The sequence below is a fragment of the Homo sapiens genome, chromosome 19 (genome assembly GCF_000001405.40).
Source record: "Homo sapiens chromosome 19, GRCh38.p14 Primary Assembly".
In the NCBI taxonomy this organism is placed as follows: Eukaryota; Metazoa; Chordata; class Mammalia; order Primates; family Hominidae; genus Homo; species Homo sapiens.
In genome coordinates, this window is record NC_000019.10 from 14,926,778 (window position 1) to 15,030,687 (window position 103,910).

The 103,910-nt window shown below is 45.3% G+C and overlaps 3 protein-coding genes and 1 pseudogene across 12 annotated transcripts, besides 2 other annotated features; 3 read left to right on the forward strand and 1 right to left on the reverse strand.

Moving 5' to 3' along the window:
- Positions 535-1,184, forward strand: OR7A15P (olfactory receptor family 7 subfamily A member 15 pseudogene; annotated as a pseudogene).
- Positions 14,712-15,671, forward strand: OR7C2 (olfactory receptor family 7 subfamily C member 2). The gene has a single exon (NM_012377.1). It carries the CDS (start codon positions 14,712-14,714, stop codon positions 15,669-15,671), a length of 960 nt encoding a protein of 319 aa, NP_036509.1.
- A 7,584-nt stretch (positions 15,672-23,255) lies between these two features.
- On the reverse strand, positions 23,256-83,866 carry SLC1A6 (solute carrier family 1 member 6). Of its 10 annotated transcripts, XM_047439233.1 has the most exons (12): positions 52,532-53,087; positions 51,343-51,503; positions 49,984-50,255; positions 45,929-46,140; positions 44,960-45,097; positions 41,526-41,730; positions 37,542-37,584; positions 35,225-35,568; positions 29,699-29,932; positions 27,358-27,552; positions 26,151-26,285; positions 23,256-23,613 (listed from the first exon to the last, which is right to left on the reverse strand). In XM_047439233.1, exons 4-12 carry the CDS (start codon positions 46,131-46,133, stop codon positions 23,418-23,420), a joined length of 1,695 nt encoding a protein of 564 aa, XP_047295189.1. In that variant the 5' UTR covers positions 46,134-46,140; positions 49,984-50,255; positions 51,343-51,503; positions 52,532-53,087; the 3' UTR covers positions 23,256-23,417. The 10 variants fall into 10 exon arrangements, 9 of the variants coding, with proteins under 9 accessions (XP_047295189.1, XP_047295190.1, XP_016882641.1 ...); XM_047439234.1 differs by lacking the exon at positions 51,343-51,503; XM_017027152.3 differs by having other exon boundaries at positions 51,343-52,695.
- An 82-nt stretch (positions 83,867-83,948) lies between these two features.
- TEKTL1 (tektin like 1) lies at positions 83,949-96,499 on the forward strand. The gene is made up of 7 exons (NM_173482.3): positions 83,949-84,618; positions 86,895-86,999; positions 93,684-93,882; positions 94,576-94,742; positions 94,839-94,934; positions 95,029-95,142; positions 96,094-96,499. Exons 1-7 carry the CDS (start codon positions 84,049-84,051, stop codon positions 96,340-96,342), a joined length of 1,500 nt encoding a protein of 499 aa, NP_775753.2. The 5' UTR covers positions 83,949-84,048; the 3' UTR covers positions 96,343-96,499.
- Positions 89,160-89,454: a silencer, noted in NCBI's record as "tiled region #13248; HepG2 Repressive non-DNase unmatched - State 10:DNaseD, and K562 Repressive DNase matched - State 10:DNaseD". NCBI's record gives its function as "represses a minimal TATA promoter and a strong SV40 promoter by Sharpr-MPRA in HepG2 and K562 cells {active_cell/tissue: HepG2 | K562}" and the evidence as "EXISTENCE:reporter gene assay evidence [ECO:0000049][PMID:27701403]".
- Positions 98,592-98,661: a silencer, noted in NCBI's record as "silent region_10264". NCBI's record gives its function as "represses an Ori minimal core promoter by ATAC-STARR-seq in GM12878 lymphoblastoid cells {active_cell/tissue: GM12878}" and the evidence as "EXISTENCE:reporter gene assay evidence [ECO:0000049][PMID:35858748]".

Consider the following 103,910-nt stretch of genomic DNA (forward strand, 5'->3'; position numbering starts at 1 on the left):
GTGCTGGGATTACAGGTGTGAGCCACCGCACCCGGCAAAGTTTTTAAATAAATGACCATTTGGGGAAAAGTTGAGCATCATGGGAAAGGAATTCCTAAGCAGAGATGGGATGGGAGATCTCATAAAGTAGACCAGATTCACACACAAAATATAGAAATTAACTTGCTGACTGTAGGATATAAATAATAGCTTTTCTGATGGGTGAAAAAAGCATGCTTATGTCATGTATTTTCTCTCTCTCTCTTTTTTTTTTTTTTATAGTCACCTCTACCACATGGAACCAGAGAATGATACACGAATTTCAGAATTTCGACTTCTGGGATTTTCAGAAGAACCCAGACTGCAACGATTTCTCTTTGGTAAAAGGCAAAAGATTTATACAATTTGAAGAGAAACCAGAGCATAACGATTTCTCTTTGGAGTGTTCTTATCCATGTACCTCATCATTGTATTTGGAAACTTGCTTATCATCCTGGTTATCATTTTATGCTCCCACCTCCACACCTCCATGTACTTCTTTCTCTCCAACCTGTCCTTTGTAGACATCTGTTTTGCCTCCACCAGGGTCCCAAAGATGCTGGTGAATATCCAGGCACAGAGCAAAGTCATCACCTCTGCAGGCTGCATCACCCAGATGTACTTTTTCATACATTTTGTAGGATTGGACAGCTTCCTCCTGACTGTGATGGCCTATGACCGGTTTGTGGCCATCTGTCACCCCCTGTACTACACGGTCATCATGAACCCTCAACTCTGTGGATTGCTGGTTCTGGTATCCTGGATCACAAGTGTCTTGCATTCCTTATTACATAGCTTAATGGTGCTGCAGTTGTCCTTATGCAGAGAGTTGGAAATCCCCCACTTTTTCTGTGAACTTAATCAGGTCATCCACCTTGCCTGTTCTGACACCTTTCTTAATGACATGGTGATGTATCTGGCAGCTGTGCTGCTGGGTGGGGGGATGTCTCGCTGGGATCCTTTACTCTTACTCTAAGATAGTTTCCTCCATATGTGCAATCTCATCAGCTCAAGGGAAGTATAAGGCATTTTCCACCTGTCCGTCTCACCTCTCAGTTGTCTCCTTGTTTTACTGTACAAGCCTAGGAGTGTACCTTAGCTCGGCTGCATCCCACAACTCACACTCAGGTGCAATAGCCTCAGTGAGGTACACTGTGGTCACCCCCATGCTGAACCCCTTCATCTACAGCCTGAGGAATAAGGACATAAAGAGGGCTCTGAAGAATTCTTTGGGAGGGAAACTAGAAAAGGGCCAGTTGTCCTAGGGCTGAAGCTATATCCATGATTGCAAGGCTCAAAGCCTCAGAGCCAGATATTGCTGTTGTTTAATCAGATCATGGAAGTGGAAACTGCTCTTTTTTTTTTTTTTTTTTTTTTTTGAGACAGAGTTTTGCTCTGCTGCCCAGGCCAGAGTGCAGTGGCGCCATCTCCGCTCACTGCAAGCTCCACCTCCTGGGTTCATGCTATTCTGCTGCCTCAGCCTCCCGAGTAGCTGGGACTACAGGCACCCACCACCGCACCCGGCTAATTTCTTGTATTTTCAGTAGAGACGGGGTTTCACTATGTTAGCCAGGATGGTCTTGATCTCCTGACCTCGTGATCCAACCGCCTCTGCCTCCCAAAGTGCTGGGATTACAGGCGTGAGCCACTGCGCCGGGCTGGAAATTGCTCTATTTATTTCCTGAAGTTTCCATTTCTTTTATCTCAACTGCTTCATCAAATTTAAGCAACTCCTATTATTAAGCTTTCCTCTCTCTCTAATATTCAACAGATTTTCCCCTTGTTTTCCTCCTTTCTCAAAGTTATTCCCAACCTTGGGTCAGAAACAATTTGGAGATTCCCATTTGCCTCATAGGGTGATGAGTTGTACTATTCCTATGGAATAAACTACGCTTGGCACTGAGGCCATTTATGTAATTTTATTGGAGAAGAATTTCTGAGGCTATGGTTTTTCACTTTTTGTGTTTGTCATTCATTTCTGTATCACTACCTTAATTGATCTTCCTGATAATGTAGACTTAAACATACTAGGGTATTTTATAGCTGGTTATGGGATTTTTCACTCCCATTAGGATCCTGTTCTCTTCTTGAACTCAGTATTCATGAATTCTACTATATTTACTGGCACTGAGTACTTAGTCAAAAGTTGCTCATCAAATAAATGCTCCAAGCATAGTCTACACAGAAAGACAAACTGGCAAAAATCAATTGGCTTTACATGGACTTAGAGTTAGAGATGACGTTAAATATGATAGAGTAACATTTTCAATTATGTACTAAATTTCTATGGAAGGTTTGTTTTCAATGATGTACATCTACTCATTGAAGTGTGGAAGCTTGTTATTCATGTGTAATGAGGTTTGTTGATCTGAGTGAAAGATTTGGTGTCATGGTCTATATTATTTTATTGTATCATCTTGCTGTTTCTATTTGAAAATTCTAGTGTTACCTACAAATATGACTACTTACATTGTCCAAAAAATATTTCCCCCTTTAACAAATGTAATCATAACACAAAATACAGATGATTGAACAATATGTGTATTTACTTGATCATCAATTCCTTTACATCTTTTATAATCTAAATTCTTTTCAGTCCTCATGATCAAAGATTATTCTGTTGATATCTGGATATTTATATCTTTCCTGAAAGTTGGAAAGTTTTCAGTTATTTTTTTGATAAGCTTTCTGTCTCTTTGTTCATTCCTTCTCTTTCTTGATTCCTGTTAATTCAAATATTTACCCTCCTTATGCTGCCCCATAAAATCCCATAAGTTTTCTTCACTCCTTTTTATTCTGTTTTTCTCCTCTGAGTGTATGTTTTCTAATAATCTGTCTTCAAGTTCATAGATTATTTCTTCTGCTTTATTTCTTCTGCTTTATCAATCCTGCTGTTGACACTCTAGATTGCATTTTTCATTTCATTCATTGTATTTTTCATCTTGAGAATTTCTAGAGTTTTTTTATAATTTCAATCTCTCTGTTAAATTTCAAATTTTGTTCATTTATTGTCTTTCTGATTTTGGTGAATTGTTTCTCTGTATTTTCTTAAAGTTTGCTGCACTTCCTTAAAACAATTATTTTTGAATTCTTTGTCAGAAAGTTCATATATCTCCATTTCTTTCTTTTTATTTAAAATATATAAATAAATATATAATTGTTTTTTAAAAAAATTAAAAATCACAATACAACAATAAAAATAATACAAATTTTTAAATAAAGTATAACAACTATTTACAGAGCATTTACACTGTGTTCAGTATTATAAGTACTCTAGAAATGATTTAAAGTATACAGGAGAATGTGCATAGCTAATATGCAAATACTATGCCATTTTATATAAGGGACTTCAGCATCAGTGGATTTTGTTATATGCAGGGTGTCCTGAAACCAATCCCCTGCAAATAAGGAATGACTTACTATAAAGAAGAAAAGTGAGAGGTTCGCCCAGGAATAAGGCACTGACCAGATGAATGTTTCATCACTTGAACACATGAGCATTGTAAACCCTATAGTAGGTCTTCCCATCTGGTGAGAAAGATCTCATCTTGTTGATTATTCCTTCAGGCAGAAAATTGTCACTCAGAGGGGATGCTGTGTCTCACTATTCTTATTTTCTGGAACTGTTTTAATGGTATTTTATTTGGGCTTTAAAAATCAGTCCTAGCCATGCATAGTGGCTCATGCCTAAAATGTCAGCATTTTGGGAGGTTGAGGCAGGAGGATCACTTGAGCCCAGGTTGTTCCCAGACCAAAGCAAGGGTCAGGCTGCTTATTCTCATGGCCCATTAATGAGATGCAGATGAACTAGGGAGGAAAAGAGTTTTTATTTCTGTAACTGGTTACAGGGAGAAGGCCTGGAAATTACCACTGGATCAACTCAAAAATTACAAAGTCTTCCAGAGTTTATATACCTTCTAAGCTATATGTCTATGTGTAAGTGTGCATTCATCTAAATACATAAGTGATTAACTTCTTTTAATCTATAACTAAGATCTGAGTCCTGAAGACCTTCCTCTGGAGCCTCAGTAAATTCACTTAATCTAAATGGGTCCAGGTGCTGGGGTGATTACCCTTATCTTGTCTCCTGCTAAATCATGGAGGTTTAGGGAGTTCCTTCAGACCCCCAACAAACTTGTTTGTGGAGGCCTGGGGAGTTTCTTCAGACCCCCAATAAAACTTGTTTAATCCTAAATGGGTCCTGTTAAGAATTCCTTCATTATCTTCTCACGTTTCAGGGCCCAGGAAAGGCCTAGGCAAAGCTCTGGGTAGCCTTTTTTTTTTACATTCCAGCCTTTGTATAAAGGCACTGGCCCTATCAGTTTTTAATATTTAACTTAACCACTCAGTCAGTGCTGAAACAGTTGTTAGAGAGGTCTGCTTTAGTAGGACCTAGCCTGCTACAAGGTGTTTGAGACCAGCCTGGCCAACATAGCAAGACCCCATCTCTACCAAAAAAAAAAAATGAAAAAAAAATTAGTCCTTTGTGAATTGTTAAAGACGGTCTATATTCTCTGGAATGGAATAACAAGCAGCATCCAATGGACTTGTTTTGAACCTGTAAAAGTGTAGATACCTGCAGGGTCCTGCCTGGACAGCCAGGCAAACCACCTCTCATCTTCTCTTCGCGTACCTGGAACTTTCTCTATATTGCACCTTCAATAGTAAGAATAGAACTTGTGGCAAAGTCATTGGAATGGTTTTGTTCAGAGTTGTGTGTGGTCCCTGTCCACAACTCCAAGTTAAGTTGCTCAGGACTCAAAGGTCTTTTTAAAAAACAAAAAAACAAAACCTGCCTGCTCGTGCGCAAAGAAACTCCATCTAAAATGTTGAGGCCAGGCGCGGTGGCTCTCACCTGTAATCCCAGCACTTTGAGGGGCTGAGGCCAGTGGATCGCTTGACGTCAGGAGTTTGAGACCAGCCTGGCCAACGTGGCAAAACCCCGTCTCTACTGAAAATACAAAAATTAGCCTGGCATGGTGGTGGGTGCCTGTAGTCCTAGCTACTCGGGAGGCCGAGGCAGGATAATTGCTTGAACCCGGGAGGCGGAGGTTGCAGTGAGCCGGGATTGTGCCACTGCACTCCAGCCTGAGCGACAGAGCAAGACTCTGTCTCAAAAATAAATAGATAAAAATAAAAAAATAAAATGTTGAGGAAACCATCACTGGGGAGGACAATAAACAATGGAAGCCACATCAGGCAGAAAAGAGTATCATAAGCAAAGAGCCCCAGAGTAAGGGATTCCCATACCTGGTATCCAAGATGCTCCCAAGAATACAAAACTAGCAGAAAAAAGTGTTTCTATTTTGGCTCCCTCACTCATGGGAATGAAATTGCTTAGAGAATAGAGTTAGAACGGAGTGATTAATTTAATGAGCATTCATGAGAATTCAACCTCTAAGTCTGATAGTAAATATGCCCCTTACACCTGTTACTTACTGCTCAAATGTTCCAGGAAGCAGGGAGTTCGACTTTCAGAGGACTTATGCCCAAGGCCACATCTCCGTCCATCCCTGAAGCTGAGTTGAACCTCCATCACCCAGGGAAGAAAGGACCTAGGGAACTAGAGGCTCAGCAATGCCCTGGAGCATCTGAGGTGGGGAACAGGTATGGAGGCAGGCAGAGCTCTCAAAGGAAGAACTTTGGCGGTGTAAATGGGGACAGTGTGGTGAGGACAGTCCATTCACTTAAAGCATCCTGCACAATGAATTCCTGTGTCTCTCTTAGCTCTTCCTCTTAGCTCCCTCTCAGGTGTCTTCCTCTCTCTTCCAGGACCAAATTCTGAGGCTCTTTCGCCTTCCTAATAAAAATTGACGTGTTAGCTTCTAGTATCTCTCAAAAGTTTCTTACCCAGCCATCTTAGCTGTTTTTCTGGAGCCATTTAAAGTGCTTCCAAGAAATAAAATAAGAAAAACAAAAAAGAAAAAGAAAAAATAATAAAAATGCTTCCATTCTCCTGTATCAAAGATGCTCCTATGTTGTTTACCCATAATATCTTACTCAGTTACTCATTCATTCATTCACTTAAGAAACATTCCCTGAGATTTCATAGTTAGCACTCGCAAGCCCATTGCATACATCTTCTGACATTAGTTTACTTAATATTTCTGTGTCTCAGTCTCCATATCTGTAAAATGAGTATAATAGTCATATCCATTTCATGGGGTTAAGATGAGAATTAAATTAGATCTACCCTATGATCCACTAATCCCACTGCTGCGTATATATTCAAAAGAAAGGAAATCCATATATCGTTTTTGTTTTTGGTTGTTGGTTTTTTGGTTTTGGGTTTTTGGTTTTTTGAGACGGAGTTTTGCTCTGTCACCCCAGCTGGAGTGAAGTGGCGTGATCTCAGCTCACTGCAGCCCCCACCTCCCAGGTTCAAGTGATCCTCTTGCCTCAGCCTCCTGAGTAGCTGGGATTGCAGGCACCCGCCACCACACCCAGCTGATTTTTGTATTTTTAGTAGAGATGGGCTTTCTCCATGTTGGCCAGGCTTGTCTTGAACTACTGACCTCAGGTGATCCACCCACCTCGTCTTCCCAAAGTGCTGAGATTACAGGTGTGAGCCACCATGCCCAGCCTGGAAATCTGTATATCAAAGAAATATCTGTACTTCCATGTTTATTGCAGTGCTATTCACAATATCCGAGATATGGAATCAACCTAAGTGTTCATCACTAGATGAATGGATAAAGAAAATGTGGTACCTAAACGAAGGAATACTATTCAGAATGAAATCCTGCCAGTTGCTGCAACAGGGATGAGACTGGGGGTCATTATGCTAAGTGAAATAAGCCAGGCACAGAAAGACAAATATTGCATATTCTCACTCATATGTGAGAGCTAAAACATGTTGATCTCATGGAGGTAGAATGTAGAATGATAGTTATCAGAGAGTGGGAAGGGTGTGGGGTGATGAGGTGAGATTGACTCATGGGCATAAAAACACAGTTAGAAGGAATACTTTCTAGTGTTTGACAGCACAGTAGGGGTCTATAGTTAACAATAATTTATTGTATATTTCAAAATAGCAAGAAGAGATTTGAAATGTTCCCAACACAAATAAATGATAAATGTTTGAGGTGATGGATATGCTAATTACTCTGCTGTGATCATTATATATTGTATGCATATATCAAAATAGCCCATGTACCCCATAAGTATATACAATTATTATGTATCAATTTTTTAAATAACTATAATAAATATTTTAAATTAAAATGAGGATTAAATTGGCTGGGCGCGGTGGCTCACGCCTGTAATCCCATCACTTTGGGAGGCCGAGGCAGGCGGATCACGAGTTCCAGAGATCGTGACCATCCTGGCTAACATGGTGAAACCCCGTCTCTACTAAAAATACACAGAAAATTAGCCGGGCATGGTGGCGGGCGCCTGTAGTCCCAGCTACACGGGAGGCTGAGGCAGGAGAACGGCATGAACCTGGGAGGAGGAGCTTACGGTGAGCGGAGATTGGGCCACTGCACTCCAGCCTGGGCAACAAAGCGAGACTCCATCTCAAAAAAAAAAAAAAAAAGGATTAAATTAAAGATCATGCATAATTTTTTAATAGTCTCCAAGATCTAGTGAACACCTACTCATGTTAATTATTATTAGTGCATTATTATAAACACATTTTCATTCATTAAATCAAAAAAATTGTGATGATGGTCAAATGAACTAAGACATATAAAATATTTGACAAGTGCTTGACATGCAAAAGTCCTTAATAGATTTTAGCTATTATTACTTTTATTTGTTGAGTATTTACAAGTTTCCAGTCCCTGTTCCAGGAATTTTATATTCTTGGATTTTTTTAAATTTCTTTTTAACTTTTAAGTTCAAGGGTACATGTGCAGTTTTGTTATATAGGTAAATGTGTGTCATGAGGGTTTGTTGTACAGATTATGTCATCACCCAGGTGTTAAGCCTAGTACCCATTAGTTATTCTTCCTGATCCACTCCCTCCTCCCCTACTCCACCCTCCAATAGGCCCCAGTGTGTGTTGTTTCCCTCTGTGTGCCCATGTGTTCTCATCATTTAGCTCCCACTTATAAGTGAGAACATGTGATATTTGGTTTTCTGTTCCTGTGTTAGTTTGCTAAGGATAATGGCCCCCAGCTCCATCCATGTCCCTGCAAAGGACATGGTCTTGTTTTTTGCTATGGCTGCCTAGTATTCCATGGTGTATATGTGCCACATTTTCTTTATCCAGTCTATCATTGATGGGTATTTAGGTTGATTCCATGTCTTTGCTATTGTGAATAGTGTTGCAATGAACATACTCATGCATGTGTCTTTATAAAAGAAGGATTTATATTCCTTTGGGTATATACGCAGTAATGGGATTGCTGGACCAAATGGTATTTCTATCTTTAAATCTTTGAGGAATAACCACACTGACTTCCACAGTGGTTGAACTAATTTACACTCCCTTCAACAGTGTATAAGCTGTTCCCTTTTCTCCACAACCTCACCAGCATCCATGCTTGTTAATGTTTGAAATGATGGAGATGTATTTTTAAGAGATTCAACTGTACATATGAATGCTACTTTTATTTTTCCTTGGACTCAATTTTTTGTTAATTTTTATTTTTGAATAATTTGGATTTACAGAGTAGTTACAAAGAGAGTACAGAGTTCCCATAATTCCCTTACCTATTCCTATGGGAACTAGGTAAAAGCAATGGTTGAAAAACATTCTGAATGTCCCTCTGAATGCCACCTTAGAATGGCTACTGCTTTTTACAGATTTGTTTTGTTTCAGCTGCCTTATTAAAATCATGCTCAGTTAAAATAAGTTTTCAGGCTGGGTGTGGTGGCTCACGCCTGTAATACCAGCACTTTGGGAGGCTGAGGTGGGCGGATCACAAGGTCAGCAGTTCAAGACCAGCCTGACCAACATAGTGAAACCCCATCCCTACTAAAAATACAAAAATTAGCTGGGCGTGTTGGCGTGCACCTGTAATCTCAGCTACTCAGGAGGCTGAGGCAGGAGAATCACTTGAACCCAGGAGGTGGAGGTTGCAGTGAGCCGAGATCATGCCACTGCACTCCAGCCTGGGAGAAGAGCAAGGCTCTGTCTCAAAAAGAGAAAAAAAGAAAAAAAAAAGAATAAGTTTTCAGCTACCAATCCATCATCCACAGCCAATCCATCATCCACAGCCAATCCATCATCCACAGCCAATCCATCATCCGAAAACAAAGTTATGTTGCCTTTTTAATATAGGTCTCATTTCTTTTTCTCCTTGTATTGCATTGGTTGAAACTTCCAGGGCACTGACAAATAATTACTAATAATAAACATACTTTTCCTTTTTAATTCTTAAAGGAGAATTCTCCTGTTGTTCCTGCCACACAGCCTCACCAGGGCATTTTTGGAAGTAAGTTCTGTTTATTTAATTCCTTCCTTAGTTATTGATCTGTTTTCCTCCATCCCGAATCAACTTTGGGCACTTATGTTTTTCCAGAAATAAATTCATTTCTTGGGGATTTTCACATTTTTAACATGGCGTTATAAATGACATTATCTTGCAAAGTTGAGTGTTTCCTTATCTCTGTGTTCATTTTTTTCTCATTCTTGGTTTTAGGCCTTTCTGCTCTTTCTCCCTCTTTGTATCCCTTTTGTTACACTTCTAATTTTTTCTATTCGTTTGTGGTTGCCAAAGAATTCGCTCTGGAATTTATTTTTCAGTTCCAGAATATTTCTTCTTTTTAGTTCATTAATTCTGCTTTGATCTTTATTAGCTACTCCTTTCTGTTTTAACAGAATGTTAAATATTTTGTGATAATTTTTAACAAAATCAAATTTTACAATATTGATTTTATAACACTTGTATTGACAATATCTTCAAATTTTTAAGTTTTTATTTCTTGAGGATAGGCTACACATGTATTCATTTGCAATTTTCAAACAATATGCTAAAAAAGGAATCTAAAAATCAAAATTAATGTTAACACTCAAAGATGATCCCTCTTCATACTTTGGGGTATGTTGTTATGGATCTTTTTTTTCTTTTGGTGCCAATATGTGTATAGTTTAAGAGATCCATAGGCTGAGTTCATTTCTCTAGCTCAGAAAAGGAGACCAAATGTCTTTTCATAGCAGTATCTGAAATGTTTTCTTTCCACATGATGGAATTTTTTTTTCCCCCTAGATGGAGTCTCACTCTGTCGCCAGACTAGATTGGAGTACAGTGGCGCGATCTCGGCTCACTGCAACCTCCGCCTCCTGTGTTCAAGCCATTCTCTCTCAGCCTTCCGAGTAGCTGGGAGTAGCTGGGATTACAGGCACGTGCAACCATGCCCAGCTAATTTTTGTATTTTCAGTAGAGACGGAGTTTCACCATATTGGCCAGGATGGTCTCGATCTCTTGACGTCGTGATCCGCCCGCCTTGGCCTCCCAAAGTGCTGGGATTACAGGCATGAGCCACCGCCCCCAACCGAAATTTTGCATTCTTACTCTTCTTTCATACAGACATTTTAATTCCCTCAGTGAAAGGGGTATGTTATTGTTAATTTTACTTTTTTAGATTAACAGTAAAAATAAAACATTTTCTCAAACATTTATTATCCTTTTACAGTTCATTTTATGAACCTTTAATATTCTATTTATTTTCCCCATCAGTGCATTAATATTTCAATGATTTATAATTGTCTTTATAAAGATATTAACTTTTGTCAGTTACATAAATTTTTTTTTTGCATTCTAACTTTCTGCAAGGCACATTTTCTCATTCAGAATTTTTCAATTTATGGTTCTAGTTGCTGATCTCTTTTTCTATCAAAGGTGAATTATTCAGAAAGAATTTGTACTTTCAAAGATTATATCTATCCATGTATAAATTTATATAATCTATATGTTTATCTATGTTTTCTTCAGATAGCTTATGTAGTCTCTTGTCTGTTTGAAATGTATTTGGGACTACAGAGATGGGATTTGACATTATTTTTTCTAAATAATTAATCATTAAACACTTATTTATACCTTTAAAAAACACTATTTAAAATAACTAAAGGAGGCCAGGGAAGATGGCTCACACCTGTAATCCCAGCACTTTGGGAGCCTGAGGTGGGTGGATCACCTGAGATCAGGAGTTCAAGACCAGCCTGACCAACATGGTGAAACCCCGTCTCTACTAAAAATACAAAATTAGCCAGGAATGGTGGCACATGCCTATAATCCCAGCTACTTGGGAGGCTGAGGCAGGAGAATCGCTTGAACCCGGGAGGCGGAGGTTGCAGTGAGCCAAGATGGTGCCATTGCACTTCAGCCTAGGCAACAAGAGTGAAACTTCATCTTAAAAAAAAAAAAAAAAAAAAACCACAAAACAAACAAACAAAAAACTAAAGGATTATAATTGGATTGCTTGTAACACAAAGGATAAATGTTTGAGAGGATGGATGCCCCATTCTCCATGATGTGATTCTTATGCATTGCATGCCTGTATCAAAACATCTCATGTACCCCATAAATACATACACCTATTACGTACCCACAAAAATTAATAATAAGTTTTAAAAAGAGAAATAATAAATAAGACCTAGTATTTGCTAGCACAACAGGGTGAGTACAGTCAAAATCAATTTAATTGCACATTTTAAAATAACAAAAAGAATATAATTTGATTGTTTGCAACACAGAGGATAAATGCTTGAGGGAATGGATGCTGCATTTTCCATGATGTGATTACTATACGCATTGCATGCCTGAATCAAAATATGTCATGTAACTCATAGAGATATACACTTACCCACACAACTTAAAAAAATAAAAAAAAAATTTTAAACACACTCAAGTATCCAGAAATAAAAAATGCAAGTTAACGTGATAAAAATTACACATTCTAAATCACAGTGAACATCATATTAAATTACAAAACTCTAGGGTTATTCTATTTAAAAAAGAAGAAGAAAAAGAAGAATGCCAACTCCTACCATAAATTTTAAAAGGATTCTAAAATTTCAAACCAATGCAATAAGACCTAAAAGAGAAATAGGTGTTATTAATTAGTATTATTTGGAGAAAATAGATGAATTTTAGAGAAAAACATGAAACTAAGAAGAAAACCCAGAAAAAGAATATGGCACCTCTTCAATACAAAAAAAGCAAATGACTTCCTAATATAATACCAATAGCAGAGATGTTATGTGGGGGGGTATTACATTAAAATATTAAGAAATTAACATAATCTATATGTGTATTTTTAACACGTGAACAAAAATGTCTACCCAAAAAAGGATTAAAATATGCAGAGGAACATTTCTGCTACTGGAATGAGAATTTGAACATAATAAAGATGTCAATTTCTCTCCAAATTAATTGATAACTTTAATGTAATCTCCAATAAAATTCCAATGGTATTTTTCTTGCAACATGGCTAGAGGATTCTAAAGCTCATCTGGGAGGATAAACTGGCACATCAGAAATAAAATTATGAAAGAAACAATACTAAGCAAATTTCTCAACTCAATGTTTAAGTATATTTTGAAGATAGACAATTAAAAATATGGAACAAAAGATTTGATACCCTGCTTGCTGTCATGGCACAGATGACCATTTAAAATTATCTATTTATAAGAGTGTGAACAAGAAAATGTCTTAATGTTTTTGTTGTTGTTGTTGTTGTTGTTTTTTGAGACAGAGTCTCGCTTTGTTGCCCAGGCTGGAGTGCAGTGGCGTGATCTCGGCTCACTGCAACCTCCGCCTCCTGGGTTCAAGCAATTCTTCTGCCTCAGCCTCCCTAGTAGCTGGGACTACAGGTGTGTGCCACCACGCCCAGCTAATTTTTGTATTTTTATTAGAGACGGAGTTTCACCATGTTGGCCAGGCTTATCTCGAACTCCTGACCTCGTGATCCGCCCACCTTGGCCTCCGAAAGTGCTGGGATTACAGGCGTGAGCCACCGCGCCCGGCCGGAAATGTCTTAATTAAAAAAAAAAACAACAACAACTGAGAAAGGCCATTTACAGATTAACCTAAGAGAAGAAAATATAAAAAATATAAAACTATAGTTAATCAAAAACTTTCTTTGTCTTTAAGAAAACTTAGAAAGTAAGTAAATGTCCAACATGGACAAGTTTTAAAGAGCCATTTCTGTATGGCAGAATATTTTGATCTGATGGAATCAGATGATGGAAAATGGGGATAAAATTTAATTCTATATCTAGAAACTCTAGGGCTTTTCTATTTCAAAGTTCCATTTTTGTTGAGTTTAGCTAGGGAGATTGATAATATAAATGAAATGTAAACAATGATGATTAAAAACAGTGGTTATTATTTTTTAGCAGAAGGGGCATCCAAGATCCAGAGGATTTAACATGTAGACATTACAACTGGGCACAGTGGCTTGCACCTGTAATCCCAGCTACTTGGGAGGCTGAGGCAGGAGGATCACTTGAGCCCAGAAGTTCGAGACTGCAGTGAGCTAGGATGGCGCCACTGCACTCCAGCCTGGGCAACAGAGCCAGACCTTGTCTCTAAAACAAAATGAAAAATAAATTACAGGAATGCAGCACAATAGAAGAAAAAGCCTTCTGAGGATTGACAATCTGCCTAGAATTAGGGAATTCTCATTGCCTGATTTCCTAATCCCCATGCCTTAGGCAGAAAGGGCAAGAGCAGCCACCAGGGATGCTGCGGTGGGAAGGATTGCTTAGGGATACAGGCAAGCGCTGAAGCAATAGTCCTCAAACTTGAGTGTGCATCAGAATTCCCTAGAGGGCTTGTTAAAACCCAGAATGCAGGCCAGGCACGGTGGCTCATGCCTGTAATACCAGCACTTTGGGAGGCTGAGGCGGGCGGATCATCTGAGGTCAGGAGTTTGAGACCAGTCTGGCCAACATGGAGAAACCGTGTCTCTCCTAAAAATACAAAAAAAAAAAAAAATTACCTCAGCGTGGTGGTGCGCGCCTGTAGTGCCAGCTACTCAGGAGGCTGAGGCATGAGAATTGCTTGAACCTGGGAGCCAGAGGTTGCAGTGAGCTGAGATTGCACCACTGCACTCCAGCCTGGGCAACAGGGTGAGACTCTGTCTCAAAAAAAAAAAATTAATTAATTAAAATTAAAAGGCCAGGCGTGGTGGCTCATGCCTGTAATCCCAGCACTTTGGGAGGCCAACGCAGGAGGATCACGAGGTCAGGAGTTCGAGACCAGCCTGACCAACATGGTGAAACCCTGTCTCTACTAAAACTACAAAAATTAGCTGGGCGTGGTGGTACATGCCTGTAATACCAGCTACTCTGGAGGCTGAGGCAGGAGAATCACTTGAACCCGGGAGGCAGAGGTTGCAGTGAGCCAAGACTCTGCCACTGCACTCTAGCCTGGGCGAAAGAGCGAGACTCCATCTCAAACAAAAACTAAACCAGAATGCTGGCTCCATACCCAGAGTATCAGATTCAGTCGGTCAGGTGGGCATGATAAGGCACATGTCTAATGAGTTCCCAGGTGATGCTGATGGGGCTGTTCCAGGAACCACAGTTTAAGGACCAATGATGTAGAGATGACTTCTCCAGGTAGCGATGGTAACTGTAACTTGTCGGCAAAGAAATCCAATAATTAGCCAAAATGCATGATTTCTTGAGTTCCCTGGGTTTGAATAAAGGATATTGCAGTCATTCTGGGGAATGCTTATTTGGAGTAAATTTTGTGTGGCTGTTTTTTTTCCTCCTTCTCGGCAAACCCAGCGGCCCCATGGAAAGAGGAAACCAAACAGAAGTTGGAAACTTTCTCCTCCTGGGATTCGCAGAGGACTCTGACATGCAGCTTCTCCTCCATGGGCTGTTCCTCTCCATGTACCTGGTTACCATCATCGGAAACCTGCTCATCATCCTGACCATCAGTTCAGACTCCCACCTCCACACCCCCATGTACTTCTTCCTCTCCAACCTGTCCTTTGCTGACATCTGTTTCACATCCACGACTGTCCCAAAGATGCTGGTGAATATCCAAACACAAAGCAAAATGATCACTTTTGCAGGCTGCCTCACTCAGATATTTTTTTTCATTGCATTTGGATGCCTGGACAATTTGCTCCTGACCATGACGGCCTATGACCGCTTCGTGGCCATCTGTTACCCCCTGCACTACACGGTCATCATGAACCCCCGGCTCTGTGGACTGCTGGTTCTGGGGTCCTGGTGCATCAGTGTCATGGGTTCCTTGCTTGAGACCTTGACCATTTTGAGGCTGTCCTTCTGCACAAATATGGAAATTCCGCACTTTTTTTGTGATCCTTCCGAAGTCCTGAAGCTGGCCTGTTCTGACACCTTCATCAATAACATCGTGATGTATTTTGTGACCATTGTCCTGGGTGTTTTTCCTCTCTGTGGAATCCTATTCTCTTATTCTCAGATTTTCTCCTCCGTCCTAAGAGTATCTGCCAGAGGCCAGCACAAAGCCTTTTCCACCTGTGGTTCCCACCTCTCAGTGGTCAGCTTGTTCTATGGCACTGGCCTTGGGGTCTATCTCAGTTCTGCAGTTACACCACCTTCTAGGACAAGTCTGGCAGCCTCGGTGATGTACACCATGGTCACCCCCATGCTGAACCCCTTCATCTACAGCCTGAGGAACAAGGACATGAAGGGGTCACTGGGGAGACTCCTCCTCAGGGCAACGTCTCTCAAAGAGGGGACCATTGCTAAGCTCTCATGAATTGCAGTGAACACAATACTGAGGCCAGACTGGCCTCTTTCAGCCAATATTTCAACTTCTGTTTTTATGCATTTTTTTGAGACGGAGTCTTGCTCTGTCGCCCAGGCTGGAGTGCAATGGCGTGATCTCGGCTCACTGCAACCTCCGCCTCCCAGGTTCAAGCAATTCTCCTGCCTCAGCCTCCTTAGCAGCTGGGATTACAGGCATGCGCCCCAATTCCCGGCCAATTGTTTTTATTTTTAGTAGAGATGGGGTGTCACCATGTTAGTCAGGCTGGTCTCGAACTCCTGACCTCATGATCCACCTGCCTCGGCCTCCCAAAGTGCTGGGATTACAGGCATGAGCCACCGTGCCCAGCCACTTCTTTTTTTTTTTTTCAAGAAGGAGTCTCACTCTGTCACCCAGGCTGCAGTGCAATGGTGCGATCTCGGCTCACTGCAACTGCCGCCTCCCGGGTTCAAGTGGTTCTCCTGCCTCAGCCTCCTGAGTAGCTGGGATTACAGGCACCCGCCACCATGCCCAGCTAGTTTTTGTATTTTTAGTAGAGATGGGGTTTTGCCATGTTAGTCAGGCTGGTCTGGAACTCCTGACCTCAGGTAATCTGCCCGCCTTGGCCTCCCAAAGTGCTGGGATTACAGGCAATGAGCCACCGCACCCTGCCTTCTTTTATACATATTAAAGCATCTCTTCCCTTGCATCTTCCTTTGGAACGTTTCCTGCCCTTGCTACTGCTAATAAAGTTATATAGGATCACCCTTTTTGACTTTCTAACCAGTAATCTTAACTTTGTATGAATACAACCTGGTGTTTTCTCTGTTATCTTTAGTAATGATTTGGATTTTGTTTTTTGTTTTTGTTTTTTGTTTTGTTTTTTGTTTTTGTTTGTGTTTTTGAGACAGTCTCCCTCTGTCGCCCTGGCTGGAGTGCAGTGGCGCCATCTCAGCTCACTGCAACCTCCACCTCCCGGGTTGAAGCAATTCCCCTGCCTCAGCCTTCTGAGTAGCTGGAACTACAGGCATGCACCACCATGTCTGGCTAATTTTTGTATTTTTAATAGAGACAGAGTTTCACCATGTTGGCTAGGCTGGTCTCGAACTTCTGACCTCAAGTGATCTGCCTGCCTCAGCTTCCCAAAGTGCTGGGATTACAGGCATGAGCCACTATGCCCGGCCTGATTTGAGTTAAAAATATATGTATCAAATCTTACATGTTAAATATATACCCTCAGAAGCGATGAGATATGTCCCTATTTTGGACTTGTTGCCCTGGAAACTCATTTACAGAGATGTTTTTTGAGGTTACGTGAATAAAAATAACTCAAAGAGTTTCCTCCTTTTTTTATCTGATTCACTTTCCTTTCAGTCACACCAACTTTACTTAACTTTTCTACTCTTTCACAATATGGGTTCCTTGAATTTCAGAGCAATGTCTCACCGATTTTTGCAATCACAATGCCTAGCACAGTTATTGGTAAGGAGTTCATGTTTACATGATATCTGTCAAATGGAGTAGAAAAATAGATGGGTGGATGGTTAAATATAAAATAAGATCTGGACCAGAAAAATACAAATTGATTAATCTGATGAGAGGTTTTGGCCAGGCATGGTGCTGCATGCCTGTAGTTTCAGCTACTCAGGAAGCTGAGGCGGGAGGATGGCTTGAACCCAGGAGGTTAAGGCTGTAGTGAGCTGTGATTATGCCACTGTACTCCAGCCTGGGTGACAGAGTGAGACTCTGTTTCTAAATAATAATAATAATTAATTAAGTTGTTGAGCTAGAAACAAAATTCAAGGTTATTGATGTTGATATTAATAACACTTTATATACCAGCACAGTTTAAGAGCTTTATATACATTACCTCATTTAATTTTTCCAATAACTCTTTTATGTGATTAGTATTATTTCTCAAATTTACAAATAAAAACGTAAGAGCTTATGGTAAGTAGGTAATTAGCTCAAAGTAATGAATGTAGCGACAAGGTTCAAATGCAGGGCTGTATGAATCAGACAGCTCTCCCAGGCATTATGTTGTGTTGCTGTGGAGTCCTAATTAGGGAAAAGGAGTCAGGCTGGCAAGACCAAGGGAAAGCAAAAAGAAGCAGATAGAAGTCTGCCTTTCTTCATGGTCCCAGACACAAAGCCCTCCTGTGCAAAACACTCACAATCTTCCTGCACTCAGCTATCACCAGACCCTCAGCTGATACAAAAATTGCAAGTTAGCTCAGTGCAACCTTGGCGTTATCAATACTGTACAAAGCCCTCCTCAGCACACAGCACAAGCACTGTCTTATAAAATCCCCAGCAAGCTTTTGTCCTTAGCAATCAACTCCTCCATTGCTGGCCTGCCCATTGCTTCCTTGCAATGTATTTTCATACTTTCTCCAATAAATCTGCCTTTCTTTACCTACAACTGTGTTGGTAAATTCTTCTTATCTTCCACACCACCAGCCCCAGACAGTCGCCACTCACCCATGACAGTTACCTCTAGTCAAACCTTCTAATAATATAGTTAAACCTCAAAGGAACCAGGAATTCTCTGACATAAATTCTTACTTCTGGAATTATGCTCCCCAACCAAGAAATATTCTGTGTCTGGGGGCTGCAGCCTCAGAAATAAATGAAACCCAAGAGTAAGATTTATTTTTTCCTTTGATATTTTAATTTGACTTCCTTTGATTGTTCATTAAAATGAGCACATTTTTGTGCTCGATCTTTTGGTGTTCGATGTTTTTATAGTAACTCTTTTTTCCAGCTTTACTGAGGAATAATTGACTAATAAACATTGTACTTATTCAAGGTGTATAATGATTTGATATATGTATACATTGTGTAGTGATTTACTTGCATTAATTTTTACTAAATTTTGAGTTTACCTCCATTGATCTAATCTTAGACTTTTTAAAATTCTAGTTCACTTAGTTTTTAAATTTTTATTCTTAATCATTATGGATACACAATAGCTGTACATATTTATGGGGTACACATAAATTTTTTTTTTTTTTTTTTTTTTTTGAGGCAGAGTCTTGCTCTGTCGCCCAGGCTGGAGTGCAGTGGCGCAATCTCGGCTCACTGCAAGCTCCGCCTCCCGGGTTCACGCCATTCTCCTGCCTCAGCCTCCTGAGTAGCTGGGACTACAGGCACCCACCACCACGCCCAGCTAACTTTTTGTATTTTTAGTAGAAACGGGGTTTCACTGTGTTAGCCAGGATGTTCTCGATCTCCTGACCTCGTGATCCGCCCGCCTCAGCCTCCCAAAGTGCTAGGATTACAGGCGTGAGCCACCGCGCCCAGCCACATATGAAATTTTTACACATACAATATATACTGATCAAATCAATGTAATTGGGGTATCTATCGCTTCAAGTATTTATCATTTCTTTGCGTTATTAACATTCCAATTCCACTTTTTTAGTTATTTTGAAATATACGATAAATTATTGTTAACTATAGTCACCCTGTTGTGCTACCAAATACTAGATTTTGTTCCTTCTAACTGTAGTTTTGTAGTCATTAACTATCCCTTCTTTATCCTCCCTCCCTCCTTACTGCCCCTCCTAGCTTCTGGTAACCATCATTCTACTCTGTTTCCATGAGTTCAGTTTTTTTTAGCTCCCACATACAAGTGAGAACATGTAATGTGTTTTTCTGTGCCTGGCTTATTTCTTTTGTTGTTGTTGTTTGGGTTTTGCTTTTTTTTTTTTGAGACGGACTTTTGCTCTTGGCACCCAGGTTAGAGTGCAATGGTGCGATCTCGGCTCACTGCAACCCCCACCTCCCGGGTTCAAGCCATTCTATCTGCCTCAGCCTCCCGAGTAGCTGGGATTACAGGCAGCCACCACCACGTCCGGCTAATTTTTTTATTTTTCGTAGAGACCAGGTTTCATCATATTGACCAGGCTGGTCTTGAACTCCTGACCTCAGGTGATCTGCCCGCCTCTGCCTCCCAAAGTGCTGGGATTATAGGCGTGAGCCACCAAGCCCGGCCGCCTAGCTTATTTCATTTAACATCATATCCTCCAGCTCCACCCATGTTGTTGTAAATGATAGGATCTCTCATTAATTTTTATGACTGAATAGTGCTCCATTGTGTATATGTAACACATTTTCTTTATCCATTCATCTGTTGATGAACACTTAGTTGGATTCCAAATCTTAGCTATTGTGAATAGTGCTGAAACAAACATGAGAGTGTATAAAAGACATCTCTTTTATGTATGTATTTATTAAATATTTCCACAGCTTTCCATTCATCTTTTATTATCTTTATTGTTTTACTTGCAGCTGTTTAATATGTTTGAGTCCATCAGTTATCTTCTCAGTTCTCTTCTTTTCTCTTTCTTCCATCTGGATTTCTGCTCAGAGGGTTAATCTATCTTTTTTTCTAGAATTCTGCTGCTATTTGACATTTTTCCTCCAACTTCATTCTATTATGGTGGTTGATGTTAAGATAGGAATTTAAGTTGATTTTGCTCCCCAATTAATAACCAATTATCCAAGTACCATTTTTAACGTCCTTCCTTCCCTCAATCAAAAAATTGATTTTTTTTCTTTTTCCTTTTCTTTTTTTTTTTTTTTTTTTTTTTTTTGAGGTGGAGTTTCACTCTTGTCACCCAGGCTGGAATGCAATGGCGCAATCTCAGCTCACTGCAACTTCTGCCTCCCGGGTTCAAGTGATTCTCCTGCCTCAGCCTCCCAAGTAGCTGGGATTACAGGCGCCCGCCACCACACTCAGCTAATTGTTGTATTTTTAGTAAAGACGGGGTTTCACCATGTTGGCCAGGCTGGTCTCTAACTCCTGACCTCGGGTGATCCACCCGCCTCAGCCTCCCAAAAAGTGCTGGGATTATAGGCGAGAGCCACCACGGCCGGCCCCCTCATTGATTTTAATGTCACTTCTATAATATAGTAGCTTATTTTACTGAATTTGTTTTTCATTATCCAGCAGCATTGGTATACAGTCATGCCCCACATGATGATGTTTTGGCCTAAGACAGACCACATATATTATGGTAAACCCATAAGATTATAATGGAGCTGAAAATTTTCTTTTCTTTTTTTTTTTTTCTTTTTTCGAGACAGAGTCTTGCTCTGTCGCCCAGGCTGGAGTGCAGTGGCACAATCTCAGCTCACTGCAACCTCCGCCTCCTGGGTTCAAGCAATTGTCTTTCCTCAGCCTCCGGAATAGCTGGGATTACAGATGCCCACCACCATGCTTGGCTAATTTTTGTATTCTGAGTAGAGACGAGGTTTCACCGTGTTGGCCAGGCTGCTCTCCAACTCTTGACCTCATGATCCACCTGCCTTGGCCTCCCAAAGTGCTGGGATTACAGGTGTGAGCCACTGCGCCTGGCCCGGAGCTGAAAATTTTCTACAGCCTAATGACTTCATAGTCACTGTACTTCAGAATGCAACACATTACTCACACGTTTGTGTCAACAAATCTACTGTTCCACCTGCTGTATAAAAGGCAAGCACATACAATTATGTATATAGTGCAGAATACTTGACAATGAAAATAAACGACTATGTTACTGATGTGTGTACTTACTATATTATACTTTTTTATCACTATTTTAAAGGTTACTCCTTCTACTTATTAAAAGAAAAAGTTAACCATAAAACAGCCTCAAGCATGTCCTTCAGAAGATATTCTAAAAGAAGGCATTGTTAATACAGGAGATGGCAACTCCGTGCGTGGTATTGCCCCTGAAGACCTTCCAGTGGGACAAGATGTGAAGGTAGAAGACAGTAATACTGATGATCCTGACCCTGTGTAGGCCTAGGATAATGCGTATGTTACAAATTTTTTAAACAGAAAAAAAAAACCATATAGAATAAGAATATAAAGAAAAAACATTTTTGTACAGCTGTACAATTTATTTAAGCTACCCGTTATTACAAAACAGTCCAAAAGTGGTTTTTTATTGTTGTTGTTGTTCTGTTTGATTTATTTATCTTTTTTTTTGAGATGGGGTCTGGCTCTGTAGCTCAGGCAGGAGTGCAGTGGCGCAATCTCAGCCCACTGCAACCTCCACCTCCTGGGTTCAAGCGATTCTTCCTGTCTCAGCCTCCTGAGTAGCTGGGATTACAGGTGGCCACCACCACACCCGGCTCATTTTTGTATTTTCAGTAGAGACAGGGTTTCACCATGTTGGCCAGGCTGGTCTCGAACTCCTGACCTCAGGTGATCCGCCCGTAATCCCAGCACTTTGGGAGGCCAGGGCTGCGGATCACTTGAGGTCAGGAGTTTGAGACCAGCCTGACCAACATGGCAAAACTCCCGTCTCTACTACAAATACAAAAATTAGCCAGGCGTGGTGGTGGGCACCTATAATCTCAGCTACTCTGGAGACTGAGGCAGGAGAATTGCTTGAACCTGAGAGGTGAAGGTTGCAGTGAGCCGAGATCTTGCCACTGTACTCAAGCCTGGGTGACAGAAAGAGACTCTGTCTGAAAAAAAAAAAATATATATATATATATATATATACATATATATATATATATATATACACGTGTGTGTATATATATATACACGTGTGTATATATATACGTGTATATATAGTGTATATATATATGTGTGTGTGTATATATACGTGTGTATATATATACGTGTATATATATACTTGTGTGTGTGTGTGTGTGTGTGTATATATATATATATATCTCATTACTGGGAGATATAATTGCTTTCTACTGAACTGAAAACGGCCCTGCGAGGGGCATTTCTACTGAACTGAAAACTCACATCTGGTCTCTCCTGGACTCTGTCCCATGCACCTTTGCTTTTGCTGATTTTAATCTTTACCCTTCACTGTAATAAACCATAACTGTGAGTATGATAGCTTTTCTGAGTTCTACGAGTCTTTTTATTTTATTTTATTATTATTATTATTTTTTGAGACTGGTTTCAAACTCCTGGACTCAAGCAATCCTCCTGCCTTGGCCTCTGAAAGTGCTGGGATTGTAGGTGTGAATCACCACGCCTGTCTTGAATTCTATGAGTCTTTCCTTTTTTTTGAAACAGAGTCTCACTCTGTTACCAGGCTGGAGTGCAGTGGCGCCAATCTCAGCTCACTGCAACCTCCGCCTCCCGGGTTCAAGTGATTCTCCTGCCTCAGCCTCCTGAGTAGCTGAGACTACAGGCGCCTGCCACCACGCCTGGCTAATTTTTTGTATTTTAGTAGAGACTGGGTTTCCCCATGTTGGCCAGGCTGGTCTCGATCTCCTGACCTCATGATCTGCCCGCCTCAGCCTTCCAAAGTGCTGGGATTACAGGCGGGAGCCACCACGCCCAACCCTGAATTCTATGGGCCTTTCTAGTGAATTGCTGAACCTAAAGGTGGTCTTGGGGGACCCCTGACACAGAGACCATGGATATTGTTTTATCAGGAGAAATAATGGTTTTTCTTTACCTTCTTCTTCCGCCACTCTTTGAGAATGTGAGAAACATGAGTTGACCACTCTTCTTGTTGAAGCTGAAGCTTCCCTTCTCCCCAAACCTAGGAGAAACGTTTCTTCCCCTCCCTTGCTCACGCCGTCCTTCAAGCCCTCAGCATATGCTCAGAGAGAAACAGAGACCTTATATACCTTTCATTCCTGCTCCTTTATTTCACTTTTCCCTCCCCCCTAAATGAGTCAAGCAGAACGTGTGTTCAGCCCACGGTCAGTTGGGCAACAGATGTGTCACCAGGACTCCCCTCCCCAGCCCCCTTCCCTCCTCTCTGGGGGGGCAGAGCTGGAGGCCCCTCACATAGCACTCTCGTTGCCTCCCCGTCCCCGGGATGCCCCCTTCTCCTGTGCCATGAGGGACTTGTAGGGTTTCCCCAGGCTGGGGAGGGTAAGCTCAGCTTCCTGAAGCTCCAGCTCCCGCTGAGACAAGTGCTCGATGACGGCCGCTCCAATTGAGTCCCCCAGTACGTTGGTCATTGTGCGAAGCCGGTCACTGGTACAGGGGAGAAAGAAGCTGCCATTAATGGGGGCTTGAAAAGCTTCACAGAAAGAGGGTGCAGCAGAGGGGGGTCCCTGTGCCAGGGAGTCAGAGGGCTCCCATTGCAGTACAATCCATGACCACATGTCCCCAAGCAGGTTCTTCCCCCTCTCTGCCCTGTTTCTCCTACTAACAAACAGGATGGACCAGGTCTGAGATGTTCATGTTTGATCTTAGATGTGATATTTTTTAAAAAATGAGGCTGGGTGTGGTTTACAGAAAAAAGATCATATCATTAAAAAGATATGATCCCAGCACTTTGGGAGGCTGACAGGCAGAAGAATTGCTTGAGACCAGGAGTTCAAGACCAGCCTGGGCAACATAGCAAGACCCCGTCTCTACATAGAATAACTTTAAAACACAGCCTGGGATGGTAGCATGTGCCTGTAGTCCCAGCTACTTGGGAGGCTGAGATGGCAGGGTCACTTGAGCCCAGAACGTCAAGGCTGCAGTGAGCTATGATCATGCCACTCCACTCCAGCCTAGATGACAGAACAAGACCCTGTCTCTCAAAAAAAAAGAAAATGAGGCAGGGCGTGGTGGCTCATGCTTATAATCCCAGCACAAGGCGGGCGGATCACAAGGTCAGGAGTTGGAGACCGGCCTGACCAACATAGTGAAACCCTGTCTCTACTAAAAATACAAAAAAAAAAAAAAAAAAAAAATTAGCTGGGCATGGTGGCATGCCCAGTAGTAATCCCAGCTACTCGGGAGGCTGAGGCAGGAGAATCACTTGAACCTGGGAGGCAGAGGTTGCAGTGAGCTGAGATCGAGCCACTGCACTCCAGCTTGGGTGACAGAGCAAGACTCTGTCTCACAAAAAAAAAAAAAAAAAAAAAAAAAGAAAGAAAAGAAAAAAATGAACATCTCATGCAGACGATTAAGGGTTATGAACTGAAAAGCACATAGAATCCGGAATGGTAAACCAGGGCAGGCCTGAGTCAATACAGGTGTAGACTAGGGCAGGCTGAAGATTATAAAATTGGAACTCAGGCTCAGCTGACAGCTCCCATGTGGGAATGAAAGTCCAGGCTTCCTTTAATGTAAACCTCCTGGTTTTGTTGTTGTTGCTGGTTTTTGTTTTTGTTTTTGTTTTTTGAGATGGTGTTTCACTCCTGTTGCCCAGGCTGGAGTGCAGTGGTGCGATCTCGGCTCACTGCAACCTCCACCTCCCAGGTTCAAGCGATTCTCCTGTCTCAGCCTCCTGAGTAGCTGAGATTATAGGCGCCCACCACTAGGCCCGGCTAATTTTTGATATTTTTAGTAGAGATGGGGTTTCACCATGTTGGCCAGGCTGGTCTTGAACTCCTGACCTCAGGTGATCTGCCCACCTCGGCCTCCCAAAGTGCTGGGATTACAGGCGTGAGCCACCACACCCGGCCTGTTTTTGTGTTTTTGAAACAGAGTGTTGCTCTGTCACACAGGCTGGAGTACAGTCATGTGATCTTGACTCACTGCAGCCTCAACCTCCCAGGTTCAAGAGTTCCTCCCACCTCAGCCTCCCAAGCAGCTGGGACTACAGGTGCGCCACCACACCCAGCTAATTTTTGTATTTTTTGTAGAGATGGGACTTGCCATGTTGCCCAGGCTGGTCTTGAACTCCTGAACTCAAGCAATCCACCTGCTTTGGCCTCGCAAAGTGCTGGAATTACAGGCACATGTCACTGTGTCCTACCCGTAAACCTCCTGTTTTTAAAAATTGAGATTTAAATATATATTTGCAGCTGGGAGTAGCAGCTCACATCTGTAGTCCCAACTACTTGGGAGGCTGAAGCAAGAGGATTGCTTAAGCTAAGGAGTTCAAGGCCAGCCTGGGCAACACAGCAAAACATAATCTCAAAAAAAAAAAAAATAACAAATCCCAGCACTTTGGGAGGCTGAGGCAGGTGGATCACGAGGTCAGGAGATCGAGACCATCCTGGCTAACATGGTGAAACCCCATCTCTACTGAAAATACAAAAAACCAAAAAATTAGCCAGGCATGGTGGCGGGCGCCTGTAATCCCAGCTACTTGGGAGGCTGAGGCAGGAGAATGGCGTGAACCCAGGAGGCAATCTCATCTCACTGCTACCTCCACCTCCCAGGTTCAAGCGATTCTCCCACCTCAGCCTCCTGAGCAGCTGGGATTACAGGCACGTGCCACCACGCCCAGCTAATTTTGTTTTTTGTTTGTTTGTATTTTTAGTAGAGACACCGCACCCGGCCTGGATCACCTTTTGGTGACTTCTACATAAAACAGGTAAAAGAGGAGTTTTTCTGCCTGATAGGTAAAGCCCCCATTGCTTGTCTCCAACCCTACTTCCCAAAGATAACTGTGGGATTTGGGGTCCAGAGGCCATGGATTGGAGGCCTCTCCAAGGCCTCCTTTTCACTTGAAAATTCTGGACCACTGCATCTTTGCTGGAATAAAAGTCCACAGGTCGAGGACGTTGCAGGGGAAAGCAGTGTGTGCAGAAGCAGGAGCACCAGGGTCCAGCCTAGAGAACACTCACAGGAACCAGTCCACGGCAATGATGAGCGTGATGTCTTCCGTGGGCAAGCCGACCGACGTAAGCACAATGACCATGGTGACCAGACCCGCCTGGGGGATGCCAGCAGCCCCAACACTGGCTGCTGTGGCCGTGATGCTGCAGGGGGAGGGAGAACATGGGGAGCAGATGGAGGGAAGAAGGCGATGAGGAAGAGAGAGGAAAAGGACAGAGAGAAGGGAAGAGATCAGCTCCCCAAGGCATTTTAAATTAAATACCCAAGCCAGACACAGAGAGAAAAATACTGCTTGATGCCTCGCCTCGCCTCGCCTCACCTCGATCCCCACCCACCCCGCCCCTCCCCTCCTCGCCTCACCTTGCCCCTGCCTCGCCTCCTCTCTCTCTCTCCCAGGCTGAAGTGCAGTGGTGTTATCTCAGCTCACTGCAACTCACTACTCAATCCCACCTTAACCTCCTGAGTAGCTGGGACCACAGGCACATGCCACAACGCCTGGTTAATTTTTAGTAGAGATGGGGTTTCACCATGTTGGCCAGGCTGGTCTCGAACTCCTGACCACCTCGAACTCCTGATCCACCCACCTCGGCCTCCCAAAGTGCCAGAATTACAGGTGTGAGCCACCGCGCCTGACAGAGCTTACATTCTAGTATGGGAAGCAGGCAATAAACAAAATGAATAACTAAAATTCATACTATATGGAGATAGTACTACACGGGGAAACAGTGCCTCCTTAGCAAGACCCGATATGCCATTTTAAACAGGGCTTCCCTGAAAAAGTAACGCTGAAGACCTGAAGGAGATGACAATGTTCACTGTTATTTTTATAATGACTAAGTTGGAACCACTGGATGATGGGACCTATAAATACAGGAATAAATAAATGTATAGAGCCTACAAATATAAGAATCTATATACAAGAACCTCGGGTTATCAGGATGCACCAGCCATGCTTTGGAAAACACTGGACAAATGGATCTCCCACGTGAGAGGGAAACTGACAGGAACGTCTTGGCAGCTCCTGACAGCCTCAGGTGGCAACTTTACCTTTCACCTACCTCATCCGGCATTGGGCTCTTCCCACATCCCGCTTCCAACATCCGTGGGCTCCTCTGAGCTCCAGCTGAGGCCCCCTCCTCCCTCCCCAACCCTCCCAGCCAAGCTGATGACCGCTTAAGTCTCACCTGCTGGCAGGTCCTACCCAAGCCCCCTCACCTGATGGTTGTGATCTGACCCAGGTTGAGCTCGTAGTTGTTAACTTGAGCAATGAAGATGGCAGCCAGGGCCTCGTAGAGGGCAGTGCCATCCATGTTGACCGTGGCGCCCACGGGCAGGACGAACCTGGTGATGCGGCGGTCCACACCCAGGCCCTCCTCCAGGCAGCGGAAGGTGATGGGCAGCGTTGCCGAGCTGGGGGAAAGAGCCCAGGACTGAGGATGGGGCGTGGCCTGGTGGGGGCGGGGCTGGGAACAGGGTGTGGCCTAGTGGGGCAGGGCAGAGAATGGGGCGTGGCCGAAGAAAGGCTGGGGAACAGGGCGTGACCTAGTGGGGTACGGCTGAGAATGGGTAGGGCTGGGTCACATGGGCGGGGCTGAGAACAGGGGAGGAGTAGGTGAGGCGGGGCTCAGAGCAGGACGTGGCCAGGTGAGGAAGAGCTGAGAATAGGGCGTGGCAAGGCAGGGCGGGGCTCAGAGCAGGGCATGGGCTGGGCGTGGCCTGGGCAGAAATGAGCCCAAGGAGCGTTCCCCTTGAGAACATTGAGCAGGCCAGGTGGGGGGCTCCTCAAGATGCAGAAGACAAGGGTATAACATTTCAGAGGCTGATAACTGTACAAAGGAAAGGAGCAACTCCTCATGATACAGGAAGAAAACAGCAATGAGGGTCTCCCAAGCTGAAGATCTCTTCACCCACTTAAAGCCAATAGCTAAGGCCAATGACTACACACTAGTTTATGGCAGTAGTTCGTTCTACCTATCCATTTCCAAAAAGGACAGGACCAAAGGTCTGCTGACTTCAGGGAGGGCCCCTACTCCAGACTCCCCTGTTTGCACCAGCATTGACCTCAGCTGTGCTAACTTTCTCTATCCATCTACCCGCCATGTCTTATCGGAGAAAAGTGACCTAATTGATTGGCGAGTTTAGTCAAAGAAGTGGGCATCTCATTTGGGGTAAGTCTGTCCACAAGGCGTGTGTTCTGTGGTCAGCTTTACATCATACGGTTGGAATCCTGGACTCATAAGAGAGTCTCTGGGTGTCCAGCTCAGCGGTGACTATGTGAGTTTAATTCTAGGATACAGTGACATCAGTCTTACCTAGCCATAGACCAAGAGGCACATTCCCTGACCAGCGTTATGGGCAATTTTAAAAATTATATTTTTGATCAGGTGCAGTGGTTCGTGCCTGTAATCACAGCACTTTGGGAGAGCGAGACGGGCAGATCACTTGAGCTCAGGAGTTCAAGACAAGCCATAGCCAACATGGCAAAACCCCGTCTCTACCAAAAACAACAACAACAACAAAAAAAACTTAGCCGGGAGGGCTAAAAAATTAGCCGGGAGGACTGGAATCAGGCACCTGTGATTCCAGCTACTTGGGAGGCTGAGGTGGGAGGATCACTTGAGCCTGGGAAGTGGAGGTTGCAGTGAGTGGAGATCACACCACTGCACTCTAGCCTGGGTGATAGAGTGAGGCCTCATGTCAAACGAAAAAGAAAAAGAAAAAAAAGATATTTTTGGCCGGGCGTGGCGGCTTACACATGTAATCCCAGCACTTTGAGAGGCCAAGGTGGGCAGATCACATGAGGCCAGGTGTTCGAGACCAGCCTGGCTAACATGGCAAAACCCCATCTCTACTAAAAATACAAAAATTAGCCAGGTGTGGTGGTGCATGCCTGTAGTCCCAGCTACTTGGGAGGCTGAGGCAGGAGAATCACTTGAACCTAAGAGGCGGAGCTTGCAGTGAGCCAGGATTACACCACTGCACTCCAGCCTGGGTGACAGAGTGAGACTCTGTCTCAAAAAAAAGAAAAAAAAAATTCTTCCATCTTTTTGGCTGTTGTGCTACTTTTCAAATTTGTTTTTGAATTGGGATGATGCTCTTAATTAATCCCCTAAAACTACAAAAGAAGAAGAGGAGGAGGAAGAGGAGGAAGAAGAAAAAGGAGGAAGAGGATGAAGGGGAAGAAGAAGGAGGAGGAGAAGGAAGAAGCAGCAGCCAAGAGATCTCCCAGACACCATCTCACAAGTGGAGATGACACCCTCTGAGCTAGGAAATGACTGAGCTCATGGGGCATCCTGGAACCTTCCCTCTTAACCTCAAAACTGGTACCTGGTTCTCCTCCACAGAAAGTTAAAAAACAGGAAAGGAGAAAAGGAGACCAGGAGAGCCAGCCCAGGACAATGACTGGACCCCAGGTGTTGACATTATGAGCCCTGGACATTGTTGGACGACTCAGAAGAGGTGTTTAAGGAATGGAGAGGGCAGGTGCCTTAGGAGAGGACATGAAGGACAAGAAGTGCAACCAGGAATGGTGCTGGGGTGGGGAGCAAGGCCATACCTGGAAGACGTGCCCATAGCGGTGATGAGGGCTTGTAGCATGCCCCCAATGAAGGGGAAGGGGTTCCGGTGAGTGACGAGGAAGTAGATGAGGGGAAGGACAATGCCGGCATGGAGGAACAGGCCCACGATGACGGTCAGGGTGTACATGCCCAGCTGACCCCCCAGGACGGCCATGTCTTCCATCTCCAGAATCTTCCCAGCAATCAGGAACAGGATGCCCACAGGTGCATACCTGTGTGAGGGAGCCACATACCTGTCAGGGCTCCCTCCTGACCTCCCTTGCAGGTCTGAAGGTGGCATCCCCAAGGCTTTGCCCATATAGGGCCCTGGAGCCACACAATACCCATGATACGGCACCCTACTCCATCCCAGTCTTCCCCGTACACTAATGAATGCCACCGGGCCCCATGAATGAAGCCCACCTCCTCCTCCTCCTGCTCTTCCACATCTCCCCACCATGGTAGAAAAGTTCCTACAACTCCAGGATATACAAGCTTTCAGGTCTCTCCTGTACCTACTCCCCATTCAAGCTCTCTCAATCCTGCCCCAAATAATCACTACCTTCAGTTTCCTTCCTTAGACATTGCCAAGACATTCCCTGTCTCTGGCCTTCTAAGCTTCCCTTATCTTCTGCCCCCAACTGTTTGTTCCACATTTGAAATGTGTATGCCCCTATTCTCTTCCCTATCAGTGCCTGTTATCACTCATTCACCAGCCTAAGCATTTCCCTCTCAAACCACTTGTCCTATCAAAATCACCGATGTATTCATTCATTCCACAGATATTGACTGAGTACCTACTGAGTACCAGGCACATGGCTCTCGTCCTCAAAGCACTTACATTCTGTTATGGACTAAATGTTTATGTCCCCTCCCCACTCCAACCAAATTCATATCTTGAGATCCTAACCCCCAATGGGATAGTATTGGGAGGTGATTAGGTCATGAGGGTAGAGCCATCATGAATGGAATTAGTGCCCATATAAAAGACACACCAGAGAGCTCCCTCCACCCTTCTGTCATTCGAAGACACAGCAAGAAGACGCCTTCCATGAACCAGAAGACAGCCCTCACCAGACATGGAATCTGTGGGTGCCTTGAACTTAGACTTCCCACCCTCCAGAGCTGTGCGAAATACATTTTTGTTCTTTAAGCCACAATGTCTATGGTATTTTTGTTACAGCAGCTGACATGAACTAAGACACATTCTAATGGGGAAAGCAGGAGGTACACATAGAAATGCACTAATTGCAAACTTCAAGTGGTGATAACAGCAAAGGAGAGTCACTGGATGGGACTGCTTCTGAGCAGATGGTCAGAGAGGGCTTTTCTGAAGAGGTGACATTTAAGCTGAGACTTGCATGATGAGAAGGTACCCTGTGTATCTGGAAGAAATCATTGCAGGCACAATGCAGACTCTGAGATGGGCATGCACTAGGAGTGCTGGAGGACCAGAGAGAAGACCAATGTGGCTGGAGTATTGAGTAAAAAGGAGAATAGAGAAGATGAAAGAAGCAAGTTCATCAGGGGCTCACCTGTTTCCCCCCATAATCCAGCCCACGGGTCAATCGAGTGAGTTTCTGCCATTGGCACCATCATCTCATTTCGAGGCTTCAATGGCTACTCCTCTTTCTTTAGAAATTGAAGTTTATGGCTGGGCATGGTGGCTCATGCCTGTAATCCCAGCACTTTGGGAGGCCGAGGAGGGCAGATCACTTGAGGTCAGGAGTTCGAGACCAGCCTGGCCAACATGGTGAAATCCCATCTCTATTAAAAATAAAAAAATTAGTCAGGTGTGGTAGTGCACACCTGTAGTCCCAGCTACTCGGGAGGCTGAGGCAGAAGAATCACTTGAACCCAGGAGGCAGAGGTTGCAGTGAGCTGAGATCACATCACTGCACTCCAGCTTGGGCGACAGAGCCAGACTGCATCTCAAAAAAAAAAAAAAATTTGAAATCTACTTTGGCTCACATTCATCGTGGATGTGTTGGAGGAGGTGGGGACCTCTTGGGAAGGTGGTACAATAGCTTGAGTCAAAAATGAGGATGCACGGGGCTTCTCCAGTCACATCTGTGTTCTCCAAACTGGGCTCAGAGTTAGCCCTGGGGAGTAGTTGCTGAGTCTTCTCCAAGTCAACATGACTAGATCCACCTCTATGCTTACTCTGAGTAATCCCTCTCTCAACTTCCTCACCTCCATCCTTCCACCTCATCCCCTGCAAAATTCCTCAGCCCAAGATTAATTGTGCATGATTTCTTACCCCCTACACTCAGCCACCTGGCACATCTGGACATTTCACCCAATCATGCCAATGACACTGCTATAAATTCATTGTTCCCAATTCAGCTGAGCCTTCATTATTCCTTGTTAACTCTCTGCTTATCCTTAATAAGCTCCCCACTCCCATTCCTTTCAGATGCTTTTCCAGGCCCTCAACTTGGCCTCAAGTTCCTTATATGAAGAAAGTAAAAGTTCGTCTTCAAAGTTTCCCTTCTTGTTAAAGAATAAATCTTAAGTGTTAAAAATAGTTTCTTTTAAAGACTAACTTCCTTCAAGCCTCCTTACTTTATGCTAATAACTCTTTGTTAAGCCCTATCCTATGTAGGTGTTAGACACGCTCACAGGCACATAGTACATTCTACGTCCTTGTACTTTAACCAAGATATCTGTGCTGGATGTGCTCACAGGCATGTCCCAGCTTGCAGCCTATACCCCTTCCTTATTTGGGAATGTTATTACTTTTCTAAGTCCTTTTGTAAGCAACTTCCTCTTTTCCTCTGTTTTCCATTGCTTTTACCTATTTAGAAAAGTTTTAAATTATTAGCCAGTCGGGATTTAGTTTAGATTGTAAAGTCTGGCTCCAGCCAATGGAGACAGACACAGTAGCAGGGACAAACTGCATAAGGGATAAAAATTGCTTCTTCCCTCCTTTGTTCAGGTGTGCTCTTGCCATTGTTCCATCTGTGATGAACACCCTTTCTGCAGAAGTAAAAATTGCCTTGCTGAGATAATTAAATTTATGTTTGAGTGCTATTTCTTTATGGCACTGGGGAACAAGCATTCTGTTTCTAAATAAACATTTTACATATGACACTATACAACTTTCCAATTGTTTGGGATGATGTACAAAGTCTTCTCCCATTTGGGATCTGACAGCCTTGTTAATATCTTCCACCACCACTCCCAACTTACCCCATGCTCTCACCTTCCTGAATGCCCCACCATTCTCCAAACAACTTAGGTACCTTCAAGCTTTGCATGTTCTCTTCTCTCTGCCTGAAATACGTCTCCCCTCTCACTGTCCAGTTGAAGTCCTACTCACCTGTCAAGACGCAGTTAACAGGTGACCTTCTTCATGACTCCCTCTTCAGGAAGCATTCACTGCGTACCCCTCTACTCACTGCTTCCTTCTCCAAGTTCCCAACATTTTTTAAATGTTCCTTTACTACAGAACCTACCACCTTGTGTTATATTGATCTACAATGTGTCTGTCTCCCCTAAGATTTTGTGAGCTTGTTGAGGACAAGGTATGAGTGCACTGTATCTCTGTACTCCAGAGGTCAAGACAAAGTCTGCCTGGGAAAATGCCTGCTGAGTGAATAAAGATATTTCTGAAGTAATAAAGGAATCTAGAGAAGGAATGATGGAAGGAAGGAAGGAAGGAAGGGATTAACAACTGGATGAATAAGTAAGGAAATAAGCAAATGAAACAAGTTAGTAGCTGAGTGAACAAATACGTGAACAAATGAGTGAATGAAGAGAATACTTGAATAAATGAATGAAAGAATAACAAATGCATAGATGAATGAGTGAGTCCAAGAATGAATTAGAATGAATAAATGACTTAACTGAGTAAATAAACAGATGAATCCATCAATGATTTAACTAATGCATGGATGAGTTTGTAAATAAATTTACGAGTGAATGAATACATGAGTGAGTTAACTGATGCATGGAAGAATGAATAGATGAATAAGAAAATGAATGAACCGATAGAAAAATGAGAATGAATAAGTGAATAAATTGGTGAATGAAGAGATACATGGGGAAGTAAATGGGTGAATAAATCACTGCAGAAAGGTATGAATGAATGAATAGTAACTAACCAATGCATAGGAGATGAATAAATCCCTGTCACTTGTGACAACACAGATGAACCTGGAGGACATTATGCTAATTGAAATAACCAAGACACAGAAAGACAAATACCACATGATCTCACTTATCTGTGGAATCTAAACAATCAAACTCACAGAAGCAGGGAGTAAAATGGTGGTTACCAGGGACTCGCAGGAAAGGGAGATTGGGGAGATGTTGATCAAGGGTACAAAATTTCAGTTAAATAGGAGAAATAAGTTCAAGAGATCTATTGGACAACATGGTAGGTATAGTTAAAAACAATGTATTGTGTACTTGCAAATCACAAAGAGAGTAGATTTTAAGTGGTCTCTCCCTTTTTTTTTTTTTTTGAGACTGGGTCTCATTCTGTCACCCAGGCAACCACAACTCACTGCAGCCTCTACATCCCAGGCTCAATCTGTCCTCCCGCCTCAGCCTCCCAAGCAGCTGGGACTACAGCTGCATGCCACCACACCCAGCTAATTTTTTTTGTATTTTTTGTGGTCTTGTCATGTTGCCCAGGCTGGTCTCAAATTCCTGGGCTCAAGTGATTCTCCCACCTTGGCCTCCCAAAGTGCTGAGATTATAGGCATGAGCCACCACACCCTGCCTAGATCTTAAGTGTTCTCACCACAAAAAAATAAGCATGTGAGGTAACGTCTATGTTAGTTAGCTCAACTGAACCATTCCACAATGTAGAGATATTTCAAAACATTATGTTGCACATGAAAATATATACAGTTTTTATTTGTCAATTAAAAATACATTAATTTTGCAAAATAAATAAATGAATGACCAAATAAATCCAGAAACCAATGCATGAAAGAATAAATGTAGCTGAATAAATGTCAGTGAATGGCTTGGTCAATGTATTGAAGAATGAGTGAATGAACAGATAAGCAAGGGAGTGAACAAGTGAACAAATCATTGCAGAAAAGTGTGAATGAATGAATGAGTTAGTGAGTTGGCCAGTGATTTAACCAATGCATAGATGAATGAATAAATGCATGAGGAAATGAGTAAATCAATGCATTGAAGCATGAGTATAGATGAATAAATCACTGAATGAGTGATTTCATCAATGCATAGAAGAATGAGTGAATGAACAGATGAACAAAGCAGTGAATGAATCATTGCAGAAGGACATGAATGAATGAAAGAGTGAGATATTCCATGAACTAACCAATGCATAGAAGAATGAATGAATGAACAGATGAACAAGGAAGTCAACTAGTGATGAAATCATCCCAGAAAGACATGAATGAATGAGTTGGTGAGTGGGTAAGTGAATCACCCAATACGTAAATGAATGACCAAAAGTCCCCAGCAAGCCCTTCGGCAGCTTCCCCACAGCCTGACTTCCCAGCTCTGGCTCCACCATCCCGTGGGCACAGACCAGGACTCACCAGATAATGATGCCCACCAGCCTCATAATAGCCTCATTGAGGCTGTCGAAGAAGTCCCTGAGGACTCTGCCCTTGTGTTTCATGCCACCAATGACCAGCCCAAAGGCCACAGAGAAGACCACGAGGCCCAGGGCGTTGATGCCATTGGCGGAGCCAGGCACGGGTACAGTCTCCTCAAAGCTCAGCATCTCCTGCAGGGTACCCAAGGCCCGAGTGACATTTTCCAGGAAGCTGGTTCCGTTCTCCACTGAGAATGGAGGAGGCATGGAGGCACCCGGCTCAGACCCGTTCTCTGTCCTCACCATGGTCCTGGTTACCACCCTCGTGCTGTACTGCGTCTTGAACTGAAATAGAGAGAGATTGCGCCCAGATTCAATTCAGCGGATGCATTAGAATCGCCTGGAGAAATTCCTTGAGACCACTGATTCCCAGTTCCCACACCCTGGAAGATCGATAAGATCTTCATTATCGATTATCACTCATTATCGACTATCACTCATTCAGCAGATCTGAATGAGTGAATGAATGACTTGAATAGTGCATGGAAGAATGAGCGAATGAATCAGTAAACCCATTATGAAAAATCATATGGAGCTTCCTCAAAAAATTAAAAATAGAACTACCGGCCGGGCATGGCTCACGCCTGTAATCCCAGCACTTTGGAAGGTCGAGGCAGGCGGATCATGAGGTCAGGAGTTTGAGACCATCCTGGCCAACATGGTGAAACCCTGTCTCTACTAAAAATACAAAAATTAGCTGGGTGTGGCAGTGCGTGCCTGTAGTCCCAGCCACTTGGGAGGCTGAGGCAGGAGAATCGCTTGAACCTGGGAGGCGGAGGTTGCAGTGAGCTGAGATGGTGCCACTGCACTCCAACCTGGCGACAGAGTGAGACTCCATCTCAAAAAAACAAAAAAAAATTGAACTACCATAGGACCAGCAATCCCACTACTGTATATATCCAAAGGAAATGAAATCAGTATCTCAAAGAGATATCTGCTCTCCCATGTTTATTGCAGTACTATTCACAATAGCCAAGATATGAAATCAACCTAAGTATCCATCAGTGAATGAATGGATACAGAACATGTGGTATACATATACAATGAAATACTATTCAGCCTTGAAAAAGGAGGGGATCCTGTCATTTGTGACAAGAGGGTTGAACCTGGAAAACACTGTGCTACGTGAAATAAACCAGGCACAGAAAGACAAATATTGCATGCTCTCACTTATATGTGAAATTTAAAAGAGTTGGACTCATAGAAGCAGAAAATAGAATAGTGCTTACCAGGGACTGGGGAGCAGGGAAATTGGGGAGATGTTGGTAAAAGGACACAAAATTTCAGCTAGACAAGAGCAATAAGTTCAAGAGCTCTATTATACAACATGGTGACTATAGCTAATAACAATGTATTGTGTATTTGAAAATCACCAGAAGGGTAGATTTTAAGTGTCTTTATCTCAAAAAATGTTAAGTATATAAGGTAATTGATATGTTAATAAGCTTGATTGAGCCACTCCACAATGCAGACATATTTCAAAACATCATCATACCTCATAAATACATATAATCTTTGTGTGAATTTGAACATAAATAAATTAAAAATATTTTTTGAAGAATAAGTGCCTGAATAAATGAATGAGGAAGTGAACAACCAATGTGTGGAAGTAGTATAGATTCTGAATTTTTCACAAGCTCCCTGAGCAATGCTTAACCAGAGTTGAGGGCCTCTCCCCTCAACCATCTGTGGTCAAAATTTCTGGAATCTCTACACCAGCCTTGTTGCCTCCTCTAGCCCTGTGCTCAGGAAGTCCTTGGCCTAAGTCCTCTTTTTTTTTTTTTTCTTTTTTTGATATGGGGTCTTGCTCTGTCACCCATGTTGGAGTGCAGTGGTGTGACCACTGGAGCCTTGATCTCCTGGGTTCAAGCAATCCTCCCACCTCAGCCTCCCAAGTAGCTGAGACAGGCGTGTCCAGCTAATTTTTTTTTAATCTTTTTTTTTTTTTGAAAGACAGAGAGTCTCATTCTGTTGCCCAGGCTGGTCTTGAACTTTTGGCCTCAAGTGATCCTCCCACCTTGGCCTCCCTAAGTGCTGGGATTACAAGCCTGATCCACCATTCTCGGACCTAAGTGCTTCTCCCTAACCCCCCCAGATCACCATGGAAAATACATCCTTTCTCCTAGACTCCTCAAGAACCCCTGCCCATTGCTCTGTCAGGCCCTTCCTCCCGCCTCTTGCCCTTGGACCATCCCTTCAGCCCCAAGCTCCCACCACCCTCCGAATCTCCTTGATCAAACTGTGTACTTCCCCCTGACCTGTTTGAAGCAGGCCTCCACAAGGTTTGGTGGAAACATATTTCTGCAGAAAAACATGAGAAGAAGGAAAGTGGTTAGACCATGGAAGGGCATCTAGGGTGATAACAGTAATACTAACACCAAGAACAACAATAGTGCAGCCAACATATGAATGCTTCCTCTAGGCTGGGCACTGAGCAAGCATCTTACTATCATCTGATTAAAACACTACAATAACCCTAGACATGAGTCCTATTGAATGCCGCCTTTCACATAGAAAGAAACCACAGCCCAGAGAATTGATGTAAGCTACCCGGAGCCACAGAGCTGCTAAGAGGTGCAGATGGCCCTCAAATCCAGGTCTGTCTGAGCATGTGGCCAGAGCCCTACATCACCTCAAGGACTTTAATTCAAACACACATGTGTCAGTGATGCCTCAAAAAACCACAGAAAACTCTTAAACCCTTTTAACTTTAGGTTTCGTCTAGGCCCATGATTAAGGTAGAACCATGGCTAGCCTTGATTCTGTGTGGCAAAAATCTTGCTGCTTTAATTAAAATTAAAACCACAATGAGATAACCACCTTAACCCCAGCTAGAACAGCCATCATTAAAGAGTCAAAAAACTATAGATGTTGGCATTGATGTGGGGGAAAGGGGACACTTACACACTGCTGGTGGGGATGTAAATTAGTACAACCTCTATGGAAAACAGTATGGAGATTTCTTTTTTTTTTTTTTTAGATGGAGTCTTGCTCTGTCGCCCAGGCTGGAGTGCAGTGGTGCGATCTCGGCTCACTGCAACCTCCACCTCCCGGGTTCAAGCAATTCTCCTGCCTCAGCCTCCCAAGTAGCTGGGATTAAAGTTGCCCACCACCACGCCTGGCTAATTTTTTGTATTTTTAGTAGAGACAGGGTTTCACCATGTTAGGCAGGATGGTCTCAATCTCCTGACCTCATGATCTGCCTGCCTCAGCCTCCCAAAGTACTGGGACTACAGGCGTGAGCCACTGCGCCTGGCTGAGAGATTTCTTAAAGAACTAAAAGTAGATCTACCATTCCACCTAGCAATCCCACTACTGGGTATCTACTCAAAGGAAAAGAAGTCACTATATCAAAAAGACACCTGCACACATATGTTTATCACAGTACAATTCACAGTTGCAAAGAAATGGAACCAACCTAAGTGCCCATCAACTGATGAGTGCATAAAGAACACATGATATATGTACACCATGGAATACTACTCAGCCATGAAAAAGAATGAAATAGGCTGGGTGCAGTGGCTTACACCTGTAATCCCAGCACTTTGGAAGGCTGAGATGAGTGGATCACTCGAGGCCAGGAGTTTGAGACCAGCCTGGCCAACATGATGAAACGCTGTCTCTACTAAAAATACAAAAATTAGCTGGGCATGGTGGCAGGCACCTCTAATCCCAGCTACTCAGGAGGCTGACACAGGAGAATCGCTTGAACCCGAAAGGCAGAGGTTGCAGTGAGCTGAGATCATGCCACTGCACTCCAGCCTGGGCGACAGAGTGAGACTCTGTTTCAAAAAAAAAAAAAAAAAGAAAGAAATAATGTCTTTGGCATGGTTGGAGCTGGGGGCCATTATTCTAAGTGAAGTAATTCAGGAATGGAAAACCACATACAGTATTTCTCACTTATAAGTGGGAACTAAGCTATGAGTATGCAGAAACATACAGAGTGATATAATGGACTTTAGAAACTCAGAAGCGGGAGGCGGGGAGAGTAGTTAGAAATTAAAAGCTGCACATTAGGTACAATGTACACTACTAGTGGGACGGATGCACTAAAATCTCAGAATTCTCCACTATATAATTCATCCATGTAACAAAGAAACACTTGCTCCCCAAAAGCTATTGAAATTAAAAATTAAAAAATTTTTCATAGGCCGGGCACAGTGGCTCACGTCTGTAATCTCAGCAGTTTAAGAGGCTGAGGCAGGTAGATTACTTGAGGTCAGCAGTTCAAGACCAGCCTGGCCAACACGGTGAAACCCTGTCTCCACTAAAAATACAAAAATTAGTCCAGTGTGGTGGCGTGCACCTGTAATTCCAGCTACTCTGGAGGCTGAGGCACAACAGAACCCTGGAGGCGGAGGTTGCAGTGAGCCAAGCTCATGCCACTGCACTCCAGCCTGGGCAATGGAGTGCAAAAATAAAAATAAAAACAATTAAAAGAGTAAAGGCAACTATTAATAGCAAAAATATTTTTTAATAATAAAAATAAAAAATCAAAAATTTAGTTAATTTTTTAAAAAATCGTGCTGCTTCTATTTACAATAGCAAAGACTTGGAACTGACCCAAATGCCCATCAGTGATAGACTGGATAAAGAAAATATGGCACATATATGCCATGCAAATACTATGCAGCCATAAAAAAGAATGAGTTCATGTCCTTTGCAGGGACGTGGATGAAGCTGGAAGCCATCATTCTCAGCAAACTGACATAGAAACAGAAAACTAAACACTGCATGTTCTCACTCATAAGTGGGAGTTGAACAATGAGAATACATGGACACAGGGAAGGGAACATCACACCCTGGGGCCTTTTGGGGGCTGTGGGGGCAAAGGGAGGGGGAGCATTAGGACAAATACCTAATGCATGCGGGGCTTAAAACCTAGATGACGGGTTGATAGGTGCTGCAAACCACCATGGCGCATGTATACTTATGTAAGAAACCTGCACGTTCTGCACATGTATCCCAGAACTTAAAGTAAAAAATAAAATAAAATATAAATTAAAAAATCATGCTGCTCTAAGAGAATCATTCACCCTCCAATGATGCTTAGGCAAATACCAGCTGTTCTGACCCCACCTTAAGGGTCATATCCTAAGATCATATTCTAGCAGCAGCTGCTGTTGGAGAATATATACAAGGCTCCAGGGCAGAAATTGGGTACCACAAGTGGATACTATGGGTGCTGCTATGTCCAGGCTGCGGGAGCCTGTCCCCTTTGTCTCTCCTTCAGTATGAGTTGTTGCAAGTAGAGTCAGAAATCATATCAAAATGAGTACAGTCACCTGTAAACTAAAAGTAACACCTAAGCCACCACCACCACCAACAGCTGAACAGACTCTCTTGTGGCCAAGTGGACCCCAGAACAACTTTAAAACTGAGTTCCTGGCCATGATGGGACAGGAGGTCAGACACGCCTCCTTACACTCTCTCCCTTTTATAATCTAGACACAACAACTAACCCACATTAATGTTATTAATGCATTAAATTAAAACAGAAATCATAAGACTGATAGAACAGGCTCTTTGGGGCAATAAGATACCAAATTATAAGGAGGATCTAAGACCATGCCACGCAGGGGTTAAGTCATGGACCCTACGCTCAAAGAATAAATTGTGTTCTAGCTGTCAAAAGGTTCTTCTTTTTCTCTAGGAGTTAAACAAACACTAGTCTTATGATAAGCAATATTAAAATAATTACAACTCATCAGCTCACAGACAAGGACTAATGGGGCCCCTGTTCCACCAGCCATAACTACAGCTTTGATTGGACAAGAGACTGATTTCAGTAACTTTCTCCTGATAACACCACTGACCATGGGCTGGTTCTGGCTCATTGACAGAGGCTGTGCATTTGGGTACCTTCGTGTCCTGAAAAGACCTTTTGATGTATAAAGCCTAAATGTGATACATTTAAATGTTAAGTAAATGTTAAGTATCCACCCCAAAGTGGACATGGGGTCATATGTTACATGCAACTTTCTTCAATATGCATGCATCAGGGCCACCTACATGAATATTCATAGCTCCTCCTGTAACCTGTTGAATATGCATGTTTAGCCAACCCATTCAGCATAAAGCTCCTACTCCAACCCCTCCTCCTTAGAAGTGCCCGTCTCTGCTCTTGACCGGACGCATGCTTCCCAGCCTGTGGGATGACCTCTTTGCAGGCTATAATCTTTTACAATAAATAAAGTCTCCTTTTTCAAATGTGTATATTGTGGTTTTTTAGGTTGGCACACCTGATCAGGTCCATGAAGGCATCAGCTGTGGGGATGGTCTCGATCCGGCCCTCCCGGTGCAGCCCCTCCTTGGAGCCCTTCCCGGGATGGATGATGGTGACCATGAGGATGCCGATGAAGACCGCGATGATGGTGGTCACCATGTAGTACACAGCTGCCCGCATCCCCATCCGCCCCGTGGCCTTGTTGTCCAGGGATGCCATACCTGAAGGACAGATGATGTGGCCCCCGCAGCTCCATGCATACCCAACGCCAGCTCTCCTAGCATCCGTTCCACCCTCCCCATATCACCAACTCAACAGCCGACCCACCAAGCATCCCTTTTCCTATAGCCCACCCCAAAACCCACCCATTACCCATTCACCCGCACCACCATCTTTCTACTTCTAATTTTCCAAATACACACCCTCACACGCCATCCCAACCCTTATCCCAAGCAGCACTCCACTATCCTACTGCCTTCCCTCTACTCCAAGCCACCTTTTCCACACTTTCACCCCATCCTCTATTGAGTCTTGTTTTCTCTTGTTTTGCACCATAACCTAACTATTTTTTTTTTGAGACGGACTCTCCTTCGCCCAGACTGGAGTGCAATGGTGCGATCTCAGCTCAGTACAACCTCCATCTCCCCAGTTCAAACAATTCTGCTGCCTCAGCCTTCCGAGTGGCTGGGATTACAGGCACCTGCCACCATGCCCAGCTAATTTTTGTATTTTTAGTAGAGACGGGGTTTCACCATGTTGGCCAGGCTGGTCTCGAACTCCTGAACTCAGACGATCCACTCACCTCAGCCTTCCAAAGTGCTGGGATTACAGGCATGAGCCACTGCGCCTGGCCCATAACCTAACTTTCATTCCACTTGTCATCCCACTATTAATCCCAAAATCACACCTTCCTCCAACCCACCTCACGGCGCACCCTTTGTGGCACATATTCTTGGTGCTCCACTCCTACACCCTTTCCCAAGCCAATCTGCTGATCCTTCAGCCCCGAGAGCACTGAGTACAATAGCTCAGGCTGCCCACTTCTCCTGAGAATTGCCCTCAGCAAAATGGGAGCTGCCTTGCCCATAGAAACCCCAGGGGAGACCTAGAGCCAAAGAATGACTGTGCAGGGATTCACAATGGCCAACTCCTTTGATTCAGGTGGCAGTAGAGCTGGGGAGGGATTCAATTCTGTGGTTCTGCTCACACTCCAGAGCTCCCCATGAGATGAGGCTGAGAGGCCAGCCTTCTTTTGAAACCCACATCTTTGCTTCACTGGTTTCCCAGCCCTGTCCCACTTCCTTCACTTCCTTGCGAGTTTCTCTTGAGAGCTATCCCGCAATAAATCACCTGTGCAGATATCCCCATCTCAGTCAGGCTCTGCTTCTAGGAAACCCAACCTAAGAAGCCATTTCTTCATGCCTTTTTCTTCTTCCCCATCCCCAAATCCAGGGATTGGCAAACTGCTACTCATGCCAAATCCGGCCCTCTGCCTGCTTTTGTAAATAAAGTTTTATTGGAACACAACCATGCCCATTTGTTCTCATATTGTCTATGGCTGCTTCTGTGCTGCAATGGCAGAATCGAGTACAATTGACCCTTGAACAGCATGGGTTTCAACTGCTCGAGTACACTTATGCATGGAGTTTCTTCTGCCTGTGCCACCCCTGAGACAGCAAGACAAGCCCTCCTCTTCTTCTTCCTCAGCCTACTCAACATGAAGACAAAGGGGATGAAGATCTTTATGATGATCCACTTCCACTCAATTAATAGTAGATAACATTTCTCTTCCTTATCATTTTTTTAATAGACAGGGTCTCACCCTGTTGCTCAGGCTAGAGTGCAGTGGTGCCATCACAGCTCGCTGCAGCCTCCTGGGTTCAAGTGATCCTCCTGCTTCAGCCTCTCGAGTAGCTAGGACTATGGGCATGTATCACCATATCCTGCTGATTTTTTTTATTTTATATAGAGATGGAGTCTCACTGTGTTGCCCAGGCTGATCTCGAACTCCTGGGCTCAAGCAATTCTCCTGCCTCAACCTCCCAAAGCACTGTGATTACAGGCATAAGTCACCTCACCTGGCCTGATTTTCTTAATAACATTCTATTCTCTAGCTTACTGTACTTTAAGAATATAGTATAATGGCCGGGCGGGGTGGCTCACACCTGTAATCCCAGCACTTTGGGAGGCCAAGGCGGGCGGATCACGAGGTCAGGAGATCGAGACCATCCTGGCTAGCACGGTGAAACCCTGTCTCTACTAAAAATACAAAAAATTAGCCGGGCATGGTGGCGGGTGCCTGTAGTTCCAGCTACTCAGGAGGCTGAGGCAGGAGAATGGCATGAACCCAGGAGGCGGTGCTTGCAGTGAGCGGAGATTGTGCCACTGCACTCCAGCCTGGGCAACGGAGCGACACTCTGTCTCAAAAAAAAAAAGAATATAGTATATAATACTTACAGCATACAAAATATGAGTTAGTCAACTGTTTATGCTCTCTGTAAGGCTTCCAGTCAATAGTAGGCTATTAGTAGTTAAGCTTTTCGGGAGTCAAAAGTTACATGTGAGCCGGGCGTGGTGGCTCATGCCTGCTATCCCAGCACTTTGGGAGGCCGAGGTGCGCAGATCATGAGGTCAGGAAATCGATATCATCCTGACCAATATGGTGAAACCCCAACTCTACTAAAATACAAAAAATTAGCTGGGCGTGTTGGTGCGTGCCTGTAGTCCCAGCTACTCGGGAGGCTGAAGTGGAGGAATTGCTTGAACCTGGGAGGTGGAGATTGCAGTGAGCCAAGATGGTGCCACTGCACCCCAGCCTGGTAACAGAGCAAGATTTTGTTAAAAACAAAAGAAAACAAAACAGTTATATGTGGATTTTTTACTGTGTGGGGGTTGGTGCCCCTAACACCCAAATTGTTCAAGGGTCAACCCTAGTTGCAAAAGAGACCATATGGCCCTTGAAGCTGAAAATGTTTACTATCCAGCCCTCTAAAGCAAAAGTTTGTGGACCCCTGCATAAGCCAACCATACTCCCATCCCACCCTCTACCCACTAAGCTGTCACCTCCATCTCACTCACCTTCCACACCTTAATCGACACCCCACTCCCTGCACATCCATACCATAGCCCAGCCACCCTCCCTGGTTGCCCTTCCAAGACTTTCTCTCACTTCTTTGTGATACTAAGCCCCTTGCAGGCTGGCATTTTACCTCCAAGGAAAAGGACAGGAAGCCTACTGAGATGAGTGGTGTGGGGTCATATGGGGTCTGGAACCTGGGACCGATTGGGACCTGGGCTTTGTTTGGCCAAGGACGCTGGACCAGACACAGGCTCCATGTTTGAGGTGCCGCGTCAAGGAAGTGGTCCCATGCTTGGGATGGCCTTGGCTCTGGGTTCAAGCTGAGGCTCTAGACGGGTCTTGGAGGCCAACACTGGCCTGGGCTCTCTCACCTGTGACCAGGCTGGAGACAATGAGAGGTAACACCAGCATCTGCAGCATCCTCATCAGAAGCTCTCCAGGAAAAGAGAAGTACTTGATCTGGCGGTAGGTGAGCTGATATGGGCGCAGGGCAAAGGCCAGGCTGACCCCTAGGGCCAAAAGAAGGGGTCCATGGACTGAAGTCTGGGTCGCTCAGCCCCAGGCAGGGTCCATCCATCCCAAGAAGGGTAGGGCAAGGGTGGGAGTGAGGGAGAGAAATATCCTATGAGTGTGTGTATTTGTGTGTGCACTGATGTGTGCAGACATTGTAGAAATGTATGCATGTATGGGTTACCATATTGATATTGTGTAAATGTGTGTCCGTGTCTGTGCAAATGTAAATGTGTAAATGTGTGTGTATATATCCAGGATATGTGACGGTAGACATTCACTTGTGAACAGGTATAGGTGTCTGTATACAGGGGCATATACACATGAATCTGCACAGGTGTTTTCCTGGACATCTATAGGTGTGATTTGTGTGTATCTTACTATTTTCAAACATGGGAGTGTACGTGTTCTTAAGCTCATAAGTGTGTGCACGTGTACTCAAGAGAATGCATGTAGAGATGTGAATGTGTTTATAAGTTCCAACATACATGCACAAGTGTGCATGTTTGTGTTTGCACCTATAAGTTCAATGCACGCATATGTGTGTGTGCATAGTAAAGTGTTTGTACATTGTATATGTATATATGTGAGTGTGTGTGTACACATGGATATGCATGTAACATTGTGTGCACACACAGTTGTGTTTGCACACATGTGTATTCATCTGTGTGGTGTGTCTTTATGTGGGGGGTTGAGGGTGACTGGTGGGACTGGGACGTGTGTGCAGGTGAGAATGAAGGGGTGCAGCAAAGAGATGTGTAGAGGCCAGGAATTTCCCTGAAGTCCCCGCCTTTCCCTGAAGTCCCCGCCCTCCAAGAGGCAGAGCTCACCAATGACCACGGCGCTGACCGTCAGCAGAATGAAGGCGTTTCGGCGCAGGAAGCGCAGCACGTGCTCGAGGGTCATGGTCTGCAGGCGCAGGCGCGTGCGCAGTGCTCTCTGCTGCAGGCTTTCCTGCAGCCGCTGCAGCCAGCCCACCCGGCCCAGCCGCTGGCCGCTCTCCCGCAGGAACAGGCTGTTGCCATGGCTGCTCATGGTCTATCTGCGGGAAACAGAGAAGCCTGGGGCTGGTGAGGGCCAGGACAGAAGGCCGGCGTGGGCAGATGGCGAAGGCTGCGAAGGGTAATGAGCGCTTCCTGAGGACTCTCAGAAGGCGGGGGTGGCTGGGTGTTTTGGCTCACGCCTGTAATCCCAGCACTTTGGGAGGCAGAGGCAGGAGAATCACTTGCGCCCAGGAGTTCAAGACTGGCCTGGGCAGCTAGGGGTGGTAGTCCTAAATATTTGGGAGGCTGAGGCAGGAGGATCACTTGAGCCCAAGAGTTCAAGGTTACAGTGATCTATGATCTTCCCAGCCTGAGCAAGATAGTGAGACCTCCACCCCTCCAAAAAAGCACAAAGGCCAGGCGCAGTGGCCCACACCTGTAATCCCAACACTTTCTAAGGCCAAGGCAAGAGGATCGCTTGAGCCCAGAAGTTTGAGGCTGCAGTGAGCTGTGACTGCACCACTGCACTCCAGCCTGAGTGACAGAGCACAGCCCTGTCTCTAAGAACAACAAGTAAATAAAAATATAACTAAAAACAAAATGGCAGGGGAGGGGGAAGGTAAGTCTGTTGCGATGTGCCCGGTTCTAAGGACAGGTCTTGGCAGGAAAACGTCAAGTCTCCAGAATCATTCCTGAGAATGGCTGGGAAGAGGAGGAAACCACAAAAATAATGGACCTTTTTGACACACCCTGACTCCAGCCCACTCTTATTTCACTGAGATCATCACAAGCCTCTGGGGGCTGCCCCAGTGGCTCAAGGGAAATTAACAAGCCTTTGTGAAGTGCCAGCTGCATACGGAGCCCTAGACAAAGCACCCGGAGGCTAGTCCCCCAAATTAGGACGGTTTTGTGTCCAGCCTGGAGGCTTTTCACAAGGACAAAATCAGCAGGTGCCTGGCAAACAGCAGGTGCCCAGTAAATGCAGCTATTCTGCCTGAATGCCCAGGTGAGCAACAGGGAGAGCGGGGAGTCAGGAGAGCGGGGAGTCCCTTGGGAATGAAATGATAATGATTCTTGGCCACAGTGTGATGTTCATGAGCCCCTCTGGGGTGGCAGGCACTGTACTGATGTTTCCCAAACTGCAGGCTTTTGCGTCTCCTCTTTATATTTGGCCATATCCATGTGTCCTTATTCACTTACCTAAAAAACAGTACCGAACCAGGCGTGGTGGCTCACGCCTATAATCCCAGCACTTTGGGAGGCCGAAGCGGGCAGATCACTTGAGCTCAGGAGTTCGAGACCAGCCTGGCCAACACAGTGAAACACCGCCTCTACTAAAAATACAAAAATTACCCAGGCGTGGTGGCAGGTGCCTGTAGTCCCAACTACTCGGGAGGCTGAGGCAAGAGAATCACTTGAATCCAGGAGGTGGAGGTTGCAGTGAACCGAGATCGCACCACAGCACTCCAGCCTGGACGACAGAGTGAGACTCTGTCTCAAAATAAAAATAAATAAATACTTTTAAAATTAAAATTAAAAATGTATCTAAAATGGAAACTTTAGACCCCTACTTGAAATGTGAATTATATTTTTCATCAACATTAAATAAAATGCATATAAAAATTAAAACTTGCCCATCTGTCTACCAACTAAACACCTCACGTGTACAGGGCGGCTCAGAAATTGTGATTTTCATGGGCCTGAGGAACTTTTCTCTTTGTGCACCCCTTCCTTCATTAAAAAAAAGCCTACATTAAAATTCTATTTCACAACTGCATTCATATAAAGAAAAATATGTTATTTCAGAACGAGATAGAGGTGACAATTATTGCACAACATAATGAAAATACTAGATGCTATTGAATTATATGTTTTCAAATGGTTGCTTTTGTGTTATGTGAATTCCCCTCAATTTTAAAAATTGAGCCAGCTGCTGTGGCTCATGCCTGTAATCCCAGCTACTTGGGTGGCTGAGTGGGGAGGATCACCTGAGCCCAGGAGTTCAAGACCTGAGACAGAATGTCGCTCTGTCAACCAGGCAGGAGTGCAGCTCACTGCAGCCTCCAACTCCTGGGCTCAAGTGATCCTCCCACCTCAGCCTCCAAAAGTGCTGGGATTGTAGGCATGAGACACCGCACCCACCCTAAAAAAATTAAAAATTAAAATGAATATGTTAATATTCTACATTATAACATTCTTTCACCTAAATGCTTGTTTCTGTCTTCTGATTTTGAAAGAGATGAAAACATCAGGGAAATAGTAGAATTGTATTAGAGGCTGGGAAGGGTAGGCGGGAGGAGAGGATGGGGAGAGGTTGGTTAACAGATACAAAACTACAGCTAGATAGAAAGAATGAGTTCTGGTGTTCTGCAGCACCGTAGAGGGACTATGGTTAATGATCATTTATTCTATATTTTCCAAAAAGCCAGTAGAGAAGGTTCTGAGCATTCACACATTAAGAAATGATCAATGTTTGAGATGATGGATGTGCTAATTACCCTGATTTGATCTTTACGCATTGTATGCATGTATCGAAATGTCACTGTATCCCATCAATATGTACAAGTATTTTGTATCAACTCAAAATAAAAGGGAAGCAAAAAAAATGAAAACGGCCAGGGCGCAGTGGCTCACATCTGTAATCCCAGCAATTTGGAAGGCCGAGGTGGGCAGATCACTTGAGGTCAGGAGTTCGAGACCAGCCTGGCCAACATGGCGAAACCCCATCTCTATGAAAAATACAAAAATTAGCTGGATGTGTCACACGCCTGTAATCCCAGCTACTCCAGAGGCTGAGGCAGGAGAATCGCTTTGAACCCAGGAGGCAGAGGTTGCAGTGAGCCAAGATTGCACCACTGTACTCCAGCCTGGGTGACAAAGCCAGACTTTGTCAAAAAAAAAAAAAAAGGAAAAAAAAAAAAGAAAGAAAGGAGGGAAGGGAACGGAAGGGAAGGGAAGGGGACAAAGGGAAGGGAAGGGAAGGGGACAAAGGGAAGGGAAGGGAAGGGAAGGAAAGGGAAGGGAAGGGAAGGGAAGGAAAGGGAAGGGGGAAGGGAAGGAAAGGGAAGGGGACTTTTCTGTGGGTCCCTAAAAGCACTGTGTGCTATAGGTACTATACCTCCTAACCTACACTGTTCTCATAACCAAGAAAGGGTGGTGCCCTTCTTCCAGGCATACTGAGAATTCTGTTCTTCCTTCTAGACCCACTCTTAGGCTCCCTCTCCCATGGGCTCCCTTTCGATCTACCCAGTGGAAAGGACAACAGTATGGAGATTTCTCAAAGAACTCCATCCCATCCAGAAACCTCCCTACTGAATATCCACCCCAAGGAAAACAAATCATTGTATCAAAAGGATATCTGCACTGGCATGTTTCATCACAGCAATATTCGCAATCGCCTAGATATGGAATCAACCTAAGTGTCCACCAATGGACGATTAAAGAAAATGTGATATAGATAAGTTTATCATATTATAGATAAATAGATCTGTATCACATTTATATCAATATCACATTTTCTTGCTACATTGTTGATTACAGTATTTTATCTATGTTTCATTATGTATATCATGGAATAGTAATCAGCCATAATAAAGTGTCTTTTACAGCAACACACATACAACTGGAGGCCATTCTCTTAAGTGCAATAATTCAGAAGCAAAGTGTAATACCACATGTTTACTTATTTTTAGTATTTTTGTATTTTTAGTAGAGACGGGGTTTCACTGTTGGCCAGGCTGGTCTCGAACTCCTGACCTCAGGTGATTCACCCACCTCGGCCTCCCAAAGTGCTGGGATTACAGGTATGAGCCACAGCGCCCGGCTGCCCCCCATCTACTTCCTAAGGGATCAAGGCTCCCTGATATTTTTTCTCACCCGCACCCCAGCCACACCCCCAGTACCTGAATTCAACCAGGTCGAGCTGCAGGTTTCTTGGAGGTCTCAGTTTTACCAGTACGTAGGTCCCTGGCCTTTGTGTTTTGCTGCCACTGGCTTTTCTGGGATCTTCCTTGCCCTCCTCAACTCCCCACCATATCCAAGGGATGGGAAATCTGCCCTGATTTTCCAGATCCTGCGTCCTCTAGAGCTAATCCAAATTCCCAATGCCAAGCCCCACTTAGGATCCTGCTCCAAATGGACCCATCTCCTGAAACCACAATGCTGCTTCTCCTTGCTGTGAAAAAAAAAAAAAAAAAAAATCCCAAAGAGTGAACCACAGACTACACAGGGAATCCCTCTGGGATATTATGTTTCCAGTCCCTAAGCCACAGCAGGAAGTTGCCTGTAGATACCAAGGGAGATCATTCAGCTAAGATCTGAACAGTCAGGAAAACTCCCGAGGCTAGAGTTTTGTCCGGTTCCTTTCTCTTCCTTACAAGACATAATACGGTATTGACAAACTATGGTCTGCTAGTCAAATTCAGCCTACTGCTTGTTTTTGTAAATAAAGTTTTATTGGCACACAGCCACACTCATGCATTACCTATTGTCTACAGCTGCTTTCAAGCTACAATGCCTGAGTTGAGTTGTTGGGACAGAGATTGTACGGGCCACAAAGCTCAAAATGTTTACTCTTGGGCCATTTGCTGAAAAAATTTGCTGACCCCTGGAGAAGAGCAGACAGCACTTAGCATCTGTGGGCCAGACGCAGTGGCTCATGCCTGCAATCCCAACACTTTGGGAGGTGAAGGCTGGAGAACCGCTTGAGCCCAGGAGTTCATGGCCAGCCTGGGCAACATAGCCAGACCCTGTCTCTTTTTTAAAAATTAAAAATTAGCCAGGCACGGTGGCCTGTGCCTGTAGTCCTAGCCACTCAAGAGGCTAAAGCAGGAGGATCGCTTGAACCCAGGAGTTTGAGGCTGCAATGAGCTATGATCGTACCACTGCACTCCAACTTGGGTGACAGCGTAAAACCCTGTCTAAAAGAAAAGAAAACAGCATCTTAGCACCTGATGACCATAAAATAGTTGCCAACTGTGGTTGATAAAAAGCAGAAACCTAACTCACACAAAATTAAGAATAGAGTAAAATGCTACAGTGTGAGAATGTCTTACTATCAATTTTTCTCAGTCCTGTCTGCATCACTTATAAGTATATACCATCATGATTGTCAATTAATAATAATACTAGTTTTAAAAAATGTTTGACTTGAAATGTGATCTTAGACTCCACTTGGGCCTCTCTGGGTCTCTCTCTTCTCCCCCACCCTGGGCTCTCTCTTTTCTAGGCTTTCCTGGGTCTAGGCTTTCTTTTGGACCTACCTCTTGGGTTTCCTGCTCAGAAAATGTCCCTTCTAGTGTTCCCAGTTTCTACAGGGTGAGGGGTGAGGGTGGGTCTTTCCCACTTGGTTCTCCCGACCTCTAGACACTTAGATCTGATGAGATGTGTGGGCTGCTTCTCGGAGCCTCTTACATCCCTAAAACTAAAGCAAGCTACAGTGAGCAAACTGAAAATGCTTTCTGTACATTTTATGTCAATGCTATGCTAGCCAGAGGAGTGAGTGAGGGAAGAGAGAGACGGCATGGAAACCAAGTACATCACACACACTCAGACACACACACGCACACATAACCTCGAAAACCTCTTGTATGCAATTGACATATCCACAACCCCAGACAGACACAGTCACATGCAAACTCTTCAGACATGCAACCACACACACACCCACACAAACCTTCAGAAATGCAGCTCCATGCATGCAGTCATACAATCCCTACACACACACACTTCCCACATTCATGTACACCCTCAGGCACACAACCACACACCTTCAGAAATGCAATTCCAGGCACACAGTTGTACAATTCTGCACACAGACACACTCACACATACACTTGCCACATTCATGTACACCCTCAGGCACGCAACCACCCACACCTTCAGAAATGCAATTCCAGGCATGCAGTCATACAATTCTGCACACACACATACACATTCATGTACACCCTCAGGCACACAACCACACACACCTTCGTGGCTCTGCACAACTACCCTTCATGAATTAAATCTTACAGAGGCAGTGACAGCCATACAATTCCTACCTACACACAGAAACACACACACACACACTCTTTAGGGCACAAAACACAAACTTCAGACTTTCAAAATCATCCTCACATTTAAACATTCAGCTCCACACACCTGTTCAGGACGGCGATCCCACTCACAAATTCAGTCTCTCTCTCTCTCTGTCACACACACACACACACACACACACACACACACACACACACACACACTAATGCCCAGACCCTCTGCAGCCTCAGCCACATCAGATACATCTGAAATTGGTGAAATAAGCCCTCTGACAGAGAAGGCAACCGAGCCCTATAAATGCACAAGGCATCGGGCTCGGTGCTGGAAACGTGCCTGTGTGCGGAGGCCACGGGTTGGGGAGGTGGGGAGACGGGCAGGGAGACCCGGGGATAACTAAGGGGATAGGAAACTCACCAGAACGACCAGGAGAAAAGCGGTGGCAACGGCTCTAAGGGGCAAGCAGGAGCTCAGAGACAAAGGGCGGCGGAGAAGTGGGGACGTGGGCGCAGGGAGCGCCCCACACGCCTGACCCCAGCGCCTCGGATCCCCCACCTGCCCGCAACCTCCGCGCCGCAGCCACACCGAGTCCCCGCGCCGAGCCGCGGAGTCCCCACTCACCGGCGTCCGGAGCGGCGGGGGCGGCCTGCCCGCGCCTCGGCCTGCGCGCTGCGCCCGGATGCAGGAGCCGGAGCCCGGCGAAGCGCCCGGCCGGGGCCGCGGGGACCCGCCAGGGACTGTGCAGCACCGGCGCGGGGACCGGACCGTGGAGGCACCGGCGCGGAGCCGGGACGCGCTATGCTGCGGGAGGGATCCGGGCCGGCCCTGCGCTCACGTGGGTGTGGGGGCACCGAGCGGCCGGGGGAGGGGGCGGGATCCCCTCCGCGATGCCCTCCGCCTCCCCCGCGCCCAGCCCAGGCTCCGCAGCCGTGTGGGAGAAGGGGGACAGCGTGCTTGCGAAGGGAGGGGGACTGGGGGTGGGCGGGGGTGAGTGGCCTCTCCGGCATCCAGCCCCCGCCCCCTGCTCGGAGCCGCGCCTCCGCGCCCCCGCCCCCTAAACCGCCTCCGGAGCCCTCGGAGGCCCCAGCATCCCTGGCGGAGCGCGGGGAACAGGCCCTGGCACCGCGGGACCCGCTCCAGCAGCCTCGGCGGAGGCCTGGGGAAGGCGCGGCTCTAGTGTCCCAGTAACAACAGCCAGGGAGAGGGCTCCGCTGCCCCCTTCTCCTTGCGGGTGCACCTTCCGGCCTTGGCCACTTGGCTGCTGTGTGCCCTTGGGCCAACTCCTCTCCCTCTCTGAGCCTGGCTTCCTCCGCTAAACAAGGAAGATGGCTTGGCCGACCCCACAGAAAATTAAAGCTGAGAAAATTAAAGCGCGTGAGGCTGGAAATGCTCCGTGCCAGCGCGAAGCACTGGGCAAATGGGAGATGGATAATGTCGTTCCTATTGTAATTAATATTATTCTTTGCTGTCTTTAGAGCACACCAGGCAAGGTGCACTCGACTTTTCTTCTCGAAAGGCAATGACTTGGTTGCTTCCCACATCTTCTGCCTCTCCTGAGAGCTAATGCCATTTAAAGATCTGAGCATCAGGTCTGTCGTATGAATAAAAACTCAGTGCAGGCTGGGCACGGTGGCTCACGCCTGTAATCCCAGCACTTTGGGAGGCCGAGGCGGGAGGATCACTTGAACACAGGAGGCGGAGGTTGCAGTGAGCCGAGATCGCACCACTGCTCTCCAGCCTGGGTGACAGAGCGAGACTCCGTCAAAAAAAAAAAAAAAAAGTCAGTGCACGTTCAATGTTTTTTATTATTGTTGTTGTTGTTGATGAAGTGTTGATGGCGACCTCCTGAACTAGGCAGGCTCTTTTATTAATACTTATATTTAATCTACACACTCCTATAAAGTATATATCACTTCCTCTATTTTCAGGGCGGGGACAGGTGCTCAGAAAGGTTCAATAACTTGTCCAAGGTCACACAGCCAGGAAACAGATGCCCCAATTCTAATTCTTTGCATGCATCGCCCTGGCTCTGCTTCTTTGCAACAACTCCTAGATAGGTGATTCTCAAACTTAGCTGTATTTTAAAACTACCTGGAGAGGTTTTAAAAATTCTGAAGCCAGCCTGACATAGTGGCCCATGCATGTAATCCCAGCACATTGGGACGCCAAGGAGAGAGGATCACTTGAGCCCAGGAGTTCAAGATCAGCCTGGGCAACATAGCAAGACTCTGTCTCTATTTAAAAAAAAAAAATCAAAAAATTAGCTGGGCACACACCTGTAGTCCCAGTTACTCAGGAGGCTGAGGCAGGAGGGTCACTTGAGCTTAGGAATTTGAGGTTACAGTGAGCTATGATTGTGCCACTGCACTTCAGCCTGGACAACAGAGCAAGACCTTGTCTAAAAAAAAAAAAAGGAAAGAAAAGAAAAGATATCTGATGCCCAAGCCACACCCTATACCAAGCACATCAGCATACCTGGAAGTGGGACCCAGGCATCAGTATATTTGAATGCTCCCCAATGTATGGCTAAGGCTGAATCTCTGTCCTAGATGTCAGATTCCCCTGGACCACATTGGCAACCCCTCTCTGCAGCCTTCTCACTCCGCTGCTTCAGTCACTCACTGTGCTTAGACGATTCTGCATCCTTCTTGAACCTAGAGCTGCCCCTGAACTCCTGCCTCTTACGGTCATTCACTCCACAAATACTTACTGTGCACTTGGATGTGCTAGAGGCTGGAGACTCAGCAGCGAAGACAACAGAGCCCTCGGTCTGTCACGCAAAATAATAAGTAAATAAAATAGCAGTTGTTCCCTGGCAATTGGCCTTGCAAGCCCTTTACACCCGTAACAATCAGGGAGGATCCCAAAGAAACCATAACTCAAGCCTAAGCATGAGAAAAACATCAGACTAATTTCAATAGAGAGGCATCCGATAATCTACCTGCGCAGTCCTCTTCAAAACAGTCATTAAAAATTAAGGAACATGTGGAGCAGGGTTTGGTGGCAGGTGCCTGTAGTCCCAGATACTCAGGAGGCTGATGCAGGAGGACCGCTTGAGTCCAAGAGGTTGAATCTGGGACCGCTTGAGTCCAAGAGGTTGAGTTTGCAGTGAACTATGATTGTGCCACAGCACTCCAGCCTGGGCAACAGAGCGAGACCCTGTCTCTAAAAAAAAAAATAAAATTTAAAAATGAGAAAACAAGGAATGTCTGAGAAACTGTCACAGCCGAGAGGAGTCTAAGAAGATATGACAACAAAACGTAATGTGAGATCCTAGAAAAGAAAAAGGATATAAGGAAAAAATTAGGAAATCTGAATAGAGTATGGGCTTTCGCTAATAATAATGTATCCATATTGGCCGGGCATGGTGGCACACACCTGTAATCCCAGCCCTTTGGAAGGCCGAGGTGGGCAAATCACTAGAGGTCAGGAGTTCGAGACCAGCCTGGCCAACCTGGTGAAACCCCGTATCTACTAAAAATATAAAATTAGCCAGGCATGGTGGCGGGTGCCTGTAATCCCAGCTACTCGGGAGGCTGAGGCAAGAGAATTACTTGAACCCCGGAGGCAGAGTTTGCAGTGAGCCAAGGTCGTGCCACTGCACTCCAGCCTGGGCAACAGGGTAAGACTCTGTTTCAAAAAAAGTTATCTGTAACAATAACATTTTGTTAATAATGTATCAATATAATAATATATCAATATTACAATATGGTAATTATACAAATGTGCCATACTAATGAAATATATTAATAACAAGTGAAACTAAGTCAAGGGAGCATATGGGAGCTGTCTGTACTATCTTTTCATTTTTTATGTAAATCTAAAACTGTTCTCAGAAACTGTGTCTTAATTTAAAAAGATCCTGGGAGATCCCAAAGAGCTTTTCTTTATATAGGTTATAGCTATTGATCTTTACAGTATCAGAAATTAAAACTGAAAAAGTGTTTCAACATTTATTCATTTTAACATAACAAAAATAAACCTACTACATGTTAACATAAAATAGCATATTTTTACGAAAAATAACTGTATTTTCCAAAACAAGAACAAAAAAAGAAGAGTGACATTGTTTTACACTTTTTCAAATTGCTTTAATGGCTACCTTCATCAAAAGGAAACGGAATTTTTATACAGTTGATTTTCATTATTCACGGATTCTGTATTTGCAAAGTCACTCACTCACTAACATGTATTTGTGACCCCAAAATTAATACTTGCGGAGATTCTGACATTTTTCTGGGTCATTTGCAGAGAGATTAACATTTTGAGCTGCACGGCGTGAACATTTGTAGCTGAGGTGCAAAAGAACCATGCTCTGTTATCTTGTTTCAGCTCATACAGTGAACAAGCATCCTATTTGTGGCCTGTTTAGTGCCATACTTTTCTAACTTTCATGTTTTTTGTTGATTTCGCTGTTTAAAATGGTCCTGAGCACTTTGCTGAAGTGCTGTCTAGCGTTTCTAAGCTGAAGTGCTCAGTGTGTTTCTAAGCTCTAGAAGGTTGTGGGGTAGCTGGGTGTGGTGGCTCACACTTGCAATCCCAGCCGCGCTTTGGGAAGCCAAGACAGGAGGATTACTTGAGCCCAGGAGTTTGAGACCAGCCTGAGCAACATATTGAGACTCCCCCATCTCCACAAAAAATTTTAAAATGAGCCAGGTATGGGGGGCGTGCCTGTGGTCCCAGCTACTCAGGAGGCTGAGGCGGGAGGATCGCTTGAGCCTGGAAGGTTGATGCTGCAGTGACCTATGATCGTACCACTGCACTCCTGCCTGGGCGACAGAGCAAGATTTTAGCTCTAAAAAACAACAACAACAAGAACAACAACACCAAAAAAAAAAAAAAAAAAAAAAAGGCTGTAAGGCTGTAAGGCTGTGACGTGCCTTACAGAGACAATATGTATGTTAGGTAAGCTATGCTCAGACATAACTTCTAGTACTGTTGGCCATGAGCTCAATGTTAATGAATCAGCAACATATATTAAATATGGAGTCTTTAAACAAAAACACAAATAAAACAAAGTATATATCAGTTGACAAAAATGTTGTGACCAGGTGCTTACAGAAACTAAATCTTGTACTTCCCCCTGGAAGCAGTGATTTAGTATTTGCTACTTCAGTGTTCAAAGCAACTTTATAGGGCTGGGTGCGGTGGCTCATGCCTGTAATCTCAGCAGTTTGGGAGGCTGAGGCGGGCGGATCATCTGAGGTCAGGAGTTTGAGACCAGCCTGACAAATATGGAGAAACCCCGTCTCTACTAAAAATACAAAATTAGCCAGGTATGGTGGCGCTTGCCTGTAGTCACAGCTACTTGGGAGGCTGAGGCAGGAGAATCACTTGAACCCAGGAGGCGGAAGTTGCAGTGAGCTGACATCGCACCATTGTGGTGAGCCGAGATCGTGCCATTGCCCTCCAGCCTGGGCAACAAGAGCAAAGCTCCATCTCTAAAATAAAAAACAAAAAAAAAAGCAACTTCATAGAATATAACTACCATGAATCATGAAAATCAACTGTATCTGCTTCTGCATTGAATCTGTAATGGTATATTGTTTTGGTTGAAATACATGAAAAAAATTCAGTCTTACACAGACAGGCAGTTGAAAAGGGAAGATTATTTTAATCAGCTTTTCAGGTAACTGTGTCTATTCTTTGAGACGACACCAAAATGCTACATATTTTAGTTTCTTCAAGAACAGTTGCAATGCAGAATTGGAAACCCTGTCCGTGAATTCTTGCATTCTGTTAATATTAAAATCCATTAAGCTCGTCTTTTAACCATGCATGATTTTGAAACCTCATGCATTCGTCATTTGAAAAATGTTAGCTCACTAGTTACAGATCTGCTACATATTAACACATTTCATTATGCAATAGCAAAAAGTCATGTTTGTTAATATCATCACTGATCTCATGGAAAGTTTTAAAGTGTTGGGAAGTTCTCAGAGTCGTGAATACAAATTTTTAAAAATTATAATTTTCACTCAAAAGTGCAATTTTTTTGTTTGTTTGTTTAGATAGAGTCTCGCTCTGCTGCCCAGGCTGGAGTGCAGTGGTGTGATCTCGGCTCACTGCAACCTCCACCTCCTGGGTTCAAACAATTCTCCTGCCTCAGCCTCCTGAGTAGCTGGGATTACAGGTGCGTGCCACCATGCCTGGCTAATTTTTGTATTTTTAGTAGAGACGGGGTTTCACCGTGTTGGCCAGGCTGGTCTTGAACTCCTGACCTTAGGTGATCCGCCCGCATCGGCCTCCCGAAGTGCTGGGATTACAGGCGTAAAAAGTGCAAATTTTATCATTGACAATAATGACTGTGAATCATTTTCCTTGAAGTGACAGATATATTTCTTTCATTTTTGCAAAAATGTCTGTCAAACCTCCTTTGATGTGGTTTGGATGTTCTGTCCCCTCCAAATCTCATGTTGAAATGTGACCTCCAGTGTTGGAGGCAGGCCTAGTAGGAGGTGTTTTGGTCACGGGGGTGGATTTTTTGTGAATGGCTTGCTGCCATTCTCCTGGTAATGAGTGAGTTCTCACTCTATGAGTTCATGGGAAAGCTCGCTGTTTAAAAGAGCCTGACACCTCCTCCCTCTCTCTTTCTTGCTGTCTCTCACCATTTGACATTTCTGCTCCCCTTCACCTTCCACCATGACTGGAAGCTGCCTGAGGCCCTCACCAGAAACAGATGCCAGTGCCATGCTTCCTGTACAGCCTGCAGAACTGTGAGCCAAAATAAAGCACTTTTCTTTATAAATTACCCAGTCTCAGATATTCCTTTATAGCAATGCAAACAGTCTGGCCGGGCACTTGGCTCACGCCTATAATCCCAGCCTTTGGGAGGCCAAGGAGGGAGGATCGTTTGAGGCCAGGAGTTTGAGGCCAGCCTGTCCAATATGGCAAAAATCCATCTCTACTTACAATACAAAAATTAGCTGGGCATGGTGGTGCATACCACTCAGCTACTCAGGAGGCTGAGGCAGAAGAATTGTTTGAACCCAGGAGGTGGAGGTTGCAGTGAGCCGAGATCACACCACTGCACTCCAGCCTGGGCAGCAGAGCGAGACTCTGTCTCAAAAAAGAAAAAAAACAACAACAGACACACACACAGACTAATACACCATGTCAGAATAGCTGAGGTTTGTCTGTCTAAAAATGGAATTCCATGAAAAAAAGTAGCTGGTTCAGCTTGCAATTCAAACACTCACACAAGCAGTAATTTTTTTTTTTTTTGTCTTGGAGACAGCTACCATGATACTTCTGTGTGTAGAAAAATTTTTTATCCATACTTCCCGTTGCATCACACAGAATATTAAAAAGACATATACTCAAGAGTCAAGATTTAATAAAATGGGCCAGACACAGTGGCTCATGCCTGTAATCCCAGCACTTTGGGAGGCCAAAGTGAGTGGATCACCTAAGGTCAGAAGTTCAAGACCAGCCTGGCCAACATGGTGAAACCCCGTCTCTACTAAAAATACAAAAAAAAATTAGCCCAGCATGGTGGGGGGTGCCTGTAATCTCAGCTACTATGGAGGCTGAGGGAGGAGAATTGCTTGAACCTGGGAGGTAGAGGTTTGCAGTGAGCCGAGATTGCACCATTGCACTCCAGCCTGGGCGGCAAGAGTGAACTCCGTCTCAAAAAAAAAAAAAGGATTTAATAAAATGAATAATTGTATTGCTTTATCAAGTACAAGCCTAAATGAAACTGGCTTTTTTTTTTTTTAAGACAGGGTCTCCCTCTGTCACCCAGGCTGGAGTGCAGTGGTGCAATCATAGCTCACTGTAGCCTTGACATCCTGGGCTCAAGTGATGCTTCCACCTCAGCCTCTTGAGTAGCTGGGAATACAGGTGTGCGCCACCAGGTCTGGCTAATTTTTCCTCTACTTTTTTGTAGAGACTGGGTCTCAAACTCCTGGACTCAAGTGATCCTCCTGCCTCGGCCTCCCAAGGTGCTGGAATTACAGGCATGAGTCACTGTACCTGGCCTGAAACTGGCTTTTGTTAAAACCATGAGTGTGTGGCAATGAAGAATATAATGACCCCTAGTACAGTTTGGTGCTGCTGCGTTGATTCACGCTTACATGATAGACACTGTTACTCGCCCTTACTTTTGCTCCATGAGTGCATAGACTAACACAGTGAAAAAAGGCAAATAATATCTTAGAATGATTATTAAAATCATTTTGACCTTGCAGACCCCCTGAATGGTCTCAAGGCTGCCACACCTGGGGATTTGCAGGCTACACTTTGCAAACCATTGTCAGATGGTGATAAGTCCTATGGGGAAAAAACAATAATGAGGGCTGGATGCGGTGGCTCACACCTGTAATCCCAGCACTTTGGGAAGCCGAGGTGAGCGGATCATGAGGTCAGGAGATCGAGACCAGCCTGACCAACATGGCGAAATACCGTCTCTACTGAAAATACAAAAATTAGCCAGGCATGGTGGTGCACACCTGTAATCCCAGCTACTCGGGAGGCTGAGGCAGAAGAATTGCTTGAACCCCAGGAGGCAGAGGTTGCAGTGAGCTGAGATCGCACCACTGCACTCCAGCCTGAGCGACAGAGCAAGACTCTGTCTCGGAAAAAAAAAATTTTTTTTAATTAAAAATAATAATTATAATCAGGAAAAGAATATATGGAGGGTGAGGAGAGAGTCACAGTCTTCATTAAGCAGTTAGTGAATGTCCGAGTGCGCAGGTGATATTTGAGCAAAGACGCAAAGCAGATAAGGAAGTGAGCAGGGAGGATGACTACAGGAAGAGCAATCCAGGTAGCGGGAACAGCAAATGCAGAGACTCTGAGCAGAATATGCCTGTGCTGTTTGAAGCCCAGCAAGTACATCATGAGTCTCCCCCAGTATGTTCCACAGCAGCTCAGACTCAAACCATGCCCAGCTAGAAAGCATTTGCAAAGCAACTCAGGGAGCCTAGTCCAGCAGAGCCTGCCTTTTCGGTTTTGGCTTTTTTATTTGTTTTGGTTTGGTTTTTTGAGACAGGATCTGACTCTGTTGCCCAGGCTGAAGTGCAGTAGGGCAATCATAGTTTACTGCAGCTTTGAATTCCTGGGCTCAAGCAATCCTACTGCCTCAGCCTCCCAAGTAGCTGAGACCACAGATGTATACTAACAATACAAAAATCAGCCGGGCGTGGTGGTGCACACCTGTAATCCCAACTACTCAGGAGGCTGAGGCAGGAGAATTTCTTGAACCCAGGAGGTGGAGAGCCTTCTGGCATATTCCCCAAGTCTGCTGTTAGCTTCCCTATCTTAGTGCACCTGAAGGGAAAGGAATGTGTTTATTAAGGCCCACTGTTTTACTGGGGCCCGTTGTATGAGGGTGAAGTTTGGCAGTTAACCAAGAGACTTTCTCCCCACCTCCCTCTGTGCCCCAGCTGTCTTATTTGTGTTTTATGGTCTGCTCTTTCTGTCTTCTTGTAGTTAGAAGAGAAGTGATCTCCCTAAAATGCATGAGGCTAGAAAAGGAGCTGGAACTTAAAGTAGCTGTGTTTGTCCAAGATGATGGTGCTTCTGCTCTGTGAAACCTTATGTTCAGAAAACAAATAACCCAATTAGAAAATGGGCAAAGGACTTGAACAGACATTTCTTAAAAGAAGACATACAAAATGGCCAACAGGTTCATGAAAGAAAAAATGCTGAATATAATTAATCATCAGGGAAATGCAAATTAAAACCACAATGAGATATCACCTAATACCTGTCAGAATATACACCATAGAATACTACTCAGCCATTAAAAAAGAATGAAATCATGTCTGTTGCAACAACTTGGATGGAGCTGGAGGCCATTATCTTAAGCGAAATAACTCAGAAACAGAAAGTCAAATACTAGCTGGTGTGGTGGCTCACGCCTGTAATCCCAACACTGTGGGAGGCTGAGGAGGGAGGATCCCTTGAGCTCAGGAGTAGGAGACGACCAGCCTGGGCAGCATAGCAAGATCCCATCTCTACAAAAAATAATAATAATTACCTGGGTGTGGTGGTGCACACCTGTAGTCCTAGCTACTCAGGAGGCAGAGGTGGGAGGATCACTTGAACTGAGGAGCTCAAGGCTGCAGTGAGCCATGATCGTGCCACTGCACTCCAGCCTGAGCAACAGAGCAAGATCCTGTCTTTAAAAAAAGAAGGAAGAAAGTCAAATACCAAATGTTCTCACAAATGGGAGCTAAACGATGGGTACCCATGGTTTTACAGACACCGGCAACTCCAAAAGGTGGGAGGGTCGGGGGCTGAGGGATGAGACACTACCTGTTAGGTACAATACACATTATTTGGGTGATGGCTACACTAAAAGCCTAGACTTTAAGAGTATTCAATATATCCATGTATCAAAACTGCACTGAACCCCCAAAATCTATTTTAAAAAAAATTTTTTAAGGAGGAGTTTCACTCTGGTTGCCCAGGCTGGAGTGCAATGGCGTGATCTCGGCTCACTGCAACCTCCACCTCCTGGGTTCAAGCAATTCTCCTGCCTCGGCCTCCCGAGTAGCTTGAATTACAGGCATGCACCACCACGCCTGGCTAATTTTGTATTTTTAGTAGAGACGGGGTTTCTCCATGTTGGTCAGGCTGGTCTTGAACTCCCGACCTCAGGTGATCCGCCCACCTCGGCCTCCCAAAGTGTGGAATTACAGGCGTGAGCCACCGTGCCCGGCCAAAAATTTTTTTTAAAGAAAAAAGATAAGTGGTCAGGGGAATTCGGAGAAAAGACAACCCATGTGCTCTGTTGGTGGGAATGTAAATTAGTACAGCCATTATAAAAAACAAAACAAAACAAAAACAGTATGGAGGCTGGGCACAGTGGCTCATGCCTGTAATTTCAAAACTTTGGGAGGCTGAGTGGGGTGGCGGGGGGTGGGGTGTGGATCACCTGAGGTTAGGAGTTCGAGACCAGCCTGGCCAACATGGTGAAAACCCATCTGTACTAAACATACAAAAATCAGCGTGGCGTGGTGGTGCGCACCTGTAATCCCAGCTACTGGGGAGGCTGAAGCAGGAGATTCACTTGAACCCAGGAGGTGGAGGTTGCAGTGAGCCAAGTTCATGCCACTGCACTCCAGCCTGGGCAACAGAGCAAGACTCTGTCTCGAAAAAATAGAAGAACAGTGTGGAGGTTTCTCAAAAAGTTAAAATAGAATTACCATATGATCCTGCAGTCCCACTACTGGATATGTATATCTAAAGGAAATGAAATCAGTGTCTCAAAGAGATATCTGCACCCCCATGCTCATTGCAATGTTATTCACAACAGTCAAGATATGGAAGCAACCTAAGTGTCCACCGAGAAATGGATTTTTAAATGTACTATGCTATGCAGTTGTAAGAAAAGAAAATCCTGTCATTTATGACAACATGAACAAATGACAGGATTTCCTTTTGATGAACCTGGAGAACATTATGTTGGGTGAAATAAGCCAGGCACTGAAAGACAAATACCATGATCTCACTTACATGTGGAATCTAAAAACAATTGAACTCATAACAGCAGAGAATAAAATGATGATTACCAGAGACTCAAGTTGGAGGATTGGGGAGATGTTGGTCAAAGGATACCGAATTTCAGTTGGTAAAGAGGAATAATTTTGGCTGGGTGCAGTGGCTCATGCCTGTAGTCCCAGCACTTTGGGAAGCCGAGGCAGGCGGATCACCTGAGGTCAGGAGTTCGAGACCAGCCTGACCAACGTGGTGAAACCCTGTCTCTAGTAAAAATACAAAATTAGCCAGGAGTGGTGGCGCACACCTATAATCGCAGCTACTTAGGAAGCTGAGGCAGGAGAATCTCTTGAACTTGGGAGGCGGAGGTTGCAGTGAGCCAAGATCATACCACTGCACTCCAGCCTGGGCAACAAGAGTGAGACTCTGTCTCAAAAAACAAAACAAAACAAAAAAAAAAAAAAACGAATAATTTCAAGAGATCTGTTGTACAACATGGTGACTCTAGTTAATAACAATACAGTGTATTCTAGACAAATGCTAAGAGAGTAGATTGTAAATGTTCTTACCATAAAAGTGAACTTTGGAAGGCAATGCACATATTGATGAGCTAGATTTAGCCATTCCACAATGTGTGTGTGTATATTTCAAAACATCATGCTGTACACAACAAATACACACAATTTTATCTGTCATTTAAATAAAATTTTAAAATAAAAATATTTTTAAAACACACCTTAAAAAACATAATGCTGAGTGAGAGAAGCCGGATACAAAAGGCCACATAAGTGTATATAATTCTATTTATATGAAATGTCCAGAATAGGCAAATCCTATCCTAGATTTGGAAAGCAGATTCGTGGTTGCCAGGGGCTGCAGGCGGGAGAAATGATGAGTGATGCTAAAGGGTATAGACTTCCTTTTGGGGCGATTGAAATGTTCTGGACCTAGATAGAGGTGATAGTTACAGGACACTGGGAATTGTACTCTTTAAAAGGGTTAATTTGACTAGGTGCGGTGGCTCATACCTGTAATCCCAGCACTTTGGGAGGCCAAGGTGGATAGATCACTAGAGGTCAGGAGTTCAAGCCCCCTGGCCAGCATGGTGAAACCCCATCTCTACCAAAAATACAAAAATTAGCTGGGTGTGGTGATGCGCACATGTAATCCCAGCTACTCAGGAGGCTGAGGAAGAGAATTGCTTGAACCCGGGAGGAGGATGTTGCAGTGAGCCGAGATATCGCCACTGCACTCCAGCCTGGGTGACAGAGGGAGACTCTGTGTCAAAAAAAAAAAAAAAGACAATTTTACATTACACAAATTTCACTTCAATAAAACAAAAGTAAAGGAGTACCAAAAAAACCTCGGTATTAAAGAGAAACAATATTTCAATGAAATCTTTTTAGAAATCAAAATGAATGCAAAAAAATCCACAATGAACAAATAGATCAACATGTTAAATCAAGACAGGACCAAAGTTCCTACTTTTCCTTCTGCTTTTTTCTTTTTTTTTTTTTTCTAGAGGGAGTCTTGCTCTGTCACGCAGTGGCGTGATCTTGGCTCACTGCAATCTCCGCCTCCCGGGTTCTAGTGATTCTCCTGCCTCAGCCTCCCGAGTAGCTGGGATTACAGGTGCCTACCACCACGTCCAGCTAATTTTTGTATTTTTAGTAGAGACGGGGTTTCACCATGTTGGGCAGGCTGGTCTTGAACTCCTGACCTTAGGTGATCCACCCGCCTCAGCCTCCCAAAGTGCTGGGATTACAGGCGTGAGCCAACGCGCCCAGTGCCTTCTGCTTTTCAGGCTCCTGTGTGGCTCAGTTCAGCACTCTTACTGATTCTATCTTGAACATTCTGCTATTTGGGTTAACCATGGATTGTTTGCATTAATTTCATGAGTTGTTTTTAATTATTGACATTGGAGTATTATTTAGCTTAGTCGCCGGTTTTTTGGTGCTACCTGATATTTTGTATGTGGGACTGACTGGTATCTCAACCTCACTGTGGCCTTGTGAGTCTCTTGCTCTCTCAACAGTAAAGGCTGCCAGCTCCCTTTTACAGATAAGAAGGGTCTCAAAGAGGTTAAGCAGCAGGCCTCAGAATTAATAAAGAGCAGGGTCACGGCCGGGTGTAGTGGCTCACGCCTGTAATCCCAGCACTTTGGGAGGCCGAGGCAGGCAGACAGGTGGTGCGCACCTGTAATCCCAGCTACTCAGGAGGCTGAGGCAGGAGAATCGCTTGAACTCAGGAGGTGGAGTTTGCAGTGAGCCAAGATCATGCCACTGCACTCCATCTTGGGCTACAGAGCAAGACTCTGTCTCAAAAAAAAAAAAAATGAGCAGGGTTAGATTGGAGCCCACATCTGTCTGGCTCAAACCTCCAGCCACCCCAGGTCCACTCTGACCAAAGGCTCCAACTCTGGCCCTAGCATTAGGAGGGCAGGGCAGTGCAGACGGAGCACCCCGGGCTGTCCCAGACGACTGCCCCAGCTGCAAGGTGGAGCTTGAACACGAGCTGAGCCAAGAAGAGTCTGAGACCGAGGAATTGAGGCTAATTCCTCTGTGGGAAACGCTCCCTATTAATTAATTAGGGCAGAGCTAGCCTGAGGCATCCCCGCAGCCCCCAGAGTCATTAAAGGAGAGGGAGTCTCATTATCGGCTAACAGCTTCCCCACCGTTCCCAGGGCCCCAGAGGGAGCAGAGGAGGTGGGAGGAGGACCAGGTCTCCCCGTCCTGATCCCCTGTCTTTCATTACCAGAGTGGCCTGATATGCAAGCGAATTGTCTAAAAGTAGAATTTCAGGGGAGGTAAAAAAGGGAAAGTCAGAACTGAGGGATTCAGGATACCCCCTCCCAAATTCAGTCTGCACTTATATTTATATAAAATACCCAGCACAGGTAAATCCATAAAGATAGACATCCAATTAGTGGTTGCCCAGGGCTGGAGTCGGGGGGCAATGGTGAGTGACTGCTGATGATGGGTAGAGGGTTTCCTTCTGGGGGGGTGAAAGCTGTAGTCAAACTTGATAATGCTGACGGTAGCACAGCACTGCAAATGTACTAAAGTCACTGAACCGTCAACTTTCAAATGGTCAATTTTATGTTATGTGTATTTTATAATTTAAAAAAATCAATCTCCTTCTCATTCCTGGCTATTTCATCAACATTTATTAACATGTGCTTTCTGCCCGGCATTGTACTGGGAGGGGAGGCCTGGTGCCACCCTGGCAACTCTGTCTTAGTGAGAGATGTCATGGTCAACAACTGTTTGAGGCCTGCATGCAAGGGGTAAAGGAATTTACCAAGACAAGAGTGAGTTTTAAAAGGCAGATGTATTAAAGAAAGGAGGACATGCATTGCAAGGATGCAATGGGTAAGACAGCAGAAGGAAGGTTGTCTGCTGTCTGAAAAGAGTCAGGGGCTGGAGGGAAAGTTTTATAAGGTGGTGCTCCTTCAGCTGAGTGCTTGCAGACAGGATGGTTGGGTGCAGGTGGGCAGTGAGCTGAGTGCTTGCAAACAAGATGCTTGTGTGCAGATGGGCTGTGAGCTGAAAGCTTGTAGATAAGATGCTTGGGTGCAGGTGGGCTGTGAGCTGAGCACTTGCAACAGAATGCTTGGGTGCAGGCGGGCTGTGAGCTGAGCACTAGAAGCTAGCGGGCCTTTTGCAGTTGACCCCATTTCTCAGAACATTTGCTTCTCTCAACCCCAGATAAGCCCATTCTTTAAGTTTTCTTTTAACTCCTTAGGGCTCCACACGAAATGATGCTGGAGACCTTCAAGATGGCCTCCAGGGATGTTCTCCATCTGTCCTCCCCTTGTTCTGTGTCCAGGTTCATGGATCAAACCAACAAGAAGCCTTGTCCTCTGTCTTCTGGTTGGCTTCAAGCAATGGGAAGCCCTTACAGGAGGCAAGAGGGATGAAAGAGGGTGAGGCCAGAGTATTTATTTCCTGGGGTGCCTCCCTGCATCCCCCCTGCAGATTGGCCCTAGACTGCAGAGCACAAGGTCCTGGCTGGCAGCCCCCTCTAGGTTCCAGTAGTAACAGCTCCCTCCCCTCTCTGCATCTGCCCAGGAGTGGTAATAACCCCCAGATGCTGACTGCTCCACGTAACTGCATGGATTCTGCAATCCTGTATGGTTTCTTTACCCCCTACCACACCTTGACCCAACTCCCCTCAAACTGCCCAGTCTACCCTCCATCTTTCTCCAGGGGTTAGAGAGAATGCAACCCTCCGACTTGCTCTGCACCCCAGAAGGTGGATTTTTGTGGCTATCAATGGGCTGCCTGCCTTGGAGAATCTGGTGGGGTTGGCTTTGTGAAAGTAAAATAAATTTGGGGACCCCAAAATCACTAAGCCAAAGGGAAAAGTCAAGCTGGGAGCTGCTTAGGGCAAACCCCCTTGCCTTTCTATTGCTTAAAAAGTTTGGGTGCGCCATCCTGAGTTTCTTTCTGTTCAGACTTCCCTCTTGATATGTATTTAGAAGAGGAAGAAGAAAAATAAGCAGGCAGGTAGTAAAGTATAATCACAATGGGATAGTATTCAGCCACAAAAAAAATAAGGAAATCCTGCCATTTGCAACCACATGGATGAACTCGGAGAACATGATATTACAGGAAATAAGCCAGATACAGAAAGACAAACACTGCATGATCTCACTCATATGTGGAATCCTAAAATGTTGAACTCATAGAAAAAGAGAGTAGAGTGGCCGAGTGTGGTGGCTCACACCTGTAATCCCAGCACTTTGGGAGGCCAAGACGGGTGGATCACCTGAGGTCAGGAGTTCGAGACCAGCCTGGCCAATATGGCGAAACTCCGTCTCTACTAATAATACAAAAATTAGCTAGGCATGGTGGCACATGCCTGTAATCCCAGCTACTTGGGAGGCTGAGGTAGGAGAATTGCTTGAACCCTGGAGGTGGAGGTTGCAGTGAGCCGAGATCATACCACAGCACTCCAGCCTGGGCAACAAGAGTGAAACTCCATCTCCAAAAAAAAAAAAAAAAAAGAAAGAAAGAAAGAAAGAAAGAAAAGGGAAGGGAAGGGAAGGGAAGGGAAGAAAAAGAAAGTAGAACAGTGGTTACCATACCATAGCCTTGGGTGGTTGAGGAGATGTTGGTCAAAGGATGCCAAATTTCAGTTAGATAGGAGAAAAAAGTTCAAGAGATCTATTGTACAGCATGGTTACCCTATTCTCAAAAAATGCGAAGCGAACAGATGCAAATGCTTCACCACAAAAATGATAACTATATGAGGGAATGCATATGTTAATTGACTAGATTTAGTCATTCCACAATATATATATACGATAAAACGTTATGCTATACATGATATACAGATACAATTTGTGTCAATTTTTAAATTTTTAATTAAAACATATATTAAAAGTCCAGATCCCCAATGTTGGCATCAATAGTTGCTTAAGTGTGAACAAAAATACAATTTGACATTAAAAAAGTAAAGTATAGTAGTAGAAGTGTCCTCAGTTGACCTCATAGAAGAAGAGAGATGGTAGATCACTGGTAGATCCAGGAGCTAGGTTACCCCGGAAAAGAACATTAGACAGCAATATCATTGATGAAGAAGAGAGAGGGAAGGAAAAGGGGGTGTCCATTTTAAAGATCTTAAAGATTTTTTTTACTATCAAGGTAATTTATGTTCATTGCAGAAAATCTGAAAAATGCAGAAAGAATAGAAGGAAACACGGTAGAAAAAATTCAACCAAATCCTATTTATAATCAACACTAAATTGTTGGTGAACTGCTTTCCAGGTGGAGATATTTGTCTTACTTCAAAATTAGAATCATGCCTACCTGCTACATGAATAAACCTTGAGGACAGTGGGCTAAGTGAAAGAAGCCAAATGCAAAAGGACAAGTATTGTATGATTCAACTTATATGAGATACATAGAATAGCCAAAGCAAAGACAAAAAGTAGAACATTGGTTACCAGGGACTGCAGAGTTGCAAGGAGAATGGGGAGTTATTGTTTGATGGGCACTGAGTTTCATCTGGGGAAGACGGATGAAGGTAATGGTTGCACAACAATGGGATTGTACTTAATGCCACTGAACTGTACACTTAGAAATATATACATTAGAATCCTGCCAATTGGTCAGTTTGTTCTCCTCCTCCTCCTTCTCCTTCCCCTTCTTTCTTTCCTCCTCCTCCTCCTCCCTCTCCTCCTCCTCTTTCTTCTTCTTCTTCTTCTTCTTCTTCTTCTTGTTCTTCTTCCTCTTCTTCTTCTTCCTCTCATTGTACCTTAAGCCGTTACTTCTATCTGACATGATTTTGATGGTTTATTTTAGTTTTTCATTTTTCCCACTGACTGACAAGCTCCAGGAGAGAAGAGAAACTTCATCTTACTGCTCCACTCTCCTGGCTCTTAGCCTGGTGCCTGACACAGAGCAGATGCTCAATAAACATTTGCCAAGTCACTCGATCAATCAATCAATCAAGCCATTAGGAAAGAAAGATTTTCTAGTGGGCCCCCAAGTCTACTCTCCATCCTTCTCCAGGAGGTAGAAAGGATGCACCCCTCCAACTTGCTCTGCACCCCAGGTGGTGGATTTTTGTGGATATCAGTGGGCTCCCTTCCTTGGAGGATCTGGTGGGGTGTGAAAGGAAAATAAATCTTGGGACCCAGAAATCACTAAGCCAAAGGGAAAAGTCAAGCTGGGAACTACTTAGGGCAAACATGCCTCCGATTCTATTCCTAAAAAAGATAGCTACTAAGATAAAAGAGCTACATATCTCCCTCACAAGGAATTTCCTTGCAGGCAAAGGACAGACAAAACTCAGTCATCCCTCTGCTCACTGAGATAAATGCATATCTGCTTGCCTCCTTTGGAAAGGCGAATCAGAAACTCAAAAGAATGCAACCATTTGTCTCTTACCTACCTATGACCTGGAAGCCTCCTCCCTACTTTGAGTTGTTCCACCTTTCTGGATGGAACCAATGTACTTCTTACAGATATTTACTGATGTCTCGTGTCTCTCTAAAATGTATAAAACCAAGCTGTGCCCAGACCACCTTGAGGGCATGTCATCAGGACCTCCTGAGGATGTATCACAGGCACTCATTTTTAACTTTGGCAAAATAAACTTCCTAAATTGACTGATAATTGTCTCAGATATTTGGGGTTCATAGCTTAAAAGAATCCCCAGAAAATGGCAGCATTGGGGCAGATTAAGGCGGGAAACCAGGATATTAGAAGATGAGCTTCAGACAGCCAAGAGAGCAAGTGGCTGCTTCTCCCTTGCTCTGCTATTTGAGATGCTTCCCCGGTGCACCTACCTGTGATAGGCAATGCCACACAGAGACAGGCCAGGAATAGGCAGGGGACCCTCAGCTAAAGGAGCAGAAGCCATTATATTAGTTTTCTAGGGCTGCCATAACAAATCACAGCAAATTGTCTGGTTGAAAGCCACAGGAATTTATTCTCACACAGTCTTGGAAGGCAGAAGTCTGAAATCAAGGTGTTGGTAGGGCTGTGCTCCTTCCAAAGCTCTGGAGGAGAATCTTCCCTTGCCTCATTCTAGTTTCTCATAGTTGCCAAGAATCCTGGGCATTTCTTGGCTTGTATATCCTCTACTCCAATCTTCATGTCTTTTTTTTTAATTGACAAGTAAAAATTGCATATATTTATGATGTACAATATGATGTTTGTGTGTGTGTGTGTGTGTATGCACTATGGAATGAATAAATCAAGCTATTAACATATGCATGTAAACTAAAAATAAAATTCTATGCCCTACCAACCATCTGAATGGACCCCTCTTGGCCAAGGGCATTCCAAAATTAACCTGAAAAACTAGTTCAGGCCATGATAGAAAGACGGAATCAGACATGCCTCATTAAGCTCTCTTCCCTTTGGAATTCAGGCATAGCTGGCCAGCATTAACATTAAAACAGAGATCTTGGCCAGGTGTGATGGCTCACCCCTGTAATCCCAGCACTTTGGGAGGCCAAGGTGGGCAGATCACTTGAGGGTGGGAGTTCAAGACCAGCCTGGCCAACATGGTGAAACCCTGTCTCTTCTAAAAATACAAAAATTAGCCAGTCATTGTAGCACATGCCTGTAATCCCAGATATTCAGGTGGCTGAGGCAGGAGAATCACTTGAACCCAGCAGGGAGAGGTTGCAGCGAGCCAAGATCATGCCACTGTACTCCAGCCTGGGCAACAGAGTGAGACTCTGTCTCAAAAAACAAACAAAACAAAAAAATAAACAACAACAACAAAAAAAGCAGAGATCTTAAGACTTTTTGTAGCAATAAGACACCAAATTCCAAATTACTTTAGTATAGCATCACATGACAGATAGCAGGTCCTGAAAGAAATTGAGATATTTTACTCTAAAATGTATTTCTTTGACATATTTTGAAATGGCTCTGCAAAGCTGTCTCTTGTGAGGAAAATCTACACTTTTTGGAGCATCCCTTCTCCTTTCCAGGTCTTCTCCCTGATCCAGGAGAGAATTAACTGGGTCTAGAACCTTTTTAAGTCTGATAAGAAACATTTATTTATTTATTTATTTATTTATTTATTTATTTATTTTTAATGGAGTCTTGCTCTGTCACCCAGGCTGGAGTGCAGTGGCACTATCTCGGCTCACTGCAGCCTCCGCCTCCTGGGTTCACGCCATTCTCCTGCCTCAGCCTCCCGAGTAGCTGGGACTACAGGTGCCCGCCACCACACCTGGCTAATTTTTTTGTATTTTTAGTAGAGACGGGGTTTCATCGTGTTAGCCATGATGGTCTCAATCTCCTGACCTCGTGATTCACCTGCCTCAGCCTCCCAAAGTGCTGGGATTACAGGCGTGAGCCACCATGCCCGGCCAAGAAACATTTATAATCTACTCTCTCTGAAGCCTGCTACCTGGTGGCTTCATCTGCAAAATAAGAACCTTGGTCTCCACAACCCCTTATTTTAACCCAGACACTCTCTTCTATGGATTCCAGGTCTTTATATAAACTCTTTCAACCAATTGCCAATTGGAAAATCTTTGAATCCACCTATGACCTGGAAGCCCCCCAACTCCTACCCACCTCAAGTTGTCCCGTCTTTCTGAGTCGACCCAATGTACACTTAACATGTATTGACTGATGTCTCTTGTCTGCCTAAAATGTATAAAACCAAGCTGTAGCTTAAAGACCTTGGGCACATGTCATCAGGACCTCTCCTGTGTCACAGGCCTGTCAATAACCTTGGCAAAATAAACTTCTAAACTGATTGAGACTCATCTGAGATACTTCTTGGTTTACATGCATTATCTCACATACTTATCATTTTTTTGTGGTGAGAACACTGCAAATCTCTTTCAGCAATTTTCAAGTACACACAGTCTCCAACTTACAATGGTTCAACTTGTGATTTTTTTACTCTACCGTGGGGCAAAGTAGAAACCATCCTTTGAGTAGCCACACAATCATTCTTGTTTTCACCTTCAATACAATAGTCAATAAATTACATGAGATAGTCAACATTTTATTATAAAATAGGTTTTTTTGTTTTTTATTATTATACTTTAAGTTTTAGGGTACATGTGCACAACATGCTGGTTTGTTACATATATATACATGTGCTATGTTGGTGTGCTGCACCCAGTAACTCGTCATTTAACATTAGGTATGTCTCCTAATGCTATCTCTTCCCCCTCCCCCCCACCCCACAACAGGCCCCGGTGTGTGAGGTTCCCCTTCCTGTGTCCATGTGGGAATTGAACAATGAAAAATAGGTTTTGTGTTAGATGATTTTGCTCAACTCTAGGCTAATGTAAGTGTTCTGCGCATGTTTAAGGTAGATGAGGCTAAGCTATGGTGTTCAGTAGGTTATATGTATTAAATGCATTTTGACTTATGATATTTTCAACTTATGATGGGTTTATCAGGATGTAACCTTATCATAAGTTGAGGAAAATCTCTATGCAATATACTGTTATTAACTATAGTTGCCACGATGTATAACAGATCTGTTGAACTTATTCTTCTCTTCTAGCTAAAATTTTGTGTCTTCTGACCAACATCTCCCCAATTGCCCCCAATCCTAGCCTCTGGCAACCACCATTTTATTCTGTTTCTATCAGTTTGTCTTTTTTACCTTCCACATATAAGTGAGAAGATGCAGTATTTGTCTTTGTGCCTGGGTTATTTCATTTAGCCTAATGTCCTCCAGCTTCATCCAGGTTGTTGCAAATGACAGGATTTCCTTCTTTCTAATGGCTAAATAGTATTCTATTGTGTATATGTGCCACATTTTCTTTATCCAACCGGATGGACTCAGGTTCATTCCATATCTTGGCTACTGTGAACAGTGCTGCAATAAACATGGGGAGTGCAAATATCTCCTTGACATACTGATGCCATTTCCTTTGCTGATCATCATGTTTTCACACGGCATTGTCCCCATGCATCTCTGTTCTCTTATACACATGGCCAACTTGTCATAAGGACACCAGTAGGATCCAACCCACTCCAGTACCACCTTACCTTACTTACATCTGCAATGACCCTAATTCCAAATAACATCACATTCACATGTACCACAGGGGAGGACTCCAACATATCTTTTTCTGAGAGGCACAATTCAACCCATAACAGTAGATAAGCCCTTTCAACAGTTCTTCTTCCCACCTAATTTGGGTTATCCCACAAACAGAAAAGATGTTTGAAGGTTGAACAGCTAGAACAGGAATGTTCATAGCAGAAGCAGAAGAAAGTCCTTGGTTGGTCCACACACATGGAGTATGTTTTAGCATGACAGAGCAGCCATCATTATGTCACTCAGCGAACAAATATTAAGGGTCTACTTTGTTCCAGTTTGTTCCCAAACTGGGCTGGGAACTTAGTTATTCAGTAATAACTAAGACAAATGAGATGCCCACCAAGGAGCTGACATTCTAGAGAGGGAAGGAAAAGAATTACAATCTGACAAGAGCTACGAGGGGAGGAGGGATGGCGTATAGCCCGGTGGTGTGAGACCTCAAACCGAGTGGTCAGAGAAGAGTTCTTTAAGAGATAATATTTGAACAGAGACCCAAAGCAAGAAAGGGAGAAAGCCATATAAAAATGCAGAATAAGAACATTTCAGAGAGGGGAAAAACAAATGCAAAGACTATGAGAATAAACACGGATGGTGAGCACATCATGACTGATCCTTTATGATCTTTGGACAGAGAGGTGGGAGATGGAAGGAAAGGTGGGATGGGGCCAGATGGTAAGAAATTGGGATTCTGTAGATTCTGGTAAGGAACTTGGATGCCATTCTAAACCTGAGGTTCACTTCACTGAACCCACCTATTGGTTGTAAAGCCACAGTCTTCCTAACCTTCTTATTTTCTTGAGACAGGGTCTCACTCTGTCACTCAGGCTGGAGTGCAGTGGCACAATCAGGGCTCATTGCAGCCTCGACCTCCCTTGGCTCAGGTGATTCTCCTTCTTCAGCCTCCAGAGTAGCTGGAACCACAGGCACACACCATAATGCCCTGCTAATTTTTCCATTTTTTGTAGAGCCAGGGTTTACCATGTTGCCCAGATTGGTCTCAAACTCCTGGGCTTAAGCAATTCATCCGCCTCAGTCTCCCAAAGTGCTGGGATTACAGTAGTGAGCCACCACACCTGGCCCTAACCTAACTATTAATACCCAAATTCACTAATGAGAAAAAGATTTTCCAAGTAAAAAGTGAGGAATGAGAAGTGAATGGAGAATGAAAACCTGATGCACACGCTATTTCTCTTTTATTTTATTTTATTATTGTTTTATTTTGTTTTGAGACAGGATCTTGCTGTGTTACCCAGGCTGGAGTGCAGTGGTGCGATCATAGCTCACTGCAGCCTCCATCTCCTGGGCTCAAGCGATCCTCCCACCCCAGCCTCTTGAGTAGCTCAGATTCCAGATATGCACCACCACATCCAGCTGTTTTTTGTTTTGTTTGGTTTGGTTTGGGTTGGGTTTTTTGTTTTGTTTTGTTTTTTGTTTTTAAGAAACAGGGTCTTGCTATGTTGCCCAGGCTAGCCTCAAACTCCTGGCTTCAAGCAATCCTCCTACCTCAGCCTCCCAAAGTGCTGGAATTATAGGCATGAGCCACCATGCCTGGCTTGGATTTCTTCAGAGTGAGCAAGTGAAAGAGCAAGCAAGAGAGAGCAGAACAGAAGCCATGATCGCTTTGTAACCTAATCTCAGAAGCAGCATCTATCATGTTTGCCATAGGCTGTTGGTTACAAGTGACACATCAGGTCCAGCCCACACTCAAGGGATTACACAGGGCATGAGGATCAGGAGGTGAGGACCATTCAGGGCCATCTGAAGATGCCTAACCCAGCTGAAAAAGAAATCCATCATATTTGAGGGGTGGATGGCGGACAACCAGCTAGTAAAGAACACAGAGTAGAGGTGAAAAAGAAAACATGTGAAAGAGCACAGGGGAGGGGATTCAAGTCACAGAGGGCTGACAATTTCAAAGCTACCAGGAGGTCAAGTTGAGCAGGATAGAAAAGAAACTGGAATTTGTCCATTGCAGGAAGACGTTGATGATGGATGCCTGAGCCATTATTTTTGTTTGTTTGTTTGTTTGTTTGTTTGTTTTCGGTTTGTGTTTTTCATTTTTGTCTTTTTGTTTTTTGTGGGATGTTGTTGTTGTTGTTGTTGTTATTTTGTTTTTTGTAATAGAGTCTCTGTCTCACCCAGGCTAGAGCACAGTGGCACAATCTCAGCTCACTGCAACCTCCGCCCCCCGGGTTCAAGCGATTCTCATGACTCAGCCTCTTGAGTAGCTGGGATTACAGGCATGTGCCACCACGCCCAGCTAATTTTTGCATTTTTGTACAGATGGGGTTTCACCATGTTGGCCAGGCTGGTCTCGAACTCCTGGCCTCAACTGATCTGCCTACCTCAGCCTCCCAAAGTGCTGGGATTACAGGCATAAGCCACCGTGCCTGGCCTGCCTGAGTCATTTTGAGGGACTGACCAGGGGTACAGCCATAGACACAGGTCCTTGTCACTCACTGACCAGCAAGGTCACTGCCTTTGCAGGAGATGACAGGGAAGAACCAGGAAGCACCTCCTCTCCCAGCCTGGGGCTTCCCACCATCTCCTGACACCTCCACCAGAAAAGCGACCTCATTTCTCAAAGACAAAACAGATTCTAGGTCATATCCCCCTGGAATGAGAGACCAATTGATGTGATTATCTCCAAGAGAAAGAGGGGCACCTACTAAAAGTAGAACCTGGTGTCCCAGAAGGGAAGACATCGGGGAACCTAAAAAGGGGTCTCTGATAATTACCTGCCAAGATTTCACAGCGAAGGGCATCTCCATGTAATGCCAAAAAAAAAAAAAAGAAAGAAAAGAAAAGAAAAAAGGCTAGAAGTTTTAGAAGGTGCTCCTTCTTCATCCATTCTGCAATTTCACTCGATTTCGCCCAAAAGCAGAATTCTGCTCCCTACATTGCATGAATCAGTATATAGAACAGGTGGCCCCAGCAAAGTTGCAAAAAGGAATTTCTATAAAGTGTTCTTTATTATAAAAATCAAGAGAGCTGCCAGGTGTGGTGGTTCATGCCTGTAATCCTAGCACTTTGGGAGGCCAAGCCGGGTGGATTGCCTGAGCTCAGGAGCTCGAGACCAACCTGGGCAACATGGAGAAACCCCATCTCTATTAAAATACAAAAAATTAGCTGGGCGTGGTGGTGGGCCCCTGTAGTCCCAGCTACTCAGCAGGCTGAGGCAGGAGAATTGCTTGAACCCAGGAGGAGGAGGTTGCAGTGAGCCAAGATCACACCACTGCACTCCAGCGTGAGCAACAGAGCAAGACTCTGTCTCTAAAAAAATTAATAATGCATAAATAAAATAAATAAAAATCAGAGAGCTAATTTCACAAAGAAATATAACTCCCTATTGGCCTGAGTTAGAAGTATTTGGGCTTCAGTATATTGGGAGAAGGGAAATATGTATAGTTGTGTATATGCATGCACACATACACACACACACACAGAGGCATGGTGGGGGAATGAATGTGGAAATGGTTAGAGTGAAATCAAGATCAAGTTCAGAATAAGTATCTCTGGATAGTAAAACAAAAAATAAGGCTGGCCATGGTGGCTTGTGGCCATAATCCCAGCACTTTGAGAGGGTGAGGCAGGAGGATGGCTTGAAGCCAGGAGTTCAAGACCCAGACTGGGCAACATAGCAAGACCTCACCTCTACAAAAAAAAAAAAAAGTCAATTGTGATGGCATGCACCTGTAGTTCCAGCTATTCAGGAGGCTGAAGCAAGAGATCTCTTGAGACCAGGAGTTGGAGGCTTTAGTGAGCCAAGATTGTGCCACTTCATTTCAGCCTGGGTGACAGAGTGAGACTCTGTCTCCAGAAAAAAAAAAAAGATTCTTATTCATTTCATTATGTTTCCCATATTTTATACATTTTATACAAGGTGCATACCTTGCTTTCATAGCTTATTTGTTAGTTTAAGAGAGGTATTTAGGCTTGGAGAGTACTGAAAAATTTTCCTAGTCCTCGGTCTTGTGTACATAATGTTTCTGTAGATTTTTTGAACATCACTGTTTCTGTTCAGACACACGCAGGTGAATCACTTGGAAAATGAGAGCTAATCCCAGCCCAGCAATGAATGGTTCCTTCCAGACAGGCCAGGCACAGTTGCTCACATCTGAAACCCCAGAGCTTTGGTAGGCCAAGGCGGGAGGATTGTTTGAGTCCAGGAGTTTGAGACTAGCCTGGGCAACATAGCAAGATCGTGTCTCTACAAAAACATTTTTAAATTAGCCAGGCATGGTAGCACATGCCCATAGGGCCAGCTACCCAGGAGGCTGAGGCAGGAGGATTGTTTAAGCCCAGGAGTTCAAAGTTGCAGTGAGCCATGATGGTACCACTGTACTCTACTCTGGGTGACAAAGCAAGACCCTGTCTCAAAAAAAAAAAAAAAAAAGCAGGGCACGGTGGCGGTCAGGAGTTCACGAATAGCCTGGCCAACAATGGTGAACAAATTGTTCTACTAAAAATACAAAAAATTAGCTGGGCGTGGTGGTGGGCATCTGTAATCCCAGCTACTCAGAAGGCTGAGGCAGGAGAATCACTTGAACCTGGGAGGCGTAGGTTGCAGTGAACCGAGATCGCGCCACTGCACTCCAGCCTGGGCAACAAGAGTGAAACTCCTTCTCACAAAAACAAAAAAACAAAAAAACCAGATAACTCACCTGTTCTTCAAATACATATCAGGCTAGAGAAGTGTCCAAAATGGGTCATCAAAGCCAGGAGCTAGCAGTGAGTTTTTGGAAGTTGATATAGAGAATGGAAACTGGGATTGGGAGATGGAAATGAGAAGTTGGTCTGATTAAGCAATGGTCTGCACCAATTTCAATGCTTAGATAATAGTATCATATACTAGCAGCGTGTTGGTGTCAGCGTGTTAAACTAATAAAAAGCCAGAATGTAACAGCCTGCATAGCCCTAATGCATTTCACCAGAGAGCCATGTGGAAGCCAAAATCCTCACATGCAGATCTGGCATGAGGAAGCTTCCTAAGCGTCTCTCAGGTAGCTTGGTACAAGTTCTGCCCAACAGAGGTGCTTCATACACCAGGCAGCAAGCCTACCCAAATGAGATCCCCTGGTTGGGAAGGTGGACGTACTTCATGAACAAAGCAAAGGTAGATGGTTGTGTGCAGGTCATCTCACATGAGGTGTCTCCCTGGTTCTTTGTGAAACCCTCTCTGGACCTCTTCTGGTTTTGAAATAGCTCATTCATGGATTCATTCTATTAATAAAAGTCAAAAGTAAACACTTACATAATGCTTACTAGGTGTCAGCCATGGTGCTAAGCACTTCATTCATATTAACTCATTGTCTCCATGCCACAATCCTATTACCTGAGTTGACAGATGGGGCAACGCAGGCACAGAGATGTTAAGTGAATTGCTCGAGATCACGTAGACAGCAAGTGGCAGAATCATAATTTGAATCCTAGTTCATCTGGATCCAGAATACAGACCATAATATCCTCCTGATGCTCATGAAAATTTGTTGAACCAGATACCACTGGTCCCAGCAGCAAATGACTGTGCTAACCCCATATTCCCAAGCCTCCATCGCCAAAGGTTATCTGGCCCCATTTCTTGCTAGTGGCCCTAAAGAACATAACGGCGGGTCTCCAGGATGGCTGGCGTGGGAGTCGCTGGTTGCCCATCTTATTCCCCCCACCCCCCATTACTGAATGATCCCTTGATTACAAACCCAGGGTCATTCATTCTTTCTTGACTGTCGCACCTCTCATTCACTCAATACGAAAATATTTGGACAGGCACGGTGGCTCATGCCTGTAATCCCAGCACCTTTGTAGGCCGAGGCAGGAGAATTACTTAAGGCCAGGAGACCAAGACCAGCCAGGGAAAGATAGCAAGACCCTGTCTCTACAAAAAAAAAAAAAGAAAAAGAAAAGAAAAGAAAATTTAAAAATAAGCTATGCATGGTGGCACATGCCCGTAGTCCTAGATACTTAGGAGGCTGAGAGTGAGAGGATCCCTTGAGTCCAGGAGGTTGAGGCTGCAGTGAGCCATGATCGTGCTACTGCACTCCAGCCTGGGTGACAGAGTGTGATCCTGTCTGAAAAAATAAAATAAAATAAAAATAAAACATGTATTGATTCTTCCACTTACGTATTCCTCTAATAAGTACGTATTGAGTGCTTGCCATGAGCCACTATCTGTGCTGGGTGCTCGGTAGTGGAATACAATGGTAAATAGGAGAGGCGAGGTCAATGCCCTCATGAAGCTCACAAGTGAAAAACAAATGTCCATCATTGGTCAGATGGATAAACAAAGTTATGGTATATAAATGCAATGGAATATGATTCAGCCATGAAAAGGACAGAAGCACTGATCCGTGCTACAACATGGACAAATCTGGAAAACACGATGCTGAGTGAGAGAAACCAGATACAAAAGGCCACATAGTGTGAGACTCCATTGACATGAAATGTCCAGAACAGGCAAATCTACAGAGACAGGGAGCAGATGAGTGGTTACCAGGAGCTGAGGGGACAGGGGAATGAGAGTGAGCGCTCGTGGGGATGAGGTTTTATTTGGGGATTGGTGAAGTGTTCTAGAATTCGATACAAGTGGTGATTGCACCACACTGTGAAGGTGTTAATGCCTCTGAATTGTGCACCTTAAAATCATTCATTGTATTTATGAAAATTTCATCTCACAAAAAAAAATCAAGTAAGATGATCATAGCATGTGATTGATTCCATCCGTTTCTTTATCCTATGTGTATTAAGGACCCACTATGTGCTATGAACTATACAGACACTGAGGATACAAGACTAGCATGCTTCCTGTTCTAGAGGCTCTTAGAGTCAATCATCAGAGAAATGCCAATTAAAATCACAATGAGAGGCCGGGCACGGTGGCTCATACCTGTGGTCCCAGCACTTTGTGGGGGCGAGACGGGTGGATCATCTGAGGTCAGGACTTTGAGACCAGCCTGGCTAACATGGTGAAACCCCATTTCTACTAAAAATACAAAAATTAGCCGGGTGTGGTGACACGCACCTGTAATCCCAGCTACCCGGGAGGCTGAGGCAGAAGAATCGCTTGAACCCAGGAAGCAGAGGTTGCAGTGAGTCGAGATCATGCCACTGCACTCCAGCTTGGGAAACAAGATCAAAAGTCTGCCCCCCCCCCAAAAAAAAACCAACCACACACACACAATGAGTCTGGGTGCAGTGGCTCAGGCTTATAATCTCACCATTTTGGGAGGCTGAGGTGGGAGGACTGCTTGAGCCCAGGAGTCTGAGACCAGCCTGGGCAATGTTAGCAAGACTCTGTCTTTACACAAAATTTAAAAATTAGCCAAGTGTGGTGGCGTGCGCCTATAGTCCTCGCTTTTTGGGAGACTGAGGCAGAAGGATGGCTTGATATCAGGAGTTGGAGGCTGCAGTGAACCATGATCCCCCCACTGCACTCCAGCCTGGGCCACAAAGTGGGGCTCAGTCTCTTTAGAAAAAGAGAGATATATATATACAGAATATCTATTATTTTAAAAGTAAAAAGAAAAAAAAACAGAGGTTGGCAAGGATGCAGAGAAAAGGGAAAGCTTATACACTGTTGGTGGGGATGCAAATTAGTACAACCTCTAGGGAAACAGATGGCAATTTCTCAAAGAACTAAAAATAGAACTGCCCTTTGATCCAGCAATCCCACTGCTGAGTATATACCTAAAGGAAGAGAAATCATTATATTAAAAAGACATCCACACTTACATGTTTATGGCAGCACTATTCACTATAGCAAAGTTATGGAATCAACTTATGTGTCCATTAGCAGATGATTGGATGTTAAAATATGGTATACAAGCTGGGTGCGGTGATTTCCCCCTGTAATCTCAGCATTTTGGGAGGTCAAGGAAGTCGAATTGCTTGAGTCCAAGAGTTTGAAACCAACCTGGGTAACATGGCAAAAACCCCACCTCCACTAAAAAAACAAAAATAATTCGCGTTTTTTTTTTTTTTACAGGCAGGCACCTGTAATTTCAGCTATTCAGGAGGCCAAGGTGATGGAATCAGCTGAGCCTGGGAGGCAGAGGTTGCAGTGAGCCGAGATCATGCCACTGCACTTCAGCCTGGGAAATTGGAGTGAGATCTTGTCTCAAATATATAAACATATATATATAAAATATACATATATGCTATCTACACAGATCACATAGATATGCTATCTAGATAGCATATATATATCGGATACAAATGCCCTATAAATAGCATATCTATCATATATCTAGATAGCATATATATATCACATAGATATGCTATCTAGACAGCATATATATAGCATATCTATACCAAATACATATGCCCTATATATAGCATATCTATCACATAGATATGCTATCTAAATAGCATATATATCACATAGATATCTATATATCTATAAATATCATATATATGCTCTCTAGATAACATATATATCACATAGATATCCTATCTACATGGCACATATATATAGCATATATGTCACATGTATGTGCTCTATATATAGCAGATATATATCACATATATATGCCGTGGAATACTTAGCCATAAAAAACAGTGAAATCTTGTCTTCTGCAGCAACATGGAGGGAACTAGAGGCCATTATCTTAAGTGAAATGACCGAGAAATAGAAAGTCAAAAAAACTCATGTTCTCACTTCTAAGTGGAAGCTAAACCATGGGTACACATGGACAAACAGAGTGGAAAACAGACATTGGAGGCTCCCGTAGGTAGGAGGGTGAGAAGGGGGTGAGGGATACAGTACTACCTATTGGCTACAATGTACACTATTTGGGTGATGATTGCACTAAAAGCCTAGTCTTCACCACTAGAAAATATATCCATGTAGCAAAACTGCACTTGTATCCCAAATCCATAAAAATAAATTTTTTTTAAAGGCTCTTAATTCTTCTAGGGCAGGTGAGAGATGCCCAAAAGTTAAAAAGTAAACCAATAAATGAATAAGATAATTTCAGATAGCGGTGAGTGCTATGAAGACACGAAAGAAAATGTAAGACTAAGCCAGGCGTGGTGGCTCACGCCTGTAATGCCAGCACTTTGGGAGGCCGAGGCAGGAGAATCACGAGGTCAGGAGTTCGAGACCAGCCTGGCCAACATGGCGAAACCCCGTCTCTACTAAAAAAAAAAAATGCAAAAAATTAGCTGGGCATGGTGGTGGGCGCCTGTAAGCCCAGCTACTCAGGAGACTGAGGCAGGAGAATCTCTTGAACCCGAGAGGTGAAGATTGCAGTGAGCCCAGCTCGCACCACTGCACTCCAGCCCAGACGACAGTGCAAGACTCTATGAAAAAAAAAAAAAAGAAAGAAAGAAAAAAGAAAGAGAGAGAGAGAAAAGAAAAGAAAAGAAAACGTAAGACTAAAAAAGCTACTTTTGGGTAGTCAAGGACACCAAGAACCCAGCCAGCAAAAATCTGAAGACTGCAAAGTGGCCAGCCATGGGAGTATTCTACCTGTGGGAACAGCAAGTCCCAAGCTTCCAAGTGTGAAGGCGCTTCGGACACCCTGAAGCTGAAAGAAGGGCCATGTGCTGGAAGGTAACGGCGAGAGGAATGCCTGGTGAGAAGCCTGGCCCTTCTTCCATGCTTACCGACATGCGACAGAGTGTGACCTGGACAGCTGGAAGCGCTTAGGACATCCTAAAGCTGGAAGAAGGGCCATGTTGCTGGAAGCAACGGCGAGAAGGATGCTAGATGGGCTCTTTCTCAAGGAGTCAGGATGCCAGTGCACTTAGGCCAAGTTCCAAAGCAAAGACTCCATCCTACTCCTCCCCCCACCTCTGGAATTCCACCTCCCTTGTTGCGCCCATCGCTATGGTGACGGGCGCTCTCAGTACACTGTCTCTACAGGCCAGGAAAGAGTTGTGTGTCTTTGGGGTCCCTTCCGCTCCGCCTAGGGTTCCCGGCCAGGCCGAGAGACCAAGCAGGGACCATGCGCGTGTTGGTACCCCCGGCTGAGCGCAGCCAGGACACACGCGTTGGGGCCCCAGCATGGCGCGAGGCAGCTCAGGCCATGGCGAGGACCGCGCACATTCTGACCGATCGCTGCGGGCAGGAGGCGGTGACCATGTGGCAGCCCAAGGACAGCGTGCTGGACCCGAACGTGGCCCACCACCTCGGCCGCGCCGCCTACATCCAGCCCTGGCGCTTCCGCGTGGAGATGATCAAAGGCGGCGGCACCTTGGAGAAGCCGCCGCCAGGCGAGGGCGTCACGCTGTGGAAGGGCAAGATGAAGCCGCCCGCCTGGTACGCCCGCCTGCCGCTACCCTTGCACCGCAAAGCGCGCGCCCTGCAGACCACCGAGGTGGTGCACGCGCACGCGCGTGGAGCGCGCCTCACCGCCGCCCGCCTCGGCCGCGCGCAGCACCAGATTAACGGGCGGGTGCGACAGCTGCTGCGCCAGCGCGAGGTCACCGACCACAGGCTCAGCGAAGTGCGCAAGGGTCTGCTTATTAACCAGCAGAGCGTCAAGCTGCGGGGCTACAGGCCCAAGTCTGAGAAGGTGGGACCCTCCCCCACGCCCAACCCCAGCCTAACTGCAAAGACTGAGGCCTCCGCTATGCGGTGTCCAGCCCCGGGGAAATCCTTTCCATACTTTGGGAGGCCAAGGCTGGTTGATCACCTGAGGTCAGGAATTCGAGACCAGCCTGACCAACATGGTGAAACCCCCGTCTCTACTAAAAATACAAAATTAGCCGGGCCTGGTGGCGCATGCCTGTAATCTCAGCTACTTGGGAGGCTGAGGCAGGAGAATCACTTGAACCCGGGAGGCAGAGGTTGCAGTGAGCCGAGATCGTGCCATTGCACTCCAGCCTGGGCAACAAGAGCAAAACTCCATCTCAAAAAAAAAAAAAAAAAATATTTCCATAGAGAGAACACCCAACTCCGGTGAATAAGGGCACAAGAAGATGAGGGCCAGATGCAGTAGCTCACGCCTGTAATCCCAGCACTTTGGGAGGCCTTGGTGTGAGGACCGCTTGAGTCCAGGCCTTCCAGGTTGCAGTGAACTATGATGGCACCACTGTGTTCCAGCCTGGGTGACAGGTGAGAACCTGTCTCTACCAAAAATTTTAAAAAGTTAGCTGGGTGTGTTGGTGCACACCTGTAATCCCAGCATTTTGGGATGCCGATGCGGGAGGATTGCTTGAGGCCAGGAGTTGGAGACCAGCCTGAGCAACATAGTGAGACCCCGTCTCTACAAAAAAAAAAAAATTTTTAGTGGCCCAGCATGGTGGCATGCACTTATGGTCCCAGCTACTTGGAGGCTGAGGCAGGAGGATTGCTTAAGCCCAAGAGTTTGAGGCTGCAGTAAGCTATAATCAGGCCAACCGCAAACCAGCATGGGCAACACAGTGAGATCCCATCTCTCCAAAAATTGCAGGTAAATTAGCCAAGTTTGGTAGTTTGTGCTTGTAATCCCAGCACTTCAGGACACCAAGGCAGGAGGATTGCTTGAGGCCAGGAGTTTGAGGCCAGCCTGGACAACACAGCAAGACCCTCTCTGCACCAAAGTTTAAAAAAAATAGTCAGGCATGGTGGTGCATGCCTCTAGTCCCAGCTACTTAGGAGGCTGAAGCAGGATTGTTTGAGCTCAGGAGTTCAAGGCTGTAGTGAAATATGATAGGGCCACTACACTTCAGCCTAGGAGATAGTGAGACTCAAAAACAAACAAACAAAAAAAGATGATGGATACAGGCCCAGGAAGAGATGCCTAAGCCCCCAAGACCCAAAGAGTGAGCCCTGCCCAAGGAGATGAGATCCTCAGCTTCCCTGCCCCAGAGGAGAAAATTATCCAAATCTCCCAGCCAGGGAGAGAGGGTGCAGCCCCTGATTCAGACTCCTTGAAAATCTCCCCAAAAAGTAAAACCCACAGCCCTCAGCCCAGGCATAAAATCATCCACCTAGACCCTAGGCCCAGAGGGTAAGACCCTTCCATAGATGTGAGACCCTCAGTGCCCCAGTCCTAGTGAAAACACACTCCCAACTCCCAGCTGAGGAGAGCGGCTGATACCCTTGTCCCAACCCAGGTGAAACTCCCCCCCAGAATGTTAAATAAAACCCAATTCCCCTGGCTTCAGGAAGTGAAAATCTCCACCCCCAGGCCTCGTCTGTGGTGAAAGGAAGAAGTCCTCCCTACAGAGAGAGACTTCAGACTCCCAACCCTCACACCCAAAGGTTAAGCTCCCATCCAGGGAGAAAGAGTAAGACTTCTAGTACCAGTCCTGGTGAAATCTTCCCCTTAAAGTGAAATCTCAAATCCCCACCCCAAAAGGTACAAAAATTCCTGCCTCCCGGGGGAGAGATGAGACCCCACCCACAGAATGGGATTCCTACCCTCAGCCCCCAGATCCAAATATTAAGACTCCAAAAACGTAAACCCTCATCATCCGTATGATATGATCCCTCCACCTGTAGCCAGGGAGAGGAGATAAGACCATCACTGAGGAAGGGGTGCCCAGCTCCCAGCCTCAGGGGGTGAGAACAACCCTCCCCCAAGTTGAGACACCTTCATCTCAGCCCCCTGGGCTCCTATCTGTAAAAGAGAGACGCCCCCAACCTCAAGCTCCAGAGAGCAAGACCCGCCAAGTCAGAGAGCCCACTGAAAAGATCAAACCTTCTCAAAGAGTGAGACACCCCACCCAAAGGATGAGAGTACCCTCAACTTCATCCTTCAAACTCAGAGTTTATGAGGCTGGCAAACCCTCTACCACCCTGGAAAGAGGAATCTCTTCCCAGCCCTTTCTTAACGATGTGAGGGATTCTCTCCTCGTTTTCTAGGTCCCTGACAAAGCTGACAGTATGCTTACATGGGAGAAAGAGGAGCTGAAAAGCATGAAGAGGAAAATGGAGAGAGATATGGAAAAATCAGAGGTCCTACTCAAGGTTAGGGGTGCCTGTGGACAAGTTACGGGGGCTGGAGGGGGATCCCTGGCTGCCTAATGGACAAACCACTCTGACCTGGGGACTGTCACAATAGCAATTCCTTCAAGCCACACTGACCAGATATTCACTGCATTTTGCTTTGTGAAATGGAAAAAGGGAGGTCATGGGAGATGACGTTGGGTCTCAGAATAACAACGAACAACCACTCTGTACCAAACCCTGCGCAGTCATTGAATCCACTCCTTAAGGCTGTCCTGTGAGGCAGAAACTATGATTTCCTCAATAGAGATGGGAAAATTGAGACCCAGAGAGAGACCTCACCTAATAAGCAAAGCCATCAGTGAAAGCGCTGTGGTTTCAGCCCAAGTGACTAGAGTCTAGCTCTTTGCACTCTAACACGTGCTCCAGCTTCAGCCAGACTTGATCTCTCGCTGCATCCTTCGCACTTGCAATGAGAACTTCTTCATGAGGGCACAAATTAAGGGGGAAGAGCAGCCAGACTTCAGGGGGCCTTTTGGACCTGTTAAGGTTCGCTGGAAATTTGTGTGCTTTCGACTCATCCTTTTGATAAATACTAATCTGGTACCTGCTTCCCAGGCACCAGGCTTGGCATCATAGATAAAGTGGTGACTGAGAAAGAACTAGCCTTGTCCTTGAAGAGTTAACATTCTAAAGGCATTCAAAGAAAATACAGGCTGGGAACTTGTTTTATTTCCTATTGTGAGATTGAAGTCTTTTATTGTTGTTGAACTTTCCTTGCTTTTATGTATAGATCTCCTCAGCTAGACTACATTTAAAAAAGCATTGGACCTTGAAGGCAGATATAGTACTAAATTATATTTCACGTAGCAAAGCTCAGTAAGGTTGTGTTGACTGGGGAGTGGGGAGGAGGGGAGAAGAAGGGACAGGCTGGGGGACGAGGGTGTGGACGAGGCAGGAGACTCAGTGGGGGGGCGGGGGGCGGGGGCTGCTGAAACGCTGTCCGTGGTGCTGAATCGGAATACTGCATATCTTCTGGCCGCTGTCATATTCCTTTAAATCTGATGATTCCTGAAATATCCTTCCAGGAAGTCGGAGGCAGAGAAGGGAGAAGCCCCTGAGGATGGACGTGGGAGCAAAGGGCTATAAAGAGGGAAATGGATCATGCCCATAATCTCAGTACTTTGGGAGGCCAAGGCAGGAGGATTGCTTCTTGAGGCCAGAAGTTCAAGACCAGTCTGAGCAACATAGCAAGCCCTCATCTATATTTTAAAATAAAATAAAACTAGCCAGGCACAGTTGCAAGTGCCTGCAGTCCCTATTCAGGAGGCTGAGGGAGGAGGATTGCTTGAATCCAGGAGTTCAAGGCTGCAGTGAGCCATGATCATACCTCTGCGCTCCAGTCTGGGTAACAGAGGAAGACCCTGTCTCTGTGAGAGTGAGAGAGAGAGGTGGGAAAGGACAGATATAGATAGAAACAGAGACAGGCTGCTTGGCAGGACCTAGTCTGAATATTGCTGGAGAAAAATACTTACCACCAATCAGATTTGTTTCAACTTAAAATCATGAAGTCAAACCTCAAATTGGCACTCAAACCTTTCCCAGATACCTCGCCTTAAGTCTCTAGAAGACTTGCTGACCTGCTGGGCAAGTGATTTCATAACTTCTCTTCCTTTAGTCCTCTCCAGCTCCCTGTGCCTTCCTTGCTCTACGGTGATTTCAATGAAAACCACCAAAGGGAACCTCTCTCATTTTTCCTCTGTCAATCCTATAATTCCACCCTTCCACCCTTCTCCTGCACCATCAACATTTCCTTCTCTCTTGGCTCATTGTCACCAGTGAACAAAGGGAGAATTATTCTTTCATGGGTACAGATCTGTTGGGATGATGAAAAATTCTGGAGGTGGATTGCAATCCAGCCTGGAAGACAGAGCAAGATTCTATATAAATGAATGAAGGAAGGAGGGAAGGAACAGAACAGGTAAAATTAATCTCCAAGTCAGCTTACTGGAGATGATGGTTGTACGAATACACTTAATGCCACTAAACTGTACACTTAGCAAGGTTAAAATAGAAACATGTTATGTCATATCTATTTTACTACAATAAAAAGCCCACCTCTCTTGATCTACATGCCCCTCTAGATACCCATTTCTCTAGTCCACTGCATCTTATCTGCATATGTCAACTTGCTCATGTTGACTCCAGGCAGGCTCCTCAGCTAAACTGCATTTGAATAAGCATTGGACCTTGAAGGCAGATACAGTACTAAATTATATTTCATGTAGCAAAACTCAGTAAGGATGTGTTGACTGGGGGGTGGGGAGGAGGGGAGAAGAAGGGACAGGCTGAGGGTCGAGGGTGTGGACGAGGTAGGAGACTCAGGGACTGGTGGAACGCTGTCCGTGGTGCTGAACTGGACAGCTGTCCTTTTTTTTTTTTTTTTTTTTTTTTGAGTTGGCTCTATTGCCCAGGCTGGAGTGCAGTGGCGTGGCGTGATCGCAGCTCACTGCAACCTCTGCCTTCCGAGTTCAAGCAATTCTCCGACCTCAGCCTCCCGAGTAGCTGGGATTACAGGTGCCTGCCAGCACACCCGGCTAATTTTTGTATTTTTAGTAGAGACGTGGTTTCACCATGTGCGCCAGGCTGGTCTCAAACTCCTGACCTCGTGACCACCTGCCTCGGCCTCCCAAAGTGCTAGGATTACAGGCATGAGCCACTGCGCCCGGCCTGGACTGCTGTCTTGCTGGTCACTGTATCCCCACCACCTGGCACATCGCCTGGCATCAGTAGGGGTTTAATTAATATTTGAATTCATGAACAAAAGACTTTTTAAGTCTGCTTTTTAACCAAATGAATAAATCCCAAAGATACCATATTCAGAGAAAGAAGCTGGACATAAAGTGTACACTCTGTAGGATTCCATTTATATGAAGTTTTAGATTCAGCAAGGGTTTTCCTCAAGGTACAGTTAGTAAATGCTTTCAGCCTTGTGTGCTGTGCAGTTTCTGTCACAACTACTCAACTTGGCCAGTGTGCCATGGAAACAACGAGAAATGATATGCATATGAATGGGCATGACTGTGTTTCAATAAAATTTTACTTACAAAAACAGGTCTGCCATCCATAGGATGGAAATTTATCAACTCCTTAACAACAGGCAAAACTCGGCTGGGTGCAGCGGCTCACATCTGTTATCCCAGCACTTTGGGAGGCCCAAGCAGGAGAGTTGCTTGAGGCCAGGAGTTTGAGGCCAGGAATTTGAGGCCAGCTTGCACAGCATAGCAAGATATCATCTCTACAAAAATGTTTAAAAATAACTGGGCATGGTTAGCATGCACCTGTAGTCCTAGCTATTTAGGAGGCTGAGCTGAGAGGATCTCTTGAGCCCAGGAGTTTGAGGCCACAGTGAGCCAGGATCATGCCACTGCAATCCAGCCTGGGAGACAGAGCAAGATTCTGTAAATGAATGAAGGAAGGAAGGACTAAAACAGGTAAAACTAGTCTCCAAGTCAGCTTACTAGAGGGGGTCAGGGAGGGACAGAGGAAAGGGGAGCCAGAGAAATGTATGGCATGATGGAAATATTTTATATCTTGATGGAGAGTGTTTATAAGGGTGTATATATGTGCAAATGACTTGTTTTGATATAACTCTCAAATAATTGCAAATATCAAAGGAATATGATATGCTTCATTTTATTGTGGAGGAAGTAAGATTTCGATGGCGGGATGCTGTCCAGATGAGACACAGCCTGGTGGGAGGGGGGAACTCAGAGAATAGCAGTCTCTTAATATTGATCAGAGCAGAGGAAGGGAGACTTCAAGGCTAGAGGTGGGGATGGGATGAGTGCCAGTTGAGAATCAAGGGGGTGACACAGGAAGATCAAGATGTGGGTATAGTGAGTGCCAGCTCTCCATGTTACAGTGGGGAAATGCATGAGACAGGCTCTTTTCTCAGGGTGCCAGAACAGAGCCAGGCACAGAAACCAAGCAATTGACACCCAGCACAGGGAAGCTGTTGCTGTCTCTTACTGCTCCCCTCACCCCACCCCCAAAGAGTCACTGAAGGCTTCTGAACTGGGTAAGGAGGCAGGAGATGTCTGAGCTTCAACTTAGGAATTGCTTCTTCCCAAGAACACAAACAAGAGCTGGAAAGGGGCCGGGTGTGGTGGCTCACACCTGTAATTCCAATACTTTGGGAGGCTGAGGCAGGAGGATCACTTGAGCCCAGGAGTTCAACACTAGCCTGAGCAACATAGCATCACTCTGTCTCAAAATAAAAGAACAGGAAAGGGTCAAGAATGGAGTGAGGAAGGAAACCAATTTCTCAGAACCAATCCATATCCCAGCACTTTGGGAGGCTGAGGCGGGTGGATCACCTGAGGTCAGAAGTTTCAGACCAGCCTGGCCAACATAGCAAAATCCTGTCTCTACTAAAAAATACAAAAATTAGCTAGGTGTGATGGCACATGCCTGTAATCCTAGCTACTCATGAGGCTGAAGCAGGAGAATCCTTTGAACCCGGGAGGCAGAGGTTTCAGTGAGCCAAGATCGCACCATTGCATGATCTGTCTGGAAGTGAGCAGACTCACTTTTACCTGATTATTATGCACAGTACCATAAACAGAAGACAACTTTGTGAATAAAAAAGTGATTTTAAGACATTTCTCTAGCTGGGCACAGCAGCTCGCGCCTGTAATTCCAGCATTTTGAGAGCCCAAGGTGGGTGGATTGCTTGAGCCCAGGAGTTTGAGACAAGCCTGGACAACATAGTAAGACCGCGTCCCTACAAAAATTAAAAAAAAATAATTAGCCAGTGTGGTGGCATGTGTCTGGTGTCCCAGCTACTTGGGAGGCTGAGGTGGGAGGATCGCTTGAGCACAGGATGTCCAGGCTGCTGTGAGCTGTGATCATGCCACTGCACTCCAGCCTGGGAGACTGAGTGAGACCCTATCTCAAAATATGTATATATATATAACTTCCCTGGATTACCTGACATCCAAGTGAACACCCATCACCTGGGAAAAATGTAAGCAGAATTGCCTGACCCTTGACTCTTATTTCCACGTTCCCATACCTTAACACACCTTCCCTTCTCTAAAAGCCACGTTTGCAGGAATATCTATTCAGCACCACCAACTCATCCATGTGTTTATCTGTAATGGCTATTGAGGAAACTGTACTGTTCATGGTTGTTTTTGTTTTTGTTTTGAGACAGGATCTCACTCTGTTGCCCAGGCTACAGTGCAGTGGTGCAATCATGGCTCACTGCAGCCTCAACCTCCTGGGCTCAGGTGACCCCCCCACCTCAGCCTCCTGAGTAGCTGGAATTACAGACGTGAATCATCACACCTTGCTAATTTTTTGCTTTTTTGTAGAGATGGAGTTTCACCATGTGGCCCAGGCTGGTCTTGAACTCCTAGGCTCAAGCGATCCTCCCATCTTGGCCTCCCAAAGTGCTGGAATTACAGGCATGAGCCACCACACCCAGCCTGAATGCAGTGATTTTTTCACAGTGTGTTTATAGGTCAAAACATCAAGTTGTACACTTTAAATAAATACAATTTTTATTTATCAATTATACCTCAATAAAGCTGGGAAAATTAAGTGGAAAAGAATACGTTTTAAATGAACTTACTACAAAAAAATGATAAGTATGTGAGACGATGGATATGTTAATTAGTTTGATAACATCCTTCCACATTGCATACACAAATCAAAGCATCACATTGCATGCCATAAATATATACAATTATTATTTTTCAATTAAAAACAAAAATTTAAGTAAAATAATAAAGTAAACCTTGAGGGGTGGTGTGATGTGAGTCAAAGGAGGAAAAAGAATCATTTTTTCATAAGATGTAGACATGTCTCTCCTAAAAAAGATTTTGTGAAAGAAAATATTTATCTGGAACATTGGGGAAATAAGTTAAATCAAAAAATATTTCCAGGCCAGGCACAGTGGCTCATGCCTGCAATCCTAAAACTTTGGGAGGCTGAGGCAGGAAGATTGCTTGAGCCTAGGAGTTTGAGACCAGCCTAGGCAACATAGTGAGACCCTGTCTTTACAAAAAAATAAATAAATAATACAAATTAGCTGTCTCAGGAGGCTGAGGCAAGAGGATCGCTTGAGCCCAGGAGGTTGAGGCTGCAGTGAGTTACGATTCCACCACTGCACTACAACCTGTGCAACATGTGTCTCAAAACAAAAAAAAATAATATATATATACCCATAAGTAAAAACCTTTACCAGTATCAAAAAAAAAAAAAAATTAGGCACACTGCCTCACACCTGTAATTCCAACACTTTGGAAGGTCAAAGGAGGAGGATAGCTTGAAGCCAGGAGTTCAAGACCAGCCTAGACAACATAGTCAGACCCCTTCTTCACAAAAAGTTTTAAAAATAGCAAGGCATGGTGCTTTACTCCTGTAGTCCCAGCTACTCAGGAGGCTTAGGCAGGAGGATTACTTGAGCCCAGGATGTTGAGGCTCTAGAGAGCTATGGTGGCACCACTGCACTCCAGCCTGGATGACAGAGCAAGATTTTGTCTCAAAAAAAAAAAAAAATGAGAGTGTCAGTTTCCGTTTAGAGGTAGAAATGCTTTACAGCCTATAAGGCTCAAGCCTGCAGCAGAGAAATCACTTGCATCCACTTCCCTCAACCTCCCAGTTCTCACTCTGTCTTCTCCTCCCCTCCCCACCCAGACCCTGGCCTCCTGCCGAGACACTCTGAACTTCTGCTTCAAGGAGCGGCTCCAAGCCGTGGACCTCATGAACCAGCCTCTGGACAAGGTTCTGGAGCAGGCCAGACGCCACTCATGGGTGAACCTCTCCCGAGCCCCCACTCCACGCACACAGGGTCAGAAAACGCCTCCTCCAGACCCTGTGGGCACCTATAACCCAGGTAGGAGTCCACTGTACTGGGTCGTATTGGTGCCCACCCAGATCCCCTTGACTGTCAGTGCAGCCCGTCGCCCACTTAGCTGTCCCTTTCCTGGGAAATAGCCCTAGAGTCAATGGGAGGACTGAAAGCCTATCATGCTGAGCACACATTGTCACTCAGCTTTTCCCCCTGCACTCTCCTGCCCACACTCGCTGAGGACTCAGTCATTCACAGGCTCTGCTTTTTTTTTTTTTCCTTTGAGATGGAGTCTTGCTCTGTCACCCAGGCTGGAGTGCAATGGCCTGATCTCAGCTCACTGCAACCTCCGCCTCCCAGGTTCAAGTGATTCTCCTGCCTCGGCCTCCTGAGCAGCTGGGATTACAGGCGCCCACCACCACGCCCGGCTAATTTTTGTATTTTTAGTAGAGGCGGGTGTTTCACCATGTTGGCCAGGCTGGTCTCGAACTCCTGACCTCAGGTGATCCACCCGCCTCAGCCTCCCAAAGTGCTGGGATTACAGGTTACAGGCTCTGCTTCTAAGGAAACCAACCCAAGACGCTTCTTACACTATCCCCCGCGCCCCCTGGACTTTCACCCAGTTCCTCAATAAAACCCCCTCGCCCAGGGCCCACCACCACCTGAGAATAGAGAGAGGGACAGGGGCTCTGGGAACGGAGGACTTGGCACCCCCACGCGCATCCTGGGCATTTGCAGCGTGCGCCTTGGCGCTAAACGAAGCCAAGCGGTTGTTGGTCGAGTCCAAGGACACCTTGGTAGAAATGGCAAAGAACGAGGTGGACGTCCGGGAGCAACAGCTGCAGATAAGCGACCGTGTGTGTGCCTCGCTGGCGCAGAAGGCGAGCGAGACCTTGGAGCTGAAGGTGAGCGCATTACCTGCGGCTGCGGGCCAGGGTGGGACAGGGGAGGAGACGCGGACTGGGAGCCAGCGTGATCCCCCTGCGCTTCCCTGCCCCCAGGAAAGATTAAATATGACGTTAGGACTGATGAGGGGAACTATCCTCCGGTGTACGAAATATAACCAAGAGTTGTACACCACCCACGGTCTCATCAAGGTACGGTTCGGGGTGAGAGCCTTCGGGGGTGGAGGCAGGGGTGCCGGTGGCTGGAGGCTGGGTTTCAATGCGCTTGCACACCGCACCCCACCAGGGTCCTCTGTCGAAAGTTCACCTGGAGACCGCAGAAAAGCTGGACAGACCCCTGGTTCGCATGTACCAGAGACACGTGGGCACCCAACTCCCGGAGGCTGCGCGCCTCGCACAGGTAAACCCCCTCCCCCGTACCCCTCTAGGCCCAGCCCCGCCAATGGTAAGGCTCCTTCCTCAAGCACATCTGGACCAGGTATGATCCCCCTCTCACCCAAGTCGGCCTGTCCTTCAACTCCTGCCACGAAGTGGGGAGGCGGGGGCTTCACTGGGTACTGAAGTGGGTACTGGCGGGGGCTTCAGTGGGTACTGGCTCAAATAAGTCCCCTCAACCCCTGTCCTCCCCCCTCACACACACCCTCACTGTCCAGCTCTGGCCTTAGTCTCTCTAACCTGTAAAATGAGGAGCACGTCAGCACCCACTTCAAATGGTGGTGGTGAGGACAGATGAGTTCATGCATGAAAGGTGTGTAGCATGGCACCTGCATAGAATACCCTTAAAGCTGCCCAGCTGTTATTATTAACTATTATTGTTATTATTATTTGAGACAGACTCTCGCTCTGTCGCCCAGGCTGGAGTGCAGTGGTGCAATCTTGGCTCACTGCAACCTTCACCTCCCGGGTTCAAGCGATTCTCCTGCCTCAGCCTCCTGAGTAGCTGGGATTACAGGTGCGCGCCACCACACCCGGCTAATTTTTGTATTTTTAGTAGAGACAGAGTTCTGCTATGTTGGCCAGGCTAGTCTTGAACTCCTGACCTCAGGTGATCCGCCCGCCTCGGCCTCCCAAAGTGCTGGGATTACAGGTGTGAGCCACCGCGTCCGGCCCTGAGCTGTTATTATTAAGTACCCTTCCTAAGGAGGATCCTTCCTACACATCTTGACTAGATGCATTCCCCTCCCTCAGCCTGCCCTGTCGCGGTTTTTTTTTTTTCCAGGCACACCTGGCCCATTCAGATGTGTTCCCCTCCTCAGCTGTGTTCCTTACACACACACCTGGCGCAGGTGTGCCTTCCCACGCCAGGTAGCCATCTGCTCTGGCTCACGGGTCTGCCCTGCTCCCTATCCAGGGCACCGACAAGCTGCAGTGCCACATCACGTACCTGGAAAAGAACCTGGACGAGCTGCTCGCCACGCACAAGAACCTCAGCTGGGGCCTCAACTGCAAGAACATCGGGCATGAGGTGGACGGCAACGTGGTGCGCCTGCGCCTGCGCCAGCGGCAACCGCACGTGTGCTACGAGCAGGCGCAGCGCCTGGTTAAGGACTGGGACCCGCGCACGCCGCCGCCGCGCAGCAAGAGCAGCGCGGACCCCTAGTGACCCCAGCGTCCCCCGCCCCAGCCAGCTGATTGGATGCTGGCTGGGACCTCGGAGAGCAGACACAGCCCCATGGCCCTCCCTCTCCCCTGACGCACCCTCCCTCCAAGCACCCTCTAGGAGAATTATAATTAAAAATAACAATAATTATCATGTATTAGGCACCTACTGTATGTCAACCACTTACCCTAGGACACGTTATAAGCGCATATCCTGGTAGTTAATAGGATGGATTTGGGTGCCAGATGGCTGGGATTTAAATTCCAGCTTCCCAGTTTCAAGCTGTGTGGCCTTGGACAAGTCACTGTCCCTCTCTGGCCTTGGTCTCTCCAACCTGTAAAATGAGGAGCATGACAGCACCCACTTCAAATGGTGGTTGTAGGCGGGGCGCGGTGGCTCACGCCTGTAATCCCGGCACTTTGGGAGGCGGAAGCAGGCGGATCACCTGAGGTCAGGAGTTCGAGACCAGCCTGGCCAACATGATGAAACCCTGTCTCTACTAAAAATACAAAAATTAGCTGGGCCTGGTGGTGCGCACCTGTAATCCCAGCTACTAGGGAGGCTGAGACAGGAGAATCGCTTGAACCCAGGAGGCGGAGGTTGCAGTGAGCTGAGATCAAGCCACTGCACTCCAGCCTGGGTGACAAGAGCGAGACTCCGCCTCAAAAAAAAAAAATTGGTGGCTGTGAGGACAGATGAGTTCATGCATGAAAGCCCTATAGTATGGTGGCTGCATAGTATATCCTCAAGGCACCTGAGCTGTTATTATTGGCATCTCCATTTTACAGTTGAGGAAACAGGCACAGAGAGGCTGTGCAGCTTGCCCAGGGTCACACAGGAAGTAGCAAAACTGGAATTTTCATTCCAGACTCAAGAGCCTGCACTCTAAGTGGAACTTCTAGGAGCTCTGCTCTGTCCTACCCCATGTGGTGTCTGGTCCTGAGCCCAGCACTGAGAATAAAGCAGTGAGCAGGGCTGATGTGGTCCCCACTCTCAGGGAGGTCACAGGTTGATCCAGTGCAGCTAATGTCATCCATTTGGGTGTGGCTCTGGTTCAGGTCCTTCTGCTTTTCCAGTAGGCTCTTGGACACCCCGCCATCACAGGACCCCTCACACTGAGCTGTGATTCTTATCTGCTCTTCCCAGGAAGATCCAGGGTGTTGCACACATACAGAAAGAATGTGCATTACAGCCACAGGTATCTCCTAAGCAACTGCTCTGTGTCAGAGGCTGTGTGAGGCGCCAGGGATACAGCAAGGATGTGTCCCTCCGTCGTGGAGCTCACAGTGTATATGCTGAGAATGGCCTTCACAAATGTTGGTATCCTTTTGGCAAAGCCAGCCAATTGTATGGACCTAAGCACCAACGTTTAGCAGAGAAGAAAATGAAGCTCATTTTTCTTCTCATTTTCCCAGGGTTACACAGCCAGAGATGGGTAAAGCAAGATTTCAACCTGTCATGCTCCACATCTCAAGCAGGGACCAGGATCTGAATGAGTCCCCAAAACAAGAGAATGGAGATTGGGTCAATTATGGCCACTGGACAGAAAAACGCATGGGCAAAAAAGAGAGCCATCTGCCCAGGATGACAGACCTGGGTAGGAGTTCAGCTGGGGATCGGCTCCATTGGTCTGACTCAGAAGCATTGTGTGTCACAGCCAGCTCCCTTATGTCAAGACAGACTCTACAGCTTGGGGGTTACAGGCCCCCAGTCTCCCTGGGGCTCAGACTCCCACATAAACTATTCTTCTTCAAGCACTTCTTCCCAGTACCAATCAGGATATCAACAAGAAACAGCACACTCCATTTGCAAGAAGTTTAAGGGCCAGGTGCGGTGGCTCACACCTGTAATCCCAGTACTTAGGGAGGCCGAGGCAGGCGGATCATTTGAGGTCAGACGTTCAAGACCAGCCTGGCCAACATGGTGAAACTCTACCTCTACTAAAAATACAAAAATTAGCCAGGCATGGTGGCGGGAGCCTGTAGTCCCAGCTACTTAGGAAGGCTGAGGCAGGAGAATCGCTTGAATCCCAGAGGTGGAGGTTGTAGTGAGCTGAGATCGCCCCACTGCACTCCAGCCTGGGTGACAGAGTGAGACTCTGTCTCAAAAAAAAAAAAAAAAAAAAGAGAGAGAGAGAGAAAGAAGTTTAAGAGACCACAGTTGATCCTCATTATCCCCAAATTTACTTGCTAATTCACTTACCGAAATTTATTTGTCACTTCAAAATCAGTACTTGTAGTGCTTTCACAATCATTTGCAGGCATGCACAGAGCCGTGAAAACATTTTTAGCCACCTGATGTTCACACTGCCCCTCTGAGGGCAAAGAAGGTGATGCTGCCTTTTTGTGCCAGCTCTCTTACCATAAACAAGTGTCCTTGTGGTAGCCTATTTAGCATCTCTGTCTCTCTCTCTCTTTTTTTTTTTTTTTTTTTTTTGCATTTTTGTGCATTTTGTTGGTGGTTTTTGCTGTTTAAAATGACTTCCAGGGGTTAGTGCTGAAGTGCTGTCTACTGTCCCTGAGCACAAGAAGGCTGAAATGTGTCTTAGGGGAAAAATACATGCGTTAGATAAGCTTCATTCAGGCATGCATTATAGTGCTGTGGCCGTGACCTCCATGTGCATGAATGCATCACATATATTAAATAAGGTGTCTTTTTTTTTTTTTTTGAGACAGAGTCTCACTCTTTTTGCCCAGGCTGGAGTGCAGTGGTGCAATTTTGGCTCATTGCAACCTCCGCCTCCTGTGTTCAAACGATTCTCCTGCCTCAGCTTCCCAAGTAGCTGGAATTACATACACACACCGCCACACCCAGCTGATTTTTGTATTTTTAGTAGAGACAGGGTTTCACTATGTTGGCCAGGCTGCTCTCGAACTTCCGACCTCAAGTTAACTTCCAACCACCCGCCTCGGCCTCCCAAAGTGCTGGGATTACAGGCATGAGCCACCGCACCCGGCCAAATAAGGTCTCTTTAAATAGAAACACCTAAAACAAGGTTATGTCTTGATTCGTTGACAAAAGGGCTGTGACCACAGGCTCACAGAAACCTAATCCTGTATTTCCCCATGAGCCATGGTTCAGCGTTCACTGATTCAGTGTGCGTGGTGGCTTTATGGACCATTACCGCAAATAACAGGAATTAACTGTGTTTGCAAAGGTGTGGGCAGCTAGTAGGGAAACCTCAAAGGATAGCTAGCATAATATCCACATGCCAGTGATTGCGGGGAGCCTTTTCCACCTGTGGGTCTGAAGGGAAAGGGCTGTTAGCAGATGGGAGCATGTAACTCTGTGATGCTGCAGTGTAGACGCCGTGAAATGCCCCTACCCACCTCTCTGTCCATTGGCCAGTGTCCCCGATGGGCCGAACCACCCTGCTGACTTTTGACCTTCACGCAGGTCCTTCCCGGAGCTGGGAATTATCCCTTTACCCTCACCTTTGCCCATCTTGATGCCCAGAAATCTTGCATAGGAGGCAAATGCTCCCCTTGCAAGCAATGTCTTGCCCTGGGGTTTGCAGCCTGCCACCCTCACCTTGCTGTCACCGCCCCAGTTTGTGACCTCAGCTCACACAATGTCCCCAAACAGCATTTGCACAATTCCCCCCATTGCCTCAGAGCTGAGATTTCAGCTGCTGCCCTAGATGTGAGTCCTGTGCACCCAGCAAGCTTCTCCACGACACCATGAGGTGGGTGTCATTATCCCAACCTTAGAGATGAAGAAATAGGCCCAAAGCAGTACAAAATGTATAGATGCCACCACCCAGCAAGTAAGGGGCTAAGTGTGGGCTGTAAAAATTGTAGGCAGGGCAGGCGCGGTGGCTCATGCCTGTAATCCCAGCACTTTGGGAGGCCAAGGCTGGCAGATCATTTGAGGTCAGGAGTTCAAGACCAGCCTGGCCAGCATGGTGAAACCCTGTCTTTACTTTAAAAAATGCAAAAATTAGCTGCACATGTTGGCACATGCCTGTAGTCCCAACTACTCAGCAGGCTGAGGCGGGCTTGAACCCAGGAGGCAGAGGTTGCAGTGAGCTGAGATCACACCACTGCACTCCAGCATGGCCAACAGAGCAAGACTCCATCTCAAAAAAAAAAAAACTGTAGGGAGTCCCCTTACCCCCCAAAAGTCCTCCTGGCTGGACACAGTGGCTCACACCTGTAATCTCAGCACTTTGGGAGGCTGACTTAGAAGGATTGCTTGAGCCCAGAAGGTTGAGACAAGCCTGGGAAACACGGTGAGACCCTCATCTCTACAAAAAAAGTTTACAAAATTAGTTGGGCATAGTGGCCCATGCCTATAGTCCCAGCTACTTGGGAGGCTGAGGCAAGAGGATTGCTTGAGCCCAGGAGTCTGAGGCTGCAGTGAGCTGTGATCACACCACTGCACTCCAGCCTGGGTGACAAAGCAAGATTCTATCTAAAAAAAAAAAAAAAAGTCCTCCCATACCCCTCAAACAATGATCAGGTATCACCTGCATGAGAACACCTACGTGCACCAGGTTCCAGGGTCACACTCCAGACCTACGGAATCAGAATCTCAGAAGGCAAAGCACAAAAATCCGCATTGCTCATGAGCTTTCTAGGAGGGTCCAATGCACACCAATGCTTGAAATGCATTGCCTGCTGTTGCTGGTTTCCCAGGGCTGACTTCTGCATTGGGCATAGTAAACACTAATGAGAGAGCCCACAAAAAATATTTTTATTGTAATTTCTTTCTTTTTTTTTGAGACAGAGTCTTGCTCTGTCGCCCAGGCTGGAGTGCAGCAGTGCAATCTCAGCTCATTGCAACCTCCGCCTCCCAGGTTCAAGCGATTCTCCTGCCTCAGCCTCCCAAGTAACTGGGATTACAGGCAGCCGTCACCACACCCAGCTAATTTTTGTATTTAGTAGAGACGGGGTTTCACCATGTTGATCAGGCTGGTCTCAAACTCCTGACTTCAGGTGATCTGCCCACCTTGGCCTCTCAAAGTGCTGGGATTACAGGTGTGAGCCACTGTGCCCGACCTGTAGTTTCTTTTTAAATCAGAAGAAAAATATGAATATAATAATAAATATATGACATACTGCATTGTATGTTATTTATGTGATACACAATTTATATTCATCTCTATACTAATGTAGGGGTGTTTTTCACATTTTGGGAGTTTTGGGGGGTTTTTGAGACAGGGTCTCACTCTGACACCCAGACTGGAGTGCAGTGGCATAATCATAGCTCACTGCAGCTTCAAACTCCTGAGCTCAAGTGAGCCTCCTGTCTCGGCCTCCTGAGTAGCTGGGACGACAGGTGCATGCCCCCATATCTGGCTAATTTTTGTATTTTTTTGGAGCGATGGGGTCTTTCTCTGTTGCCCAGGCTGGTCTCGAACTCCTGGCTTCAAGTGATCCTCCCACGTTGGCCTCCCAGAGTGCTGAGATTAGAAGCGTGAGCCACTGCACCTTGCCTTTTCAGCATTTTTTTCATTGTGGTAAACTACACACAACAAAATTTACCCTCTTAACCATTTTTAAGTGTTCAGTTCAGCAGCATTAAGTACCCTCACAGTATTGTGCAACCTTCACCACCATCCATCTCCAGAACTCTTTAAATCTTGCAAAACAGAAAGTCTATACCCTTTAAATAATAACCGCTCCTTTCCTCCTCCGCATCCCCCAGCCCCTGTCAACCACTGATACCATAGATACCACTTTCTGTATATGACTTTGACTGTTCTAGGTACCTCATATAAGCTACATCAATAAAGTTTTACGTATTTATTTTTTGATGGAAGAAGGAACTCACAAAGGTAAATGTGCCTCAGGCCCATAAAACCCAAAATTTGGCCCTACAACTTCCCCTTAAAATATTGGGCACATTCCTCTCATTCATGTATTTATTTTACTTATTTAATTTATTTATTTTTTATTTTTTGAGACAGATTTTCACTCTTGTTGCCCAGGCTGGAGTGCAATGGCACGATCTCCACTCACTGCAACCTCTGCCTCCTGGGTTCAAGCGATTCTCCTGCCTCAGCCTCCAGAATAGCTGGGATTACAGGCATGCGCCACCACACCCAGCTAATTTTTGTGTTTTTGTTAGAGACGGGGTTTCGCCGTGTTGGCCAGGCTGGTCTCGAACTCCTGACATCAGGTGATCCGCCTGCCTAGGCCTCCCAAAGTGCTGGAATTACAGGTGTGAGCCACTGTTCCAGGCCGACATTGGGTAAATATTTAAGTGAATACATGAACAAATAAACAGATAAAGTTTGCAGAGTGTTACTGTGTGCATTGCCTTATTTAATTTTCCACTTTAGACCTGGAAAGTTCCCTTCGTAATCATCCAGTTCACCATGCTTTGCTGTCTTCCTTATTCTCTTTCCAATTTTCCTGGAAAGTGAGAAACTGACATGGGAAGCAAGCAGCACAGCATCCGCTGTGGGAGAGATGCAGACCTGGGCTTGACCCTTTAGAGCTGTGTTACCTCGGGCAACTTGCTCAACCTCTCTGACCCTCTGTTTTCGTGACCTATAAAACTGTGGATGGGCGGGGCACGGTGGCTCAGTGAGCCTGTAATCCCAACACTTTGGGAGGCCGAGGCAGGTGGATCACCTGAGGTCAGGAGTTTGAGACCAGCCTGACTAATGTAGTGAAACCCCATCTCTACTAAAAATACAAAAGTAGCCAGATGTGGTGGCGGGCACCTGTAATCTCAGCTACTCAGGAGGCTGAGGCAGGAGGATAGTTTGAACCTGGGAGGTGGAGGTTGCAGTGAGTGGAGATTGCACCACTGCACTCGAGCCTGGGCGACAGAGCTAGACTCCGTCTCAAAAAAAATAAATAAATAAGATAAAATAAAAAAATAAATAAAACTGGATGATAAAGGTATCTCTCTCATCAAGTTGCTGGGAGGATCCGTTAAGGCAATGGGGTTTTTGCATAGTATTCCATGGTGTATATGTGCCACATTTTCTTAATCCAGTCTATCATTGTTGGACATGCGTTGGCTGGGTTGGTTCCAAGTCTTTGCTATTGTGAATACTGCTGCAATAAACATACATGTGCATATGTCTTTATAGCAGCATGATTTATAATCCTTTACATGGATGAAGCTGGAAACCATTATTCTCAGCAAACTATCGCAAGGACAAAGAACCAAACACCACATGTTCTCACTCATAGGTGGGAATTGAACAATGAGAACACATGGACACAGGAAGGGGAACATCACACACCGGGGCCTGTTGTGGGGTGAGGGGAGGGGGGAGGGATAGCATTTGGAGATATACCTAATGTTAAATGACGAGTTACTGGGTGCAGCACACCAACATGGCCCATGTATACATATGTAACTAACCTGCACGTTGTGCACATGTACCCTAAAACTTAAAATATAATAAAAAAAAGACAATGGGGTTTTTCATTTAGTTCAGGGCCTGGCATGGGGGGAGGTCTCCACACATGGTTTATGCTCCTTTTGTTTATCAAAATGACATTCACATAAAATGAGCCATCTTAAAGTTAGTGGCATTTGGTAAATTCACAATTGTTGTGCAACCAACGCCTCTATCTAGTTCCAAGGTATTTACATCCCCCCAA

What these genes read in the sequence shown, in the direction of transcription:
- OR7C2 (NM_012377.1), top strand. Translation starts at nt 14,712, where the DNA reads ATGGAAAGAGGAAACCAAACAGAAGTTGGAAACTTTCTCCTCCTGGGA.
- TEKTL1 (NM_173482.3), top strand. Translation starts at nt 84,049, where the DNA reads ATGCGCGTGTTGGTACCCCCGGCTGAGCGCAGCCAGGACACACGCGTT. An exon ending in AATCAGAGGTCCTACTCAAG is followed by an intron (nt 87,000 to 93,683) that starts GTTAGGGGTGCC and finishes CTCCCCACCCAG; the next exon opens with ACCCTGGCCTCCTGCCGAGA. An exon ending in CCACCCACGGTCTCATCAAG is followed by an intron (nt 94,935 to 95,028) that starts GTACGGTTCGGG and finishes GCACCCCACCAG; the next exon opens with GGTCCTCTGTCGAAAGTTCA.
- SLC1A6 (NM_001384669.1), bottom strand. Translation starts at nt 46,133, where the DNA reads ATGAGCAGCCATGGCAACAGCCTGTTCCTGCGGGAGAGCGGCCAGCGG. An exon ending in GCCTTCATGGACCTGATCAG is followed by an intron (nt 37,585 to 41,525) that starts GTGTGCCAACCT and finishes GTTTTTCTGCAG; the next exon opens with AAATATGTTTCCACCAAACC. An exon ending in TGGAGGCCTGCTTCAAACAG is followed by an intron (nt 35,569 to 37,541) that starts GTCAGGGGGAAG and finishes TCTCTATTTCAG; the next exon opens with TTCAAGACGCAGTACAGCAC.